Source organism: Sebastes umbrosus, chromosome 2 (assembly GCF_015220745.1).
Source record: "Sebastes umbrosus isolate fSebUmb1 chromosome 2, fSebUmb1.pri, whole genome shotgun sequence".
NCBI lineage: Eukaryota > Metazoa > Chordata > Actinopteri > Perciformes > Sebastidae > Sebastes > Sebastes umbrosus.
Window position 1 is genome coordinate 18415330 of NC_051270.1, and position 121896 is coordinate 18537225.

The window sequence follows — 121896 nt, forward strand, 5'->3', positions numbered from 1 at the left end:
GCCATGGTAGCGACCTGTAAATCACAAGGTAGCCACGCCCTAAAGCATACCCTGCTTTATGGTCTATTTGACTCTAAATGGGACCATTATTTACTAAATGAACATCATGCTGCATTGAAGAAGACTTGAAACTAGCGATCGAGACCTTAAACTCATGTTTACAATGTTTACTGAGGTAATAGATCACGTGAGAAGTAGGGTCAAGTAGGAGTCGCCCCCTGCTGGCCATTAGAAAGAATGCAAGTTTAAGGCACTTCAGCATTGGCTTCACTTTTCAGAACCGGAGGTTACCCACTGGTTGTCAGTGATCAAGTTGCCGTTTAGTGTGCAGAAAAAACAATAAATGGCTGAGTTTAACACAGGTGTCTCCATCAGGCTGCAGAATATGTGAATATTTACATGGCAACAAGTGACAACCGAGATGAGCACTTATTATCTGTCTTAACTTAATCGTCAACAACAACTACCAACAGCCATAGTCCCCCACAACCTTAATGTGTTGTCACCGGTTAGATGAAAAAAATAACAGTTTCAATCCCTGTGGAGCGTTAGCATCTTAGCATTAGTGATGTTTGCGTCCAGTTACCTAACGTTATACAGCAAGTGGAGGACAATGATTTAGACGGGCCCTTCTTCCACAGCCACATCGCAGACAAATCCCCCAAATGGACCAGTTTGAAACACAACCATTGGAGGGCCAGTAGTTGCTATGATGTCGGAGATGCTGGTATTGACATAAAGCCTGTTTACTCCACTGTGCTCCCTCTGTAAAGATTCTGTCCACAGAGACCTCATACGGGGCGAGGGGACCCCTATTCATCTCCTCCCAAATGGGATAGCATCCTCCAGGGGAGAGGGGTGACACGGTCCCTGCCAAGGCGATGGGGAAGTCCTTCTGCTGATAATAGCAGTCGACGGGGGGAACAACCTCAGCAGGCACCAGGCCAGACAACTGCCAATCAAAGTACCTCTCCTCTTTTCCCACTTTTGGTTGCTGCTGCCCCCTCCTCTCTACGTGTCTCTCTTTCTCCCATCTCCACTCCTCTCCTTCACAGTGTGCACACTCCAGAAAACTCTGGTTCACAATCTCTCCAGCCTGGAGATCCTCGCGGTGAACATAATGAGCATGATGCTCCGACAAGGATCGGTCGGGGCACCGATGAAGGCAAACATCAATTACAGATGTGTAACTGTAAATAATAAGGCATTTTAATGGGTCAGCTAATTGCGTATCATCAGCAATGCCACACAGAAGTGGAAAACAAACATCAGAACATTGTGTCCAACTATTTTCCCTCTCGTCCCTTAGTGCATTAGATAACAAATAACAATCAACAATTGTGGATCTCTTTTACCTAATTAGTAATTACCACAATGATAATTACACGACTGTGCAGTGGCATGAAAGAAATTGTTATGAGAATAAAGAGCGTTCCCCTCTCAATTTGTTTAATTTGTAACTTTGAGTCTAAATCATTCATCCATCAACTCTAAAAAACAAAACAAAATAAGCAGCATGGAAGAAAGAAGAACAAGGAATTAATAGAAAGTTCTGATGTTGATGACAATAAATTGATGCAAATGCCCACCTGAAGACTTCAGTTATAATATAGCAAAAAATGCTGAATAATATTTGAATCCACAAAGCCAAAATCTAAGAAAGACAATTTCATTCAACAGGTTCAAATCTCCATTTATCCCATGTGCAATAATCACATCTTATCCATGTTTTTAATTTTGCAGGGTTTATTCACCCTTTATCACATGGACCTTTTATTGTATACTGTTGTATCATAACTTTGAATGTCAGCAAGTGTTTTTGTTACGTTTATGTTTTGTGTTTTTATGCTGCCTTTGTGGGAGGAAGGTGTGAAAGTAAGTAAAGCGTACCTCTATAGTCATTGTAAGAAGCCTTGTTTTTCTACACAAAGTAGAATTTGAATATAACAAAATGCCTTGATTATAAAGTAATAAAACATTGGCATGAACTTTGGGTAAATGCTTTCAATAATCTTAAATGTCATCACATTGAGGTCTCACGTGGACTGTCTGGCTAAAACGTGTTATTCTGCTCCATGTGTTATTACTAAATTTACTGAAATATCTGATCAATTAGGGCAGTGGTTCCCAACTCTTTTCCTTAAACCTGCCGTAGGCAGAACGTTTTCAGCCTCATTGGGCAAAAATTCCATATTAACCTTTCAGCATATTGTAATTCAGTTGTCCTGAGAGATAACTAGACTACTGCACCTCCTCATGGCCTTCCTATTGGCTGTGCTCCGGCTGGTGGGCGGTGCTTGGTATTTCCTCAACTGATCTAAACATGGCAGTCGGGTCACAAACGTTCTCATTTTACAGCTAAACAGTACACTACAAGATGTTTCTGGAAACATTTGAGGAGAGAAATAGGCATTACAGTAACAGAATATTGATTAATATTTGATCATCGCTGCCTGGTTTGACCATTTGATCGGAGTTTGCGAGTGATTGACAGCTGCTCAGAGACGACAGGCTCCAGCTCGGCTCTGAGTACTTCATACTTGTGTTCAGGTCTTCATCATGCTCTTATCCTGTTTATTGTATATCTTAAATAATAATCCAAATTTTAAAAAATAACAATTTAATTTTGTTTTCTTCACAGAAATGAATTAAATGTGGAGGTATAGGTCGACTGTATTTAAAAAAAAAAAGTTGTCTTACACCCCGTAAAATCAAGAAGGCCTTGTGACCCCCAGTGAAGCTTTGACGCCCCTGGTGGGGGTCAAGACACCCAGGTTGGGAACCAGAGAATTAGGGTGTGACAGTAATCTAACAGGGAAACTTACTATCTTCTTTACAGAAAAGTGACTGATGACAACTTATTAACTATTGTCAAACCTTAGAGTGTACCCAATAACATGTTTAATAGAAATGAAAACATTATATTGGGTTGTATTGTAACAGAAACTTGTTCCATTTCCAGGGAGGAAAACACTTGCTTGTTGATAAAAGCAGAGCTGTCACCATGTCCCAGTGAAAGTGGGAGAGGTAACGCCGTTCTTTTGCTGCGAGCCGTCTATTAATGAGACATCACTCCATCAGGGGTGGTCTGTTATGACAACTACCAGAGGCATTTTGTGTGTTTTTGTTTGTTTGCATACAGCACATGTGTATGTGTGTATATTTGTACACTCATGGCCCAAAGCAAACACTGAATAATGCAAATTTCTAAGATTAAAAAAAAGAAGTCCTACAGTGCATTTGTCATGATGGACATGAAAAATATTAATGCAAGGCAAGAGATAAGAATAATTATCACACTCTTTTGTGACAGAATCACCAAGAAGATTGCATATATACTATACTATATTATCATCCAAAGAATGCAACTGTCCACATGTATTGTATCTATTATGGAAATTAAGATTATTTTTCATATTCATTAAGTTATTTGATCAAATCAATGCATAAAACGGAACCATGTTTGATGTTGGGATGATCTACATTAAATAACTACACGTGTCTGCTAGACTTGCGTGAGTTGCCGTAACACTACTGTGCATTATCGGATGGATCAGTGTTATTGAGGTGGACTATCCACTTCTTTTTAAAGCAAGCTTTTTACATTTACAAGTCACCGTGTGTGCGTGTCTTAACCAGCTTTATGTATAGCAGGTATTTGCGTGTCTGAGAGTGGTATGGTATAAAAAGAAACCCCAAGACTCATAAAATATATAACAGCCCATCTTGCAGATTTTCCGATTGGAAACATTGGCACACACACATTCAACATGCAGCCACACTCTGGTATGCTGACTTATTTTTAAACAGTAGCTTTTGGAAATGCTCCTTTAAACTGTTCAAGTCTGTTAAATCTGTTCTTTCTCTCTATGACATGACACGGCTCATTCATCTCCAGCGTTACTGTAAAGAAACATTATTGACACTATTATTGCATGACCAGTCTCACTGGTTGCTTAGTAATTCAGTGATTTGCTCAGGTGTTCTCTACAAAGGACTGAACATTGTGGCTAAAATCAATATCACAATTTGAATGTCTGACTATATTTCCGCATAATATGATTGTATTTCCCAGAATTAACTATAATTACAAAACAAATGTATGTACAATCACATAAGATAATCTAACTGATGCTCAAACCAAAGAACTGTGTTCCACTTTTGTCCATTTAATGGGAGACACTATGTGAATAGGGTATTAAAAAATAACTAATAGATAACTTCATGAAACACAAACCATGGAAATGTATGTTTAAATATGCAAATAAGAAATTATCTTATCAATTTAGGCTAATTTACATACATTTCCAGAGCAGAAATATAAACATTGGATAAAGCCAGGCTTAAAATTCTTGTTTCTAAGAATAAAATGTTATATAAATCAGGCTATGAATGATTTATGAACAAACCCCTCTGTAAAAATCTTCAAAATATAGATAGGAATGAAACTGGAAAGTTTGGTGCATGTAAATGCTACTGAAATGGAGATTTCTGGCTCAGAGTATGAACATTTTTTTATTTTTTTGAGAAAACGTCCATAGAAGATATGTATTATAAAATTCCATACATTTTGCAAGACATTACAGGTGAATAGGGTAAAAATGTAACTAATAGATATCACAGTTAAACTTCCCCTGTTGATTACTTACATTAAAACAATTATTTTTTTGTTTTACAAGTTTTCTGAAATGTAATGTTTAAATATACAAATGAGGCATTATGTAATGTTAACTTTTTGTGAATTTAGGAGGAATCTACAGACAAAAATGACAAAGTGTAGTAAAATAAACACATAAACGTGTATTTTGGATGTTTTCTTTCCACTTGTCTGAAAGAAGACATGTTATGGAAGCAAAATAGCCCAAAATCTCAAAATTGACTAGTGCATGAAAAATTATATTTTTGCCTGCAGGGGTGTCTCCCCTTAACCAACTGTTCATATACTAATAATACGATTTTAATTACAATTTTCGAGCAATGATAATGAATTCTGACAACAAAAGTTTGCAACACACAATATAATTTGATCACATCATCATGATACAAATCAACTTGATGTCAGTAAACAATAATATTGAGTTAAGCGCAAAAGTGCATACTTCAATATGCATGCGTAAAGTGCATACTTTCTGATCTTCTCAAATCTACTCACGCATGACCTTTGCAGTAGGCCTATAACTTTTCATTCAACTTGTCTTGAATTCATTTAAAGGTGCAATGTGTGGGATTTGGCGGCATCTAATGGCAGATTGCAACCATCTGAAACTTCTCCCGTGTGCCAAGCATGTCGGAGAACTACGGTGGCCGATGCGAAAATGTGAAAACGTGAAAGGCCCTATCTAGAGCCAGTGTTTGGTTTGTCTGTTCTGGGCTACTGTAGAAACATGGCGACTGACTCTGTGAAGAGGACCTGCTCCCTATTGAGATATATAGGGACACGGCTCATTCTCAGATAACAAAACTATTCTTATTTTCAGGTGGTTATTCAATAAAGAAAACATACTTATAATATTATATTCCATTTCTGCCAATAGATCTCATTAAATTGTTAAACACTGTTCATTTAAAGTCTTCAGTTATTTACAACTGGAACCAACACATTGATGATGTTCTGTCTCCTTCACATCCCTCTTTAGTTCAGAGGCTCCACAGATCTGTGGACGGTTTGCTCTCTCACAGCATTTCAGCTGACATCACCAAGAACTCATTTTAGTCTAGCAAAGTGCGCCGCATCAACAGGATGAACACAGCATTCTCTCCAGCAACAATGGATTCCCCGAACTCACCAAACTCCCATAATGACCGAGTCTCTCAATCCATGGCTGTGGTTGATGTTTGGCTTGCACTGTTGCTGATATTGCCCCCTCCTCCTGCTCGCTCCTTTCAAGTCCACCCATTTGACAAAGTGAAAACAGCAACAAAAACACAAACAAAAACCTCCCCCGAGCTCAGGCACGCACAGCCGAACCTGACATTCTAATTAGTTTTAAAAGTAATTGCTCGAAATGATTAGTTGAGTTGGGCCACTTTCCCCTGTTACCTCTGAATTGGAAATATAATTGCGGCGGACAGTAATTGGCCAGCCATAGACTGTTGGTTATTGTAGTCTGTTGTGGCCGGCTGCATCATTACCAAGGCTTGGACGCGGTTCAGCTTTTGAACTACAGTGACCGAAGAGGAACACAAACACACACGCACGCAATGCTCTGCTTCTCCATGCCAGCTCTCCTTTACCACTCGGGCCCACGTCCCGCTCTAAGGATCTAAGTTGTTTTCCATCCTGACCTCTCTTTTTTTTCCCCTCTTTCTCTTCTCCCTTTCTTTGCCCCTTCCCCTTCTCTCTACCTTAGGGGCAAATGGACTGCTTGTTGAGAGAAAGGGAAGCTGTAACCCGGGAGAGGAGAACCTTCAGCTTGTAGTTAGAAAACAGGGGAAGCAGAAAAAGAGTGTGATTGTATAAGAATAAGAGACGGGACTCATCCATGTGGTACGTACTCACCCATGCCCTTCATGTATGATAATTACTACGTCTTTTGTGTGCATATCTGCACGTGTGTCACTGCCTGTGTTTCTTTGTGTGTGCACTCTCTGTTATTGCCGGTATCAGTCCGCTTCTGTTTATGTTTGTTGTGCAGAGTTTCCTTTGCTAAATTGTCCGGAAGCCGAACAGCCCCCATCAGTAAACCAGGCAGAAAGGGCTGCGTATCCCGCTACGGGATCCAGGACATGCCAGGGGGACCACATACACGCACACACAAACACACAAACACACACACACGCAGTGTACCTTAATCTCTCTGACTCACAAGCACACACACACACACACACACACTAACTAATTGACTGACCATCAGAGAGAATGACGGACACAGTTTGTTTCAGCCATTGGACTTATGATCTAACTAATGACACAAACAAGGCTTGTTTGCCTTACTAAGGGTCTTTTCCAAAGGTGACAAACAAGAGACTGAAGCGACGAGGGGAAACTCCACACCCTCGCCTCCTGCTCTATATATCGACCACAGAAAACACTATCCAGAAAGAACTGTGTGTCTACCAATTACTTCCTCCCTCTCTCTATTAAGCGAAGAGGGATATAGGTCAGGCCTGTCAGACTAAGGCTTCTGTCATCCCCCCTCCCCTCCATGCATCACTCCTTGCCTGAGGATAGAAGTCCCATAGCTTTCCATTAGGACCCTCAGTGAGTGTACTGTATGTACAGCAGAGGCCTCGTACTTACACATATTCCCACCCAGCCACACCATTAGAGGGAAGAAGGGCTAATAGTGTTGACTGCCTTTAGGGGAGGAAAACACTGAGGCCAAAGGCAGGCTAATGTTCCCTCAGCTTCACTCTCCGATTGACTGTTAATACAAGCAAAAATGTTAAACAAGTGTTACTTTAGGTGAATTTCACAGTCTTCTTTTATGAAATCCAGCAAAAGTAAAGTTTTGCCTTCAAAATAGTCTTTGTGTTGGGTTGTTTTTTTCTCCCCCTCTTTGATTAGTGGACTGTGAGTATTGACAGCCTGGTGTGTGTGTGATCATCACAACAAACTGACAGTAGGGAGCTCGATAGCCGTCCTACCCAGCCTCCAATACCATCTGTCTAGTATGGATCTCTGGAGGTTGACGCCTGTTGGCTTGGGAGATGTACACAAACACGAGCCTCAAGGGCTGGCAGAACAGAGCTGGAGGAGGTATATCTATCTGCCCCACTTGAAGCTGTTCAGTCATCTTCACACACAGAATAGGGACTGGTAGAGCATCCCCACTCTTTTTCATGCTCTCTCTCTCTCCCATACACACACACACACCGTGTGATCAAACGCGACTGTGATGTCTTAATTAAGAAGTACTAACAGGCTTGATTAAAAGGAGAGGAATGAAAGGATCCGTCAATGAAAGGAGCAATTCCCTTATCAGCGAGTGGATGGGAGAGTGAAAGAAGAAAACAGGATGCATCAACAGAACAGAAACATGCAAAGAGAGGAGGAGGAGAGATGAAGCATGGTTGAATTCACGCTGCAGCGGTGTGATTGATACGGCTTGGACTTAGTCACTGACAAGCAAAAGTTTAGTGTGATAAAGGCTACATAAGTTTTCATTAGTGACCTCCTGCTGGTGGTGCATCTTTAGGATGGAAATATTTTTGTTTGCAGACAGCACTAAAAGAGACATTTGGCTGTCAGAGTAATGCCGCAGCGTCTGACCCAAGTTTACTTTTGGGTCACGTTCTCTACCATGGATATGAAAACAAACAAACCAGGCCATTACCAGTGACGGGCGGCTCGCTCACTCTCTCTACCCATACCTCCCGCTCTCCTCTTTCACGTGTCTCTGAGCTTTTAAAGGATTCAATTAACCTGAAATGAACTAAGGAATCCAGCACAACAGATACCGCCTGTTTTCCCGTCTCTGCCCCACATTCAACTATTCTCCACTCCAGCTCCCTCTTGTCCCTTCTGGCCCCTCCAGTTATTTCTCATCTTCCTCTTGCTTAACTCCTTTATTTTGTTTGTGCAACAGTTTTAGGAAATACTGTAGCAAGGGCAAGTATGAGGGCCCTGTGCTGAGTTAAATAATAATAATAATAATAATAATAATAATAATAATAATAATAGTAAACATTATCATCATCTTCTCAAAGCAATACACTAATCAATTATTTTAAAGGAAATTATGTTGCACAGTATGAAATTAAGGGCCAAACCTGATCCTCTCTGAATAGCCAAATTGCCCAGAACAGATGTGATAATTGTTTCACAGAAACCTGATAACTTTGCTTTTTTGACTCATTGCTTCGGCTCTTGGTAAACACATGAAAACAAGCTCAAGACAATAAACCTACAGCCACTGTTCATTAACGTAACATAATGAGCACTTTATCAGGGTAATTTGCTGTGCTAATGTTTGTCACTTTATGCAATAGGATGATTACAGTAGCTTGTCTTAAGAGGCTCATATACACACTGACTGTGGCAGAGGAGCAACAAAGGGATGGATTTCTAATGACTGGTTTGCTGAGGAGTTGGACACAAAGTATGTCATAAATGCTATTTAACAATAGCTAAATGCAAGATGGCATGAAAAGTGAAGAGGTGCCAAACCTGAGAAACTCCTCTGCCACCGATTATGATTGTTCAACCAAAAGAAAGCAGTTCTAACTAAAGTTAAGAATTTACTTGAAACATAGCAGAAATTCTGCTTATAGGTGTTGCAGTATTACTGAATATGTGAAAAAAAGGTGTAAAGTATAAAGCCTTTTATGCCACCAGGGGGAGCTGCACAAAGTCTGATAAATTGCCTCAAGTGATGCCACTGTGAGTCAGGGTTGGTTGGGTCTGAAGACTACAAGTTCAAAAATGAAAGAAATCTGGGGGTGTGGAGTTACCAGATGTAGGTAGTTCACTCATCTCTGCTTGAGTCTGTAGAGCATAGACTGTATAAGAGGTGGACGTAGTCACCATGACATCACCCATTCGTTTGTGGACTGCCGTTTTAAAGCTTTGAGTTTGGAATTTGAGGCGTCACCATCTTGTTTTTTGCAACCAGATGTGACACGAGAGGGTGGAGTCAAGTTCAACCGAAAGCTGAAAAAGGCATTTTTTTAGGCGACCAAAATGTTACAATTAAAAGTTGTAAGACGAAAACTCGGACATCACCTAGACCGGACAATGCCGTGGTAGCGACCTGTCAATTACAAGGTAGCCACGCCCTAAAGCATACCCTGCTTTATGGTCTGTCTGACTATAAATGGGACCATAATTTACTAAATGAACATCATGCTGTATTGAAGAAGACTTGAAACTAGCGATCAAGACCATAAACTCATGTTTACAATGTTTACTGAGGTAATAAATCAAGTGAGAAGTAGGGTCATTTTCTCATAGACTTCTATACAATCAGACTTCTTTTTTGCAACCAGAGGAGTCGCCCCCTGCTGGCTGTTAGAAATAATGCAGGTTTAAGGCACTTCAGCATTGGCTTCTCTTTTCAGACATGGAGTTGCCCAGTGGGCTATAGAGGCTTGGATCATTAGCCACTACTATAACATACCTAAATGTAACTGTCGCCGATTGAGTTGCATTGTGGGTAATGTAGGCGCCAGGTATTTAGAAGTAAGAAGAACTGTTCTTTAGTTCTGCTGTATCGTTTTTTTTTTTGTTGTTTTCTTACTACTTTCCTTAAAGAGTCTGACAATGTTATAGGAGTGCAAAGCTAAATCATAAGGAGTGTGAAAAAATTTGCTTTGCATTTACATTTATTTAGATTACATTTTGAAAATGCTAAAATATTTAACTCACACAGAAAACTGAATCTAAGTTTCCTTTGCCGCAGTAATTACCTCGTATCAACTACAGTATGTAATCAATCGTAATGTCCATATAACATCAGATATTGAGCATGATATTTCAGATATACAGCTACATACTGTAGCTACATTAGGACAATACACTTGTAGTCTGTCCCCCTGTTCTGTTACAGAGACAGCGGACCCACCTCAGCCCTGCTGACAGCCCACAGCCTGACTCTGTGCTGCTGCATAGCTCAGCACAGCTGTCTGTTGTCCGTTTCTTCCGATCTCTATCTCTTCCTGCCTCACTCCCAGCTTTGTGCCCACTCAGCATGATAATGATATACACCTCTGCCTGGTCATCTCTTTGAAACTCTGGTCTCCTGTCACAACTCAAAGCAGGACAGCAAAAGCAACATACAGGATGTATCTGTATACCACATGGAGAGTCTTGTCAGGCATAATTGTGACACTCTCTCTCCTTAGAAACAAAAAATAAGACAGATACTTGTACTACACTTGAGGTGGTGTGAATCAACAATCTCTAACCTTGTTAACTCAAATCGTAAGCAGCTTTTCATCCACCAGGGCTCGAGTTACATTAGTAAACAGTCAGAGCTCCCTCTATGGGGCAGTATCTTTAAAGGGACATGCTAAGATTCCTTGTGTCAGCATTTCAGCTGAACACTGGCACCGTGTTGACACGCAGCAGATGAATATTAAACCTTGAGAAACAAAGATGTGCTTGAAGCAAAACCCTGCATAAATATTTTTCATATGCACACACACACAGACGCTGACACAATCTTAAGCATCCCTCCCAGCAGGCACAATCACACTCAGGCAGATAATTCAGTGTCACAGGGAGCCTTGTCTCTGACCCTCTGGCCCCCTCCAGACAGGGGAAGCAGCTGGACAGGGACCCACGGCTGCCTGGAACTCACTTCCCCTGGGGAGTTCCAAGGAGAAGAGTCCCTCTCTGCCTCGGAGAATGACCAGCTGAGCTTCCACACGGCTCAGTATGTGAATGTGCTGTTGTGTCCCCGCGTCCAGGAAGGTCTGAGGAGGATGAGCAGGCCGCAGAAATGGGCAACAGCGCAGGGCTTTTTGTGAGAGTCAGCAGACTGATGAAAAATATGTTATCACAACCATTTTTCCCCTCTGGTCAGATTTCTGTAAAGATGTTGCATTCACTTAGTCACTATGTTTTGTTCTAGGCTCTTTAGTGACTACAGTTTTTCTTGTGTGTGCTTGTGTTTGAATTTTACCTGCAAACTGTATTACTTATTTTATTTTAGCTTTGGATTTCATTATTTTGGATACAAAAAAATGACAATGCTCTTCTTTCTGCCACTTTACTTCCCCTGTAAAGTCTTTGTCATGCACTCCTGTAAAAATCCTGTTAGAAACCCGGTTAAACGTATATATGACCAAGAAGCCAGGCTTCTCTAAAGCAGCAGTATTTACCAATTTTCTCTTAGTCTTTTGCCCCGATAAGAGAAACCAGGTTTAAACATGACGTGTGGTTACTACAGAAAGCTGACAATAATGCTGTGTCTTAAGTGCATGTAACATACTGGGTGTGAGACTCTGGTTTGGGCACGCACACACACACGCACACAATGTTTGGAGTGGTGAGTGAGGCCCTTACTAAGTGCTTATTAATATTGTATGGTTAAATGGGAAATGTTAACATTTTTTCAATTGCCTTGGAAGCCTAATGAAATATTAAACAATAAGAGAGCTTTTGTTTTACCATAATACTAAGAAAGGGTAAACATGAAATTAATATTTTTTTTAAGGGAATGAGACACGTCTTTCCTGAGGTCATAGTTTATAGATTTAGACAGATATCTTTGTTTAAAGCAGATGTACAACTGTCATGCAATTATGTGATTTAGGTGCTTTTCGGAGCCAATTAAATGAAGCAGTTAAATTCAACCACAATAACCATTCCAGTATATGTCAGGTATGATTTGATATAAATGTGTTAATTTAAAAGTTAGTTATTTGTGTGTCTTATTACTGACAGAGCAGGACATAAACCCCAACATAAACCTTGTGCATCTCATCTTTGCCACTGCCCACTCTCTGCCATTAGCAGCTCCACAGACACAGCTTTATGTGCTTGTTCCTATGGTGCTGCACAGCTACAGCCAACACACTGTAAGATGACAATGAGTTATAAAACAGTACAATAGATATGAAGCATGTATGATTGCATGGTGTTTTCCCCTTTAAAATACTGATTAAATCAGCATGATTAAAGAATAACCATGATTTCAAATACAAAATTTAAATAAATATCAGCTTTATTCAAAAATGGTTGAAGACAAAGTAACGTACGGTACAAACAAAGTGAATGAGTCAGTCTGAGTCACTCTGAGTTTTAATGATCCGTCTGGTTGGGCTTTCATCGAGGGTCCCAAAACTAGGTGGTGGCCAGAGCTGTATAGGACAAAGGGTATAGAGAAACAATGGGTTAAGAAGAGAGATTATAAAAAATTATAATAAAAATAACAAAATAAAGAACTTTTTAACCATTATGTGCAACACTTTATCTCACTTCTTCTTGGACACATTTGCTAATATGGCTTTTAATGATGTGTCTGACTTCATAGTAGATCTTGTTATTTCATCAGCTGTCGTAATAGGGCCTCCAGTGGAGTGCCGCCGTCCAATCGGACGGACAGAAGGTTGGCTGACCTGTTTCCAGGGTCGTGGTTGCTATGACATCCAGTGACATGACAACACAGCAGAATGGAAAGCTAGACAATATGTTGTCCAGGCTTTGGTCAATCAGACACACTCGCTTTGAACTTCCAACTGACTCACGTCTCTGAATTGTGCTTAAAAATGGCCCTACTGGACTAATGAAAAACCAGATGAAGAGAAAAAAAGGAGTTCAACATCTAACACTGTTAGAGCCCATATATGAGAGACTTAATCAAAACTATTCCCCTGATTTTGCAATAGAACACATTTCTTTAAATCAGGGCTGTCAAAGTAAACGCGATAACACGTTAACGCAAATTCGCTTTAACGCATTAACGCAACTTGCGATTTTTAGGTTGTAGTAGGCTCAGTTTTAAAGCTAGAGTGAAGATACTGGTATCATATGAAACTAGAAAACCTAAGGAACCCATTGGTACAAACTGTCATACTAGCTTGTCGGAAAGCAGGTTAACGCTTCAAACTTATGCTAAATTTTGGCGAGGAAAAACTGTCGTGGCCATTTTCAAAGGGGTCCCTTGACCTCTGACCTCAAGATATGTGAATGAAATTGAGTTCTATGGGTACCCACGAGTCTCTCCTTTACAGACATGCCCACTTTATGATAATCACATGCAGTTTGGGGCATGTCATAGTCAAGTCAGCACACTGACACACTGACAGCTGTTGTGGCTTTGACCATATTTTTTATGCTAAATGCAGTACCTGTGAGGCTTTCTGGACAATATTTGTCATTGTTTTGTGTTGTTAATTGATTTCCAATAATAAATATATACTGTACATACATTTGCATAAAGCATATTTGACCACTCCCATGTTGATAAGAGTATTAAATACTTAACTAATCTTCTTTTGAGGTACATTTTGAACTGATGTGTGATTAATTTGCAATAATCGCTATCAACTATGGACGATTATGCGATTAATCACAATTAAATATTTTAATCGATTGACATCCCTACTTTAAATACATGACAACATACAATGCACCTCCCCCGTTACCTTTAAGCAAACACGCCCTCGGATGAGGGCATAGGGAATTGGGCCATAGCTCCTTGAGTCAGTGGAATTCCTAAGGTTATCCCCTTCTAGCCATATATGGCCTTTTGGAACCTGAAAACACACATGGAAAGAGGGCAAACAAATTATCAACATGTGGACTGTTTTACCCCGCAACACAGGAATCAAATACAAAGCAAATCTCTGCTCAACTTTAACTTGTAAAAGTGAGTTATGTATAGTGTGAATCTACCTTAACCCCACCCCCTACCCCAACGAGTCGCCTCAGCCGTCCCTCCCTCCTCAGCCTATCTTAACGTCAACCTGCCTGTCCCTCTTTAACCCCGAACCGTCTTAGGAGAGGGGTCATGGGTAACGGGCAGGGTCGGGGGGGATTTAGAAGAACTTCAAACGGGGTCATTAGGCTGTTGGCTGAGATGTGCGCCCCTCTTACCCAGGGAGGGCAAAGCAAGAGAGGGGCCTGAGATAGCTGGGCAGAGACAGAGAGGGAAAAAAGGGAGATAGAGAGGGCTAAGCTGCGGCTAGCAGCAGTGTCCAAGGGTCTCCACCGCGGTCCGACCTGCCAGTGGGGCGGTCATCCAAGCGGGCTCTAATTCACAGTGACACCAATTATGATTAATCTCATCACTTTAGGAGAGTAGGCTTGTCAAGGCCCTAATTAAGTGCGCTGTCCCCCCTATATGTGCAGACAGGATCAACAACACATTATATTGTCATAATGGGCATCACAATCCACGAGTCTATTTTTGTGTTCCCTAACTTTTTAACGGCAAAAGTCTTCTGGAGGAAAAGAGAATAACATGAATAAAGAATATTATCCACACTGAGGTGACGTCACGTCTTCGCCTCCGCTCGTAGTCCCATCACCCTGCTCTCTGATTGGAGCCTTCAGTCCGACTGTGGGACGCTGCGTTTCGTTTCATATTCGATAATTGAGACAGATGATGTGACATAATCACGAGCCAGTGACATGTTGACCTAACACGAGGTAAACAACTCACTGAATAACGACGACACAAATGAATATCATTAAAGGAGTCATCTGAGAACCATATGTCAGCATGCTGGATTCCCACCATTACACCTCATTAACATGGTAACATATGCTGGCTCCCAAGCACAGGAAAGAGAAACACCACCGTTTGTCATCTGCCAAACCAGAACCCCCCGTTTCTCCTCATCTTCTAGAAAAAAAAAAATAGCATCATCTTCGTTGTGCTCATCCTAAAGAGGTTTGATTAAGACATTTCAAATGGCTGTCCAGACTTTGGTGAAACCATTGCACACACACACACACACACACACACACACACACAAACTTCACACATCACTTCTATTCTATTTAGGATCCAGTCTGAGTAATATGAAGGTCTGTCAATCCGATCAACAACAACTAAAGTAATTGATTTGATTTTGAGTCCTGTAAAACAAATGACCTCATAGAGAAACCTGAGTAAAGCAGCTGCCAGCAGAGGTTTCCTGTGTCTTGTTTCCTGTCGGTTAACTCCAGAGCGAGTAACGTGATTGACTCTGGCCCAAGCAGGAAAAGTTAACAGTGGTTTGTCCCTTCTGGGCTACTGTAGAAACATGGTAGCTGGCTCTGTGAAGAGAGGACCCCTCCCTATGTAGATATAAACGTCTCATTCTAAGGTAACGAAAACACGATTCTAATTTTCAGGTGATTCATACACTAAAGAAAACATACTTATTAATATTATATTCCATTTCTGCCAATAGATCCCCCTAAATGTTACGCACTGGTCCTTTAATGATCAACCGAGCAGTATTTCAGGAAAGTGAGAAAGTGAAGAGGTCTGAAACTTGACCTGCTGTACTGCAGCCAGCACAAGGATGAAAGCCTATGCATATCACCTTGCAAGTCGCAGGTGTGTGAACAAGGAAAAAGAAAATGAGTAAGTCAAAGGCGAAGCTCAGACCTTGATGCAAAGCAGCGGTGTAACCAGATAATGCACCATCTTTGACTCTGCTTTTCAAAGACAACTGCTGTTTCAAGCACCTGTAAATGGTCACAAAGCAACTTGATATTTTGCCTGCACATGAAGGTTGTCTTTCAGAAGCTTCTCTGTGGACAGGGTGGTGTGGAAATACCCAAATCATTCGTCAGTTTAGCACATAAACAGTACTGTATAAACATGTCGTTTTGACAGATGAAACTGTCATCAATAGAAGTTGCCAGCCACAAAGCTTTCCAAAGATCCAGGTAGGCCGAGTTGCAGTATTTAGATGTGGAGTCACTTCTGCCGGCGGCGGCTCTGGCGTGATGGATGGCAGAGATTGCACCCGTCCTGCGGTTGTTGGCTGGGTCGAAGCGAGGCATTGTGTACCTGTCAGAGACGTGTCGAGAGGCACTGAAACCGGAGCTCTCCTTGCGGTGGAGGTGTGTTGTTTAACAGCCGCACCATTACAGTGCTCATTACGTTAACATGATTGAGGTTCAGCTTAAATACATACAGGCTTATAGAGTTCATCTTTCACCATATTATTCTGTCTATCTTTACTGCAAAGAACAGAACATATGAGGACATTTCATCTCTCTCTCTCTGTCACCCTCTCTCCCTCGCTTCGCTGTAATATTAGGGATCAAGTGTCATTGTTTTGACACAATAGCTCAGACACAGAAATGATTCCTAAAAGGTGACAGGGCAATTAGTCTGCTGTTGGATCTCTGAGGGTGGAGAGGACCTGCCTGTCTGTCAGAACAAAAAAGGGAGGTGATGACAGGGTCTAAACACCACCTTCCAAAATTCATCTTTACAGGTCCACCCATAATGCCTCACACCATCCTAATAGTCCCACACAAACACATACATCCTCTGGGGAAAAAACTCCCTGAGGGAGCCCAAACATTTATGTTAACAGCGGGTATTTTCTCAGTTACCTCAAATGCTGTCACATAAAGCCGGTGATTTTGCTCCTGGGAGTTAAAAAAAAAAATTAATATGACAAAGCTGCATGATATAAAAAGTGCTTGGTGACAATTAGCTTTGTGTGTAGACTATCCCAGTGGTTATTTCAAGCTTCTCACCTGCTTTGTTCATAAAGTGTCAACTGTTACAGTTTAGAGAAGCAAAGTATTACAAATACACATGCAACATTTCCTGTATTTTTCAAGATGTACGTGACCAAAAACAAGACACAAGGTCACTTTCTTATGCCTATAAATGCGGTCTCAAAGGGGGAAATTGTCCCACCCCGAAAATTCCCCGAAAAAAATCATATACACTCAGTATTTTTTCTCTCCCTCCGTCTCTCTGTTCCTGTTGTGAGCACAACTCCTGTCATACATTTGTTGTACTAGCGACCAAAGTTTCCTGTCCTTATATTGGAGCTTCACAATTATCACTGTCAGCCCTGCATTATTTTACTGCATTTAAAAAAACAATAATTTGATCAGATAAAATGAATAAAACAAACATGTAGGGTTGAGAAACTGATGGGTCAAATACAATCCTACAGTGTATTTCAGCAGCATGTGTGACATAAAACCGAAGCACTGGAGAAACAAAAACAGTCTGATGTGTGACAGTGGTGACAAACAATACATGAGCACAGATTTATTTATGAATCTACTTTAATTAATCTGCAGCAATTTTGGCAGTCGACTATTCATTTCAATTGTTTAAGAATATCCTCTGTTTCCCGCTTCTCAAATGTGAGGATTCGCTGCTTTTCTTAGTTTTATATCACTGTAAACTGAATATTGTTGAGTTATGGACTGTTAGAAGTAGAGCTGAAATGATTAATTTAGTTGTCAACTATTAAATTAATTAGCAATTATTTTGATAATCAATTAATCGGTTTGAGTCATTTTTTTAAGAGAAAAAAAAGTCTAAATTCTCAGATTCAGCTTCTTAAATGTGAATATTTTCTGGTTTCTTTACTCTTCTGTGACAGTAAACTGAATATCTTTGAGCTGTGGACAAAACAAGACATTTGAGGACGTCATCTTGGGCTTTGATGACAGATCAACTTTTTTCACCATTTTCTGATATTTTACAGACCAAAAAACAAATAGATTAATCCAGAAAATAATCGACGGATTAATCGACAATGAAAATAATAGTTAACCTTGGGGATTTAGGCGTTGGGGTGTGTTTGGCATTTAATACACACACAATTAATCAATTACTCAAAAAACAACGACAACAAAAAAAACAACAGATTATGAAAAAAAATGTTTTTTTTGCAATCCTATTCTAAACAGAAAACACATTGAACTGTTCAACTCACCACATGCATTGACTGAACAGAGGCCCTTGTATTAAATTATACAATACTCTATATTATATATTGTCACACCATGACTAATATGAATCGTATTTGTGTGAACTGTAGTTCATTATTGTGATTCTTTTTCAATCCTCAAAATTGATTTGAGTCGAGATGTTACAGCACACGCAGGCAAAAAGAGTGATGTGTTTATTCTGGTATGATCTCCTTTTTTTAATCAAAAAGTTACATTTGAAACTGGACACAGCTACAAAAGTTAAAAACAATCCTGTTTTACAAAGGCAAGTGAGGTTTATGAGTTTAAACCATCCCAAAACCATCTCTTTAAAATCAGTGTCAGTAACCCTGATTTGTGGATCCCTAACACACACACACACACACACACACACACACACACACAGGAAACCATATTCATAAAGGGTGTGAAGCAGATACCCATGGTCTCGATTTGGATTAACTATAGAAAACAGATTCATGAACAGACAGCGTTGAAGATCTACAAAGTGGCGTGAAACCTACAGCATGCCACCAAGATGCTGTCATCTACTGATTGGTTTTGGTAGCTGCGAGATATAAGTGAATGAAAGTGAAGGAGCATTCAATATGAATGAAGACGATAATTTTTATCCTAAACTAAAAATATAGTAACTGTCCACCTAGTGGGAAGTTTAAAAATGACTCAAAGTGAAACATCTGCCACTACATCCTGGGATCACGAATCGCAACGCAATGATGTCACCTATTACAAGTTCAGTCCTCTGTGTTTGGGGGTGAAGATGGTAGAAGAGGAAAGCTCTTTATTTCCTATTTCATTTGTTGAATGACACTTACAGGCTTGGCCTTATGCTATGTTTTGCTGAACTCATTCAATAGTCTGCCCATAGTCTAGAAAATACACAATACATTCAAAAACATGCAACATGCAAGGCAACCTTTGGTTTGCAGACATATACACACACACATACACACACATACATACACTCACACACATACACACGCACACCTACGCCCACCCATCAGTCTGTCCACTCGGCTGGCACTAACTCTAACAGGCTTCAGAGAGATTGCAGGCCTGAGCTGTGGGCGTTGGGGAGAGTAGTAATAGAAAAGCAATGACAGTGGTTTCAGCAGCAGAACCCCTGCTCACTCTCTGGTTTTATCACTGTTCTGAGGAAATATAGGTGTTGTCAAAAGCTGATATTTTGACCAATGACACAAAATGGATGTGCGCGGCCTAAAATGTAAACAACTATGATAGTCTATAGACTGCGGTACACAGACACAAAGAAAACCAAAGACAAACTGAGAGACGGTTTTGCATTATGCATAGAGATTCTGTTTGTCATTTTAGGCGGAAACAAACTATCAAATATGTTGTCGTAAACGCATTCCTCTTTCATTCTCTATTTTACTACAACTTTTTTTTACCTTTTTTGTTCCAAAGAGCCTCTAAAACTGCTACCAGGAACCTTCTTTGGTAAAGCAGGTAATCACAGGATGTATAAGTAATCGGCTGGAAATCGTGACATTTTCAACAAACGTATGATGTAAACGTACTCACATATGTGTGGGCCTTGAACAGATCCGATGGGGAACTTGTGCACACCTTGTCACCCTCCAGTCCAATCACCCTTTTACAAATGTTCATATTGGGGTCAAATGGACTCTTTGCAATTACTATATCGCCCCTGAAAAGATAAACATAAACACAATCACTTAATCTGTAACAACACAGGGTGCAGTGATTCATAAAAAAATGCAAAAATCTTGTTTTATTTATGATGTACTGTATATTTGTAGGAAATTGCTGCCATCCTTTCCTTTAAGAAACAAAAAGGTGACTTTCAGTGAATCAAACATGTAAATTGTGAAATGTCTACATATTCCAACTAGGGCTGGGGAATATGACGATATATTTCATCAATCTATCGTATTTATTTTTCTACATCGTTTCTATCGCGATATACACTAGGCATATGTTAATTTCCTTAAAACGTTAAAATGTTCATTTTGCACTCCAGTTCTTAAAATGAGAAAATACTCACACAGGAGTACACAAACACTAAGCTTTGTGGTTATTTCATATAGACTATTTATTTATTGAATTACCAGAAAACATGCTATATTGTGATATACTATGTCGTTATCGAGATATGAAATTATGGGATGGAAGATTTTGGCCATATCGCCCAGCCCTAATTCCAACATGGTTACTGCGTCCTCTTTTTGCCTACTGCACATACAGTATGAATCCACTGACTGGAACCCACTTTTGTATTTTGCAAAGCTGACGACTCATCCGTTCAGAGAAGACGATATCATGGTTGACGATGGTGGGCTCCATGGACGGACCAGAACACTGAGGCAAATTAACAACAAAAAAACATGACTATTTCTTGTGCATAACATAATATGAGACAAATAATGATCAGTCATTAATTCTGTAATCTTAATAATAATACGAACCACCACAAATTCTCCAATGTATTCAAAGGCACAATGTGCAATGCAGCCATACTGGACAGTGTAGCCCACGAACCCCAAGGTCTTCCCCAGCACGCTGCGGAACATCTCCACCTGCGGCACGAAACACAACCAAAGGTTATGGCACAATGTCAGCGTATCATATGCTCTATACAGACAGTGGTGAGAACATGATTCAGTGTTTGATCCATTTATGGTAGGCTTATGTCCTCACAGGATTTCAAAGAAGAACAAAAGCTGTTTGGGGTTTAATTTCTAAAAGGTGTGGACAAGGTTGTCACAGTTGGCCTACTGCTAAGATGGCACATTCCCTGGTGTTTCATTCTCAGAGGCTGAGCGGCCGGTTCACACCAGAAAACTGCCCTGAACTTTGATCCTGTGTAGGATGGACCAATCAACACCTTGGCGCTCAGGTGATGGACAAACACAGAGGCTGTGACACATCCAGCCAAGCAGCTCCGCAGCTAGTCCCCGACACTGTGCTGCCTCCGCTACCGCCACAATCATTAGAGCGGTTATCAACTTCTGTCAGCACCATAGAAACACAAAGACACCCCCAGCGCCCCCTCCTGCAAACGCTCTGTCACACAAACACACACAAAGACTACCCGCGTGTCTTCTGAGCAAACATCCACAGCCACACTCAGGTTATTGACTTTTACTCAAGCTGCAACCTGTTGGATGGACAGAAGAAAGTGAGTCAATCTTTGCACACGGTGTCGTGCGCAGTGTGTGTATGCAGGCGCACCTGCACACACACACATGCAAATACGCAAACAGATTGAAACTGTATGTTTTTGAAAAGAATAGACACAGCTTGGCTCAGAGGTTAGTCTGCACTTCAAACATTTTTTAGCTCAGGCCGCTGTCCTGCCAGTCCACCACAGGGTAAAGAAATCTTTTTCTCCGTCTCCCTTATTCCTTCTGTCTCTTCCCCTATTTCTCTCTCCATGTCTTCTCTCCCTCCCAGGGTATTATTAACAAAAGCAAGTAGAGCGGAAACCAAAGCCCCAAATCCTCAGAGCTCTGGGAATGACTTCCCAAAGATGGACACGGATTAGACCCCCAATTTCTCCCTTGCCCCCGCCACCTCCGCCCCCCCTTTCTCCCCAGGTCCCCAACAGACCGGGTGTCAGGTGGCTCTCCCAGCCCTGCCAAAGGTGTTACCCCTAATCCCATTACCCCCCTCCGCTCTTCTCACACACACATACAAACACACACACAAAGCTCTCTCATTCATGCCAACTATATTCCACCTATTAAACCCTCTATCTATTCTTTCATCCCTAGCATGGTTTGTCTCTTTGGCCCGTTCACCGTCCTCTCTGATCCAAAAAAGACCAACTCCATGCTTCCACCTCCCCGTGTGCTGCTACTCCACTCTTTCCCCTGATCACCCCTGGCAACCCTCTGCTTTTTGCCGCCACTGTGAATAACGGCGCTGGAGCGGGTGACGGGGGTACATATATGCGCTCAGCGCAGGGCCCAAATGAAGTGCCCCTTTCCAGTCACATCCTGCTCTGGTCTCTTGCTCTCATAAACTCAGTCCTCCCACAGCTGGTACAACGACACCTCTGGCCCTATAATTCCTCTGTTGGGAAGCAAGTGGTCTAAAGGTTAATGTGAATCTCTAGGTCTGCGCTAAGGCGACGTGTTCAGCTCTATTCGTCTTGCCCTCAGCTTCCTCCACCAGCGTCTCTTGTCATTGCGGCGGTGTAACGCACCCTCAGACATGATCTCACATGTGCTCTTCCTTCTGCTAGGCTGGGGATCAGGAATCTCTGCTATAGCACTCATTCGCAAAGCATAGTGGACAGCCTCCCTTACAGCTGCCCTCATATCTCTGTTTCAGATCCCCCCCTCCATTCCAGCCTGCATTCATCATAGGTAGGGATTAAGGGACTTTGCATAACAAGATCACACGGCCAGTGACTGATATCAAGAGAGTCCATATGCAGCCGCCTGGTTTTCTGAGGCACCCTCTGTCATTGATAGTGTGTGCCTGTGTGTGTGCGCATGTGGTGTGACTGTGCACAGACAAAAGCATTACCTATGTGTTTCATAGAAAGTGTATATGAGCTGCAGTGACTCCTCCGGGATTCAGAATTAGGTTGACATCCACAGAGACCTCTGATTGGATCACTCCAACTCCCCCGAGCAAAGAGTCAGGCAACCCACAATATCTCTTAATACCCAGGAGCACCAACATTAATTGAATGCCGTATTACAGCTGTAAATTAACACAAAGTCTCTCTGTTAATCCAGGATTACACACCAAACATGTCCATGGGAAAACAAAGAAAGTCAGCGCAGCGCTCTCTGCAGAACCATCTGTGGCCACCGACCTCCCGCGGTCACAGCGCAGCGCTACAGTGGGGAAAAGAGGGGGATCCCAAATGAATAGCTGTGGATTGAAACACCTCATTGTGTGTTTAACTCTGTGATCCTCTTACTGAGGGAGCCCCGTTCACTCAGGGCAGAGCGATCACAAGTAGATGATTTTTTTGTTTTGAGCATAAAGTGTAGCAATAATGGGGATGCCTATCACTGTGTCCACGAAGCTGTCAAAAAGCATTTTAAGTGTATAATTTGCTGCAAAAATAAAGGAGGAATGAGGTGTATTTCTGCCGTCAGCATTGACATGAATAAAGAGGCTTCCTGAATGTTGCTATGACAGACACATCCATGAGGAAAATGGAAATAGTCTCTCAAAAGTTGATGAGAATTGTTGTTATAAGCTGTTATTGTTCTTTCATATCATCAAATGCGGTGCTTCCTCAAGTTGAAAACAATGAAATGACCTTGGCAATATTCGAATGGTTAAGTAAATTGTCATAATCAAGACCGGTATCTAGATGCATCAACACATATGACATGTCTTAAAGGTTGTGATTTAATGATAAAAATATACTATTGCTAATGAAAACAGTGAAAAATGTTGATCAGTGTTTCCCAAAGTCCAAGATGACATCCCTCAAATGTCTTGTTTTGTCCACAACTCAAAGATATTCAGTTTACTGTGATAGAGGAGTAAAGAAAACAGAAAATGTTCACGTTTAATAAGCTGGAAAAAGAGAATTTTTACTTCTTTTTTTTTCTTAAAAATGACTCAAACTAATTAATCGATTATCAAAATATAGTCGGAGATTCATTTAATAATAGACAACTAATCGATTAATTGTTGTAACATTTTTGTCAAAGTTACGCTTCCAGTTCCATTGCGTTTTGAAATACTTTAATGGAAACAGCAAGCAAAAAAAAAATTGCGGTGAAGTCAATAACAGCATATTGGAATTGACACCAAATTAAACACACATTATTGAAGCCATAAGGAAATATTCAGAAAGGAATTACCGCCGCTGGTCTCCAGAGATTTGAACCTGCCACTGGCGGACTAGTGTTAATTGATAAACATGGCCAGTCTATTAGAACCACAAAGAGAATCACAATCCAAACGGCACATAAGGGCCTTGCAGTGGACTCCTTACACAACTAAATTAGGAAAACATGGGCTGAGAGAGAGCTGGGCAACAGGGGGGCTAAGAGGCTTACAAGCCCCTTGTCAGATATTCTTTTTCTCCCTGAGGATCCCAGATGGAAGGGAGTCTGGAGGAGCAGGCAGCACCAGAGAGGGGACCAATCCCACCTCTGATGTCTTCCTCTGGGCAGCAGAAGGCAGAGGAGGGTGGGGCATTATTCCTGTTGCGCAGGGCTTGATTTGATCTTAATGTGATCTATAAAAAGGAGGAGGTTTGTCAACCGGGGGGGGTCTGTTTCAACTATCAGTGCAATCAGAGCTAATCCTGCTGATTTAGACTCAGACACCTGGCTGGACGGAGAGTGACAGATGTAAAAGTCCCAGTCACAGAGTACTGTGTGTCTCCTCTAGGTCTGTCTTCTATCAAGAGGCTTAAATGAAGCAACTGATCTCCATATTGCTCTTTTCATTGTTGCTAACGGCAACATAGCCGTGAAACAGCTGAGCGAGGTTACTATTTGAGGAGCTGAGGGTTTAAACCTACAATCAATGGGTCAGCCAGAGCAAATAATAGCCAAGTGATATGAATACAACTGCTATGAATTGAAAGGAAGTGTGGGTTGACAGAGTCCCCAGCCAATTACATAGAATGGAAAAATCAGCCGCTAAGCCTTATTGTATTGACCACAAGCGAACGCATGGTGCTGAGAGAATTGACAGATCTTATCTGGTTGTTGCATCAGATTCACAAAGGAGTTTGTGTTTTGCACCGGCCGGCTCACGACAAAGCCCGATATATTTTAACACCAGCTAATGACAGACACCTCAACCTAAAAGTAAACCTGTGATTTTTAAAAATGTGTTTTCCTTTCATTCTAAATTAAATATATGATTCATTGTTTATTTTTTTTAACCTATAAGTCAAGCTAAATATGGCTTGCTTTATTTCATGCCATATCAGCAAAAAAAATCTCAGGAAATCAAAATAAATCTATTCACAATGTGGGATGTTGAATAAATGGAAAAAAATCCAATCCTTAGATAAAACTAGCTGCATACAAAACCCATCCTACCCTTATTGTACTTGTGCCCTTAGAATATGACTTTATTTTAAACGCTAACAAAACAAATATGGTCCATGGTGATGATAATCTTGCATCCGCCGGACACAAGAAGTGTACCGCTGCTACTGATGGCAGAATTACACTGAAGAAACCAAAACAAGCTGACCAGGAAAGGTCTGACATGTTATGACTGCTGCCATTATATAGCTCAATCAGATACAGAGACTGATAAAACTGACTACAGAAAAACAAAAACATGCACAGATGACACGTTGAAAAAGAGGGAAAATTATGTTATTGTTGTACAATTAGGCTGCTGTATTTACACTATACCACAGACCGAATTGTGCTCCAGAGCCCAAGGGTTAAATTGGGATTTGAGACAATTGGAAATTAGGTGACTGGAGAAAGTTTCCACAGCAGAGTGCTCCTACATCCTGCACGCTGCACTGCTGAGGCAGGCTCTCCTCCGTCTGAGATGCAGGTCAGGCAGTGCATCTTATTTGTCTCATATAGGCTTTCCACAATGCCCAGTGTTGTCAGTCATGATATATTCCCTTGGTCTCCTGTCAGCACATATAAATCTCAACAGTGCTGTCAAAACAGCAGGACTGCCTCTGCTGAGAGCATTTGTAAAGTGAGCAGTTGGGCTATTGCCTCCTCTGGAGCCTTACAGTGTCCCGTGATCTTGTGCTGCCGCTGGCCTCTCTCTGCCACACAAAGCTTTTCTACAGCTGTCTTAAGGATTACACTGATCACTCATCAGACAGTCAGTGTTTAATAGTGGACATTATACAGTACTAAAGAAACTGTCCCTTCGCCTGCCAGCGATCCGCCTGATCTGACAGAACATTTAGAGTTCTTGAAATATGTGAAAGAGGTTTCCATCGTCCAAAGAGACCTCTCTCACAGCAGACATGTTGACTTGTCATATTAGGAAAAGGGTATTACTAATAACATTAATGATGGCTCCACTCTATTAAAGTGTCCATGACAGTGTGAAAGTGACCCTGTAACCAAAGCAGCTTAATGTCATATACCCATTATTCATTTGATTGTTTACCTGCTTTTCCTACTGTGGCTTGTCAAAATGTCTTCTGTAGGAGTTCAAAGTAGGGCTGTCCCAATATCAGAATTTCACTACACGATTATTGTGGCCAAAACTCAATTACGATATTATCACGATATCTATAGAAAATTTGAAGAAAAAAACAACTAATAATGCTATCAGTTAAATTCATCTTTAACTTTGTTTATTGTGCGTTTTGAATCTTTTTAGGCACGCTCTAAATATGGGAGGGAGGTAGAGAGAGTCTGTAACCATAACTGTATGTATTAAATGATTTAAGAGGCGCTGGATTATTTACACGGTATCATCATATGTGTATTATTAACACCATATCAATATTTAATTTGTAAATATCATGGTTATCACCAATACCGGTATATCGCGATACCCCTATTTCAAAATATTTTAGTTTTTTTTTAATGTTGGAGACTTAAGCATACAGAAGGGCAGTCACAATGTGCTCAATTATATTAAATATATTCTAGTGTTGCAATACTTCATTTTTGGTTGTAAAATATGCACAAATTTGAATGCCAATTTGATATTTTAAAATAATATTGATAATATATTCTAGATATAAGTAAGAGTGTATTCTGGACCACTCTTTGTCAAAATCTATATCAAACAAATAACTTTTTCTAACAATGGCAAAATCCACAATATATTTGTTGTATCTTTGAAATAGAAAAATGCTCAAAATGGAACAGATGTGTAATGCATATTTTCTTTTCCCCTATTTTACCATTCCAAGACGACTACAACTGGATCTCAAATGCTCCACTTTACTAATCAATTCAGGAAAACTTAACAGTAACATGAATGTATTTCAATTTAAAAAGGAAGATGTCAGCAGTTCATCATCAGGTTACACTGGTTACACTGAATTGGTGTAGAGCAGCAGTATAAGCAGCAATAGTCTGTGTTGGCGTTATCAACTTCAAGCCTATAATGCTCATTAGCCTGTAATCATTATTCACAACTTTAAAACTGAGAGTACCGTTTAGAAGATGTTGGTGCTCACCACATCTATCCACAGCTATCCTTGAGCTGCAATGCTCAAGCTTCCTACTCTACTGTATGCTTTCAGTGCTGAGCATTCCTCCCCTCACCTTTATACCTGCTGAGCCCTTCAAACTGAATGTGATTGGGAGATGTGACACGCAGGGATCCACATTGACATTCACTGTCAACTTAAAAATGACTATATAACCACAAATACACATATATAGCAGTTTACATATAGCTGCTGCCATGTGCACAGGCCCATGAAACTGCTCTGTGTTATGATGCACTTGTACAACGTCAATCGATGACCTATTTATTACATCACACTAGACATGACCTAAGGGTGTAAGATAGTAGATTGACAATTTAATGTATCCTTTTTCTTTTTTTTTCTTCTTTTTTTTACAAAAGCCATGCCTCTACAGGGAATAGAATAAAATAAAATACAATAGAAAAGAAAAGAGGTGGAATAAATGAGCCATGCAGCTATTGTGATATAGTCTCTTATACTGATACACTGCGCTCAACATCGTAATATACTCCATTGTCATTTGTCAATAATACACTGGCACAAAGCATTTCTGTTCTGATTTAAGATAAGATAAGATAAGATAAGATAAGATAAGATGAACCTTTATTAATCCCCGGGGGGAAATTCAGCTGTTAAAGCAGCAAAGCGCAGATACAGAGGTATAGGTGTACAAAAAGAAATAGAAATACAGAATATACATAGTGAATGGACATAGTGAATGGACATAGCGTGTACCGTCCGTCAATAAAAAAATGCAGAGTACAATAAATAGATGTAATATGTGCAGACTATAAAATGGTATATGGGATGTTGTGTAAAGTAAGTTTAAAGTGCACCAGTGGTTAGGAGAGCTGGTTGCAGGTAGTACAGATAGATGCAGATAGTCCAGATAGTGCGTGTTTTAAGTTTAAGGTAGTGCAGATAGATTAACATTTGAAATTTAAAAAGTAATGTGTTGTACTGTAGTAAATGTTTTTTTTTTTTGCTGTGTTAAATTACATAGTTTTAATATGTGCACATACTGTGAATCATGAATGCATCTAAAATAGTCCACTTTCTGGCAGTTTATGGCTGCTTTACATACAGGTGTGAGTGTGTCTCGTTTAAATGTTGCTGTGTGTGTTAAAACACAAATTCAGTTTCCAATTTCTATTCAATTCAATTAAATTTGCTTTATTGGCATGACTGTCAGGTGAACAATATTATATATATTCCCCCCTATATTATATAAGCTTCAATTCAATAATAAATATAAATAAAAAAAAAACATGCACGTACATGGAAGAAAACAATAAAGGAATACTTAATGTTTGTTGTGTCAATAAAACAAACAAACAAATAAAAAACAATTAATAACAATATATTGCTATATCAAAGGATAAATGTAAAAAAAAAACAAAAACTATGAAGTAGAGGAATAAATAAAAGGCAGAGTGTGAGTTACATCTATTATGTGTTGTTGTTGTTGTGGTTGTCTCTTAAGCTGTCCATCAGTTTTCCAAAAATCTGTCACACTTAAGGCAATCTATTAAACAGTGCAGCAATTCAGTGTATAGCTGATTCCTGCTTATTGAACATAATGTAGGCTATATGTTCTCCTCATTGAGCCTGACATCTACCATGCTAAGGATTGTATACCCTGCCTACAGCTTGTTCATATGTCATGTAGTCAAACTGTTTTAATTGTAGTTAATTCCAATCTGGCTGTTGTTATGCAATGAACCAACAAGGTCAAAGCAGCACAAAGCCATGCGTTATGAGACTTTTTTAAGACACAGAATAGCTGCTGGCCACTGCTCTAAAACACATAAACTCTCATTTAAACAGACAGGATAAATATGTAACAATGTACTGCAGCTTTACTCACCTCCTGAATGACTGATCCAATGCTCCAAGTAGACTACAACAAACTCCTCTTGACAGCTTCCTCACTGCAGACAGCCCTGTAACAATCTCTGCTCTCATTGGTCGCGCGCCAACCAACGTCTCCTCTGATTGGACAACACGCGCCAAAACATTACCAGGCGTCACACCACGTTACTAGAGCAGTATGGCAGCTCCCATGAGCAGTGTGGGGAAACCCTTAGCTGAGCGTTCAGCGTTCAATAACACGAGTTTCCAGAAGAAAACCAGGAGCAAGTTAATCTCCATAGCCGGTACCAGACCGTCGGTGCAAAACGGACAGCTCTTAGTCTCCACCGGTGTCACGTCACTGGACTATCTGCTCGGTCAGTCTGCTGTTGAGTGTGCTGCTTACACAGGCTAACTGTGTTTCTCAGTGTAACATGAACTACACACACTAGGGGACTAAATAATAGTGTTTCTCAAAGAGGAGATGTTTAGTTATATAACACAGAATATGGACTTTGTGTAACTGTCAGGATAATAGGCTATAATCTGTGCCAAAAGGAGTGAAAGTTAACGTTAGCATTATGGTTGCTATGCAGATTCCTAAGCAACCTATTTACATAGCAACTATAATAAGATAAGATATTCCTTTGTTAGTTTATTAACAGTGTACAGCAGCAGAGGGGATAGTGCAAAAAACAAGATGCATCAGCTAACACAGTAAAAAAAAGAGCTAAACAAAGTGTAACAAAATAGGAGCAGTATATACAGTATTGACAATAAACAGACTATTAACAAAATTGCACAAGTGGAAAATGATATTGCACAGTTAGAATGAATGAATAATTGTATTCACATTGAAATGTGCATGGCCCACAAAAAGGTATTTGCTTGCTCTATAAATTAATATGCACTTCTTAAGATGATGCCAGAAAAGGAAGCATTTAAAGCCATCAAGGACCAAAATAGTCCAAAAAATACTATGATGTCCCTGTTTAATCTTAATGCATTTTCATGTAACAGCTGTCATTTTTATATAAAACAAATGTCTTGATTGAATTGGCATGCCAAAATGGCATGCATAAGTTGTGTATCACAACTTGACACCTATGTGATGAGTAAGTGATAAGGCACTGATACACTTTAGTGTGGTTAAGAGCAGTTTGTCTGTGTAAATGCTGCAGTGTAGCCTACTGATAGTGTGTGTTACCTTGCAAATATTTAATGAGGAATAGGATGTCACTTTCTGGTTGTTTTTTAAAACATTATATTGGAAATAAACTGAAAGTAAATTAACTTAAAATGACAGAAAGGAAGCATTTAAGCCACCAAGGACCAAAATAGTCCAAAAATCCTATGATGTCTCTGTTTAATCTTAATGCATTTTCATTTAACAGCTGTCATTTATTTAAATAAAACAAATGTCTTGATAGAATTGACATGCCAGCAAAAGTTGTGTATCACAACTTGACACACATGTGATGAGTACAGGGATGAGCAAGTGATAAGGCACTTTGGTGGGGTTATGAGGAGTTTGTCTGTGTAAATGGTGCAGTGTAGCCTACTGATATTGTGTTACCTGCAAATATTTTATGAGGAATAGGATGCCACTTTCTGGTTGTTTTTTAATACATTATATTGGATATAAACTAAAATTAACTTAAAATTAGGCAAAACAAGATTAATCCTATCCTCATCCCCATTCACTCTTCATTGTCAATGCCTGGATAGGAATAGTCTTTATATATTTGTGGCCAGAAGGCAATATATGTCAGGTCTCAATCAATGTTTTATGGCATAGTTCCCCCCCTTGAATAAGACAAATTTTGCATCTTTGAGTAGTTGGTAGATTCTCATAAAATATATTGAATCTGTATGTGTCCATGTGTCTAATAAGGGCAACTACTTACACACAAGCTTTTTTGTGTGTTAGGCATTCTGACAGAAATATAACAATGTGTAAATGGAAATGTCATGCCCGGTTTCTTGTTTATTTGACATGTAAAGCATTTTATACAACTGATCTATTTCATGCTTATTCTCTATAACATATTTGTGTTGTAACTAAGCAAAATTTGCAGGTGTGGCTGGCAACAACTGAGATGTCATTTTTCTTGTTCTCTGAGCCTACACCTGTTAAGACCACTGTAGTGTCTGAGATTACCAGCCATATACTCTCAAGGTCAAGCAGAACCCACTAATATTGTGGGTTAAATGAAAAAAAAAAATGTCTGTGTGTTGATTGGATTTAGTAAAGCAGTCAGAATAATGATGGACTGGCCTGAAATGCTCTTAGTTCTCCAGTGGTCTTAGAGTTTCAACAGGGTTAATGAAACTCTTGCCACAAACAATATGAAAATAAAACATGTGAGACGTCTCTTCAGATATCCAGTTCTCCAACAGGCCTTTTTACAGAAGACATTTTGACATGTCACAGTAGGAAAAGCACAGGTGTAAACAATACAGTTAACGATGGCTTAATTCCATTCAGTTGCTTCAGTGTCGAGGTCCTGCTATTGTGCTCATTGTCACAGTTTACTGGGACACTTGAACAGAAAGCAGCCAACACTATTACTGTTATTAGTAACACCTGTGCTTTTCCTACTGTGACAAGTCCAAATGCCTGCTGGGAAAAAGGACTCTTTTCTTATAAAGATGAATACACAGCTGTGGAGACCGGAAGAGAGAGTGAAGGAAGCAGCAGTTGGCCAAAGGGAGGCCTCAAGTGGTTCACATTGATTCAGAGTAAGACGGTGTCTGTATTGTGTGACTGATATTATTTTAAAGAACTGATATTGTTTTTTTTTGTCTTCACAAACAGGTGGCGGGTTAGCAGTTGGAACAGTGCTCCTCATAGGTGAGCCTCTTAATTGACTAATTGAACACTGGTTTAAAGGTCCCATTAAAAGGAATGATTACTTCCTTAATGTGATGTAATACGTCCAGTTATGGAGACAAAGGTGTTGTGATTGGACAGAACAGCCTTTTTAATAGGATTGTTAAAAAATGTGTAATGACTTCATTGGTTAGACTTTTGTGTTGCTCTCACTAATGCAGCATAAGGTCCCCACTGAGGATGGGCTACTTTCCAGGATGTTCAAGTACACATTTAACTAGATACCTAATAGCATTAATACTATTATATTAGCAGATACTATAACCATATCTTCTGGTGAGTCATTTTGCTAATGCTTTGTTAAATTGTCATCAGACACCAAAGTCTTGAGTTATAGCCATTTATAAATGAGAGGAACTTGTACAAAATAATACACGAGACACATGTTACACAGTCTGTGGTGAATAGAGTGCACGTGACTCCATAGTACACACAGTACAAGCCTTTTTGTCTTTAGGCTTCATGAGCAAGTTTGATGTGGTAATTACAGTTCGTAAAGAGATGTTTTAATACCTGAAGCTATGTCCTTTTATTTGCTCTGAATGGAGCCATGGAAGAAAAAGTTGCAACTAATGAACTACTGTCAATAGAAGATGCCTTGATTGACGTCAGTGCATTGAAATACAGTTTACATCATATACAATATTAAAGGAACAGTGTGTAACATTTAGGGGTATCAATTGGCAGAAATAGAATATGATATTGATAAGTATGTTTTCTTTAGTGTATAATCACCTGAAAATAAGAATCGTTGTTTTCGTTACCTCAGAATGAGCCGTTTATATCTACATAGGGAGCGGGTTCTCTCTTCACGGAGCCAGTCGCCATGTTTCTACAGTAGCCCAGAACGAACAAACCACTGTTTTAACTTTTCCTCGTTGAGCCGGAGTCGATAACGTTACTCGCTCTGGAGGTAACCCCCCGTCACTCCACTCAGCCGCCGGGAAACAAGGCACAGGAAACCACTGTTGGTCTTGAGGAGCTGCAGCATTTATTTCTGCACTTCCACTGATCATTCACTTGATATTCACAGAGCTAACTCTGCCCTCTGCTCCACTAGCTCACTTGTTTGCTCACAAATTCGCCACTGCTCTCTCTCTCTCTCTTGCTTCACCACTCACTTGACACCTACACACACACTCTACGCACTGGCTCTGCTATTCTCCAAATGACCTACGCTACTCGTACAACAACTGGCTCTGGAAATTCGTGTATTCTTGTCGGCCACCGCAGTTCTCCTACCCGCTTGGCACACGGGAGAGGTTTCAATCTGCAACCTTACCACTAGATGTTACTACATCCCGCACACTGTTCCTTTAAATACTTTAAGCCAGGAAGATGCATAAAGGCTACTCTTTTCTGGTTCATAATGGCCTTCAGCTTTTCGGCAACTCTCTAAGTCAAATATTGTATATATACAGTATATATATATTGAATGACTGCATTAACACATCGCTGAAGTACATATATTATATATTCATGTATAGCCAAAATTCAAATGTACCCCCAAAGCTGAATTCAGTAGCCCTTCAGTAGCTAATGATACTGTCTGTACTCGGGCTCTTTGTGGTTAGCGTGTCACCGTCTAGCAGAATAGCAAATAGACTAATGACCTGAGGGTCTCTAGTTAGAATCCCAGGTGTTCACACATCCACTCTGATCCTTAATGGATACGCTCATCTGCAGATGTGTTATAGAAGTTTTCGGAAGTACATTCAAAGCAAGTGGGTTTTCTAGGCGCATAAATGTCTTCCACTGTGTTATTATTGTTATTATCATTCATCATAGGCTAGGCTATATGCACTGGTAGACAGTAAGGTTAAGGTATTCTTGTTTCCCCTTGAAGCTGTAATTTGTGTGTAGCAAAGGCCTATACCAACTGATGATATTGCTTTGCCCTTTAATTCACCCCCCCAATCGATGCAGGAGTCAGTGATTATACACTAATGCGTTCTTCCCTTGCATTTTGGGAATCAACGTACGGTTGGTTTCATCTGGTAATGAGAGACACAGTAAAGGTGAAATGCGTGTGTGAGCTCTCTTGTGTTTGTCTCTGAAAGAGCGGTGTGTGTGTGTGTGTGTGCACACTGTGCTGTCTATTTTGTTGTGTGTGTGTGTGTGTGTGTGTGTGTGTGTGTGTGTGTGTGTGTGGGTGGGACGGGGGGAGTTTGGAGTGTGTGTTTGTTTGTGTTTGTTTCAGGCAGTCGTCTCCTACAGTCTGCCCCTTTAGCCGTGATGGCCTGTTTGTGAGACACAGACATAAAATTATCAGACTGGTCGTCGTCTGCCTTTGAAGTGTCTTGAGCTGTCCGTCCTGATTTGTCAACTGGAGGGGGATCAGCTCAGTATGGCTGCTGTCTGGAGATCTCTCATCTCTTGTGTTTTTGTAATGGAAGGAACAAAGCTTCCCAGCGCTTATTATGTTGACCATGTACGGTTTCATTCTGTTAGTTTAAGTGAATGTGTTTTCCCTTATAATGCACCCGTAATAATTACTATTAAATATGGCCTAATTGTTTTACATGCATTTCAAAGCTTTAAAGTGCACTTTGAATATGAATTATCTTAGATTTGAGCATATTTTTAGTATTTATGTAGAAGACTCGGGGTGTGAATCCCTAGTTTCATCATGATTAGATATTATATAGATTCTTTGGACAACGATATGATATTTGCCGATATCACAAAGTCTGCCACGATATGATTTAGATTCGATTCAATTCAGGGGTCTACGATTGATATGAGATGATATCATATGCCTTTTTAACACGATCATCTAAAAAAAAAAAAAAAACTAAAATGTGATTTGACAATTTTATTACTGGGCTTTTCCAGACATTTAAATGAAAAACAATCTATTCTTTTTAATTATCTGTTAAGAATTTCAAAATACAGGAGTATCTTAAAGATGATGATCGATGTTTTCACTTTGCATCGATATAGTGGATCGTTGATCGTTAAATTGAGATATCGATCCAGATCGATGGATCGTCACGCCCCTATAGAATACTATAACAAATATTTTAGAAGTAGTTCATCACAAATATTACTCTGACAAACTAAGTAGGCCTAATAGTTAGAAAGTACAACTTATTTTATATAACTGCAGTGAGAATGTATAGCAACATGCAATGAAAAGACATCATCTCTGAAGTTACTTAATCGCAATTACAAACACCTCTGTAGAGGTAGGATATCATGACAATTAGTTCAGATCTTTATTTGTCCCACTAGAGGAAATTCTTTGGCAGCATGGCAGCACAAAAACATAAAACGTTAACACAATAAAAAGATAATAAAACACCTAAATACATCAAAAGTGCTGGTACTATACATGCAATGATGATGATGACATTACTTTATTGTCAAATCAAGTCTGACATTTTTCTTGCATCTCAGCAGATCCATTTGCAACATCTGCAAAGACAAAAATTGAAGACGGGAAACAAGGATACGCAAGGGATATTGTACAGCGAGCCGATCATTGTAGTGAAATAAACCCTGACAGGGCGATGCGGCGGGGTCTTGCATCGCCCTGAAGGGGTTTGTTTCACAAAAATGACCCGCTATAGCTGAACATTATCCTGCTTATTACACGGCTAATTACTGAAGAAGAACTACAGCCATAGCAACGGTCTGTTATACATTGCAGCGGTCTGCTATAAAGAAATAACAGACCGTAGAATGTCGTGATTGACCAATCAGAATTGAGTATTTAACAAAGCCGTGTAATAAACACATTTAACATACCATTACAATCACCGCAAACAATATATTCAAGACCCTTCAGCCGATGTGCGATTCGGCTCCATATTTAATTTTAGGATTGACTGGTGCACAAAAGAGTGCTTCAGTCTAACATATTAAGTTGTGGAACCCTGTATCTCTGATTCGATGGCAACAATTTGTATTCACTGCTCAGGACCTGGTTGTGGTCAGAGACGATATTGTTAGCGAGCCTTACTATGTTATTATGGTTCATTCATAAAGTTTCTCAAGGGGTTGACCTACAATCTTTAAGCAGATTTTCATTTGATGGAGCAGTTTTGACTTTAAAGTGGTGGACAGACATTTGTTCCGTGTAGTATTACAATACTGTACAACACAGCAGTAAAGAACAGAAGAAGAATTTGTCTACTCACCCCGAAAGACCGAAGGCGGCGGAGAATATAAATTCTTTGTTTTGTCCTTTTGCAGACAGATTCAGTGTGGTCCATCCAGGACAGCAGACGGCCTATCATTACCCCCAAATACTTATCTGAAAGCACCTGCTTGATTTTTTTTCTAAATGGATAACAACAGGAACTTGAGAGTTCAGATGGTGAACCAAATACAGAATACAAAAAAAGATTGTAAAAGCAGGTAAAAACTGCAACAATAAGAACAGGGATAAGATAATAAGCAGGATTTTTCAGCTGTAACTTCTGCATGTGAGAGGCTTAGACACCTAAAAGCTCCTAAGAGGTCAAGTTATCTGTTTTAGGCAGTTTTTATGTGTCATGGGTAAACAATCTCAAAAATCCATGTGCCTCGAACACCAACAAACTGAATTGATAAAGAGGAACAACAGTCACAAGTTGAAGCTGAACAATAGAGATATGTCAGACATATATGGTAGCTATATGGGGCTCGACAGATGCTGCTAATTGGCATTTAACGGTAACCTAATACTGTAGCAGTGGTGATTCAGCTATTTTAATTAGTGCAGTTCCTATGTGGCAGTATTCACAACGGTGATTCAGTTATTTTAAAGCTCAAGGTCTTTTTCACTAAGTGTCTTTATTTTGTTTACCTGCCATATGGCTTAAATTAATTTGAGCTGCTCAAAAATAAATTATATAGACCAAAGATTCATACAAGAGGGAAAACACCCTGACCTAGATATTTCGTCTCCTCCCCCTGCGGCTTTAGCAGATATGATTCAGGACTCTCGCACTTCCTCTCCCCTGTTTGGAGGCAAATGAAGCCGAGGCGTTTCCCCCCCCCTTTATCAAACCTTAGTCAGAATCCGCAAAAAAAAGGAAGGAAAAAATCATCCCATGACTGTCCAGAGTGACTGATCTACCTCAAAGATATGACCGTCCCCCCACCCCCTGTTGCTCGTATACCCCGCCACCTCCCTCCCCCTCCCTTACCCCCCGCCTCAACAGCCTAATGACTCCTGGAGGTTCCATTTGTAAGGCTCCCATAGAAACACAGCCACAATAGGCCCCATCTTGAGAGGGCCCATCTGGGAGTCTTTGTGGGGCCTGCTGAAAGCCACAAAGGCCTGCTGACCTAGAAACCCATCAATAAGAGAACAGGGAGCCCCACCGACAACAAATTGAAGAGCCATGGAATTTCCTGTGCCATCCTAAGTCCGTAGGTGAGGACATAGACCGGGAACGTGGGAGGGGGGAATTCTCCGGATGTTTGAGGATGACACGTCAGGATGTCATTCCCAAGCTGTCAGCTGTATATGCCCATTACCTTAAACTGTCACTGCTGCCTTTGTCCTTGTGCCCACTGTTTGTCATTGTGTGGAGAGGCCTATGAAATCTTTACAAAATGATGATTGTGACAGGAAGCAGCAGCAGCATGCTGGGTAGAGTTATGTGCCCTGCTAGGAGGAGGGGGTTTCACGGTGATGATGCTTGTGGGTTTGGGGTGTGGAATGACCGGGTGGCCGCTTTGTGTGCATGGAGAAAGGCATACCTTTGGGAAAGTGGGTTTGCTGTCGCTGCCTGTCCATTTAATGCTTGAGATGCTCCTCTAAATGAGACTGTAATGCCATCGCTCCAAGCTGAGAATCACCCTCTCCACTTGTGTTTAAAAGTCTCTCGTGTAACTTTTATATGCCTTTTAACCTACTTTTATGATAATAAATACACCTGATGTGATTGACAGTAGAAAGATAATAATGAAAGGATGCCACTGCCATCAGAATTCACACAAAAAGTGGAGAGATTCAAGTGAACCAGATGTCGGGAAGCATTTTGAGGACAGGCACTATCTTCTCCTGCTTTCTGCCTCCTCTTGTCAGTCGTCTTGACAGCTGGAGTACCTTTGTGTTCACGGGGGAGGTGTCAGGTGAATGCTTGAGACAGGTGTCTCCCTCTCACCTCCGCTGCTGGTCGGAGATATGATAGGTGAAAGTGGACAGGAATACTGTGAAGACCTTAACAAGTGAGCTGAACATGTCAGCTCAGTAACACCTATGTTTCTGTGCCATGTCGATTGCCACTTCATCTGTCCCCTACAAAAGGTAGCCCGAATGTGGTCCTTACATCAATTACAGTTAGCGACTGTGATGTGGTCATAAACTTCTGGTTTTCCACTCGCACTCAAACTCTGATTGCTCCTGTCTTTTGTGTCTTTTTCAGAGGAGGACCGATATGATAGCTACTCTCGTATGATCTTAAAGTACTTCCTGGCAGAAGGAGTGGTGTGTCGACATGAACTTTTCGTGGCGGCAGCTCAAGATAACCCAGATGACATCTTACAGGTATGAGTGGATGTCCCGGCGTCTATTCTATAAGCTGTCAGGAAGGAAATTTGTTGTACTGCGAGGTATAATTTTTTTTTTTCTGAGCTACAAGTCTTGACAAACCATCCACAAAGAAGCAAGGATGGCCTCAATATGTCTACTTTAACATCGTCCCTGTGCAACTGTTGTACTGTCAAAAAGACATCTTTTGAAAAACTTTTGTTTACCTTTTAGTCATCAGAAGATGTTGGAAATACTTGTAGAAGTATTTTCTTTGTCACAATATAGCAATCAACTCCCACTGAACTGGTCAGACCATGATTTAGTGGGCTATTATAGGCGCACAGCTTTACCCAAGATGTGTCAGGGTCAGCGGGGGTATCTGAGAGGTCGAGGGTGGCATGGTTGTGGCATTGTTGAAATGTTTCCCGATGCATCACTCTGTGAAGAGGACCGTAGCCCCAGAAGCTGACTGCCACCCAGCATACAGGAGGAGGGCCTCTCTCCCACTGATTGATAGTGGGAGGGGTCACAGCCTCACCCTCTCTTTACATATCAAAGGCTTATTAGGAGACGGGGACTCCCAGTGGGGATATATCACATCATTTAGTGTTTTCACAGCTACATTCACAGTATGCTAATCTTCAGATGCTACGGTTGTACTTTATGCATTACGTTAACATGGACACAAGAAACAAGCTTATTGGAAGACATCAAGTTAAAGCAGGAAATTTGAGAACGTGTTCACATGCACTTTAAAAGCCACGTTTACTTACATCGGCTAATCGGTCACATTTCCCACCCACCATACCATGTTTTTGAACCAAGGAGCGAGATTTGTTTCCATTTTGTTGGAATTTTTTTTCTGGTTGCACATTGAAAGAACTGGCTCTGTTATGAGAGAGCTCAGACTTTTTTTCTTATTGTGCGCATCACTTTGAATTTTACAAGTAGTCTACTGTTCAGCGTTAGAAACTGACGGACTTATTTCAGTTCCAGTTTTTAGTCAGACTTTGGATCTAAATATGTGTGATACAAGAACACATTGCTATAAGGATAATTGATCCCGCCGCACTGCTGCCACAGCAATACTTTGCCTGTGTGAAGACTTTGTCATGCACATGTGCTCTTGTAAATAAAAACATAGAAATCTAGTTTGGTTTATATGCGACAACGAAATCAGGATTCTCCAGGAGCAATCTCACAGTTCTATCTGGGTTTTCTCAATTGCTTCAACAGAATTAAAGAAACCAAGTTTGCTTTTTGTTTAGATTAAAGAATTTAGGTTGCTGTCGAAAGCTGACACTTTAGTGCATGTACATTAGGGCTGTCCTTGCCTAAAGAAATTCTTAGTCGACTAACACTCATAAGATTTTGTCAACTAATCGATTAATTGATTTAATCAACAGACCTGTGAAACTGAGTTTCTCCACAAAGAATCCACCAAAAGCATCACTTTAAATCTTGTGTTTACCACAGATGTGCTCATAGGTTTCTTGGAAATAAGTCATTCAGCATGCAAAAAGTATAACAAATTATTAATCAACTAAAGAAATCTTAGTAGACTAAGACCAAAACGACCAATTAGTCGGCTAACGACTAAGAGGGGTCAGCCCTAATGTACATTATGCACTGATAGATAAGACTGTGCTGTCTTGTCATACTGTGACAAGTCATTTGCTATTACACACCAATAAGGATAATTTAAAATGTCTCTTGACCATTCATTCACAATTCACACATTTTAATTTATTATACTCATTGTATCATTTTGTGCAGGAACTCCCTGCTCCCATCCTGGACGATGTTGCTATCCACAAACCAGTGGAGCAGCCCAGGCTGTCATGTGAACCTCAGGACAGTTTGGACGCCATGAAGATCGCCTGGCGCTATCAGAATCTTCCAAAAGTACAGGTAACCAGGTGATCACATGACAGTTTATATTGTCTGTTATTATAATGATTGCAGCATATTTGGACTAGAATGTACAGTATAAGTTTAGGTAACTTTGTAATCATGCTACTTTTATTAAAAGTGTTAATGATTGTATGAGAAAGCACAGCACTGGCTCTCTGGTCTTAGTGGTTTGGCAATTGTCTCTACCACTAAATCCATCAGCTTCTAAACTCCTTTGTGGAGTGAATGAGGCCTCAGACTCTCCTTTCAGAGCTGGACCAGATTACTCACACTTAGCTGGCAATAGGTAGGCTTTTCACTGGTCCCCAAACTCACATATACACACATACACACACGCCTGCACCCCTGCTTAGCCTGGGAAACAAGAGTACTTTGCAGCCTGTGCATTGACATGTCTGCTCGCTCAACCCTGTGACCCAGACCTGCGCCTCTGTCTTCCCCCAAATCCCTGCCTTTCCCCCTGCTAGGGTCGGCAGCCCTACACTCTTTCTTCCGCTTTGAGGAGAAGTGACCCTCCCCTTCTAGTTCTCTGCAGTCTCCCCCCTTCAGTCTATAATCCATATCGCTATGTGGATTAACAGCACACAGTGTGTCCCTGGGGATCCTCTCCCTCTTTCTCTCTCCCTGGAAACTTCTTTATATCTGTGTCCTTTCCTCATCTCTCCCCCTTCCCCTGTAAAATCGTCTTTACAAACCACTAGTAAGCCCCAACCAGAGGATTTGCATCCCAAATTCACCCCCAGAGTCAACGCTTACTTTCCCCTTACACACACCTCTCCTGGCATGGCCCGCTGTGTCGCTCTCCCGATGAAGACATCAGATCAAAGGTGAGGCCGTCAGGGCAGGGATGGAACGCTAAGCGGGTTGCCTAGCTCACAAAGAGAAGATGAGCCCCTGACCCCCCCCTGCCCTGCTGACCCCCTCGTCCCGCCAGGAGAGGGACACACCGGGGGCCCTAATCCAGATTAGGAGTAGATTAAGGGCCCCTCTAACAATGGAATCCCTGGTTTCACCGGGAGAGAAGAGCTAAAACTCTCTCTTTCAGCTGCAGGAAAACATCCGCCTTCCCCTGCGTCCCCGACACGTTTGCTTTCACAGCCAGAAGTGGACATTTATGTGAAGAAATGATTAAGAGCGTGGTCGTAGTGGTTATTTAACTTCTCTGCTGTAGGAATGTTGAGGAATGACCCATAAACAATGCAATTGCATTACCATAGTATTGTGAAGCACACTCATTTAACATATTAGAAAGACAAATGAGATTATTTTTTGCTTTATTCTTATCGGAAATTAGTTAAATGCACATCATTTGTTGTAAGAAGTTTAAAGCAAGCAGCAGCGTCAGACGAATTAATGAAAAGAAAATGAATAGCTCTTTAATTAAAGGTCTTTAGCGTTCATTGAGTTTGACCTGTTGACCTCCTCAGAGTGCCCTGGCATCGTCATCCCGGTTCGGGCACTACTATGACGTCTCCAAGACGATGGAGCCAGAAATTCGCCAGGCAGCCAAGTGCCACCTCTTCTACCTCCCAGAACATCCCGCCCAGTCGTCACCCACACACAGGTAAAACGACAAGACATCATCCACAGAACGCATGGAAACCAATGAGACACCATCTGCAGAGCACAGGCACACAAACACGACATCAGCCACAAAACACAGTTACACAAATGAGACATCTTAAACAGAACACAAGTAAGCAAACATGGCACCGTTCACAGAATACAGGTAAACCAACAATGCAGACTGACCAACATAATTTAAAGAGCGTATACTGTATATAAGCCCTGCATCCAGCATGTGCTTTAGAGGAAAGTCAACCTGAGAGGAAGAAACTCTAGATTTAGCACTCTTCAGTATCAAGTAGAGCCCCTTTTGTTTGGGATACTCATTTATAGGAATCAAATAAACTATAGAGCCGCAACTAGAGATTCTTCTCATTATCAATTAAACTCATTACATTTCTTGATTGTTTTGTCTATAAAATGTTAGAAATAGTAAAAGAAAAAAAAGCCCATCACAGGAGAAACAAGTTAATATATTCAGATGTTTTATTTTGGGCGACGAACAGTCCAAAAAGCAAACATATTCAATTTACTTTGATATAAAACAGAAAAAGAGGAAATCCTCACATTTCAGAAGCTGGAACCAGTTAATGTTTGGGTTGAATGATTTAGAAAAAATATTTAATTGTGATTATTTTGACTGATATTGTAATTACGATATGATTTGAGATATTAGAGGGAATGATAATTTTTACATAATTATTCTCATTTTCATTGGAAAAACATATTGAAAGGATGATGGTGTGATTTTTTTTGCGGGGATCTGTACCAAACAAAGATGTTTTCTTAAATCTGTAGAATATGATGTGTAGGCCAGGACATCTCTGCAGCATGACAATATTTAATTTAAAATGGTATTATGACACACATCTCGTCTTTAACAAATATTGCGCCTCCTGTGATTTGAAAATTGCAGTAGGTCATATTGCGATTTCGATAAAATTTCAATTCATTGTGCAGCCCTAGTTAATGTGTGACATATCTGCTTGGAAAATGACTGAAACGATTAAAAAGTTATTGAAAAAGCTGCTGATTAATTTTCTGTAGATCAGCTAATTAATAAATTCATTTTTTCAGCTCTAATAAAGTACAGTAGACTTTATTAGTTTTTTATACATAGTCACTAAGATATATTGAATTGCTTAAAAATCTGAAAAAAACATCCACAGTTTTAATCATATAATTTAAATGAAATGTCAACAAAACAGTATTTTTTTTATTGATATTAATTTTAAAAGCTCAGTATATTATACGCTTTAAACAGCTGATACAAATCAGTCAAACACCAGCTGGGTCCATCCTCTACTCTGAGTAGCTTGCCATTGGCCTAAGACATGCAGCCTCTTGGAAAGGTTGTGTATGTCTATTCAAATAAGGGTCTTGTTTGCTCAGCGTCTGTTTGATTTCTCCTGCGTTGAGTGTATTTAGGGTTCAGAGGTCATGCAGACTCTTTACTCGGAGAGTGCTGTTGAACACACAAGGGCACACGTAGACACACACACGCACACACACACTGGGTAAATACAGCAATCTGGAGCACAGAGGATGTGGAGGAGGCTTTAAAGAATCCCTCTTCCTTTATTTCAGCAAACAGAGACTGTTTACCGAGCGCCCATGCAAACACATTAAATGTTGTGGATGTTCAGTTTAAAGTACAGCACACAAATAGCAGTCGCTATTTTACTAAATATCAGCTCAGAACGTAAAATGCCTATTAATAGGGAACAAATAAAATATCCTCTCCGTTGATGGTTTGCGGTGTTGTGTGGCAGTGTAGTGAGTAAGAGTGACATGGCAGTACTGAGTGGCGCCATGAATGGGTTATAGATCTTAGACACTTTGACAGCAGGAAACTACACCTGCACCGCACCATTGTGCCCCCAGCCCCGCCCCAATACTGACACATATATACACACGCACACACACACACACACACACACATGCAGCATATTACACACGCACATGTACCACACAAACTCCTAAGCAGGCTACTCCCCCTTGCACGTGTCCACAGCCCCATGTTGATACCCTAGCTGTTAAATTGCTCCGTTTCACTTGAAGGCATAATTGGCACAAATTGCTCTCTAGGTGATACAGATCCTGTTGTTTAAGACCAAGCATCCCCCTTCTCTCCTCCTTTCTTCCCTCACTGAAAGAGGAACGCCGAGATAAAGAAGCTTCCCCGTGTATGATCCTAATTAGCAGACGCACTAGCCCCTGTAGCTAAGCACCTAGACCTTTTTGGTACCTGAATGAGGGGTGCTCAGTAGGGGTAGCTAAAACACAATGCCGTCCCACACAATGGCTGCCAACCGGAGGCAACCTCCTGCTCAACTGCGTGTCAAACCATCCCAGCCCCCTACCTCAGAGCAGGGGCATGGGCAGAGAGGCCAAGGAGGGTAGGTGTCCCTCTTTCACCAAGCCAGCTCTATCATTAGCCCCAGCGGGGTCAGGAGGCACCATTGTTGGGCTGAATAACTGAAATAGAGTACATGGATGTACTTGGCGCAAGTGTAATCAACACGAGTGTGTATTACTGTTCTTTATGCAGGGCTATTGGCGTGTGACCAATCTATGTTTATCAGCTTTTGTAGCCCGCAGGTCGAATTGACAACTGACGAAGCAACCCACTGTGACTCACTGCAGAGTGGTCATTACAATGGTGGGGTGTTCTTAAGTTGAGGGACCTGTGTAAAAAGATGGGGTTAACATTCCTATTGGCCATCCTATAGGCTCAGCTGTAGCCCATCCCTTCACTGTTGCTAAATGTTGCTCTGATGGTACTGTATGGCCTTTGTCAATAGTGCACATCTTACCCCTGATTAAACACCAAAATGCTGTTCCCTGTTAATTTTAGATATCAGCCCATTAATTCCCCCCCCCTCCTCCTCACTTATTGTCTTTGTTGTGTGTCTGTTTGTGCATACGCACGTCTCATCTGTCTGTTTGTCTGTCTGTCTCGGCACAATCAGATCCTCAGGGAGCTGACAGAGAACCAGTCATGTTGTAATTTAATCAACCAAATAAATTAATTGGATCTCTTGATATGGATCATCTGTCTGCTTCAGTGGCTCCAGAAAAGCACAGTCAGGAGGAACATGCTGCAGTCATAGAGGATTAAGCTACTGCGGTGAAAGGCTTGGCCCAGTTTTATCAAAATGGTTTCAATTACATTTTACACGTCCTGAGTAACCCCTTTTGTGTGTTCTCTTTCTGGTTGTCTCCTCCACTATGTCCACTCTCTCCTCTGTCCTGTGCTCTTCTCAGTACCATGCTTGAGTCCTACTCTGCGTTGCTGAAGTCACTTCAAGAGGTCATAAACAGAGAGGGCTTCGATGTAGCAGCTCCCATGGTAAGAACCAGAAGTGAATGACTGCTTTGCATTTGTTTCTCTCAGCCTGAATTCAGAGCGGTTTTGACACATATTTTCTGCAACTACCACTTTAAGCAAACCAACACATGCTTTCACCAAACAGCCATCACACTGTGACTCTATGTATGAGTACATTTGCAGCTTAAATGGCGGGCACTTCAGGCCACCAATCTCTTCATGTTATGAGTTATCACTGCTTCAACCCTCAACCCCTTGAGTGAGAGTGGAGTGCTAAAAATGGCTTCAGTTTGGTTTATTAATAAGACTATATTAGTAACAAATTGCACCAGCATCAGTCCAATTTAATCAAACATAACAAATCTAGGGATGCAGCGATACTGGATCAGATATCGGGCTGTTCAATCGGGTGCCAATGGGGGCGATCTGTTCGGTTCAATTCTATGTTTATAAATTATATACATTATATACTGGAATTTCAATTCCTCTTTAAGTTTTGACTGATTTGTTGCTGCATTAAAAAGGTTTACACTTGAATTGTAATTCTTGTTCATTTTGATTTTTTTACCAAATCCCTGGTGTACAATTTATTATTTTAATATTAAATAACATTTCAGAAAATTTATATTTATGTGCTCATTTGTTACATTTTTATTTACAAAGTTAGGAAAGCAATGTTTAAGTCAAGCCTGATATGGTCTTTGGTCTTTGTCATTGGTATCGGATCGGTACACGGTATCGGCCGATACCGAAAGCCCAGGTATTGTATCTGGAGTGAAAAAGTCAGATCAGGTTTAATCATGTCTGGCTCTCTGATTGACAGAAAACATTGCTGAAATGCAAAAGGCATGCAGCAAGCTGCCTCTAGCAGTGATGCAACACAGGTGTGCATTTTTTCTTTTCATTCTCTAAATGTCGTTAAAGGTCGTTAAACTCTTTGACTTGCAGCTGCTAACATGTTCATGTGACATATGTCTCATTGTAGCTGCGTTAGTTACGATGAACCAAGTCAAGCTATTGTGCATTTAAATGATTACGTGTGATATGCATTAGAGGAGCATTTCTAAAAGAGAGATACATCCTAGATTTGCATCTGTGACCCCAAGCTCTTCTGTCACGTTTCAACCACCACTTCAGTCGAGTCTGTTTACCTCTCTGTCACCTGCTCGGGTTGGCCTCACCTGTGTGTCCCAGCTGTGTGTGTCTTACCTTTGACATACATCTTTGTAATAATCACCAGTCCTCTACAGAATGCCAGAAACATCCATGGCCCCGTCTGTTTCCCACAGACCCCAGTGTAATCCTCTTAACACTGTGATGTGCCTGTATATATGTGTATATACAGTATGAGTGTGTGTGTGTGTGTGTGTGCACACCTCCCACGCCTTATTCACCTACTTTCAGTGACCCCTCTGCTCGTCACCTGGAGCCACCTCTCCCCCTGTCACTCACACGCAGGATTTACCTCCAGTACCCCCCACCCTCCCTCCCCGAGCGCTGTCACTCACGCCAGATTAACTGCTGACATCATTAAAGCAGTGTGGCCGCCTGACATGCTGTTGGCACAGTCCAGGAATGCAGACCGGCACAGAGCGACATGGGCGCTGGCACAAGAATTCCCAGTATGGGTGATAGTCAGTGTGTGCGTTTATATGTTTATTTGTTAATCTGCGATCATGGACTGTTAACAAGAAGCAGATTTCATATGAACTGTTATGTAAATAACAGATTAGAGCGAGGAGATTAATCTCCCAGAGCATATTCTTTGGAGTCTTCTGAGATGAATGGGACAGGGGCGGCAGCAGGACTGTGAGTCTCCGCAGAGATTGGCTGGTGATTAGTTTGTGGTCCCAGGCTGGCTGTAGTCTATATGGCTGGCCTCTAGTCCTTGGCTGGACTCAACTGGCACTGTTCCCTGATTTTTCTATAGGCTAAACTATAGGAGTTAAGTTTGGCCTCTTCTCTTGATGCCACAGCAACAGTCGTGTTACCACAGACCCCCCTGCTGGGCTGCAGACATAGAAATAGAATTCAAATTCTGTGGCCCCCAAGACCTGCGTAGGCATAGCCTGTTAAACAAAGAAAGGGCATAGCTAATAATGACAAAGACACACACACACACACACAGCACTAATACGCAATAAGGTATAGAGATGCAGCACTGATGTTGAATGGCGTAGAGGAGGATGAATGTAGAGTCCGGTGCGAGAGTTAGGAAACTATGAGCCAACTGTGAAAAACTCCCAGAAACAATGGGGTTTATTTTTCTTAGATGCCTGTGATTCTGATCCAGATCCAAACGAAGCTTAGGTCATACTGTTGTGAGAGGAAGCGATGGGGAGTGGAGTAGAGGAGATTTTGGGAGGGTTGAGATAATAGAGGGGGAGGGATAAAAGAGAGGAGAGGTTGGAGAAAAAAAAGGAAAAAGTGAGCAGATTTTAGGCCAGAGCTTTGTTAATCACTCTTGGCTCTCACCTCAGTCATCAGGAGCCATGCTGAAGAAACCCCCAAATAAAAGGCAATTGTAGTAAAGGTTAAAAACCTCTCACAGTTTGGACAGGCTCCTCCATTCTCTCAGTTTCGGTGATATATATCCCGCCACTGTTTGGCCACTTTTTCTCCGTCTTGGTGAGAGTGGGTTACTGTTGATCTCTTGTGGTGGGGTGGGTGGCTGGGTGGGGGGGGTTTCAAGGGAAGGCACTCCACCCTTACCCAGGCCCCCTTGGCTGCAGAGCATCGCTGTTGTGCCAAGAATGTGCTGGGGTTTCTGGGTGGCGGCCATATTGGAAGCCTGTCTGACAGGTCCATTGTGCGTGTGTCAGATGGCCTCTGTGATTGGGCAGTTGTGTCCAGTCACGTTTGGGCACTGTGTTCCGATCGTCTGTGCTGGTGAGCAGACTGTCCAGTCGCTCTCTCCCGGAGTTTGGGAATACGACCCAAAGCGGCACCTTTCCAAAATAATCCAAATAACAGCAATCTGTTAATCAGATGCACTGGGAGAACTTGAAATCAAATAAAACTGTATTACTGCATTAGTATGTGTGTGTGTGTGCTTCTGTAGAAAATTGCATATTTTTTAGTATTCCTGACCCCTCCTTCTCGCTTGTTCTTTCTTATAGTCAAATTCCCGCAACATCCTGCGAATTGGGCTCCACTCTCTCGGCTCGGCTCTGTGGGGTGATGACCTGTGTTGCCATGACAACCCCAGAAATGGCCACGCCCTCACTACCTTTCTCTATGGACTGCGTGCTTTGCTGAGGTCATCGCTGTCAGTCGCAGTAGTTACTGTGCCTTCACATCTCATCCAGGTAATAAAGACGATGTTTGACACGTGAGAACAACTCAACACAGTTCATAAGCATCAGAATGCAACTTAGCTGGTTAGCAATTACCTGCTGACCTGATATTTACACTTTTTTAATGCTAGTTTTAACTAGTTGAGAACAGTTTGTCATTAGTTTATGACATGTGTGGTACTGCAAGTATATCAGGCAAGCTTTACAAGTCATAACTGCAGCTTTATTCTGCTTTCTTCACCTCTTTGTCTTTGCTCCTCCGTTGTGACCTAAACCATTTACCTCCAATTGCCGCCAGAGGGATAAATAGTGTGCTAAAGTTGAATTTACAGATAATAAACGGTTAGGATTTTTTTGTGCGTGGGTTGATGTTTGGCCCATGTGCTTTTTCTTTGTCTTTTTCATTAATGGGGAACAAAGTTTGAAGTCTTTTGTAGTGGGGCCTCCTCTTGACCCCGTGGTCCGGTGTCACCCTGGTATGACTCAGGCCAGCGCGGGGGCCTCTTCCTCTCGCATCGCTCCCCCAGCAAACCCATTCGAGTGCACACACTTCATTCAAAGGCCTCTAAATCTATGTTTGTTTGTTTGGGGCTTTTAATTACTTGAAGTTGTCACACAATGAGAGTGTTTGCCTGTGTATGCATTTTATTCTCTTCAACTCTACAACTATCCCTCCTTGTAGTTGTGTGTGTGTCTCTGGCTGTGTGTTTGTGTTTGTGTGTATGTGTGTGTTTGGAGGGGGTATGAGTCCGCGTGCATGCGTCTGTGTACAGTCTGGCCTCTCAGTGTGAAGGTGGAGTCATCTGCTGAGGCATATGGCAAACCACAGCCCTCCCCCAGACAGTCGACCATAGAAGCACACTCACCAGAAAAGCCATCTGAGACTTTCTGCTCAAACGTTTTAATCTCGCTTACACTTAAAACACCTTACTTCCTTACAGTCCTCATTCACGACAGCATGTAAAGCTGCATTGTCTCGGATCCTTTATACAAAGATATAGGTCGGTGCTTAACTTTCAGAACAGCTGTGTTGTCACAACATGCTCTGGCTCCAAGCCTATGTGCTCACTGCACAGCGGCCTTGGCCTAGTCAAGAAAGGTAGAGTGGCTAACTAGCAGATGTCAGCTGTGGTGGGAGCGGTCCCCCTGTCCCTCTCTGGCCTGGCCTCCAAACCCTTAATCTGTCCCCTCCTCCCTTCCTCCACCCTGGGGAGTGAAGTGAATGAGCGGGGGAAGAAGAGGAGAGGGGGACATTTTGGACTGAATCAGGTGTTGGGTGACCAAGCCAACATGGAGGTAATGAGAGGCTGTTAAAGATGGGCATCTATGAAATGACCTTATGATTAGTTTAATCACACTTGGTGTTGTTGTCATAAATAGATATTCTAATTGATCAGCTGAGGTCATCAAGGTGTGCTCATTTTAATTTAATGACAACAGTGTGTCTGGTGTTTTAGGAGCTGACTTGTTCGCAGAGCTTCTTGCCTTTGCTTCGATAATTTATCTTAGTTAACGGACGGTGGCCTTTGGAAGACTGTCTAGACTAGTAGCGGTGGGCTAACTGGTCGAGACCGAGCTGGACTGTCTATCCATTATTGAGCAGCTTGGGAAGTTGAGTAACTCACTGAAAGCCTCCTCACAGCAGCCCAGTGCCACAGTCCATCTGAAACATTAATTAGCCTGGTCCTCCTCCATCATACTATCTCCTGCCACCATCCCCATCCCCACAAGTAAACACACACAAATACAAAACACACAGTCTTTCCTAAAATGCATCCATATACACCGCACCTGCTGCTCAGGCTGAGTGGTGTCCTCCTGACCTATGCAAATATTTAGACTGGTCAGGCAGAGTTGTTTAGTACTGTAGTGTAGCTACAAACCCCCCCATGCAGGTTCTTTTTGTTAACCATCAATCCTCTACAGGAATCAGACATCAATATTCAATTGACCTTTTTTTTTTTTTTTTTACTTTTCGTTATTTAAATTCAGGGCTGCAACTAATGATTATTTACATTATCAATTAATCTGCTGATTATTTTCTAAAAATTCATGAAAAACGGCCATGATAACTTCCCAGAGCCAAAAGCGACAGCCAACAGTCCAAAACCTAAACATATTCCATCACCTTCTTCTTCTTCTTCTTCTTTTGGCTGCTCCTGTTAGGGGTCAGCACAGTAGATCATCTGTTTCCATCTCTTTCTGTTCTCTGCATCTTCCTCTGCTGCGACAACCACCTGCATGTCCTCCCTCACCTATATAAACACCGATAAACCTCCACTTCGGCGTTCCTCTTTTCCTCTTCCCTGGCAGCTCCATCTTCAGCATCCTTGTCCCAATATACCCAGCATCTCTCCTTTTGCACATGTCCAAAAAATCTCAACCTAACCTCTCTTGCTTTGTCTCCAAACCGTCTAACCTGAGTTGTCCCTCTAATATACTCATTTCATTTACCGTCACATATGACAAAGGAAAGCAGACAATCCTCTCATTTGTAAAGCAAAAAAACAAAATGATTACAAATAAAATAATTAATTTGTCACAAAATATTTTATATTTCCGAACAGTTTTAATTATTCGTGAAATAACAAATTTGAACAGCATTTTGTAGATGGGTGCGAGTTTGAAGATGGGTGTGGTACGAGCAATGGCACAGAAAGTACGGGGGTATGGACGGTGAAAAGAGGATATGTCACGTGTCATCATCACATCAAATTATTGGGGTACAGCACATGCGCAGTCTGCATTTGCCGACACTGTTACCCAGTTATACTGCGCATGTGTCATACCCAATAGCTCAAGACCCGCATCCCAGCCTCTTTCAATAGGTCTTGTAGGGGGGTAGGAAGTGGGGAAGGGGCCATTGGCCCTCCCACTTTACGCCCCTGGCCCGATTTGGTGTCATGGCTGGAGTGATCTACTACTTTTAACCATGAAATTGTATTTTTTAGTATGTTTACATCACAAGTTTTAAACCAGGGCATGTAACCATATCATCTGCTTGATAACTACAACTGTCATGACAGTTGAAACTGTGTCTGTGTTCCCATTTGAAATCACATTTTTTTAGAGACTCTCCTGCTTCCATTTCTAGCCCTGGAAGTGATGTGCATTTATGTTGTGTCATATATAGACTCTTCTCTCCCAAGACATTAGACAGACAGAAAAGCTTCTGCCTCCCTCAGAGTGATGTATTAGATTTTGGATAGATTCTGCACACACCATACACACATTTTCAAACACAAGCACAGAAAGCCATACAGCCAAACAAAATCCATTGAGCCAAAAAACTGTGATGAAATTGGGTTTGATCAGTAACTGGTCACATGAAGAGACCCGGTCAAGTTAAGATACTGCAAAGTAAATGACCGTTGGGCTCTCCCTGTGACCTGTCAGTCAGTGATGGTCAGCTGATGCTCAGGGTGTTCAGAGGATTTACACTCAGGGAATCAGAGCTAATTGAGCCAGCATAGACTTTCATTGCTGAACTGAAGTGACTCTTGTTTGAGTCCCTTATGAATTATAAATAAGATTTTAAAAAATATGTAACCTCCTAGAACTCAAGGAGCTGTGGAGCACGTGCATGTCTTTTTCTGACGTCATCCTGCCCTCCTGCCACTGTACTGAGCAGCTCTGTGTGGACACTTTGGATTCATCTGACTTTGAAACTTAGTCTTTGCCGAGGAGCCTCATCTTTGTATTTCAGTAAACACTATTATTATGTCCTAGACAGAACAGCACAGATAAAGTTTTAGCAGACCCCCCTCTCTCGTACAGACCCTATTGGCCATACTGTACCATTAGTGTTTTGAATAATTTGTCGTAGCCAAACTCTTACACTGGCTTTAATTGCTGCATTTGGGTGACCTCAGATACCCCGTAAGTGCTGGCGGTCCTGACTGGTGGGATATGCATACTTTAAAAGTAGGACAAAAATGAAAAGGAAGAAGAAAGAGTGGGGAAAAGACATGAAGGCATGAAAACTGCATTAGGCGGTGGCAGCCAACACAGAGAGAAGGACGTGAATGATTCAAGAGGCAAAGGGATTAATAATGCAGCACTCCCTCTTTCCCTCCATCCCAGTGTCCCTCTTTCTCTCTCTCCCCTCCTCTCCCTTTACCCTCCAGCCTCCACCCTTTTGTATACTTCTCCTTCATTCTTTCTATCTACTGTATTCGCCCCGGACGTGTCCCCTTTGTTGTCAAGTCAGTGACCTAACCAGTAGGGGGAGCTCTCCCCATCAAGCCTCTGCTGCTTTCTCCCACTTCCCCTCTATCCTCCCCTGCTGTGTGCAGGTTTGACAGTGTGCACCAACTGTGAGCCTTTTTGTAAAAAAAAAAATGTTGTTTGATGAAGTAAAATAAGTTGACTTTTCCCACGCAACTTTAGTAGATGTATGCCGGATGTAAGGTGTATGTCCACTTGCCTGCCCCAACATCACCTGTGTAACCCCTATCAGGGCTCTTTCCCCTCCATACCTCATCACCCTCACCTAAGCCATGGGCAGAAATGACCTGGCCACGGGACATGATGACCTAATTTAATTGCAACACTGATGGCCCGTCAGGAGGCTTTTAATTACCTGCTCATGTTTCTCCCTCTCTCTCTCTCTCCCTCTCTCGACCCTACAGGACAGAGCTCTAATGGGCAGCATAACCAGGCTATGTGACAATGCCATAGCCCTGGAATCATTCAAAGGCTCTGAGAGAGAGACCAACCCACTCTACAAAGATTACCATGGTAAGAACACACACACACACACACTCGCTTATCTTTCTGTCTCTTTTCCATCAGATACACACACATGCACACAAGCAGTGCATTAAGGCTGGGGCTGGGCTGTGGATGGAGGCAGGGCAGCCCCCTTGCAGGCCAGGCTGTCAGCGCGCGTTAGTGTGCTGCTGCTCAATCAGACGTGCTCCTCAGTAGACAGGCCGGGGGGGATTCAGCTGCCACGCTGTACCCCCTCTCCCTCGCACCCTCACCCCTCCATCCCTGCCTCCCCCCCGCTCCTCCCTCCAGCAGAGCCTCTCTCCCTCTCGCCTCGCCCCCTCTCCATTCCCAGTCCCATACCCCTGAGGCTCTGGAGCAGAGCAGACCAACACTGGGGAATCGATATTCTCACCATCACTCTCGTCCTCTCTGCCTGTATCTCTCCATCCCTCGCTCAATGTCTCCATGGCCAGCATGCTCTGCTAATAAATGGAGGGCAAGGCTTTCAGTATAGGGAAAGAGGACACCAGTAAGGGACGATGGGAGTGATGGAAACGAAAAATAGGGAGGGGGGGGGGAAGCATAGTTTGTCTCTACTCTCTCAGTCCTCACCATCACTTTTCCTTTACGGTTTTACCATTCCCTCTTTCTCCCGTTTGCTTCCTTCTTTTCTATCACACTCTTCGCGCATAAAGGTCAGTTTAAGCGAGTCGGGTATTTTTAGCCGTGCCTTTCGAACTCTCCGACTCACTCTTGCGCTTTTCCTCTCATTCCCCCCCCCCCCACCCTCCCTCCTCTCCTTCGGGTTATACAGCCCCGGTTGTGACAGATGAAGGGATGAGGAGTAAAAACATTCAATGGCAAATTTTGGTTTCATCCAGCAGCATGTTTTATTTAGATAACACATCCCATAGTGATCACATTCCTCTGCATTGTAAAGGCAGGTGGCATGTAAACCCAGTCAACATTATGAGCGTTGTAGTGCATCATTTTTTAAAATAATTATGTAGTACAAAAATGTTCTTTGGAATTTGCAATTAATATTATTTGAATTTCTTGTTCAAGAATATATTTGCCCTCTTGTTTAACCAGCCAGAGACATTCTGGTTGGGTTATGAAATACATTTATGTGCATGATTGTTTTGATGTGTGTTCATGAGTGCAAACGCATCTGGTGCGAGTGTGAGAGTGCGTGCGGATGCGTGTGCGTGCGTGTTTGCGGCAGCAGTTCAGGGCTGCTCAAAGCATGCTGGGAAGCCTGTCACTGCAAATCAGGCAAGGGGAAATCACCCAAGTGCACAGAGGAGAGAACCCACCATCCCCCACTTTCTCTGTCTGTCTCCCTTTCTCCATTACTCCCTCGATCTCTTCTTTTCTCTCTCACGCTCATTTATACTAACCCACTTCTACAGTACTTTTCCAGTTTTATGAAAATGTAACTTCGCGGTGACAGGAAAAGAGAAACGAAGAGTAAAAAATACTCCGCTTCTATGTTCGCTTTCTGTCCCACTAATGTGTCCTTTAATTGTTCATTTACAGTACACCCGTGCTCCAGCCTTGAGGGAAAAAAGAAGAGAGTAGGAATGCTGAAATAGAAATGATATCTGATAATTAGATAGATAGATTGTATTTCACTGCAATACCACCATGTTTGTAGTTTCTGGTCACCTACTGTAACTACGATGCTTAGTATAGATGAAGATGTCTGAAAAATACTGGTTTGTTAATGACTGTCCTGCTACATTCACTCCATTCACTCAAGTAGACGAGCGTAGTTTACTTCAAATCAAATAAGGAAAATGTAACATTGAGTTTTGCATTTTTAAAAACTTTAAAAATCCAGCATTTTGGAATCAGAAGGTATATACTTGAAAGCGTCCTTTTAAGATGCTGACTGTCACGCTTACATCAAATAAAAACAAAAAAATAAAACTTTTTGTTAGATATCAAGCAGACAAAAATGACTCCCTTGTTGTTCGACTCCGGTTGTTACAAAAGTTATTTGAAATGTACAAAAATCTGGATTTCTTTTTTAGCAGTTGCCACATTTAAATGTGTAAATCAACAAACGATTAATCATCCATGTATGAAATCAGCGTGAGAAAACTTTGGACAGAGAAAAGAAAATACCTGATCCTCTTTAAGTTGCACTATTTATCAAGATTTTACACTTTTTACGCAAAAGGAAGCACACAACTTTGTCTAGGTTGTTTTTTATTGACACAGTTTAACATCAAACATGCACATTGTGGATAAGACTGTAATATCTTGCTTGTACTTTTACTCTAGTTTGTTATGCTCTGTTCAGCCAATTCAGTTTTAATCTACTCTCACTGTCCTTTACAGGTCTGCTACATGTACGCCAAGTTCCTCACCTCAACTGTCTGGCGAGTAAACTCCCCGACCACAAGGACCTGGCCTTTAAGCTCAAGAGAAAACAGTTCACTATTGAGGTAAGTTGTCAAGGGTTTCTTCATAAACAAAATATAGTGTTAGGGGTTCATCCCTCTGGTTGTACTGTATGTTTAATGCTGTCTTTCAGTCAGAATCAGATTTTTTATTTTGTTGCCCCCATTTGATTCCTCTAATGTGTTTTTTTGTAACTTGCCATGTAACCATTAACCTAAAACAAGAGCTGAATTTAGATAAGTAATTGTTTATTGAGAGAGCCATTACATTTGTTCCCATTCATCATGGTCATAGCAGAGCTAAAATTAAGTGCTGATGATAATGAGAAGTCTCTCACGTTAGTTCTGCCAGCCAGTTTTTACTATTGGGTGTCAAAATCAAAGGTGAAGCTATTGATTATACACTGTTGCTGCCACACTTACTCCAGTGTAGTGTCGAGAGGCAACAGAGTGAGAAAAATCTCTATGAATATGCAATTAAAAAGTACTGGTGGCAGTTTAACTTAAAGGTATAGTTGAAGATGAATTAAACACCAGTCAAGATATGAGAGCATGTCCCCAGCCATCCATGACAGACAAAAATGAAGCAACCGCAGTAAACATGGTTGCACTATGAGAAACATTCTAAGCCACAATAGCTCTCAAGGGAACAGGCTATATACGGTAGGTGCTGCTTACTCTGTCTGGCAGGTCGCTGTTCATTCACTCCCCAGCTGCCAACAGCTGCGATCTGTTGCGAAAAAGCAGCAGTTTAGACAGCAGCTTTACTTTATACTCTACCCTATAAACTCATTTGAATGGCCATTTTGATCAATGGTGGTTTCAGGTGGAAAAAAATGGTGTGCCAACAACTACTTTGGACCGATGCAAGACCAGAACATTTAACATAATCCTTCATATCCCTCCAAAAGCAGTAATTCATATTTTGACTCCTCATGACTACAAGACACTGCAGGACTACTGTAGATAAAATGAGGCAATGTGATTGTCATAAAAACACTGCTAGCACGCTGAAGGCAGTGTTTTCCCTAGGATTTTTTCCAAGAGCATTGCTGAAGTGCATGAGTTTGAGTTTTTTTTTTGCGCCACCAGAAGATATTTAGCGTGTCGGCTGACACAAGAAGTAGTAGTAGAAGTAGACACATTTGTACAGTTATAGATGTGGAATTATGTTTAAACAAATGCTTCAAGACTTCTTGCCTCTCCTCCTCCTCCTCGCTCCTGTCCTCCTCTCACCTCTCTTTCCACACTTTACTGTCGCACCTATAATACCTGTCATCCTGTCTAATAATAGAATACAGGAAGTAAAGTACTTCACAACAATGAAATCAAATACTACTCCTTAATTTTATCCAACTAACCTCAGCTTCATCATGACAACCATCAGCCTTTCTTTTTCTTACCAACCAGTTTACCAAACTCATCTGGAAATTCAAAAATATATAATTTGACTAACAAGCTAAGTGTACAGAGATCAAATTTTGCGAATACAATTGTGCTATGTACTGTAGGTCTGTCAACATTAGCCAAAAATGACATTCACATATTCATCCTAAAATAAATACACAAGTTGGAATATATTTGAATATCTGTTAGATATGTAATGGATATGTGTAGAAAATGTCGACATTATTGACAGTTATTATCATTATATGAAATTGGCGGAGATTATTGATGTCCCTAATGTTAGTTAATTGCTTAAGTAGCAAACACTATTAGTTGTTGCCACATTAAAACAGGTTCAGTTTTACTTACGAAATCATAATAAAACTAGTAAAAACCCAAAGCATCTAGGCATAAACTTAACGTTACATACATCAATAAACCGTGAATTTGATCCGATATTTGCTACTGACGTTTGTCCCCCGGGACCACCCCCAATACACGCCATAATCTGTTGTCTCTACGTGTTCACTGAACTTTGTTGTAATAGATAGGAAGCAAGACCGGCAGCGTAGCCTTCGTTTCCACCAACGGCGCGTTCGTACGACCAATAACCCATAACAGACTGCTAAATGGTGGCAGTGTCTGTTTGATCGATAATCCTCGCTCGGCCCCTACTCTTGCTGCTTAAAGTAGAGATAGCGAGTTTATTGCATTTGGGGAGATTTTTATTTAACAGCGGGGCTAATCGTGGGACACAAAATATACGTCTTTCACCCAGGGGCAGGAGACAGGGGTTCACATCCCATGTGAAACCAGCAACGTGTAGTTGTCTTTGTGTTCATAAGCGTTAAGTTTGACTTCCGCTTTTGAAAGGAAGTTATAAGTAGAATATATATACAGTATGTAGTTAAGCTAAAATGAGATGTTCATCCCTTAACTTAACTAAGTGGTTTTGTTGCCTAAACCTAAAGAAGTAGTTTTGTTTGTGTTCAGAATATAACATTCCATGTAGTTTTACGTGTTGCTTTTAAACTTTGCTTTCACTTATATAACGTAGTAGGCGTAATTGGCCACGACTGACCCACATCTATGATGCTTATAGCGAGCGATAATGCACATTTAATGGTCTGATATCAGTCACTCTTCACAGGATTAAACAGTTCAGCAGCAGTGAGTTTCACCCCAAGCCTCTGATTCACCATAACGTCCACCATAAGCATTAGAAAAGTAACCTGATACAATCAGATTACAAATGCATACCATGCTGAGCGAACTTTTCAATGACTACGGTGATAAAAATCCTGTAGCTGCTCAAAAATAACAAAGAGCTGTCAACTAGTTTAGTAGTAATAAGGTGGTCATTCTTTGAACATCACTGCTCTGCCTGTGAGATGATGATGTCGCATGCCTCATTTGTAACTGATGCTGTGTTGGTGACTGACTCTTCTACCCGTTTCATCTGCTCCACCATGGGTTGAAGTGGCTAATCTTTCAATTTGCCGTCTTATACATTCACTTTGAACTGAACAAGACTACTGCTCACTCCGGTTGCATCAACGACAGCTAATGGCCTTTGTGTTGCCTCTGCGAAGGCTGCAGCTTGTTTTGGAGACCCCTGAGAAGAAGGTGGCGAAGGCGGTTAGGTCCGAAAAAAAACACCCTCAACACCCCTGGCAGAGCACAGCTGCTGCAAAGTGAGATTGAGCTGGTGCACAAAATGGCAATTTGGATAGATTTCCTTCATTAAGATCTGTATGCTGCGGACATTCCCGCTCATCATGGCGGCACCATCGACCATCATATGTCCCCTAACGTTAGTGTCTCCAGTGCACATTTGATGTTGTTAGACAGGCCCACAGCTTGTTTTATCCTAACTTCCGCAATCTCTAAAAAACGTTCTCTCACTGTATTGTTTGTCAGTATGTATCAGCTAAGATTTGCATGATACATAAATCATTTCATCCACTTACCTAGCAACTTCCTCCCTGTGCACCTGGTGCAGGCAGTTCAACGGCTCGTTCTGAATCGTGCTAGAGGTCCCCTTTGAAAACTGGCAGATCATCATAATGCCTCCGGAGCTTTGAGTCGCCCTCACACATTGTTTCAAATATGCATCGGAAAATCCCAGGGTTGAGACAGTCCGCACGTGGCGCCGTTTCACATTTTCCACCCAGTTTGATACAGGTCACTCACAGATCACATACCTGCTCTCCTCAACTTGTTGGCTATGCTGCTCAATTCCCTGTTTGTATGAACTGTCAATGTGGGTAGCTATGTTTGCTCCGCCAGTAGCAGAGTATAGTGCATGTACACAGCACAGTATTGTATGGCCTTTCCATTTTTTTCATTCATTTTTGATTTATGATTTCTTATCCTCTTTCTCTTTCTCTTCCTGTCAGAGACGCATCCATTTTGCATGTGTCACATCATCACTCTCACTCAGGGCAATCAATCTGTCACTGAACCACCACTCTAGAGACAAATTAAGGGGCCCTCCTCTTAGCTCAGGCTCATGATTGGTCCTCATTACATTATCATTACCTTATCACACCCTCTGGTCCTTGCCTCTTAGTGAGTCCTATTGTCTCAGGCAGGAGGTGAGGGGGAGGAGAGGAATGCCCACCCCCCAAACCTTCTCCGCATCCAACGGTCAACCCCTTCTCATTTTCTGCCAGCCTTCACCATCCCTCTAACCCTTTCTCCTGCCTGCATTGGCGCGCTCCCCCCTCCTTTCTCTGACCCCCTGAATAGGCCACTCCAGTATAGATTTATATGGTCCGTAAAAGTCAAGGTGGTTATCCTCAATGGTCTTTTAATTAGGCCTCTGTATTGGGCAGGCCAGGGGGCAGAGGCCCAGAGCATCCCTGTAGCTCTGTGGGGCCTGGATACTGTGTCATATATCCCAGCAGCACGTTGTAAAGACCAAGCTTTGTCTGCCTTCCTTGTTTAAAGAGCTTTATTGGAGTTTTTTTTGTTGAATGGTAACCATACTCTTGTATTGCCCTCACAGACTGATATCCAGAGGAGTTTTCAAAATGTCTAAAAAGGCTGCGATTGTTGACACAAGAGCATACGTAATATGAAGTGTCGATCACAATCCTTGGCCGTGATACATTTTTAATTGTGTGGGAATTTCCCACACATCATTGTTGCACATGTTCTTGTGTTGGGTTCTCTGGAACTGTGATTGTCTTTCATTCATTTGCATATCACCTTCAATGGAGGTGTCACGAAGGTATGAGTACATGTTGGCTCTGCGGTTGGATTTTATCAGTGTACCTGTGTTATAACTTTGCGTGCGGTACTACCGTTGTGCCGTGACTACGTGTCTCATCGTATACTGTGTTTGACCTGTTAGTCAACTGCCTCGGTGGGCCAGTGATTGACACATGAGATGGTGATTGGATTGTAAGCCCAGTGTCTGATGTGTGACAGCTCACACCATCCCTGCTAATCACCTCATTTACTCGAACTACAGGACTCCTCTGCCTGGGGCAACGTAATACAGCATTCTCTTACCAAGTTTTGTGCTCACAGTCTTTCTATCCTGGTAGTGATAGATCACTTCTCCATGCACTACTTTCAACTTTTGACTCCTTTTTCATATTTTAAATGCAGCGGATCCAGCCTCATCTATCGGAATTAATTTGTGTTGTGGTGGTGGTGAATGACAGGTGATTGACAGCGTTAGCTTCTCACCAGTTGAGTCAGGCAGATACATGTCACCACAACAGTGCACGGAGTCACGCTGGTAACTAATTTCCTAACTGCTGTTTGACTCACACTTCTATCACCTATTGCGCCTCAGGAACGCGAAAAAGTACTTGTTTGCCAGCACACAATGTACAGATTTTGTCAATAAGGACATGCTTTTGTGTTATTAACTATTTTTTTCTAATTTGATTTGGTTTTAGTAGCCTACATTAATTGCCCTGCCCCACACTCAGCACCATCATGAAGGTTCTGTTGGTTCTGAGATAAGGTTACCGCAACAACGGTTGACGTTTCCAAGAGTTCAAACAGCGGTTGATAAGCAGTTATTAGCCATAACACCTGAAGCCATAATTAACCCATGGCCCTGTCTGAGCAGGTAGGGGAGTGTTAGTTGTCTAGACAGGTTTAACACATACTCATACACACATACACAAACATTGTTTACTCCCACACACATAGAGATGTTCGGCACAAGCACATACTTATCGAGAAACGCATGAACATAGGTGACACGCAATGCGTGTGAAAGTTTTCTCACTCACTCATATTAAGCCGACACAGGCTTCCGTCACCACTTTCGCAATGCAAAGATGCTTTGAGGATGAAGCTCTGAAGAATGCAGATGGTACGCAATTACATTCTCCTCACCTTTGTTTCACCCTTTAAACTGACAGGCAATGTGCCTGTGGGGTACTGGGGGTGCCAGAGGCAGGTCACAGGGTCAAATACAGTATAAGACGGGATTTGTGTCAAATTAGTCTTCTCCCGGACTATTTCGAGGTGTCACTGACCTAGCCCTGTCACTTGGATGGCTAAGTAGTCTGTCTGGCTTTAAGGTAAACTTTGTAGTCTTGGGAACTTTCAGTTTTTGTGTTCATGTTTTTTGTATTTTATGTAGTAATTTTAAAGTCATCATTGGAGAGAATCAGTAAAACAAAGATGGGAGTGAGGAGGATGACACGTGATGGATGTCCAGGGCCCGATTCATACCCAAAATCTCGCGTACCCCACATTGATTAATATAGGTTATTGTAATTCACAGTTTCTGACTTCTGAATACAGTTCACATCAACATCCATGTCAGAATTATAAACGGAGGAACTCAGATTTTTCAGAAAGCCTCCGGCAAAAAGTTGAATCTTGCTCAACTATTGCAGAAATGCAGCACGACGTCATCCGTTAAGGTGCCAATCGTTGGCCAATCATATACATGCGAGCACACATTCTTGGCAGATTACTTTAAAACATGAACACTGTATTCCTACTAGTCATTTCGCAATCGCCGCAATGAAAGGCAAAATAATTGCCACCGTGAGTTGATAAAAAACAGTCTCAGAGTGTTACAAACTTCTGTGCAGTGTTTTGGCATCTGATAGTTCTTTAAACTCGTCTTTTACTCAAATTGGACTTCCTGAATTGATCCTTTGCTAAGCCCCGCCCCCACACTGTCACTAACAGCACTCCTTGCATAAATATTATCTAGTTTTTTGAAAAATGGAAAAAAGTGATTTCAGAGAGAAGCAGACAGAAGGGTCTACACTATGTGTTTGGAGGATATATCAGGATGTCAAACTAATTCAGCAGCAAAAACAGGTTAAAAAGATAAAGAGATAAAGATAAAGATAGAAGCTAAAGCCTACAGATCACAGTGTAAAAATGAGCCACCACATCACCTGGCAGTTGAGACAGAAGACAATTAAATTAAGACGTAACACTGTTCCTGTTAACTTGTAATGATTAAAATGCAAAAGCAGCATGTGTATACATTCAGTATACCTTCAGAAGCTTGCGTAGCATAGTGCTAACACTAGTTAATAATGCTACCGCACCCTGTTAATGTTAGCTCCACAGGTTTTTACATAGAAACGTAACGTTTTAAAAAACGTGCACCTCCTTCTAACCTCTCCGGGCAATGTATCACTATTAATTGTGCCCCAGGCACAACGTTTAACCATGACTAGCTCGAGTCCACAAAGCCAGCCTGAAAATGAAGAAAATCTGAACCGATTGCATGAGAGTCTATGGAGCAGAGCCGTATAGTTGTCGGACCCTGGTCGGAGCTGCCCAATGCTGCGCTATAATTGGACAGTCTGCGTTCGTGGGGCGGGACTTAGCGAAGGGTCAATTGTATGTCATCATTTCACTGATACCTGAAACAACGCAGCCCCTTTCATGTCAGCCACAGTCTGGCGTTAATGGTATTTAAATGCTAATTTAATAGATATAGAGCTAGATTGACTATGAACTGCGTTTTTAACCCTCACACGACCAATTCTGCAATCATACAAGTTATCCAATGACCTCCCATCCCATATGACATGAACTTGAAATCAGCCAGCTGAGTATATTTTTAAGCTGCGTGGAAGCAAAGAGGGAGCAGAAAAGGGGGATGAAGAGCATGACAGTGCTGAGTAGAAGAAGACTTAAGGAGAAGAGGAAACCAAACTGAAAGAGTCCGAGGGAGGTGTATAGAGTAGGTTAATGTTTCTTGGCATGTCCTCAAAACGTCTTTAAGACAACGCCTGTGTCTGCTCCCCGTTGAAGCCTGTGGGTGCCGAGGGAAGGGTGTTAATGGACCTATGTGAGGAACAGAGCGAAGGCTTGGAGAGGAGGGGGGGGAGGCATAAGCGGAGAGGAGCAGTTAAGTGATTCTCAGGTCAGGTCTAATTAAAATGAGGGCTTTTCCTCAGAGGCACCAAACCGTCTTATTGAGAGAGAAATAAAAAGGGAGGGAAAGAAAGAATTGTAGAATGCAGAATGAGTTAGACAGAGACCCGGTCCTCGGGGCTTGTTTGTGTATTTGCTTATATGTTTGTTTGTGTTCCATGCCTGGTCGTATATCTGCTTCCCCATGTCTCAAATAATGCTTGGTACTAAAGATCAGAGATAAGCCAATGCTGAAAAGAACTCATATGGAGAAAAGAACTGAACTGGGTCATTTAATATTTACTTCCATTAACGGATCACAATGTCTACTCGCAGACTGAGTAAACTAAATACAAACAATAGGCTTACTGGATGTGCTGAACCTATTAGTAGCATGCAAAACATCCTTAGGTTCTTCATACATCTGCCTGTGATTCCTACGCCTGCCTTGGGAATCAGGATCAGATGGGAATGGACCTTTTGGAATAATATTCCAATTGAATAATTTATACTTCCTCCCTTGGTGCACACCAGCCTCTGTCGCAATTTGGAATGAGGTGTGCTTATGGTTTGTGCGTGTATGAGAAAGAGAGAGAGAGAGAGCCCGGTGTAGGCCAGTCAGTGGCACGCGATCGGACCCCTCAGCCGAACAATATTCACAACATACATCAGATTTGCATTTATTATTTAACAGGGATTTTATCTATTCTGCAAATGTGCATGTGAGTTTGAAAAGGCCCAGCTTGTAAGGTCTCTGTACTGAGTCTTGGGTGTGTGGGGGGTGCAAACATGTTCATGTCTTTTGGGTTTGTTTGTTGTGGTACCTGCGTGATGAGACCTGCAAGTGATTCAGGTTTGCTGCACAAGTGCATGAACTTCTTAAATACTGATCTTTGTTAAATCTGTTAATTGAGAAAACCAAACCCATTTCACTAATGCCAAATCTCATAAAGAATCCACTCAGTTTTATGGCTAGCAATTCAAATTTGACTCCCTACAGTGGCATAGGCGATCTAATATGCAGTCAAGGTATCCTGGGCTAGCCCGTTCTCATTCCCAGAGCGTCAAATACCGACGCTTTGAACCGACGACCGTCAGCATTTGATACCGCCAAACAAGGCACCCTTTGACGGATGTATGAGACGCATCCATCGTTCCATTGGCTACAATGCAAACCCATCCACGGCAACAGTAAATGCACAGGAGAAGTGTTGTGGTGAAGTAGTTTAAAGAACGAAGGAGACACACAGGGTGGGCGGGAGGCTTTGATCCAGGAGACCACTGTTCGTGTTCCATGCGTTACGTTTCACTTTCACTTTACAATCACCTGTTCGTTCGTGTCCTGTGTTCACAATGTCCACATTTTCATTGTAAAAACATAGTAATTTTAAACCCAACAATGTTGTTTTTTCTTACACCTAACTAAGTGGTTCTGTGGCCTAATCCTAAGCAAGTGTTTTTGTTTACTTCACAGCATTAAGCATGTGTTTACTGCAACTGAAAAGTGACGCAGAGGGTTCTGACAAAGCGTCAGTATGTGACGAGTTGGGATGAGAACGCGTTGCCTGGGCATAAAGGATGTGCTTGTCTCGATAAGGTCATGGTTAAAAAATCATTACAAGGACACATGGCTGAAACAGCCCCCAATGAGTTTTTTTATTATTGTCCAACGCCTAGGGAGGAAAAGTAGTAGCAGTTGTGTTTGCTGTAGTCGAGTCAAAGCGCAGTAAGAGAATATCTGGGACTTTGCCAAATGTGCTGCCCTCTATACTATATCAACACAATGCCGTAACGTTTCTTGCAAACGTGGAGTATTAAAGGAAAACAAAACAGGGCATATGTGCTCCTCCTGCCAGACTGAGTAAGAGTGTGGTCTGCCTGAACTCGTCCTGGAAGTGAAGCTGTTGCATCAGTGAGCAGTGAACCCTTAACATGGTCCATGCACCACTCAGCCCCCATCAGACTAGACTGGCCACATTGGACTCAGACCTGATTAAAGTAGCCCCAGTTGTCTTCAGCTCCCATTAGAGACAGAAAAGGGGAAGAGGCTGTAACTTGCATGCCACCCTACATCCATGGGGTCTTGTGGTACTATAGGGTATGTGTAAGTGTGTTAAGAAAGGGCTCGCCATTAGCATAATGGTAGTGACTGAGGAACCATAGGCCCCCTGGTGCTTATAAACTGGGTCTTCACTGTATCCTTGGCTTCTGAATCATTTTATTGTTATCTCCTAATTTTGCCTTAGGTCCAAGTACTTTTGTGCAAGTCTTAAAAAAACAATTTGTTTATTTGTAAGAGTGGTAAATGTGTTCACTGTGAATCCTGTGCAAAACATCTAGTGTTTTTCCTCACAGTCGAGCATACATCGTTTTCTTTTGGTCATGTACACGAATACTTGACTTAATAGAAACTAGTAAACATATGATGCAGCAACCAATATATATATATATATATATATTTATAATATATATTTATATATATTTATAATATATATATATATATATACAGAATAGGATGTGTATTTGCAATCAAAAAGCTACATGTTGGTATTAAAAAGTCCGAACTCTCAGTGTTCAATAATCCAGACGTTCAGCGCTCTAAACAATCTCAATCTAAAATTGCACTGAAACACTGTTAACAGTATTATTCAGGCTGTTCTCATACACCGTTCGTAGCTATTCCTACGAAAAGTAATGCACTGTAATTTGTAGAGAACCCACGTAATCAGTTTGTACGTAATCCACGTAATGGTGAACCAGGAAGTATAAAGAGCGTCAAGCGCCACGTAGGGAGGAGGTCGCGGTGGATGGGTGGGTCAAAAAACACCGGACTTTGTGCCAGGAGACCGGTGTTTGTATCCCGTGTGAAACCAGAAGTCAACATTGATATATTTGTCACGTAACTTCCGTACTTCCGTTACGCAACTTCCGGAGTTAACTAAGTAATTTTGTTGTCTAAACCTAACCCAGTTGTTTCCTGTGAAGACGGAAGTTTATTTTGAAAAGACTGTATACATGTAACGAACGAAAATTGACACGTGTGTCCCGTGTCGCTGGACATTCGTCACATGCTGCTGGACATTCGTAGGAAAACGCACAAAAAATGAGAAATATTTTCTTTAAGATATCATAGATACCGTTTTATGAGGATATTTTGCATTATTGAGGCTTGAATAAATGGTGGCGAAAGGCAGAGGTTGTCCTGTTTTGGCTGGTGTAATTTTAAATCAACAGTCCCCTCACTGCTGTTGGTCCACAGAGTTAAAAGTTAAAATTGCCATCATGGGCACAAACAGCTCCATGGTCGGAATGGTTCAAAGGTGGAATGTTGATCCGGAGCAGGAGCATCCAACTCAGGAAGGCTCTCTGCTTGGGTCCTAAAAATAACTTTCCCACACTCTCACTGCTCGGTGTCCTGGGGGGGTCAGGAGGAGGAGTGTGTGTATGTATTTCTCTGTGTGTCTGCTCAGTGTTTACGTATGTTATACCTCTGTGATGTGAACACATTTGAAAACACAAATAATGTGTCTAATGTGATGCTGTGCTCACTAATTGTCTGATTGTTTTACTTATTATTGGCACAGCTTTTATGTTGTATAAAATATTTATTTGGTCAAAAGATCATTGATCATTCCTGCTGGATTTAAAATGACCACTTTATTAAATTTTACATAAACACAGATTTGTCATCTACAACACTTGCAGTGCAGTTGGCTATATTGACTTGTACCAAATGTGTGGTCACAGATAGAGCTGGAGGCAGCAGAAAAATGTCTCCTTAACAATACTGCTGTATGAAAGTACTCAGTCACGTCTGTGAAGGTCGACAATCAATTGTCAACACTTTGAAAAGCTTGTTTTTTACATTTTTTACCACACCGTGAGACTAAAAGCCTATCCACATGAGGAGACAGCCTTATTGGGAGGAGTCCATCATTTCTAGACTCTTCACAACAGAATATGTGTGCTTGCTTTCTTCATTCATTTGTTTGCATCACACAAAGTAGTAGGCTTAGAGATGCTAGACCAGTTGGACGCTTAGCCTTTTTATCTAAATGCTTTCTCTGTCAGCAATCCCTCAATGAGAGACGAAAACAAATTGGGTGTCTTGATCCTCTTTCTTTCTCTTTATCTCCAGGCACACCATAAAGGCATTTGTTTCAGCTAATCACGGGAGCTACTTAACCCCTGCTACTGTGAATATGGTTGTATTTAAAAAGGATTCACCCAACAGTCAACACAGAGTTGTTTAAAGTGGTGTCGGCCATTGAGAGGAGTTGGCCGGCCGCTGAATGTAGCGGCGCTCATGAATTTTATGAGGGCAAGTGTCCCTGTCCTTCAGTTCACAGGTGGCTATTGAAAGGCCCGGCCAGATGATGGAGGATAGTTAGGACACACATAGAGGCCTGAATAGACTTTAATTACACTCAGCAGATGAGTCCGAGGGCCATTTGAAGGACAAGCCTGCACTTCAAAAGGCAAGTTAGAGGGCAAGGTGGTGGCGCCTTTATCGAAAATGTTTGCGACCCCACTTCTGAATTAAGGTGCACGTTTGAGGCAGTAGTCTTGTGTTTATGTGGCAAAAATAGAACAATTTTCTTTGTGCATTTGTCAGTGTGTGTGTGTGTGTGTGTGTAACACACATACGTGAATGTGTGAAGGTGGGGGAGGCGCTGGGTGGGAGAATACTCCAGTGTGTGGCTTAACCAAACTTTCCTTTTGTCCCTAACAATGATGAGTGATGATGAGTGACAGGGGTGTTAGGAGTGGGATCTGGGGAACAGAATGCTCCTAAGCAGCGCTCGCCCAAACTCACACAAAAGGCAGCAAAAGGTCAAATCTGTGGCAAGCTTCTTATCCACCGGCATATAATATTGCACCATGTTATGTGTCACATAATAAGCTAAAACATGTCTCCCTGCTGTGCTCAGGCTTACGTGCCAGTATTATTTTTTTTACGCAGTTTCATTACCATCCTGTACATCGTTTTGAAAAGTACTTTGCAGTCCTTTTGAAGTATACAGATTCTGTCAGTTATAGATTATCAAAAGCAGTTCTACTGGGAGTCTTATCACATTGAGCCCCTGAGATACCTCCTGCCTTTCTTTGCCCTCATTTTAAACTTTAATAACAACAAGGTTTGCCCTGAGACTCTCTTTCTCTCTTTCTCTCTCTCTCTGCATCATGTCCTTTTCTTAACCCAACCAAACTGCATATCAGTATATTCCCTCACTCTGAAGCAAGTAAGAAAACATGCACAGTTGTCCTTTTGTTACGCAAAAGCCATACATTCTGCTTACACAGCCCAACTCTACACACAGAAACCCCTCCCTTTATGCCCCACCGCTAGCTAGGGATGAGGAGGACTTGCGTGCAAGTGTTTCCCAGGAGGCAGTTGTAGACTGAGGGTTCTGAGGCCCGGGGATGGCCCGGGGATGGCTCTAGATGGCGGTTAGCGAGGAACCAGTATTTTCTTTTTCTTTTTTTGCCTACTCTCCTCCTACCCCTCCCCCTTTCTGAGCTCAGGCAGTGATCGTAATGGGTGGTGACAGCTCACCTCTCCCTAGCGTGCCTACGGTCCTCGGAGCGTTAGACCCCCCCGTGTAACCCCACCGCCACCCCCCCAAGTCCCGGAAGGCCACAAAGGTTACTCCATATGTTAGTCTGAGGATTCTTACGAATCTTTTTTTTTTTTTCCTCTCAGACAAGTATATTTTCTGTGAAGTCTAGAACCATTTGAATGAATCTAATCAAATCAGGTATATTTCTGCTTGATCCCCCTCATCATAAATGTATCGGCCCGGTACGGAGTCGCTTTCATTGTTTTACTTTTTTTACTCCGTCATCCTCTCCCTCCTGCTCTTCTGTGTGAGTTGCGACTCAGTGGTGTGAAAAGATCCAGTGCCTGGAGTTTCACATCTATTAAAGGCTTCATGTTTGGAGAGGGAAGTGATCTGATGGCCTGATGTTGTACGCTCACTTACACAGACTGTTTGTATGGGGACGTCATGTACGCTTGCTTCATCACCCACCGTGAATATGTGTGTGTGCAGCATGAATATGTGTGTGCCTGTGTTTAGCATGCATTTAATCCTGACAGTGTATCCTTACATGCAATTTTATAACATTAGTTTTGTTTTAAGTCTCCTAAACATTGTTTGACAAAAAGTAAGATAATTGTACACCTCAGCTTAAACCTGCAGTAGGCAGTATATTTTTTGGCATCATTGGGCAAAAGTTCCATAATAACCTTTCAGCATATTGTAATTCAAGTGTTCTGAGAGAAAACTAGACTTCTGCACCTCCTCATGGCTCTGTTTTCAGGCTTTAAAAAATCGAACCCGTGACAGGAGACTCACAGGTCATTTCAGAGAGTGAGTGTTCCTATTGGCTGTGCTCCGGCTGGAGGGCGGTGCTTGGTATTTCCTCAACTGATCTCAACATGGCTACCAGGTCACAAACTTTCTCATTTTACGGCTAAACAGTACACTACAAGATGTTTCTGAAAACATTTGAGGCGAGAAACAGGCATTACAGTAACAGAATATTGATTCATACTTGATCAGCGCTGCCTAGTTTGATTGGAGTTCACGAGTGATTGACAGCGAGCTCATAGACGGCAGCTGGACTGCAGACTCCAGCTCGGCTCTGATTGGTTGTTTTCCTCCGGTCTGTGAAATCTTGCAGATGCCATTAAGAGCACTGGAGGACACAGAGGCACATGATATTTTTCAGATTATCTGTCTTTTGCACTACTGTCAAGATATAGTGACCATTTTATAAAAATCACTTTTTTTAATCATATTTGCTAAATTTCCACCTACTTGCTGATTTAATGCTAAGTTCAAAAAAAGTTTGAAGAAATGCAGTTTGTGTGTTTCGTTGAAGGGTACAATGGGAATATTCTATATCTCTGTTGCAGATATCAAAGATTTCACTTCTTGAGTGACTTCATCTAATCATCAGAAATAACCTGCTTACCTCATCAAGAGGAAAGATCCCAATGAACGTCCCTCTCCAGATATTTCTCATAGGATGTGAAAGTTAACAGCCTCCTTTGACGCACATCCTTAAAAACCCTCTGACATTCAGAAGTCATCGTTTGAGCTTTCTGCATCAACAGAAGTCTTGCAAGGAGACGGGAGATGTAATGCACAAAATTATAATTAAATCACTACACCGCATTTCTTGCACCCCTCAATAGATGACACGTCTTGGTGTTTGAGTGTTAATGCTTGTGCAAGTCTTGGATAACCGGCTAGTGAAATTGTATAATGGGTAGTGTGTGTATTGAGAGGAGGGTTTGCGTGCTTAGACGGGCGAGGAAAAGCACACAAAAGCATGTGTAGTGGTGAATATTAGAGTAGACAGAGTGTTAGCAAGGTCACTCCGTGTACGGAAAGAAGTGCTTTCCCCATCTCAAACTCACTCCCCCCCCCCCCCCCCCCCCCCCCCCCGCCTCCCCTTCACTCTGTTTCTTTTGTCGGACGCTCCCTCCCTCTTCTCCTCTTTTTTTAATCATATTGAGCTTTTTAAGAGTGTTGCTCTCTCTACATCCCGAGCCTTTATTCCAACTTAACAGCCTTCACATTCACCCTTTTTCACCTCATTTGCTACCAGACACAAAGTCAGCTTGGCATCTTATAAGCTGGAGCCTGTTTTAAGATGTTGTAATCGTGGTGAACGCTCAAGCTAAACTCGATTGCTGAACCTCATTTGCCCCCAACCCTCCTTCCAAAAAAAAAAGATAGGCAAGCTCATTTGGATTGTCGGACAGAAGTGCACAGACACAGCAGCACTGCTGTGGGAATCAATCTGCAAGGTTAGAGTATGTGAGATAAGTGCCAAGGGGTGTGTGTGTGTGCGTATGTGCAGCTTCCTGGCATCGTCTCCAAACACCCTGCAGGCTAAAGTGGAATCCCAGCCACGCCCCACATATCACCCCATGTGACGTTTGGGGACGCATCCGACACCTACTTTGGACACGCAACATTTTTTAAAAACACATGAGCTTTCTATCTTTTCTGTGAACAAGTGCATCACCACTTCTGGCCTTAATGGCAGCCTACATATCAGAGAGGAAGCACTGGCCTGGTGTAATCTGACTTGTCTTAATTACAGGCAGTATCCAGTAATAGGCTGCTTCCACAGATATCAGCCATTAGAGCAGTGTCTCTGACGGGAGAGGCCTGATTGGCTACGAGGGTAGGTGATAAAGAAGCCATGCCTCATTTACCTCCAATTTTTTTGTTCGCACATCCCTGTATTAAAGTCAAGCGTGAAGATGGCAAAGGACTGTGTTAAACTGATTTATGTGCCCTCCTATGTGGTGGTAGCTAATCTGCTCCTCCTGATTGCATTGTCAGCAATCAGTGCTGCCCTACAAGTGAATGATTTCACTGGATGGAAGTTGTTTCAGCAAAGTTGCAATGCTGAAGTTTGGAACGGTCCCTTTTCTGGACTCATTAAAATTGATGTCATTGTGACATATACTCTTTTTTGTTTCCGTTGTGATCTTATAAAAGGACCCTGCCCAGGCTTTAAGCTTGCCTGTGTGGTTTCACTTCCAAAACCTCAAACCAGCAGCTCTTGTCTGCTAATTGAACTAAACCATAACAAGTGTCCTCAAATAGACTTTACAAACTTCTTCTTTCAGCAGACTTTTACTGTTTCCTCTCTGCCTTTTTTCTCTCCCCACAAGTATACACACGCCCTCTTACCGACCCCTTGTGTGCTTTCCTTGACCTTGAGCTTGGATGCTGTGATGTACATCGATGTAAATGATGACCAGAAGGATATTGATGATCCATTCCCAATCCTTCCATCTCACCCATTCACTTTGCCTTTGTTAGCGCCAGAGCAGCATGTGATCAGACGACATGATATGTTTGAGTAATTCCACAGACGGCTTCACCATCCATTTCAAATGCCATAAAACAAAGTCAAACCATTAAAGATAATACACCCATTATTAGTATGGAAATTAGAAATGGAACGCCATCGAGTAGTGAAAGCTTGTCACTTGAGTGACAGTTAAAGACACTCCTGGTTCAGTGCACTGTATTTAAGATATGTTTGATGTTTTTCAAACTCCATATTTGGCATATTATCCCCGGGTGGCAGCTCACACCTTGTTGGTATTTAAGACAGATTTCAACGGATATTACCGGATTGTGATGGCGGTTGCATTTAAGGGTGCAGCTCCCTCATAACAGGGAGGTGTCGTCTGCTGACAGATCACTGTCTGGATGAGAGAGCACAGCAGCATCCCACCTCATTACCGTAGCAACACACTAACCGAGGGACCGACACACGGCTCGCTGTGATTAAGATGTAAATTTCCTCTAATTGGAATGTAAATTCATACATTTATATGAAGACGTCAGCTGTCAGATTGCAATATTGTGTCCTTTTTTCTCCTTCTCCCCTGTTCCCCAGGCAGGGACTAGGTGCCTGTAATCTGTATCATACTCCCGCAGCACCATCCTGGGATTTGCCGTTTGTTTAATGCCGGGCCCATTGTCCTGCATCCAGCCCGTCATTGTAATGCTTCCCATTCATGTTTCTGTGTTTTGTTGCGGTCTGATTTGCTCGCGCTACCTGTGTTTGTTCCTCCATGCATGGATGAGCCGCCAGGGCTTCGGGGACGGGGAGGGACTTTGAGACGGGGCCGGGGTCATTGGGTGGCCGTATTTTGTGTGTGCATCGATTACTTCTGCTGAATGTTCCTCAATGCAAATAAGTCTGCCACTTTGAGAGGAAGCACATGTATCTGAAGTAATTAATTTTACCCTTGAATGCCAGCTGTGGTGTTTGTGTGACGTGCTCCAAATAGAGCTTTCTCACCAAAAAGGTGTTAATTTAGGGATTTGGCAGATGAAGTTAGTGTGTTTGCCAACGTATATGGCCCATATAACTGGGATGCCTCGTTTTCGTCCTGCTAATTCTGAGATTGTGCCATCGTGTGGGATTGTTAGATTACATTGTGATATGGCACATTGAGACCCAATCACTTTTAAATTGACACCATACAAAAATCTCCCCACTCAAATGTTACAGTCTTGTTTAAGTTATGTGATATTGTGCCTACCACAGCCCTGTATATGATAAACTCAGTAATGTTTCAGTCTTATTCAGTGGGGTTCTCTTTAGTGGATGGATGACGTGCTTTTACAACGTGTGTTAAAGGTGATAAAATTGTCATGTAGTTAATCTAACTGTGCATTGCAAGTACTTATAGGTGCTTTTAAAACTTTTAAAGTTGCCTTTTTTATGCTCATATTTTCCAAATAACAGTAGTTCTAAACATCCCCCTACTCATTGGGAGAAGAAAGAAGTAAGATATTAGTATAGAAAGTCTTTATATAGGATGTTTTATTTAAATTCATTCTGACAGTTTGAACACTTAAGACTTCAGACAGCATACTAATCCTGTTTTCACACCACAAGCTTTGCCAATACCTGTCTCAACAGGTCATGCTCCTGAACTGATCAGCATGTACAAAAGAACAATGAAAAAATGTCACACCTGGAACGCTCACACAGAAGCAAACAAAACATAATTTGCATGGAAGCAGAAGGGAACAAACACTTCAATAATGCCTTTCTGCAGAGATGTCTCCCATCTTTCCTGATTAGCACCACAAATGCCATTTATATTAGACCACCAGTGATGTAAAAGTCATATGTATAGTAGAACTTGTACGGTTTGAGATGTGACTTTTCAGACTGAGGTCACATTGCCACAAATCTGTATCAGATTTACAAACTGAAGAAACAAAAGGCTGCCTTGGTCAAGGTGTCCATCTTCAGGTATCAGTGTCCCGAGGAACGTTATCACAGTGGCACTCGTTTTATCCTCCGTCTCAGGAATTGCGAAAGTAGAATCACACCATTTGCGTTACGGAATAAGTTAACTAGAATGTTTCCTTGCACATTATTGATAGATTATGTTGCATTGTGTCGGGGCAAAAGCTGAACTAGTTTGACCTTTTTTGCTTCGGAGTCCTCTGCTTTGGCAAAGTGCCCTAATAAAATACAAATGTATAAGAATCCTATTATATGTGCATTATTGCAAGTCGTGGTGGTAAGGTGTCACAGGTTAAACATTGCAGCAAAGAGATGAAGAGTTTACATAACATACCGAAAAAAAATCCTTCAGTGAGTGAAAGTTTATATTTAAATATATATAATTTAGATTTAATTTTACAAAACAAAAAAATCAAGTATGGCAATATGAAAGTTATAGGCACATTCCACCTTAAATAGTTTTTTATTAATAAATAATTTCTTTGTATCTGGTGGAAGTGACCCCCCAGTGACCCTGTCGCGAAGCCACCACGACAACACATTAGTCTAATGGGTTTTTTCTCAGACACGGAGTGGTACTGAAAGTGCCAGTACCTGTTTTATAATACAAACCATTTGCATGTCTTTGGTTAAAGACAGAACTTGTTGGCCTGCCAGATCGTGCCCACAGGACATATTTTGATGAACATAAACAAAATGTTTGTGGATTGAACTGAACATCAGACATCTCGGGGTGTGTTCTCGAGGATAGCGCCGTATCTCCTGTACATTCCTCTCAGGCACAGGTAGCGTGTGAAATCTCTCAGGTCACGCAAACCTTTCTACGAAGGAGGTTCAGATGCGGGCACTTTCTCCATTTTTCACACGCTTTCTGAGAAAGTGTTAGTGCTGATATATTGAAATGTGTGTGTGCCTTAATCAAATAAAAACAGGAAAAAATAACCTTAAAGACAATGATGTGTTCACAGTATAACAGTGTGTGTGAAAGGTGCTGCAGGGTTTGACAACAGCATGTGTAGGTGTTGCAGGGTGCAGGAAATTAAAAACACTGGAGCTCCCAGGAGGAACCTCCAGGCCACGTCAAGCAGGGAGGAAGAAGGGAGGAAGGGTGAAGGGACCCTCCTATTTTTAGGTCCAGCTGCAGGTCATGCTAGCTGAACCTGTGTAAAAGGCACAGTGGTTAGTTAAAGGCCAGTTTGTGTTTGTGTGGCAGAGCCTGGGATTCTCACGCAGTCTTATTCCAGTTGAGGGTTAAGTTGTACATCAGGAATCCTGACTATGCTGCCACCGCATGTCAACACTACTCCACCCACCTGTGGCATCAGCCGTGCTCGGCGTGCCCTCCCTTAATTGTCTCTCCATCAGGAAGGAATCCTAATAAACCTGCTCCTTTCACTTCCATTCAATCCATCACTTTCTGTTTCTCACACTAAATCAACAGCATGGAAAAACGACATGTTCCCATCCGTTGTTTCTTCTAACCAGGAATCTGCCTGTGGTCAGGTGAACCGGTCGGCCCCGGTGATGTGGATTATTTTCAAGTTTGGGATGGGCTCGTACATACTGGTGACTGGAAAGCACCTTACATTAATCCTGATGCACCCTCCGTACACACCACCCTGAGGGACTTACAGTCCCACCCATCACCTGAGGTAACTTCAGGTGTCAGATGAGGAAGTGAATCATCTGTTTTGCCTTTGGGTTCCATGAGAAAAGTGGTTCACTTAAGCTTTGTTTATACTCGCAACGTGGCACGGGCCTCCATAGTTGGCGCGCAAGCTACAAGCACGCACAAGTGCATTGTTCGTTGGCGTATTCTTCGACAACGGCAGAGGGCACACAAACAAAATATTCTGTGAAGAAGCAAGAAGTCAACGAGTGTGACCGGCAAAACGCCGTAAATCAAACTCCTCAATGCCGGGTAGGAATTGTAATTAACTGTAAACTCAGATCTCATATTCATGGAATCACCTTCATACAATCCCTGTAAAGAAAGGAGTCAAGTATTATAATGAAACAAAGGTTGAAAGGTTTAATATCCTGTAAACATTTGATTCGTCTGGCAAAATATTTATTCAAATTTAGATTTCTAATGTCTCTTGCTTTTCAATAGTGGGCTACCTCCGGGTCTGAGAAGTGAAGCCAATGCAGAAGTGCCTTAAACTTGCATTCTTTCTAACAGCCAGCAGGGGGCGACTCCTCTGGTTGCAAAAAGAAGTCTGATTGTATAAAAGTCGATGAGAAAATTACTTACCTACCTACCTACCTATTTCTCACTTGATCTATTACCTCAGTAAACATTGTAAACATGAGTTTATGGTCTCAATCACTAGTTTCAAGTCTTTTTCAATACAGCATGATGTTCATTTAGTAAATTATGGTCCCATTTAGAGTCAAATAGACCATAAAGCAGGGGATGCTTTAGGGCGTAGCTACCTTGTGATTGACAGGTCGCCACCACGGCGTTGTCCGGTCTGGGAGTTGTCCGTGTTTCTGTCTTTTGTCCCTTTCACGGTGTGTTTTCAATTCATGAAAGTTAATTAAATCCTTTTTGGTTGCCTAAGAATGTCTTTTTCAGCATTCAGTTGTACTTAGCTCCACCCTCTTGTGTCACTTCTGGTTGCAAAAAAGCAACATGGCGACGGCCAAAATGACGAACTTGAGGCTTCAAAACGGCAGTCAACAAACCTATGGGGACATCACAGTGACTACGTTCACTTCTTTTATACAGTCTATGATTTTAAAGCATTTAAATATGAATTGTCCGTCTTTCTACTTAATTATTTTACTCCTTAATTTAAGTTATTTGCTTTCATCTTATTGTGGCAGTCATGTCTGAAAAGCACCACGTGCACAGCATGCGCCTATAGTTAAAAACATTGTGCAGAGGTGCACGACCACGCGTTACACACAATATGTGATTATGTCATTTTTGGCTCACGCCGGGGACACTACAGCAGGCATGAACCCGGCTTTATTGTACAAGTTGCTCCTTGATTGCATTTTAGACTTTTATATATTAAGGACTTTTATACATTTTAATCATTTAAAGATATTATTAATGATGACAATATTTCATACAGCCCATCACTTGCTCCTTTAATCCTCAGGCTCTTGTGCCACACAACCAAGCAGGCTTTGCTCACCACAGTCACAGCACACAGACATACAAGAGGAGAGGTAGGAAGGAACAGGGGGAGAGAGAGACAGACAGAGGAAGAGAGAGAGAGAGAGAGACCATTGTGTCCCCCAGGTATGACAGAGTCACTCATGCAGAAAGATCCCACATGGAGGGAGGTGGGAGAGAGGGAGAGAGGGAGGGAGCATGAAGGAACTCTTGGCTTCCTCTCCTCGTTTGTGCCCCCCTTCCCTGAAAACACATCTGTCTTCTTTTCTCTGCCACACACCTTTTCTGCATCCTTCGCTCACCTTCTCACTCCAGTAACAGAGACTTTTCACTGCTAACAGCCTAAAATGTTTTTCTCATATTTCGAGCGGCCAGAAAGTATTCCTTTGGAGTGTTCCTTGTCACATTTTGTGCCAGCTGCCATATTTTGTCTGACTTTCCGGGGATCAAGCTCTTTGGCTGCAAGTTCAGTCTCCTTTTAGCCACTGTTCTTTGGCCTTCGGACATTACCGTTACCCCCCCAAGCGGTCCGTCTTACATGCAAATATGTGTCGGCTCTACAGCGATCCCCATTTAAGTCCGTGGCAGAGCTATCTCATGGCTGCATGCATTAAAACAATTAAACTTTGCCCCTCCCCCGCCACAACAATCATTTGCGGATGTGTTGGGTGAAATTTAGCAAGAAATTATCATTTTCTGAATCACTTCACTCCGCTTGCTCGGTGTTTGTTTCATTCTTTCTCTTTCTCCGGCTCGTCTTTGAGCTCTTTAAAAGACTCGGAGCCCCCTGCATGTCCTTCTTTTTGCTTCTTTTCTCTGTACTTTTTTTTTCATCATTATCCAACAGCACTTTTCTGTGCGTGCAAATGCTTTCTGAACGGCGTCCTTTCTTCCCTTTCAGGCTGGATGTCATTGTTGCTGCCTGTGGGCTGGGTGTATTTATTTAGGGGTAATTGGTGTGTGGATGAGTGAGGTAATGAGGTGCATCCACACTTGGCTGCTCCCCTCCCTGAGAGCCTGAGACAGACGTAGCCTAGCTGGGCTCCGGCTTGAGCTGTACCACACTGCTGTTTCCTCCACACAGGCCAGAATGGCTCTTTCATACCCAGGTGGACAAACACAATCGCTGGGGCTGATACCTCAATGAGGCGTCTGCAGTTTGAAGTGTGTGTGTGTGAATGTGCGTGCATGAGTACATATCCTTGTGTGTGTTCATGTGCTTGTATATGTGGGTGGAGAGGGGAAAAACAGCGCTTGGTTGTTGGCCTGTCTCTGTCTCGAGTCCTTGTTTGTCTTGCGGCTTGTGTTTGTATAAGTGATTTTCCCTGTGTGTTTGTAAGTGCATGTATATCAGGCTGAGTGGGTGTTCAATGGAGCTCAAGGAGGACCTCTGGCTCTCGTAGCCCCCTGCCAACCTCAAACTGCCCCTGATGTCCTGCAGAGTTACCTAATGATTTCACTTACACCTCCCTTATCTGTCTGGCCCGTGTGGCAGCGACCGTCTGACGCTTCAGCCTTTACATGCCATTTGCTGCCTCATATCCTGTGAAATTCAATTGCACAGCACCGACTGTAGCCAGAGTACGGGGATCTCCCTCTCTCTCTCTCTCTCTCTCTCTCTCTCTCTCTCTCTTCTCTCACTCTCTCTCTTTCTGCCATGTCCCATATTTGTAAATACAAACATAAACAGTTCTACCATCACACTTTTTTTTTTCCATATTATCTCAGAGCAACTTTGCATTTTCATGTTTTAGCACTCTAAAGTTGACACTTCATTTCACCGCAGTGTGTTGATAACAGACTTTGAATGAGATGTAGAAGTTTTTAAGCTGGATGTTTGAGGCTATACCCACAGGTGTTCGGCAGATAATATTATGCATAGATTGTTTTGTTGTTATCAGGGTAATTGGTGTAGACCTGCCAGCCTTTGATAGACACACAATTACTGTATGTGATGCATAAGTGGACTCATTTTAGGGCAGGATTTTGAGTTGCTAATGGTGCATTATTCAGCTTTTGGTCTGTCCCCAAAAGTGCCGGGCCAAATCAAACACGCCGCTCCAGGGTAATTGAGGCCCACTCCGCACCCCCTGCAGTGAGCAAGGCAGAACTGTAATCCCCTGACAACTCTGACTTGGCCCCAATCTGGCAGGCCGCCCATTTCCCAGCGAAACGCCTAACTCGACATTGGGGAGAATGAAGAAGCTGATAGTCACATTTGGAACGCTTTCCAATTTTGTTATTCTTTTCAACTCAACCGCCCTCTGTAACCGTCTCTGTGCTTACCCTTACTTTTTTTATTGTACGTCATAGAACATAATTGCACTCTAATTACACACCGTCAAACTAATATTCTTACTCATTAGTATCCTCATGCTTTTGTGGTTTTATGATCAAAGGTTTTTGGCAAATAAACCCAACCACCCTAACCACAGAAATAATTTATTTTACAACTGTTGCCAGAAACTCTACCACAAAATGAAAGGCTCAGTAATTACATCAGATTTGAGCAAAGTTTTAGAGTGAATTTTGGACTGAAAATCATCCATTCTGTTCATTTGGCACTACTTACTAACCAACTTGCTACTGTAGCCTGCTACCTGCAGATAAACCTTTGTGTTAATATTGATTATTCCTCCATTTCCAATCAACTCTAAAACACCTTCAGCATAAAACCTTAAAGCATACAAAGAAATTTCAGTAGCACCAAATTTGATTTATGTAGCTAAATTGCCCAAAGACTAACAGAAAATATGAAAGAGGAGTTTCTATTAACACTCCTGGACTGTGATATTTACAAAAAAGTATACAGACATTTGATTTTATATATCATGTCATCATTTTCAAATATACCTTGTGATGAAAATTCTGTATTCTTAATCAGACTATAACAAGTCTTTAATGGATGGAGTATTCAGTCTCCTTTTATGTTTACATATGAAATTCATTAACACGTTCATTTGACAACATATCTGTAATTTCTGGTCATCATAATGCCACAGTTTTCATATTTTGTAATGTGTTACGTTTTTTGTCATTCTTTTAAAATCCAAACGTTGGTCTGCAGTGCCACTTCTTGTAGGGGTCATTTGCAGAGAGGATATCACATGCATTTAGCACTGTCTCTCTGATTTTTAACTCGAGCATGCATCCTCCCCAGGCCCTGGCTCACTGTTTTAATGGCTTTAGTAATGCTTCACAATTAACACTCGGTCAGCGCTCTAGGTTAGGTAATGGCTGGCATGTTTCAGGCAAAATTAGAAAACACAAAACAAGAATTCCCCGTCACCCACAGTGCTTCCAGGACCTAGAGGTTACGGGGGAAATGGAAGGTGGTGAATTTTTTGACAGGGCAGCCAAGGTGATGTCTCATTCCCTTTGACATCTCGAACACCCTAAAGGTGGCTTTGCCAACAGTCTACCCAGGAAGCACCTCACCTAGCTGTGGCTAAATTTACACAACCACCTGCCCACAGGGAGCATACTGGAGAGGAGAGCAGAGGTGGTGTTGGGGTGAGGATGGAGGACAAATAGGGGGTAGGAGACCGAGGTACTGTATGTCTGATTGGCAAAGGTCAAGTTTAAGTAGCTACATTGAATGTAATTTATTATTTGAATGAAGAATATTCAACTTAGATTTTAGATTTTTATCCAATAAGTTTCAACATTTCTGTTTTGTATTTTGTCCCTCTTGGCTCGGCTGTTCTCTGCAAGTTTGCATCAGAGTGGAGACAGAGAATTGGTCAGATTTGGGTTTTCCAGAGTGCCTTTAGGAGTTCAGTGGATTAGTGGAACGAAGCATTCAGCCCCCAGTGATTCCAGTACAAGTCCACTGAGAGCACATCAGCTGTTTTCTCATTTCACTGTGAAAGAAGTGACCCTCATTTCAGAGTCTCACACATAACAGTGGTAGGGGGACGATGAGCCCTTTGCAAGACTGAATACAAAACATCTCATGAGAAAGGCTATCTAATGTTTTCTAGCGATTTTGTATTTGTTTTGTTCTTAAAGGTGCTCTAAACAATATCCAGAGCATTAATATAGCATCAAACAACTATTGTCTATGTAAAGATATAGAGGGCTATGAAGTCGCTCTCCCTCTGTGTGTGTTTATCTGAGCATCTCTGTGCTTTGTTGACATAGTCGGGCCGGCTGCACGTGCCTTTTAGTGCATGTTCGTGCATATGAGCTTGCCCTACAGGCTAGCTCACGCCGCTGCTCTGCACTGCTCTCATACGGCAGCTACAGCTGATAACACCGTCCCGACCGACAACGCCGTTGCGGAAGCGTAGCACCCACCCTCCAGTCCCCCCCCCCCCCAGGTTAATACTGTTAGCTCTGTCAGCACTGTTGCTGTTGTATTGATGTTTAGTGCTGTTAGCACTGTTAGAAGCTAACCGGCGGCTCAGCAGTCGCCATTTTGAGAGCCGTGTGGAGGCAATAGAAATGCTACCAATCTCGTATTTAGCACTTTTAAAGGGGCTGGATGTAAGAATCAAAAAATTGTTTGTTAACAGTGAAACGTGTGGCTGTTAAGTCAAAGACAGTCAGCAACCTGTTGCTCACACATGTACTCGCATTACGTAGACGCGAGCATTGGTCAAAACAGTGAGGCGACACACACAAGACTGAACGTGATTGACAGGCATCATGTTGATTAACGTTAGCGCATTAGCCAGCTAAAACCACCATATCACTATATATTTCACATGCTTGGCAATAATGTTAGCTTAGCAAACGAAGGTCCCGCCATGAATCGAAGGCCGATGTTGATCCTAGTGTTAACTTTTCCTGCTTCAGCCTCCCGACCGTGGTCAGAAGATACAGGTGAGACACTGTAGTTTTGGTCTCCTGGGCCGAAGTCGTTAACGGTACTCGCTCCCACAACACTAGTTTTCCCCCCAACGTCAGTCACATTCCTGTTTTGCAAGACGGCCTTCACTAGATTAAACGTTAGTTATCCCTGTAAGCGGAGCTGAAAATAAAGGCACTTGTGAGCATGCATGACGTCACATCCGTTGGTTTTTCCCGGAAAAAAATTTCATTTTTCACATTAAAAACAGGCTGATAGAGGAAACCCCAAAAGTCGCGGAAGTTCTCATTTTTTAGGTTAGGTTACAACCTGTTCACACATTGGCAATAAAAAAAACAGATTAAAAAACGTTTATACGTGTAAAAACAGTCCCTTTAAGCAAACTAATTTCTGTTATGTTATTTGTTCGAGAACATATTTTACTCCAAGACATTTTCATTTTACAAAATGCAAGAAGTTGAAAAGTGTTAGTTGGGAAGCATGTCTGTGGTCTGCAATAACACTAATAGTTGCTGTTGGCTGTCCATGTGAAAATTGTTGTTGCAGCTGTATTATTCTGTAGCTCCAGAAGTTCTCAAGTGTCTCAATTTATGTCTAAACGTCTAAAAGAAGTTCCTTAGTTACTATTGTGTATTACCCAAAATATAATATTGGAACAGATGTTTTAGTTTAAGGCCCAGATTAACTAGATACTGAACCAATTACCAATTTGATATTGCAACATTATTGCCACATTTTAATGAATAGGCAAATACTCTTTCCTTCCTTTACAAAGGTATATTCCTGCTTTTTATAAATTCACTCAAAGGCTGCATATATTGAAGCTCTCAAGACGGACAGTCGAATAGAACGGTAACAATTCTCGATGCTCCCCAGTGGCAGAGTTCAGGCTGTTTGCCTGTGGGCTGATGTGGAGTGAATGGCCTTAGAGGCTCTAGGCTGGTCTATGTGTGGCCCGGCTGGTCCAAGTCAGCAGTAATGACTGGCTTTGGCCAGCATGCCTGTTAATGTGAATGGGGTTACTCTGGGCAACACCTTTTCAGCTGGGTCCTATGAAGTCCCCAGTATGGTGGTCTTTGTCCACACAAGGGCTGTCCTCTCAGCAAAAAGGGCTCCTTTTTTGTGAGGACTATCAACTGGTGATGGATTATACCCACCCCCCTTTATTCATCCGGGCAGACTAACAGACACGGATGCATGCAAACATACTCACACTCTCACACATGCGTACAACCACAAAGACATCAAAAGTGTTACAAACACGTCAGCACATTATCTTACACAATCTTGTTTCGTAGATGGTTAAGATGCACACATACAGATGCACACATCTTTCTCACAACCGGTCAACATCAAATGCTTTCACGCCATTCGTTCACTGTCTCCTTCACTTCACGTATACATGAAGATAAAGTTTCTTCCTATAAATAAATCTTTTTTTCCTGTCTTGAGTTACAAAGAAAGTGTAGTTACTTATTTTTTCTTCAACTTTTCTGCAATATTTCTGTTTACTTTTTCTCCACTCTTTTGCCAAGTGATGACGTAGACATCTTCAGAGACTTTAGCTTCATAAATGCTGGTACAGATCTGCATCCAATTTGTCTGTATGATCCATTGCTTGGATAGTTCCTGAAGATTTCAAGCTGTTGAACTACATGCATGATCCTGAACATGAAACAATTTACCCGTGACACTTAAACACAACTGCACCTGCAGGAGTAAAGAGAATAGAGTATTTTTTTCTGCCGTGTACTTCTCTCAGTATGGGTCTTGTGCCTTACAATGCCATAAAACTCTGTGCAGGACCAGTACTAGTAAGCAGGTGGTTAGTGACTCGTGGCGGGAGCTTTAACATCATCGTGTTGATCCTGGAAATATTTCAAATGACAGATAATATGTTGTTATCTTCTTTCTTCTGTCCCCGTTTATTTAGTTCTGTTGTGCCCTATATTCCCTCCTGGTCTTTTTTGCTAGCACAACAAGAGACCATTACTCACTAAGTGTGATCGCCCCCACTATTCCCAAGGGGTCAGCCACTTACCCAGGCTGACACAGTAACCTCCAGACGACCTTTCGCTTTGCCAAATGTCATGCCTGTAAACTGCCTGAACTCCATCACGGCGCAAACGAGGAGACAACAGAAGAAATAGGGTGTTCTGTTGGAAGGCAGGCTGGGTTCAGGAAACCCTACTAGCTGTACTGGCCGGCTTTGTGCGCTCATGTTGTAAATACCTCTGTGTGACACATGCATAGGCAAGTGGCAGTGTGTGTGTGTCTGTCTGTCTGCTTTTGTACATGGGTGTATGCGCTTGTAGACTGAGTGCAACACAGAAAAAATAATGAATAATGCATGACAAAATATTCTTGGTAATGCTCAGGCTTTTATTTTTTGGTGACTAAAGCAGCGACAGCCAGTACTCTTAAAGGAACAGGGCGTAGCATTTCGGGGGATCTATTAGCAGAAATGGAATATAATATTCATAACTATGTTTTCATTAGTGTATAATCACCTGAAACTAAGAATCGTGTTTTCATTATCTTAGAATGAGTCCTTCATATCTACATAGAGAGTTGGTCCTCTTCACGGAGTCCGCCATGTTGCTCCACCATGTTTCTACAGTAGCCCAGAACGTACCGCTGGCTCTAGAGAGAGCCTTTCACATGTATAAGTTACCTGAAGGTCTCTGTAGTTTTCTGACAAGCTTGTGAAACCGTGGTACCGCCAGCCGCCGTCTGACGTCCGTTGCTCCTAATGTAGCGTTATTATGGTAAGGATGGCCTCTGAACAAGGCCAAAGGTGTTACTGCGGTTTTGCACTTGGTACCGCAGTCTTGGAAAGGGAGGAGTGAGTGGAGGGATACTCAGTTGGTTTCAATCTGCAACCACACCACTAGATGCCACCAAATCCTACACATTGGACCCTTAAAGAGATATTTCGACATTTTTGGAAATACAAGTATTCACTTTCTATCTTGTTGTTACCTGAGAACCAGTGGAGACTCTAGGAAGTCACTGCTTCCAGCCAAGAACTAGTTTTGCAGAAAACCCCTAAAAAAAAAAAAAATACTTTTTATATATATTAAACAAACTAGTGTCAAGTAATGAGCTTTAGAGATTGGTAGGTGGATTTTGTTGCCCTTGGACGGAGCCAGGCTGGCTGTTTCCCCCCGTTTCCAGTCTTTATGCTAAGCTAAGCTAACTGACTGCTTGATCCAGCTTCCTATTCAAAGGAACAGATAACACGAGCGGTATCAATCTTCTCATTTAACTCTGCAAGTAAACAAATAAGCGTAACTGATTGTCCAAGTATTTATCGTCAGTTGATTTCTCATACTGCTCTGTATTGTGGTCATTTTACTTAAAACCCAAACGCTCAAAGTGGTCTAAAAACTTGATTATAATGAAGAAATGCCTATACATTGCCTGTAGACAGTTGAATAGTGGGTTAATTTATTGCCTCGTGCTGTTTTTAAGATTAAAAAAAAATGGATGTTTAGACATTTTTCTCCGAAGTGTGATTATTCTAGCAGGGCATCTATGTAGCACTAGGAAACCTGCTTTTACCAAAAGTGTCAGTGCTGTTTCAACCTGAGGACGTTTATATCAGAGTCATGGTTCGAGGCGTAAAATGTGTTTGAGGGGTGGAGGGCACAAGAGGTCCCCCAGATATGCTGTCATAACTCATGCAGCCGCGCTCTTTGCTATGGGCCTATCTGTAGTGAAGGCAGCACTTAGACATGTTTGTACTCTATGCCCTACATCCCCCTCCCTTTCTCCCCGGGCACCATGTCACTCCAGGGGTGGACCAGCACTCCCTGACTGTGCCCAAGTCCATAACACCAACTAACAACCCCTCCCCCCCCCCTTACTACCCACCACCACTGGGGTCAATGTGCCCTAGCCCCCTCACCCTACAACGCCCACGGTCCATACCAACACTGCCCTCCAAAGAGAAACAAAACCGAACTGAAAAGAGACAAAATGGCCCCACGCTGCTTCCCCTGTCAAAGCTCCTGACAGGCCCGCGCAGACGCCCCCCAGAGGAGGGTTCAGTTGAAGATGATGACGACGGAGCTAACAAGTCAAGTCGTTGTGTTACAGCGCAGTTACACTTTGGCCCTTGTTTGTCCATTTGGTTATTCAGAAGCATCGCGGAGCTAACTGATTCCAATGCATGTCATGTTTAGTAACATGACAGATACTATCAAATGCTGTTTTACATCAGTCCGTGGAGCGTGAAGGGTAAGTGAGGAGCTAGCTATTCAAGAGAACAGGAATAAACATTCCATTAGGTATTAAAAAAAAAACTGAAATATTGTCAGCTAATCAATTTCCTGTTTGGACACGCTCCCTTTTAATGAAATTCAGTCGGTTATTAGTCCTTTCCCATTCTCCCAGTGTTTGGGAATATAATTACACTCAAAATGCTTACTCATCCTTCTGCCTGCCTGCTGCCTACTCTGTCAGATGCATTAGCCGTGAAGCAGAAGAGATGAGGAGCCTGTGTCTGTGTGTCTATCTATCTGTCAGTCCGCCTGACTGTCTGTATGCCTGCCTCTCAGATTATCCTGGATCAGGCAGCAGGTGACACGGCGAGCAGGTGACCATCACCCAATTACCAAAAAGAAACTCGAGATGAGCTCCAGTGTAGTTCACATTTGTTTCGTTCTTCTCTTGTCACTCTTATACTCTTGTTAATGCCGCTCTTGTACGCACTTAACAGTTGGAAAATGTAACCATCCTTACATGTTATGTCAAATTTTTTACTTGACGAATTCAGATGAATTGTTTGAATACGTTTGAAATCCTTAATCACCAACATTACAAGCTACTAATGGTGAGGGCTACAGAGAGAAGGTCCAAAATACCCTGACATTAAAATATATGTATTGTAATTTATGGGAAAAACAATGAGGAAGATGAATGAAATAACATCTGTTAAACTCTAAAAATGACAAAGTCCGGGGGATAAAAACTTTCCTAGTCAACAGGTTATTCTTAGGGCAAGGTCAGGGATCGTGTTGCACTCTTTGTTACCACAAAAGAAGAGGAAGGAAGAGCTTCTTCTCAGCTTTTGTTAGGTGCAGGTGGGCTAGAATTACCAAAGTGATGGGATTTATGCTGGGTTGTTTCTGCATTTTTTTTTTTCTGGTAAAGTAGCGGAAGTATTCTGTGAAATTTCCAGCGTAAATGTGATGATAGTTTGCTTCTCCAATAGGGAAGCTCATCACCTCATTATGTGGGTTTTGCTGTGCTGAAGTTAAAACCTATAGGAACTGTCCTATAGGTTCAACAAATGATTTCCCACACAATGCAGTGTAACTTTAGAGGTGCGAGGGATTACAGCAATGGGTGGGAGGTGATTTAGCTTGGTTTAGTGACTGGATAGACCGGCAAGTCTGGGAAATTTCTACCAATTTCGTTCTGCTACCATTTTGACCCTTGGCTGGTTGTAGAAATGGGACTGGAAATGGAGGACATTGACCTGGTGTCATGGACAGACATACACATTAGTTTACAGTGGCTGCACTGCAGCTGTGCTGCTCAGGGAAATGGAATTGGCAAAAGGTATCACCACTAATGTGACCACTGACTGTCCATGAATACTGGACTGTATAAATCCAAACTATATTTTAAAAAAAACATCTTAGTGTGCATTAATACGATAACTGGAATTTCTTATTCATGCATTCACAGCATATAGACAGATTGCTTCGTCGACATTTCCTCTGTGATTGTTGTGACTCCGGCTTAGTGATACAATGTTCGCTCTCTCTTATTTCACTGACTTAATAGAGCTTATAATACGATGACCAAATTACAACAGTGATTGTGTTAAGTAGGTGTTTTTGGTAAATATCGTGTCACTTCCATGAGCATGTTCCAACATCGGCTAATCTGATTGGAACAGCCAGACCGGTCGTCATGCGTTCCAGCGAGGTGTTGGGTTTCCCATAGTTTTAAGCCGTACAGTGACACGGGCCATTTGAAAGTGTGGCTCAAACTCTATGGAAGAAATGACTCGTTAAATTAGCACCTAATACTCCAGTCATTAGCAAGCCGTTACCACCAGTGGAATGCCTTTGATGGTGCTGCTTTGTGTGAGTAGGTCCTGTTTAAGCTACAGTTGGAAAAATTGGTCCACTTGGATCATGGAATATAATGCACTTGCATAACATTGTAATACTCATAACCTAAATATAATTAAAGACTGTGATTTGGTGGCTTTCGTTTCATAAAACGCTGATGTGATATCCACAAACAACCACTGCTGTATGTGGAGATTGTGAACGACCGGTTACGAGCAGCATGAAGCGCCATATTCCTTAAGAACCGGGTCTTTGGGGTATTTAGTAAGCTGAAGGGAATTGTCCATTGTGGGGTGATATTAGTAACCCTCTTAGGCAAAGCTAGTCCGTGGGCCGGCCCCGAGGGCTCATTTCAAGTGCTTAGCGCTCGTTTGGAGCTTTGTCACCCCTCACCCTGTTGCCAGCATGGCCCCAGCCCCTCTGGCTGCGGAGCGGAGCTGAACCACAGACCTTTACCCCTGCCCGCCACCAGGGAGGGAACACTAACATCACAACTATAACACACACACATACTCGCACTAACATTGTGGCACACATCCATTTTCACAAACCCCCCCACCTCCACCAATGCACCACAGCCAATGGTCTATTTTCCCGCCGTCCACTCCCATTCAACACCCCCTCCTCTCTTATTTTTTTTCCTCTTTCTCCACCCTCATGAAGGTTGCCAGGCAGCAGAGAAAGACTTCACACACACATACACCCCACTATGCCTCTGAGGGTTTTCCGGATGTCCTTGTTTACATCATGGAGTGTGCAGGTCGTAGGGAAGCAGACTCAGAGCCTCCCTGGTTATGTCCGTCTAAGTCCTACACTGACCTCCATTCATTTGGTGTCAATGCAAACGTTCATGGCAGCCCCACAGTCGGCTGACATGGACATATTTTTGGGTGTAAATTTCAAAATCAAGGTGAAAATAGATTAAAATATTTCTCTTGGGTTGTCCTTATCCAGTTAACTTGCATTGATAGTGATATGAAAGTAGTTTATTTGGAGTGGAACTAAATACAAAGTAAGTTTTCATGGCCCTGATAACCAATAACGGTTATCTAATATTGGCTGTCACTGATGTGCGGGACGGTTGCTGACTGTTCCTAGGCTCCCTTTTCCCTCTGTGTGTCAAACCGATCGATTGGTTTTGTCTGCTCCCTCCCTCCAACTTTGATGTTCGCATTGATTGTTCTCATCTGCCCCTGAACTCAAAGGTTAGAGGAGCCGAGCTGCACTTCTGGATTGCTTTGACCTTCGCTCTGCACATGCTCAGTGGGTTCACAGAGCTCAGAGCCAAACAGACATGGCGTAGCCAGGCCTGTGGGTGCGTGACAGCAAGACAACGGTGTGATGTCTTTTTTTTTTTCTTTTTTTTTTACTCACCCACTGAGGGTGATGTATATGTGATTGATTTTTCTCCTACCCCTCTCTCTGCCTTGTTTCCGCTGCAGTGCACTAAGCAGGACTGAGTCCGGGCTTGATCAATGCATTGTTTTTCTTTTTCAATCACACTCGAGTGAGCTGAAGACACGAAAGGTTACACAGGTGAGGTTTGGCAGGGGTGGAAGCTTGAGCTTCTGGAGGCCCCCTCAAGGCCAATATATGAGTTTGCATGTGTGTGTGTGTGTGTGTGTGAGAGAGAGAGAGAGAGAGAGAGAGAGAGAGAGAGAGAGAGAGGGAGGGAGAGAGAGAGAGAGAGTGAGTTAGAGAAAGAGTTTTAGAGAGAAGTTGAACTAATTTATCATGTGTGTTCCTACGAAGTTGATAATTCTTCTTTTGGTGTCACGAGTCTATGCTCATTATGTATCTCTTGTCTTTTCCCGCAGTGGGATTTTTCCGTCCATGCCTCTATAAGTCTTTTGTAACCTTACCTTTACCATCTTACATTAAATTATAGGTCCTTCACAATGTCTCAGGGCTCACCTGCCCCAGATAATCTGCAGGGCTGCGTGAAGACTGCTCCTCTTGTTTCCTCTACTTGCTTGACAAACGGTCTTCTGACACACACAAAGGCAATGTGTTGAACAGAAAAGAGGCCACTTGATGCACCTCTGACCTGTCAGCAACGGTAGCCGGAGCACAAGGATTCATATCAGTGATGTAAAAACATTTTGCAGTACAGACTCAAGCGTTTCAATGCACCTAAAAACAGTATTAAGCAAAGGGAGGAAGTAGTCCACCCTAGAGGGGTAGAGAGTGTTGCGTAGTCCTGAATTATCTCTTAGTAATGACGCCGTTAAAGCCTGTACCCAAACACCTAGTCATTAAGAAAAAGATAAGTATCTGTGGGAGTGGAAGGGCTCTCCTAAAGCTGCATGTCTGGAGGGGGTAAGGATGTGGAGGGCTGGGGTGCGGTGGGAGCGCAGGCTTTGACCAGTGGGTGTCAGATGTCATGGCAGATTCTTTCAGGGGCAAATTACAGGGTTTAACTTCTCTTGTACCCGGGATGCCTGTATTCTGATTTAACTTCCTCGATAGACACTCGAGCAACATGCCACTCAACGCCATTGTCGGGCGCACACTTGACTCTGGAGATACTTCACCTCCTCTCACGCTCTCTTCAAGACTTTGTTCGTGGAGTGCCATTGGCGGCCTTTCTAGCGGCTTCTGGAGAGAGCCGAGCAGAGCAGCGTAGCCCCTCTTAAGCTTTATAGTAGTTAGCGTGTTGGTGTTAGGGGGCTTTACATGAGTGGCCCTCATTAACCTCTTAGCGTCTTTGTGCTTTGAGTTGGCACAGGGCTGCTCCATAGATAAGCTTTACTATGAAACAGCTAAAAGGCTTGATCCTAATGACTCCGGTATTAGCTGAACATAATCGTCAACACAAGTGCAAACATCCACATATTGCATGCACATTTGTACCCGAACACACACTTTCTCTTCGCCTCACCTCATAAATGCATGCTGTTGTTTCCCATACACAACTTCTCAAAACACCCCTACCTCAAACACACACACTCTCACACACACACACACACACACACACACACACACACACACACATTCCCCATGAGCTGTAACAGACCTAAAGCTCTCTGAAGCATTTAGCAGCACACTAGCAGGTTTACTCCACGATGCCAGTGCTGAGGGGAGTGCTGAAGCATCTAATGCAATTTCAACCCAACATGGCTCTCTGTGAATAAACATCACTGAAGTGTACCATCTACTGTATGTTGATCCACTGTAGTGCTTTCTTTTTTCTCCATACAAGCTGATCTAATACTCTCCCTCTCTCTCTCTCTCTCTTTCTCTTTCTCTGTGATTTCTGTAGAGACTGCATTTGCCTCCAGACTTGTCTGAGACGGTGAGTCGTGTGAGCAGGGGGGAGCTGGCAGGAGCGACCGCGGTGGCTTCAGCCTGTGGCTCCGGCACTTCCGGCAACAAACACCTGGACTTCTAGCGCTCCCACACAGTCGCCACGGGCAACCAACACCTGGAACCAACGTGGCGTTGTCCTCTTTACCGCAGTGACCAGGTTGTTCCCTCACCCACGTAATGTCAACCTCGATAACCCTGCCAGCCATTACCACCTGTCCCAGCCAGGGGTGAAGATCTAAACATTCACAGTACCTCGTCTCGTAACGGACACATTTCATCCTATATGTCAAGACCTTTTTTTTATATAAACCTACAGTACACTCTGACAGCTGATATTTGCACATTCCAAGCTGCGATGAGAAATCCATTTAACTTCAATTAATGGCCATGGTTTTAGTTTGCTTTTTCCCCTCCATAAGTTGCAAACTTATTTTCAAAATGTAATATGAAGGTATATAATTGGTAAGGTTCAAGTCCAAGATGGGGGGATTATTTAAGATTTGGTGCATTTTGTTTTTTGTTGTTCTGTGTCTCTGGGCATTTCACTTACAAGTAAAGTGTAATCATGAAATATTTTTTAGTCTTCACAGACTCTCACTCTTTCTTGGCAAACATTAAATAATTTAACTGCATTCTCCCAAGCTTTGAACGTACTGTACAAACACAAGTGGCCACTCCTGACTAGCTCCACCATGCACAATAGTATTTTTTTCTTGGATGATGGAATAAAAAGTGCTTTTGTTTAGTTAAATAAAAGAAAATAAATACACACAACATATGGTCTTTATTTTACCTCAACACCATCTGAAGGGAAAGTTGACTGCCTGTGACATTGTGAGTGGATGTAATGTGAGCGTATTATGAATGACTGATCTCTGGTCTGCCTCGCTGGTTTCAGGTTGGAGTAGGGATGCCTCCGTCTGACCCTAAGACTGTGCCGGTGAGTGACGTCTACCTCCAGTAAGCTGGAGAGCTGAGCAGGAATGTGGGCAGAGGGTAGGAGAGCTGGATTTGGGTGCAGGCTTCACACCTCATCAGGCATGTTTGCTGGATGAGCTGCTTTGCCATGACAAGCCCAAAAGAACAAATTAGGTCAAATGGTGACATGGAGAAACAGAGAAAAAAACAACATGAAAAATTAAATGTTTCATTTTTGTTTTCCTCAGTCGGCTGCTGATGCCAGTTTGAATAATTTTGCCTGTGAAAACTGGCAGTATTGGTAACCATCTGCAACACGTGTTGGGAGAGGGTAGCGTTACCTGACAGTTTCATGCATGAACGGAGTGCTCTTATATCGGGTGTATGAGGGAGAGAGATGACATACACAGGACACTCATACAGGTGAACAAAAGCTTGAGTTGTCAAGATAAAAACCTGTTTCACAAGTTATTGTTGTCAAAGAGTTGACATATTCAGGGTACACTTTTAGGGTAGAATAAAATAGAATACATTTATTTTGGCATTTGTTTATGTTCACCCACTACTGGTATGTCTGTTTACACTTGCCGTGTCTCCATGTCACCATGGTCCTGATTCACTTTTTGTTTAATCAGTTCAGAAAGTGCATTATTTTTTAAAGTTTTAAAAACATCAACAAAGTTTTCGAATGTTAGTTTCTTCATTGCACATTATAAAGAATGAGGGTTCTCACATTTGTATGTAGAGCTTCAACCAACTGTTGAATTAATCGCCAACTATTTTGATAATCAATTAATCACTTTGGGAAACACTGGTCGACATTTTTCACCATTTTCTTTATAATATAGACCAAACATTTAATCGATTAATCAAGAAAATAATCAACAGATTTATCAACAATGAAAATAATCATTCTAACATAATCGCCCTAATCTTGAATTTAGTGAATTGATGCTAGTCTCGGTACTGTCATTGGACCGAGGGTCGTCTTTATGCACGTTCAGTATCCATATATTATACATGTAGCTGAATAAATCAGATTAAAATATACACCATTTAGAATATGACTTCTTATACCTGAGTGACGGTGTATTTGTTAGTGTTCTGCCTTCAGATAAAGTTGGTTGTGTGTGGTTAGACGATGCTGTGGATTACGATTAGTCACACATGCTTCTGTAATGAGTATGAATACGTAATTTCAGGGAACCAGGAAATCTCAATTAATTCAAGCCTTTGAACACAATAACTGGAACTTAACAATCAGGTCGAGAATTTATTCTCTCCTGTTCAGTGGGATGTTTTTTGATGAATCCCCTCACCCAGAGTAAGAAATGGTACACTGTACTTATAGGACAAACCCAGACATAATTGTTTTTTATGTTTTGGATTTCTTCTTCTTAATCTTTCTTTCTTGTTGCTCAAATCTCACTAATGGTTTATACTATGTTGTAGTGTTATGAGTTTTATAACAAATCATAAAGTATTTAAACCTGGAGGAAAGAATATGTCAGTATTACATATGAGGCATTTTTTGTTTGCATTTTATCTTAATGAAATATGCAACAATAACACATAAAATGACCTCACAGGACGTCTTTCTTGAAAGCCTCACATGGCCTTTAGCAAAGACAGGAAGCCATGGGGCCGAGTGCAGAGAGTACGCTTTTATAATCGTGTCTTTTGGCAGCTGCCGCTCACGTCCTATTGATTCAAAGCCATAGTTGTTTTCCTACAGTAGCTTTAGCTGAGGTCTTATGGGGTCTATTTTTGAATGGCCGCCACATTGCGGCACTATTCAAGTAACACAATGTGGGACAGTGTAGTTTTACCACATCGGATATCTCTCTCTGCCAATTTTGGTTTATCTTCAAACATGAGGTTACCATATCTGTCAAATACACTATTATGTTTTGTATTTACAATGATGAGAGAAATGTTTGCTTAAAGCACACACAGAGCACAGAACTAAATAGGAGAGCGTCAGCTTCTGTTCGCTGCTGTGGGAATCCAGATTTCCAGGTCAGAAATGTTGTCTCATTAAAAAAACAGATCAAAGAGCACAAAGTTCTCAGGAACTTTTCCAGAAACTTACATCGTCTGACTTTGTTTTTTTCCGAGCGAGAATTACATTTAAACCTTTTTATCCCGAAGCTGTGTATTATTTAGACTTCCACTAATTGCAGTCTTTCTTGCATTTTGAATCTCTCTGTAATAATTAATGTTCCTCCTCTGCCTGCTCTCTCACTTCGCCTCCCCGTGCTCTCAAAAACGGTATTCCTCCGTCGGTGTGATAAACTGGATTAAATGAATAGAGAAATTGCATTAGCCCCAGAAAAAAAAAAGAATCCTCTTAAAAATCTGATTAACCTCCAATCCTCCAAGTTCTGATTGGACTATTAAATATTGAGTGAGACGTATAATTCAATTAATCAGTTTAGCAAGATATTTGGTGCTGTTACATGCTGTGTGAATGTTACCTGACCTCACTCTCTCCTGGACATCCTTTCCTTTTAGATGCTCTCTCTCCAACTCACCCCCTCTCACACACACACACATACATACACACACACACACACACACACACACACACACACACACACACACACACACGCACAACCCCCCTGCTGAGGCAGCAAGTGAAGCAAAATAACTCACTCTGCCACACAATCGCTCCTTTGCCTCGCTCTAGGCCCTGGCTGCTTTATTCCATGACTTTTTTTTCTCTCCTCTCTCTTCTCTGCTCCCTCCTCTTCATTGGTTCTGTATTTTTTTTTTTCATACCATCGTAACTCTACTGCAACAAGAGCCAGTGATGGTGAATTGCTTGACCTTTCTCATTGTGCGGCGGTGTTGTGCTGTGTGGTCTGTGTCGACTTGGTTCAGCCCGTACATCAAGAGAGGTTTGTTATTTTGGACACCTTTGTTTGGTGGGAATTGGACGTGTTGTGTGTGCATTACAGGCCCTTGTACTGGCATTTGTCAGTGTTTATATTTGTTTAAATTTGCAGGTTATGATGCCAAAAAATGTCGACTTGCTCAGTAAAGATTGACACTGTATAAGACACAGCATTGAACAGGCAAAAAGGCTTTCTTTAAGACACAATTTTACTGTACAAAATGTTTTATAGTTTTCACAAAATACATTTAGAAAGCTCCATTTTAAATAAAATTAAATTGAAATATTTAAGAGACAGCGTGTAGACGTTTTTATCTCAGAAGAAGCATTGCTCAGACGTAAACCCAGTGTGTGTCCATGTTCTACGTACACACTGAAATAAAAATGCAAAACTCAAAAGAGCATGACAGATGATGCTAGAAAAACCCTCCCATGGTCTTCAATTATAAATAAGGACTGCGGGGTTCGACTGAAGTCTCACGAACTCGAAGCCAATGTAATCGAACAGAACGTGTTTACAAAATTTTGCAACACAAGACTAATATCTTTAAAAAAAACATTGTGTACTAGATGAAATACAAAGGCTTTGGTCTGTTTTACAATCAACAATGATTAAATCTGATATGTACTTGTAAACAACTGCCAAACACTTAAGTTTAAAACTCTGTCAAGCAATGTTTAATCATAATTATAGGAATTAAATATTTCTAGTTGCACAATTTTTTTTGACCATAGGACACTATAATACAACTATACCTAAGAGACAAATTGTACCTGACCCTAAAGAAATGTATTTCATGATGCATGGAACATTTATAGAATATTCTCGGGGATATAAATGAAATCAACTTTTATTGGAGAAATCTTTCTGGAAGATTTCTAGGGAAGACAAGTACTTTACATTTTGACATAAACAAACTGGATTATATCGAAGACGCAGTCTACCATTTACAGACTACAGGTTTTTCTTTTACACCTGTTTTCCACATTTAAATGTTCTTCGTGGTAATCTAGAGTCAATCCAACCACCGAAGCAAGAGGTCCAAGTTGTGTCGCACGCCGTCGTTGCACACTCCGAGCTGTCGATTGTGATCCGTGTTTAACAAGCCGGCAAACGCAGGCCCACGTCAAGAGGAGTCAAGACCACAGCCTCAGTGGGTGGATCGAGTTCGAGTTTCCTCTGCTAAATATCCATTCGTAAGAAATAAGACCAATAAATAGTTGTTTTTTTGACACAGTAAGAGTCTTCCCTCCAGCTTTTCGTCTTTAATGATATGCAACAGCGTCCAGAGACCATGCAAAGGCTGGTAGAAAGTCTCGATATAAGCAGATCAAAAGATAGTCATGGCAGAATCTCTCCTCTCTCAAACAAACGCAAGACCAACATGGTTTTCTAGCAGTCCATCTATCAGTACTTGATCTTGGTTTTTCATATTAACATACAAATGGCCATTTTACTAACACACCAGAGAAAAAAAGGAAACAATGACTGAAGTTGGAAATAGAAAAAAAAACAGATAAGTTTTTGTTCCATAAAAATTTAACACCGGGCACTTTACAGAGGTCCATTTTTTTTCTGTCTTTTCCATCGTTGTTCTCTCTTCCAAATCCTCGTTTGAATGTGCCTAGAGCTACAGAACAGCACACAGTCCCACTGGAAAAACAAAAGCCCAGACGTCCCAAGGCTCTCCCGGAGTCTCTCTCATTCTTTCTTTCTTTCTTTCTCTCCTCTCCTGTCCTTTGCTTCTTCACAACCCTCCCTCGCATTCTCTACTCTCCTGTGCCGTGTGTGTGTGAGGAGCACTGCCGGAGGGCGATGGTGGAGTGGGTGGTTACAGGGTGAAGTAGCTCTTCTCTCTACTGTAGTCTTGACCAGTACTGAGACATGTCAGGCTCGCTCCCTGGGACTTGGACAGGGACAGACACTCCAGGAGAGATGAGTCCTGCAGAGACAAAAAAAAGAGAAAGATGTCAGTAAAAGAAAGAAAAGGGAAAAAGCCCCAGCAGAAGTCAACATGCTAAATTAGATGAGTGGATGCACCATGCACAGTTAGTGTGACAGCTAACACCAGTTAGCCTCATAGCACAGAGCATTGTGCTTTAAACGCTTGCAAATAGGTAGCTGCAGAGAGTCACAATGCTCTGCACATGGTTGCACAGTAAAAGGCTCACAAGCTCGATAAATTGAGGCTTTTGGCAATGGCATTTAAACAGAGAGAGTAGAACAGCAAATGAATCAAATTAATTAGCAATTTAGCACAGAGGAAATGTGGTTATGCATGATTAACTCTTCATGACTATAACCGGTATATATGGCTCTCAGTAAAAGCATCCTAATGGGGTGGAACTAAACTATGGGCTGGAGTGGTGGGGCTGACATGATGGCGTATATAGAGAGGCGATGAAATGAGCTTCATGCAACTGCAGAAGGGGAAAAATGATATGGAAAGTAGAGATATTGATCCGTTTAAACCATTTTCAAATAGACGAAAAGGAAAAGCTGCTGCAACAGAATCAAAGATGGCTATGTATAGTACCGCCTAATTTACAGGAAAGGTGGCAGATGTTTCAAAAAGAGTGCATAGGATTAATTCCCAAGCATGTTGGTAAACAATGAACTGTCTGCCTACCTGTTGAGGTGGTACCAGCAGCGGTCATTGATTGGCTGTTCATATGTGCCTGCATATGAGGGGGCGTGTATGTGTCGTAGCTCCGCCCGTTCACAGGCGGACTGGTAGGCAGCATGCAGGAATAAGAGGAGGTCTGGCTGGGCTATAGATGGGGGGAAGAGAATGTGACATTAGCTTAGCCATCCATAGTCGTCTGTAATACTTTGATTTAATTGAATTTATAATTTTTTTTTAGTTCTCTGAGGAAGCTACCCTTTAAGTTGTTTTTTTCAGCTAATTTAAATTACTCATGGTTTGTTTGATTTTCCACTCTTTACAATCATATCAATCATCCTAAAAAAAAATATCACATAAAATGCTTTAAGACATCATTGACTTGGTGAGCATTATGGTGTTTTTTTTTACTTACTTGCATAGGTAGATTGTTTGCCATGGTGAAGCTGGGCATGGGTGGCAGCGCACTGTAGGTGTTTACGAGTGAGTCAGGTCTACCCAGCATTGACCCCGAGGTGAAAGACACTGTGAATAGAAATGAAAAACGTGTTTAAAAACCCACAGAAGTCCTCCAGTGTGAGAGAGAAACCGTCTCATTAGTATATTGCGTGCGTGAGGTGACGCCTTATTTGACAGTGCAGATAGGCCCGGACACATACTGTAGTGTCTGTACAGTGTGTGTGTGTGTGTGTGTGTGTCTCAGGTGATTGACTTGTGAGCCTCAGCTCTGCCGGTGTGCCCTCGTGCCTGATTCGGTAATTACGCAGATAGTCAGCTGAGAAGTTTTGCTCAATCATCCATCAAAAAGGAAACCACCGCTGCTTCTTCATGTGAACTAGAGCGCGCAGCCAGCGAGGCCTCGTTCACCCTCTTTTTGATATTAATCCACAGGCTGTCACATAATCATATTTAAGTCATATTTCACATGCATCCAGTCTGACTTGAAACCCATGGACATTTGCAATAATGCCATGTGTGACAGATAAAGTATTTGCAGCATTTGTGCAACACAATAGTTGACAGATTCTATTGTAATGTTATTTTGAAGAAGGGGTGGTGGGGATCCAGATGTGGTGGAGGACCTACCCGGTGTGGTGGGCTGTGGTATGTTCTGGTAGACGCTAGTGCTAAAGCTGCTGCTGATGGGGATGTGACTGGAGGAGTTGTTGGCCTGCCGGCGCTGGTTCCGCAGCTTCTCCTCTCGCCTCCACTTTGCTCTTCTATTTGAGAACCATACCTGCAACACCAAAGATGCTTATTAGGTTTTTTTTTCTTACATGCATTTTTTTTTTTTTTTGCAACTTTTTAAAACTTTCACACATCTGTTGTTAAAAAAAAAAAAAAAGAAAAGAAAAAGAAAAAAAGTCACTCACTTGTATTCTTGCTTCGGGCAGATCGATTTTCGCTGCTAGTCTCTCTCGCGCGAAAACATCTGGATAATGAGTTCTTTCAAATTCTGCAATGCAAAGGAATCCCACATTTAAAGCGTTAGTAAATACGTAATAAATTAGGTCGAGGGGTTATTTAATTATTGAATTTATTAGTTGAATAAATGTATGTCAAGAGCCTAATTCCAAAACTATGGATTGTGCCATGTCTGACAGATATTAGGCCTGTTATCTTTTTTATTATTATTATTAATAATAATAATAATAATAATAATAATAATAATATTAATAATAATAATAATAATAATAATAGTAATAATAATAATGATGATGATGATAATAATAATAATAATAATAATAATAATAATAATAATAATAATAATAATAATAAAAACATTAAAAATGAGCTCTCCTAATTCACCTGCAGACAAACAAGAAGGTATACATTTTTTTTATAAATAACAATAAAAACATTTTTGTCAATAAAAAAAAAATCTATATGGCAGATATAAAAGTATAAATGACCTTTTTCCAGCGCTTCAATCTGCTCCTGTGTGAAGGACGTGCGGTTTCTCTGTAGTTTCCTCTTGAGCTGCAGTCGCATCTGTGTCTCCTCTGAATCCTCCCCGTTCGAGCTGATGGAGTTTGTGTTTTCTCCTGCGCCGTCTTGTTGTGGGCAGCCATCTGCAAGAAAAAAAACATAATAGAAATATACATTTAATTAAGCTAATTGAATAATTAATTCTCGGGGTCTCGTGTTCTACAGCCTAATTGTACAGACATCATTAATTAAAGCACCCAATCATGGTTGATTAAATAAAAAAAAAAATCAGAGGAATTATTCCTTCTTAATGTTTGCCAGTGAAAAGGAACAATATGTTAAACTGTTTATAAAATATTGTGGGAAAAACAGGCTGTGGCGAGAGAAAAAAGGTCTCTTATCGCTCCCCAACAATGGCGTGTGTTCTCAAAAGGTTAAGAGAAATGTGACAAGATGTGGCAAGCCTCTTTTCACAGCCTATGAAATGTATTAAAACCCCAAACTCTCTCTAGAGCCCCCTTTTTTTTTTTAGGGCAGAGCAATGGCCTCAATGGTCGTTCCCATATGGGCGTTGGTATAGCCATTGAGGTGACCACCAACTTTTTGAATAGGAGAAGACGCTTTTCAGAATGACACAATGCCTTCAGGAGTAAGGGAAACCATTAAACTATGGACACAGCCAGGGACGAGCAGTGAGCCTGTAATATATGGGAGGTTGGGCTATTGGGAGGAGATGACAAAAGGATCCTCTCTCTCTGGAGGCGCGCGGGCTATAGTGCTTTGGCATTGTGCGCACGAGGATCCCAGTCAACAGAGCTTTTGAGTCCCAGTGTGTTAACCCTTATCCACTACCATCATTAATCACGTCCCCCTGGCCAGCTACACGCCAGTCAGGATTTCTGTCCTTCAATTGGAAACAAATGAGTGAGGAGAGAGCATGCAACCCCCTGAACAACCAAAATAAGGCCAATCTATTCACTGCCCCCCTTCAGTTTTGCAGGGTTGAGGCTTATCGACTAATGTCTTGTCTTGTTGTTGGACATCATTATCACACCGAGAAGTTAATGCAGAAAGTAAGCAGGGGTTGCTGTTGATAAGAGGGCTGGTTTTATGTAATATCTCACGGATGTTTGTCTATGGAGCAATGGGAGGAATTCATGAGGGGGAATTCAGCTTTTCGTATGCAGATGTTGTTTGGCTGTAGTTTTAGTGACTTTAGTGCCTTGCTCAAGGAACAGGTGCACAATGGCCTTTGGGTATCAGGATACATGAGGGTTACATGCACAACCCAAAAAGAAAAGAGTTGGGTGTGCAAACTTTCTTTTTTTGTATTGTGTGAAAAATGTAGCAGCTTTTTGTATGCAGATGTTGTTGGCTGTACTTTTAGTGACTAGTGCCTTGCTCAAGGAACAGGTGCACAATATGTAGCCTATATGTAGCCATGTATCAGGATACATGAGGGTTACATGCACAACCAAAAAAAAAAATAAAGTTTGGGTGTGCAAACTTTCTTTTTTTTGTATTGTGTGAAAAATGTAGTATGCAGATGTTGTTGGCTGTAGTTTTAGTGACTAGTGCCTTGCTCAAGGAACAGGTGCACAATGGCCTATATGTAGCCTTGTATCAGGATACATGAGGGTTACATGCACAACCCCAAAAAAAAAAAGTTTGGGTGTTCAAACTTTTGACTTCTGTGGAAAATGTAGCAGTTAGAAATTATATTTAAAAAAAAAAAAAGAAAGTTGCACGTTTGCTCACAGTCCATTTTACATGCTTGCTGTAAGGCCTGAAAACATATCTAGTGTGTCTATAAATGTGAAAGTCTTGGTTCACTGGAGGAAAAAAACCTGATGCCACATGTTTCTTGACAATTTCCCCTCGCTGCAAAAACAGACAAAAGTATTCTTCTACAGGCCAATAGTTTGTATCCACGCTATTTGTTTCTTCCCTCTGGATAATCCATAAAAAGGAGTGAATGTGCAGCTATTATCCGTCTGCCAGACCCACTGACGCTAGGATGGGATTTGTTTTCTTTTATAAAAGCGCTGGGAAATAAACTCATTCTTTAGTATCACGATGTCTCAGCCAGTGAGGCGGAAAAGCAGCAAAAAAAAAAAGAGATACCGAACCAATTGCGGCACCTTTCAGCTGCTGAGACCGGATCAAAACACTCTTGAGAAACCGCTTAGAACTGAAAGAGAAAGTGAGAGACTAAATCCTATAGACGGGATTTAGAGCCATATAGCCAGCGAGCGAGAAGGAGAAAGAGATAAAAGAGAAAATCGGTGAGGAGTTTTTTATTCGTTCCTCTTTGGATAGAGTTGTCTTCTTTTGGGGCCCTGTCACTCTCCATGTAGCCTTTATATCTTTATAGCTGCTAAACCGGCTGTCGGATGGAAAACATATTTTCGTTCCCCTGAGACAAATGCTTTACTTAAATAGTCATTGAATTAAAAACACAATAAATAACTAAGGTATAATTTTAAAAATATATTATTATTATTATTATTATTATTATTGCTGGTGTTATCATACTAAATATAATCAGATAATAATTATAAAATATTATCTTTATTAAGAATAAATAATAATTGATCTAACTTGTTATGACAGGCTGTATCAACGGCAACCAGTAAAAATATTAAAGTAGATAATATGTAAAATAATAATAATAATAATAATAATAATCACAATAATAATAATAATAATAATAATAATCACAACAATAATAATAAGAACAATAATAATAATAATAATAATAATAATGATCACAACAATAATAATAATAATAATCACAACAATAATAATAATAATCACAATAATATTATCAATATTATTAATAATAATAATAATAATAATAATAATAATAATTGTATTATGATTCCAAAATAAAGTTAATCATTTAGCTGTTAATATGATCTCTTCCGCTTTGCTGCTTGTTGATAACAGCCCCACGTGTCCAAATGGTCATCAAACAAAATGCAAATTATTATTCGCAACGACTGAATTCCAGCACTTGCATTTCCCCTTTTCTGATGCATATTAATCAGACTCGATGCTTCATCCTAATACTTTTCTAATGAATGAATATTTCAGAGGCAAAGTAAGCATAAAAAGGTGGTGAAGTAAGCAGTAAAAAGGTGTGCGTCTCCAATAAGAAACTGTTCTCAATGTTTGGCCTGCAGTAGCCGACAGGAAACCCTATCAAGTGGAACATTTCCACAGCAGCCCTTACCATCTCCACACTCCTGCATGTTGCCATAATGAGAGACAAAGCCCTCTTTAATGAGCAATTACACGTAGTGCGGAGCGTTTCCCATAACCAATCATTGCGTGTGAAGGAAAACATTCCTTTGTACTAATATCCCCCATCAGGAGGGGAGGAAAAAACGCAGGCTGCTGGGTGGACACCTCTGCTGAAAGGACAAGCCGCTGTCACGCACATCCATGTCTGGGACAGTGGAGGCATTCAAGACTGCATGCATGGCCTATGGCTTTCCTCTAATCGACTATAGTCTTAATTGGGGGTCTTGTTCAGGGCATCAAAGCATGCCAATACAATACCTTCCTGCAAAACACAGAAAGAGCCACTGGAATAGTGAGCTGTAAACTCACTATTCATATTCAAACATGATCAAGTCCTGGTGACCTCTGCAGGAGTTCACGTAAATCCTTAAAGGTCCCATATTATGCTCATTTTCAGGTTCATACTTGTATTTTGTGTTTCCTCTAGAACATGTTTACATGCTTTAATGTTAAAAAAAAACTTTTATTTTCCTCATACTGTCGACCTGAATATACCTGTATTTACCCTCTGTCTGAAACGCTCCGTTTTAGCGCATTTTGACGGAATTGCAACAGAATTGCATTAACATTGCTAGTCAACAGCTTGGATCCATGTGTACTTCTTGTCAGCTGATGACATTCACATATACACTGCAACCAGGAATAAACTGGGACACATTTAGAATGTTTTACGTTTAAAATTGTGTCAAGGATCTAAATATTGTATATTCGTGACATCACGAATGGACAGTAATCTTGACAGCTTGTTTCAAATGCAGAGTTTCTGAATACGGGTTGTGTGAATTTCCCTGTGGATTGAGTGTTTCGATACTTTCACAGTATTTAGATAGGATTTAAGCCTGCTTTATAATAATTTTTTTTTTAATTTTGTCTATAATATGGGACCTTTAATGCATCCATCTATGCAAGAGTCACATATGTTTAAATGTTACTGAGGCTGAGAAATCAGACCTATAGGTTGTATATCCTTCTTGCATGCGTCAAGGTGTCTTTATTATTGCCACTGTGTGATAATGAGGCTCACCTTGGTTGGGCTGCCCTGGCACTGATGTTCCTGGATACCATCCGGGCCGGGTCCCCCAAGTTCCTGTCTGACCGTTGAGCATCCTCAGCTTGTCATACATGCCATCTGCGCCCATCTGTTGCTTTTCACTAGCCAGGTTGCGGAGGACTCTGTTTATCGATGACACCTGAATGACAAATTGCATATGATAAAATGAGAGATTAGATCAGTGTGATTCTATATGCACACACACACACACACACATACATAATAATGCTAATAAATGTGCACAGGAAAATGGACAGCCAGCTCCTTCTAATTGACTGTATGTTCAGGTGATGTGCATGTGCAGTAATGCCATACATGACCAACACTGGACTATATGGATCAGCTGCTTTAGTAATGTATTCTTAGATGGTATTTGAATGAGGATTTGTTAGAAGATGACGGATGTAAAGAGGGCAGCTATTCCAATGATTTATGGCACGATAAACGACTCGTCTTTTTTAAGGCATTAGTTGGCTGCCCATCTCCTTTTTCCTCCACTGCATGAGAAAAAAACAACTTAATTTCATGTTTTGTTTTTATAACTCTACTCTTTCTTTTTGTCATTATTATTATTGTTATTTCTTTTCTTGGTTTTGTTTTGAATGTTGAGGATGTTTTCTCTATAGTGTACTTGATGGGTTTGTCTGTAAAGCTCATCTACTTAAAAGTTGGTTTATACACTGTTGTAATTACAAACAGTGGATTGCATATATGAAAACAGCCTTGAAAAAATAAAGTATAAAAAAAAAAAAAAAAAATCATAAAGAGAGCAAAAGTTATTAAACCATTTTGTAAAAAAAAATAAAATAGTTAGGTCAGTGATGATTAAACCGCCTACAGGTCTTTACATTTGATACGTGGATGCAGAAACCACAAAAGACATTTTGCAACATGTGTCCAAACTTTTACAACATAACATCATAACACGAGTTCATATTAATAGCATCCAAAATAAAATTAAAATCATGCACATAACTCACACTTACACTGGGTATATTGTCGTTGGTGCAGATCCCCTCCGACAGCAGTCTGTCTCGGATCTCCCACGCGAAGATAGACGGACACTCTCGCTTGTACTGCGCGATTTTGGCGACCACCTCCGGAGTGGCGACCCTGGGCTTGCTGCCGCCTATTGCTCTCGGTCTTATGGAGCCAGTCTCATAGTACCGGCCCAGGATTTTGCTCACACAGCCGTTGGATACCTGTATAGAAAAACAAAAGACACAATTCACATACATTATTTACGACTATTAACGGAATTTCTAAAGTGGCGTCAAATAATTATCACCTTTTCACTGTCCAGCACTTGGACTTCATCATGGGTCTATAAACACAAAAAATATGCCTTCAATGGTATATTAGGCATTATTCTTTATAAGAAGCAGGCAGATTACACTTATATATATATACATATATACACATGTATCTATATATACTGTATATTTGTTTTTATCAACTTGTCCTACCATTTTCTATTATTAATGATATGTTCGTTTTTTTAGCAGTTACCATATTTGTTTTACTCTATCTGCTTTTATTGTCTGCTGTTCTGTTATAACAGATCTTTTACTTTATTTATCTGCTTTTATTGTCTTATGAAGCACTTTGTAACATCTGTTTTGAGAAGTGCTATATAAATAAATGTATTATTATTATGATTATTACTTTAATTTCTGTCGGCCTTATTATACTTCCAGTAAACGGAATGATGTCACTAGTAAATAATCATTTGAATGACTTAAAACACCAATAAAACGCATAATTTAAGCTACCGGATATGGATTTAATATGAAAATCATACCGTTATGTCTTTCATATTTTTGCTTAATGTTTTTTTTTTTTTTACAAAGCAGTTTGCATCCATTAAAATCAAAGTGTGTATACGGAGTGTTGGTTGTCACCTGCAGTATCCTGGAGATGTCGCAGGGTCTCGCGCCACTGTGAGCAAGTTCAACTATTTTCTGCCTGGTGGAATCCGGCAGCGGTCTACCATTAACAAACACACCACCAAGCTGGTTTACGCCACTGTGACCTACATGGAGACAAAAGCATCGCAGTCATCACATCGTTATATATTATAACTCCAATTAAAAAAACAGAATGTGATAAAAGCAAAAATGTGGGTGGAGAGGAAAGAATTGGTATATAAGCGCTCAGGATAGTCGAGTTAAAGATGAAACATGAAGACAAGAAGTACAGATTGCAGTTCACTTAAAAAAAAAACTAACTCATATTGTTGAAAAATGAGTTTAAAATCGAAATGCATTGATAAAACAAATCGTTTTAATAAACCGCTCGGTGCATTCCCCCTTGAAGACATACATTGCGCAGTTATTCAGTAACAACATGCAGAACATTAAACGACAATATAGCTTCACATAAACTAAACCAAAACATCTCAATATGTTTTTTTTCCCCATAATAATAAATGAACAGCTCATTCGGTCTTTTGCAACGAAGAAGCTCAACCAACCTGTTATCAAACCAGCAAACTTGGGTATTAAAACAGTCGCACCTTTATCCATCCTCTGCATGTACAGCTGCGCATCAACACCAACAACACCACCATGCACCTCACTCATAAACTGTCCTCTAAATAATAATAACCAGCAAGCTCCGACAATCACATAAAAATACATGAAAAGGCATGAAATAATGTGTTAAATTATCATTCAAAAGCATCGCTTTTTTTGCAAAGTGTCTTTAAATGCGCAACTGGTTTCATCCAAAAACACCCAATAATTACGCACCAAAAAGACAAGACACCACATAGGATACCAGCTCTAAAACAGCATTTTTTATCATCGGTTATAATCTAAAAAAGATAGCTTTTTTGTAAATTAATCCTAAATGATGCTCTGGTATTTGTCTAAAGCAACAGAATAAGCCGGCAAACCTTGTTTCATCCAAAAACACCCAATAATTACGCACCAAAAAGACAGACACCACATAGGATAATAGCTATAAAACAGCATTTTTTATCATTGGTTATAATCTAAAAAAGATAGCTTTTTGTAAATTATTCCTAAATGATGCTCTGGTATTTGTCTAAAGCAACAGAATAAGCCTGCAAACCTGGTGCGTAATGGGAGCTGTGCTGACTCCCCGGAGTGCCTGAGCTGCTCTCTGTGTCTCCGCTGCCTTCCTCTGCGCTGCCGCCCGCTACATTGACTCCTGGAGCAGAGGCTCCTTAGCAATAAATAAGCCTCCAAATATAGAAGAGGGGGAAAAAATATGATGAGCCCTGCCTGACATTTGTCTTTAAAATAAAGCTAGCTGCACGTCAAAGTTTGAGCTTAATTTCTGGAAATAGGCGGAAGTCGCCTCGGATCATGCATGGGATGGCTAATTGAAAAGATCAGTTGGAGCACTTGTGGCAGAGCATGTCACTTTATGACACCGCTCTGCTTTTGAAAAATCGCATCGTCACGACAAATAGTAGCATGATAAAACGACCCTTTCTGTCTGCATTTGGATATCACTCAGACAAAATTGGACGCTACTCGTTTACCCTCCGAGGGAGACTTGGTTTTAAGGTGGCCAGGGGGCTGCGCGCGGGCACAGAAACGAGGGCGCGCGTGGATTCTTAACATATTAAAAGTGACATGCGCTTCTTTCTACACCCCCCCACCACCCTTGTTTGTATTTGACAACAAATGCTCACAGCCATTCCTGTTGTGTGTGCAATCGGTATAGGCGTCTATTGCACTGAAACATGTCACAGGACTAAATGAATGCAGAGCTGCTGTGGATTGTTTTATGGAGGTTGTTTTATAATTGTATTCTCAGGTATTGTCTTATTATTATTGTAGTATTTATCAACTGTACTATTTATAGATTTTTAAGGGGCTGAGAGAGAGCAAGGGTAAAATGCATTTCACTGTACACTGTACTTTTAAATGCATATGACAAAGAAACTTGAACTTGAAACTTGAGGACTCTTGCTTTAAACTGCACACTTAATTCTATAGAAATGATTAAAAAAAAAGGAGCCCTGGAAATAAAACCTGTTTAACTGAGTAACATATCTCTATGAGTAATAATAATCTTCCAGCAGTGTATCTGATTGATAGTAAACCCATTATCATCCCCTCTTTGCTCTTTGGTAATTCCAGGATTAAGTGGAATTAATAGACTTCTTATGCTGAAATTGGCCTAAGCAGTGCTGCTCCGTCACCTCTGATTTATAGCTATCATATAAATCCTCCGGATCGATAAAACCTGTCAGATAAGGACATCACAATAAAAATCAAACTAAGGTTAAGTCTTAATCATGGCACCAATTCCCTCAAGTGTCTGCAGAGTCGATCTCGCCCGCTGGCGCTGATTATGCGCCTTGTTATTCTATTGCAAGTCGACTAATAGGAAAACATATGGTGTCAATTTGGACGCTCCCCACCATATACACCCAGGAGTTATTAGCACAAAAGCCACCGAGGCCGCTGCGACCTTTAGACAACCCAAAGGGCCGTTCCCAATGATATCTGCTCGGCAATTCACAACCAGACATCACAGGCCAAGCCAGGGGAGCATCCCATTATCATCAATCCGCTGCAAAGCATGGAGCTCTGGGTATTGTACACAGCTTTGATAAGGCATCCCATCAGCTCTATATAATGGAACACCGGCAAGCAAAAAAAAAAATTATAATAAAATAAAATAACACTTTAATGCCAGCAGTTAATAAGTAAAGTATTTTTTTGTTAATTATGATTATCACACCTCTTCACATCAAACAATCCAACTGGTCCATTGGATTCAAACATGTTTTGTTTTTTGGCACTAATGCGCACAGATTACAGCACAGACACGTCATCAAGGTATATGGAGAGTAATATAATAAAATCATCCCACACACCTTCATCACAGATGTCATACACCTCTTGTCCAGCAGCAAGAGAGAAAATGTTCATGTTTATCCTTTTTGGTTTTCAACACACACACACCATAGCAATAAAGACAGATATTCAACTCAATGTGGGCCACTTTAAAAAACACAAGAGGCCTATAAGCAACTTCATGTACCATTTTTTTTTTTTATTATTATTATATATTTTTTTATTATAAGCACCCACGACAATATAGGTTGTTAATATTTATCTTCCATGATTTCAGCCTTGCACCTATATCCAACAGTGAGGCCTGCGGTTATAATATGAGCATTTTCTTTTCTAGTTCATGCTGTCTGTCCGTGAAGAATATGGACTAATCTACATAAGACATTATTGCTATTCCTCATGTTTCATGCAGGGCTCTTCTCTACGAGGCTAATCTCGTATGCAGCCTGGCAGCCAGCTCTAACGCTAATGCAGACGGCTGTGCAATTATTTAATACCAACTCAAGCAGAAACAAAAAAAATCTCCCTCTCAACCCAACCCCCTCTATTCTCCCTCTCTCTCTCTCTCTGTCTCTCTCTCTGGAGCAGGACGACGTGTGATTGACTTGTTCAATAATAACTTCTCTACCTATCATTGCAAAAAAAAAAAATTAAATTAACAGCAATGAAACAGCCATCAAATAACTATAAGAATATTTCACCCCCTGAGCCTCAAAGTCATGCAAATTAATGCCTGCACGTACATTTTCCCTTTCCTTTAAAGTTATTGCGCTATAACAACCTGTGCATATAATGTCAGTGGGTGTTGCTTCTTTCCAATGCAACCGCATTACAACACTTTTGCGGTTGTAATCATAAAAAAAGTTTCTAAAATAATAAATATATGAAAACAACTTACTGTTCTGCATCATTGAGGCTACGCCAGACTCCCACGTGGCTTGGCTGTGGTATTCTGAGCGTCAACAAGGAAAAAACAAAGCTGGTTAGCACCATTGTGTACACATATTTATATTTTTTCAAATTATTTGCAACATATAATTTTTTTTTTAAATATATATATATATATATAAATAAAGTTTCTCATCTTCATCGTTCGATTATAAATATTTGCGGATCTTTGTGCTTTAAAAACATTATTGATGCATATATATAATGAATTGTCACATCCTCATTTGTATGTATGTATTTTAATTAAACTTGCCTGGAAACAGAGATGACTGTCCACTCTAACAATTTAGTCAATCATCTGCCGTTTTCACTACTTAATGTCTCCCTATAGGACAAAGCAGAACAACACATTAGCACAGCCAACAGCTATACTGATGCACTTATCTTCATTATGTGCCCTACATTTTTTTTTTACTATTGAACCTAAATGTTGCTGCCAAAGCAAAATAAATGACTTGCACTTGTCAAAAAAATAAATTCAAACTATAACAGCCTATATAACTCTTTTTATTTCTTCCAAAGCCCCTCATCATCATCTCAGCAAGAGACTTCTATATATTTTCTTTTTTTTTGTTAATTGATATCCCTCCTCTGGTGGAGTCTATAACTGTACAGTGACACACGTTTAGTCTAGCTCGCCTCACTTGCTCTGCAAAAGTCCAGACCAGGAGGGGGGTACTAAAGCTGGTGCACAAAGCCTGCTGCTGGACTCCCAACAATGCACCCCCTCCTCTTCTGCCTCAGTATACCTCAAAAAACTCGGCCTCCACGACTAGAAACACACACAGCTTCCACACTAAACACACCAACAAGTTCAGATTAATACAAAGAGCCGGAGGCATGCATCCACCCCCTCCGGGACCATTCACACACACACACACACACACACACACACACATAGTCTCACACACACTCTCTCACACACACACACACACACGACCGTGACCCCGGTGCTGCTAGTGCGTGAATGTGTGGGTTTTTTGTTGGCCCCCTTTGCTTTTATATAGAAGAAGAAGAAGAAAAAAAAAATGTAAAAAGTAATTTCTTGTTACAAATATTTGGTGGTTATTTGGTGCTGCTGGTTGCGGGTTGTAAAGCGGGTTTTTAGGGACACAACAGCGCAGTAGGGCGCTCAATTGGAAAAGACAAATGCATTAAAAGAAGCTATTGACTGACTGGGAGGACAGATAAAAAGGGGGCCATGCAGGGGAGGGAGAAGTCTCAAGTTTTTCGTTTTTTCTCTTCTCTCCCTCCATGCAAAAGCTGTGTTGTGTGCAGAGCAAAATGGCCCTGATATAGCGACGTCTATAACAGACTCGAGGCTAGTTTTGTGGGGATGCACGCATGCATTGCATTTATATTGTGGCTTTTCTTTCATGTTTAACAAATAGGCTGCATTAATCACATTCAGATTCCATCACACTGGCCCACATAGAGAGTCAGCCTGCTTAGCATAACCTAACATCACCAAAACAACCACTAACTAATTCAGATTATTATTGTTGTTGGCCTATAATGGCTTGATGTAAAAATTAAGGTGGAATAATAATAATAATAAATAATAATAATAAATCAAATACAGCCTATTGAAGGCTGAGCAGCCTGAGTCAGTAGCTTTTAGCCTGATAAGGTCCAAGTGGTTAATCATTTATTTAAGGTCGAAAGCTCAAACGTTGTTGTTCCCGATCTAATCTGCATTTCTTTTCCTTTTTGTAATCCGTAACAACAATGTCTTAACTCAACATGCTTATTCTGGCCGCGCTCACAACATTCAGATGCAGAAATAGTTGCATGTAGGCCTCGACTATACAATGGCCACCGGTGCAAGTTAGTGCAGGCTAACAGAGAATATATAATATATATATTTATATAAAAATGTGTTACATATTACAGAAGACATTTTAGTGAATTAGCATGTAGCCAACAGGTTTAATCTCGACTCAAATTCTCAACAATGTTAGTAATATATTATTATAGGCCTGCTGTGTTTCTGCTATCTTTTTTAAATTTTATTATAGGAATATTTTTAGGCTGAATTATGCAGAATTTATCTTCAAAATTACAAAAATTTAAAAATGCTAAATTACTGTAAATTAATACTGTTTTATTCTGATAAATTGTCTTGGACAAAATAGTTTAAAAGCAGCAGCAATTTGTATCCATATAGTTTGTGTTTTATTGTATCATTTAAATTATTTAAAGCATTATTTCCTATTAGGCCTGTCAAAAGAGAGTGTCTGACTACTTTAAAATACTACACAGCCTGACTGCTAAAATGTAAAAGTAGTTTAACTGGCTGTCATTAAGGGAAGTTGCACACAAGTAACGCTGAAACGGACCTCCTGCACCAAGAAGTGCTTCATGGAGTTTTTTTTTTTTTTTGTGGTACAAGGCGCTTGGGTGACTCGCCTGCATGAATCAATCTGACACCTTTTTCCTCAACGGGTCATTGCTTCCCATTCTCCACGATGATCACTGTCCTGGCCCAACGTGACTTCTTACTCTTTTACTGTCATAAATAAGCGCTAAGCTATCCGTAGGCCTAAAACACACCAACAACTAAAATCGGAGCAGATAAAACAGACAGAGGCGCTAAAGGCTGTTCGCACTTTTTGAGAAGAGAGTCCAGTCAGAAGACAGACAGGCTTGCACAGTCCCACAACCTCAACCTCTAAATAAATGTGACCTATAATAATAACAATAATATACAACAACAATAATATATATATACATATAATAATAATAATGCATGATAATATAATAATAATAATAATAATAATATATAAACACATAATAATAATAATAATAATAATTCATGATAAAAAAATGATATATAATAATAATAATTCAGGATCTCACCTTTTTGGGGCATCCTGCGTCGTTGTCAAAGTCCTTGGTAAACTATATAGGCTATACAGCCTTAGTTCTCCAACACCACACAGAGAGAGAGGAGCAACAAACCAAAAAAAAAAAAAAAAAAAAGAGCCGACCAGGATCAGTCTCTCTCGGGAAGTTTTTTAGAAGAGGGAAAAATTAGTTTCCAGTGCTGGTCTTCTGCAGGGAGACGGAGACGGAGACGGAGACGGAGGGGATATCCCTGCGAAGGGGACAGAGATTGACAGTGAACTCAGATGTCAGGACGGACGCACGGAGTTTGGCGCGAGGATGTGCGCTGGCGTGTGAGAGAGCGAATGAGAGAGAGTGGGGAAGAGAAAGAGAGAGAGGAGGGAGGAAGAGGAGGAGGAGGAGGAGGAGGAGGGAGAGTGGTGGTGGTGGTGGTGGTGGTGGTAGAAGGAGGAGGAGGAGGTGGGGGTATAAGAGAATGAACACACCTATGCTGATTGGTGATGGAACAAGTGTATTAATGTAGGCCTCTGTGTGTTCCTGGTCTGCTGTGAGCGTCTCTCCTCTCCTCTCCTCTCCTCTCCTCTCCTCCCTCTCTTCACTGGCCCATTAGCGCTACCCGACCTCTGTCATCATCATCCCCCATATAAACACTTCCCCCTGCACCACAGCCAAAGCGGGAAACGGGGCCGAGCCATAGAGAGAGAGAGAGATAGATAGAGAGAGAGAGAGAGGGAGAGGGAGGGAGGGAGGGAGAGAGAGACAGAGAGAGAGACTTAATGACTTCTTTATTTCCTCCATTTACATGCATGTTCTTTTTAAATATCTATATATTGTAATTTGTTTAATGAATTGTATATATGTGTGTATATATATGTTTTTGTTTTTATTTTGTTCTTTTTTTTATTTGTATTTATTATTGGTTGACGTTTTGGAAATATTGTTCAGCTGACAGTCATGCCAATAAAGCAAATTGAATTGAATTGAGAGAGAAAGAGAGAGAGAGAGAGAGAGAGAGAGAGAGAGAGAGAGAGAGAGAGAGAGACAGAGAGAGAGAGAGAGAGTCTTCCCAACCCACTAATCAGCCCACGCATGCAAATCCCCTGCGCTCACTCGCTGAATATTTTTGCCCTATTGCAAAGCAACTGCCTCGGAAATGCCCCATTGGTCGGAAGGCTCTATTCTTCCAGGCTGAATTGGGAATCTGAGGCATGTTCAGCTCCAACCTGAGGCTAACTAACTAGAGCTGCAAAGGGGAACCGAGAAGTATAGTAGCAGTGGAAGAGCAGCAGCACACTTTGGAGCTCACAACACTGAATGAAAATTACAGCTTACTTTTTTTTATGAAGCAGCAGATGCACATTATGCTATTAATATGGACGCGTGAATGTTATGTTGAATATGGACATTAGGATGTTATGTTGTAAAGTTTGGACACATGTTGCAAAATGTAAAAAAAAAAAGTGTTGTGGTTTCTGCATCCACGTGTCAAATGTAGACCTCTAGGCGGATTAATCATCACTGACATAACTATTTTTTTTTTTTTTTTACAAAATGGTTGAATAACTTTTGCCCTCTTTATGAATTTTTTTTTTTTTATACTTTTTTTTTTTTTTTTTTAAGGTTGTTTTCATATATGCAATCCACTCTTTGTAATTACAACAGTCTATAAACCAACTTCTAAGTAGATGAGCTTACAGACAAACCCATCAAGTACACTACAGAGAAAACAACCTCAACATTCAAAACCAAAACAAAACCAAGAACAGAAATAACAATTCTTTATGAATTTAAAGCTCAAAGACTTAAATCACCTCGACACGTATGAATTAACTCCATATTGCTCATCATGAGAGGAGAACTCTGCATGGGAAAGTGCATCTAAAAATGCATGGGAGCATATTTACTTTGAAAATATTTTGCATTTTGAAAATGGCATAAAAAGCAATCAAAAATGTCCCCCACGTGCTTTTTGTTGATTCTTTCTGGGTATCACCTTCCCCCTGAATAGCCTTACCCCTCCTGTCAACAAGAAACACCATGCGTAAAAGAGCGCAGCCTTTTAGGACAAGCTCCGCTGCTTTTTATGGACACATTTGCGAGGCACGGCGGCTGGCGACGACGTCACTCCTCCCAGCGACCTGACAGCAAATAAGCACGCGTAAATAAAGTAAAGCAAATGACTGTGCAGCCATGGCCACACGCTCCCCAAACTTGCAGCCCGCTTGAATGAAACTGGCTATTAACGCACACCTCAACGCACCCAAAAGCAACCCCTCTGCGCCCGTGTTTGGAGCATAACACCCGGAGCTCTGCTGCAGCAGCAGCACCAGTCTCTGCTCTGAGGAGCCCCGTCGAGGACAACCAGAAAGGGGAGAGAGAATGAGGGGAAGCCACACTAAAGCAGCAGAAAAGGGGGGTGCATGAAAGGGCAAAGAGAGAGAGAGAGAGAGAGGGAGAGAGAGAGATAGAGAGGGGACAAGCATATAAGCAGGGGGAGGGGAGAGAAATTGCTTCTTTTTTTTTTTTTTTGGATGGCATGCAGGCCATGAAATGAAGTCATGGAGGCTCTACACTTGACTTTCTTTTGACATGTGAAAAAAAGTAGGAGAAGTCAGAGCTCATCAATAAAACACTTGGGAGGTGAAAGAGGGCTCCCTAACAACCATCACATTCCTGACTATGGGTTCAATGAGTAGACAAACGACGCTGCCAGAGAGAGAGAGAGAGGGTGAGAGAGACAGAGAGAGAGAGAGAGAGGGTGAGAGGCAGAGAGAGAGAGAGAGGGGGTGAGAAAGGGAGAGAGAGAGAGAGAGAGAGAGAGACAGAGAGGGAGGGATGAAGGGGATAGAGAGAGAGAGGGTGAGAGAGGCAGAGAGGGAGGGGAGAGAGAGAGAGAGAGACAGAGAGAGAGGGAGGAAGGGGAGAGATAGATAGAGAGGGTGAGAGGCAGAGAGAGAGAGAGAGAGAGACTGAGAGAGAGAGAGACTGCCCTCAGCCTGAATGGGGCCCTCAGTGGGCCAGCTAGATAATGAGCTGAGAGGACCGAGGCTCAAACTGTCACCGAGGGTCCCGCGGTGAGGAACAACACTTTGGCCAATACTCCTTCATCAAACAACCCGTAAACTAAACGAGCACATTCATCTGTTTCTCCTTCCTGCATTGTTTCTACTCACTTAGACTGGTGGCTCAGCCTATAGGCCTATACGTGAATGGCTGCAGCTTATATTATCAGCTAAGGGGAGTGGGGGGGTGTGGGGGGGGGTTCCCAAACATTTTCACGTCAAGGACCCCCCTATTAGACATGCATTAGACCACAAACACCCCCCCACACCACCACCACCACCACCCCTCCTCATAGGAGTTTGTGCAATGAGGGGACCTCATGTTGGTTATGATTTATACTGTAAAAACTGAATGACTGGTCGAGCTGGAGGTGGAGTTAAACTTTCAAACATTATTATTCAGTTTTTTTGTAGAGGTTAATGGAAGGGAATTATTTTTTCTGGTACTTGAATTAAAGTTAGAGACATTGTAACACTAAAAAAGTACAATAAAGAGACAGTTTTTACCCTCAGGTGGTCAGACTACTGAACAGTAGATTGTAGATTGTGGAGCTGTGGATTGTTTTATGGATGTTCTAGGTTGTTTTATAATTGTATTCTCAGGTATTGTCTTATTTATTGCAGTATTAATCAACTGTACTATTTATAGATTTTAAGGGCTGAGAGAGAGCCAGGTAAAATTGGCATTTCATTGCATTTCACTGTACACTGTACTTTTAAATGCATATGACAAATAAACTGAAAGTGAAACTTGGAAGTCAGTGTTAAACTATGCGTCACCATGTCGGTCAGCCATAGTGGCACCTTAAACCACAGCTATTGTTTTTGTAGTCATAAGAAACAGGATGTAATCGCCTGATTTGCACACGTAATCCCGTGTAATAATATACTGATAAACATGTAACATCTCGTCCAATTAAATGTCAAAATGTATTCTGAACAACCTGCATCCCTGTATTTAAAATACGTGTGGTTACAGCCTACCTTTTGTGGTGCAAATGTTATTGCCTCTCACTTGTCACACAGACTGCAGCTGTCAAAATTCTCACCACTAACCTGCCCTTTGCTGAAAAGACAGATTCCCCGATGAGTGTGTCAAGTAGTTTTCTTTGGAAACAATACCTCCAGTAGGTTATTGATTTCTTTGGTTAAGCTGTAAATCCGCTCCAAGAGCTAATTCGTTGTCTCCACTCTCGAGAGATTTCATTTTTTTTTCACAATCTTCACTCATTGCATGCCAAGTATAGGCCTTCATCTTTATCAGCAACAACCCTGTTATAATATATATTTCCTATGTATTTTTTTTTTGTTCTGTTTTGTGAGGTATAGTCTGGATTGCTGTGGAAGTCAGTAAGAGAATCGGGATATAGGATGATGTTGGGAAAGCAATTAGCCCAATTCGGATTAGCAGCAACTAATGCCACAGGCCTTGAAAAGAAAGCCTAATCTGGTCGCTATTTTCCCCCGAGGGTGAGGCAATGTGGTATTTGTACCCATCTAGAATCTTTAAATGCAAAAAAAGAAAGAGAGAAAGAAAGAAAAAGCATGAGGGAGCTGCAGTGAAAAACAGTGACATTGTTTTTTGGACAGAGAGAGATGCAGTGCAGGGTAAACCCCCTAATTTAGTTCTTATTTAGGATTACAGTTTACCCTTTACAGGCTGATGCACATTTATACCAGATTTAAACTCATCATGTGTAAAAACTGGTGGAAATAGGCCCAGTGCTCCCAATTAGTTTTGTTTTTGTGGAAACGTACTTTTTTTTTTTTTTTTTTTTAATATTCATTAATAGTTGTTTGCCTTTGTGATGATCTCCCACTGGAGGTCAGAGTTCACCCACCTTTTATATAGAAGGACATATGGGGGAGGTCTATTAGAAAATGTTACAAGATTGTTTTCAGTAAATAAAAGATGGCTGAGCTGAATCCCTCTGATTCATGCAGATTTTTAAAAGAACATTTTAAAGCATTGATCTATGTCCCCCAATTTTATTTATTTATTTATTACATTTTATTTTTGTAGAAGGGAAGATGTGAGTTATTCCTTCAGAAAGTAACAAAACCAAACCCTGTTTGGACACTGCTGCGTGCACATTATACATCCTGCGTAACTGTTATTACCTCCTACAAATCCCAGCTCTACCTGCTGCTCGTTGAAAGTGATCATTTACAGGCCTCACATTTTAATACACTTGCTTTATGCACCATTGAGCAAATAATCACATCCAATATTATACAATTTATTATTATTATTATTATTATTATTATTATTATTATATTAATAATATTGTTGTTATTATTTTCATTTCTACTATTGTTTTATTATAATTTCTACTATTGTTATTATTGATTATGAGGATAATTATTAATCATTAACTGATCATTTTAACAGCCTTCTGATAATATTGTTGGCAGTCTACGATGTTCTATGACGGTCAATTTAAGATTAAAAAAAAAAATGAAAGACAAATATTTGTTTTTTTTTAATCAAATTAAATTGAACCTACAATTAATTATTATTATTATTTTATTTATTTTTTTACTGGTGTTATTAATTTTGTAATCTCAATTATCACTACAAATGTCGACCTGAGTTTCTTTGCTGTATTCTTGTTGAGCTGACCTGTCATTCATCAAACAGCCTCGGATTGTCAGATTTTATTCTCTCTAAAGAGATTCATGAGGACGTCGCTGGCTTATTTGCATATATTATCTGCACTTTTACAATGTGCAGTTCTGCTTTTATCAACAATAATCAAACAATCACATGCTTGTTTGACTTTTGCGCAGTTCTTACATGAATCTGCTGTTTTGTAACGCGTACATGCTGCACATGGAGCGCGTCCCGGCACAGAGAACTCTATTAATGTCGACTTTATTTCTCAGCAAATTAAAGTAAATATAAGGACACATAACTCCATCAGTAAAAATGGAAATATGAGCAGATGGTCCTTATTCTGCTTTTCTAAAGGCCTAACAAGCTTTTTATATTCCATTCCATTCCATTCCATTCCATTCCATTCCATCTTTTTATATTCCATCCCAATAAAGCTCTATGCCTAAATGTACTGTATTTTTCCATCCTCCTCCTGGAACAGGATGTGTTGAGGGGATAAATACATTAATGCAAATGTAGTTTTTATTTAACTAATCCATGGTGCATGATCTGAATTTTGTGGAGAAAGGAGAGGGTTTTCTTGTGCAGTCCACAGAAGCCCTCTCCTGGCAAAAGGCTGAAGGCTGAAGGCTGGGATAAACACCGGGGCTAATGGTGTCACAGCGCTGCTCGGCGAGCGTGACAGAAAGAAACACTGGACATAAAGTCTCACAGCTACTGTTTGGAAATCACACTCTTTAGCTTTTTACGTGGGGAAATTAAAACAAAACATGGTAAGCTCATCTGATTAGAGGTTGGACTTAAATAGAAAAATATATTTATTTAATAACATTGTTGTTTTTTTTAAAATCTAATCCAATACTATAAATAGAAGGCCCAGGCCATTTTTATAAACCCAAATCAATCTGAAGACCCTCAGAGTGCACATGTCATTTCTCTTGGAACCTTGTCACTCTCTCTTTTCTTTTTTTTTTTTTTACAAATTGCATAATTTATTTTACAACAATTACTTCTTTAACTCAACATTTAAGCCAAAATATGACAGTATCTTAAATCTCCCCGTAAAAAAATCGCACATGGATTGCAGCGAGATCAAGGAGCCAAAGTAAAACTAGTCCGCTGATAAACAGACAGCGTCATTTCCAGCGCGCTGATGGATCGAGCAGAGCTGAATAGATCCTCATACACACTGAATTTACTGTACAGGTCGAAGCCTTTCATTTCCCCCCTGGCGTATATAAAGCTCACTATAATAGGCGCTTTTTAAAAGGAGTGACGTGCGCTTAATTCCTCAGTGAAGAGCGCTAATTACACGTGTGTGAGTGCGTGTGTGATAGATGACAACAAAAGTCAGCTCGCTGTGTTCAACTTTGTGTGGGTGTACACACACCTCATGTATAAGGAAACGTGCAAACACTTAACATGTTATTTTACCTATAACTTTGTCCATGCATCAGGTTTATAATCAATCTGCATGCAGGTTTCTGCTTTAAAATGTTCTCTTTAAAAGTTGGAGATCATGCAAAAATACGCACATTTTCAGTGTTTAATTATTCTCTAAAGGAGAATTTAAAAAAGAAAAAAAAAGAAATGAAAATATAGTCCGTTTAAAACTCACCGTGGATGAAAGGCAGCAGCTTTATAGTTGTGTCTGGCCGGTTATCCTGTGCGCATAAAGTCTCTCCTCTCCTCTCCTAAAGGATCTCTCCTCCGTGTCACAGCGACAGAAACTTATAGGTCCCGATTCAAAATCTATCTACCTTTGGATCCGTCGTGGAGTTGAAATGTCAATGAGAGTGGGAAAAAAAATCTGCGGCTCTTACCAGCAACTTTCCCTTCAGCATCAGCCCTCAAGTTGGCAGTGATTGGCTGGAGCGACGGGTCGACGTCATACCTTGGACAGGACACAGGGAGCAGAATGGGGAAGTGCACAAGGTGGCATTATGGGTAGTATTATACATGTGGAGCAACACCGGCCTGTTTACTGTCCCAGTGGTGCTGCATAGTGAGCAGGGACTGACAGCTATATATCCTGTTCTATCTTTTTATTTCATCCTATTTCACTTTATTTTATTTTATTCCACACTGTGTCAGATGTTGTGCCAGATTAAAAGGAGACAAAACAAGTTGTTTTTCCAGTGATTTTAAGAATAAAAGTCATACATGGAGAGAGGTTCTCTGAGTTATCCTGAAACTGAAAATAGTTAAATACAGTTTTCATTTATGCGAACAACATGGACTTGGATGATGTAGCCTGGTAGATTTTTTGAGAGTTTCTGCAAGATATTTTTATATAACTTAAAATGTATGAAAACTTAACCATCACCATTTTGAAAGCTGGATTTCCCCCTTAACAGCTGCTGCTTTTAAACATTACAGAGGGAGACAGAGGTGGACTGACTATGTAAGAGTAATAAGACATGAGCAGGTAGATAGTTGTTGTGTTAAAAAGGAGGGTTTCTTAAGAAACAAAACAAGTTGTTTTTCCAGTGATTTTAAGAATAAAAGTCATACATGGAGAGAGGTTCTCTGAGCTTATCCTGAAACTGAAAATAGATTAGTTAAATGCAGTTTTCATTTATGCAAACAACATAACTTGGATAATGTAGCCTGGTAGAATTTTTTTTTATTTTACATGAGAGCATGAGAGTTTTTGCAAGATATTATATATAACTTAAAATATATGAAAACTTAACATCACGATTTTGAAAGCTGAATTTCCCCCTTAACAGCTGCAGCTTTTAAAATGTTACAGAGGGGGACAGAGGTGGACTGACTAAGAGTAATAAAGACATGAGCAGGTAGATATATAGTTGTTGTGTTAAAAAAGGAGGGTTCCTTAAGAAACAAAACAAGTTGTTTTTCCAGTGATTTTAAGAATAAAAGTCATACATGGAGAGAGGTTCTCTGAGCTTATCCTGAAACTGAAAATAGTTAAATACAGTTTTCAGTTATGCGAACAACATGGAACATGGACTTGGATGATGTAGCCTGGTAGATCTTTTTAAGTTTTAAATGAGAGTTTTTGCAAGATATTTTATAAACTTAAAATGTATGAAAACTTAACCATCACCATTTTGAAAGCTGAATTTCCC

The 121896-nt window shown here is 41.2% G+C and overlaps 3 protein-coding genes across 19 annotated transcripts; 1 reads left to right on the forward strand and 2 right to left on the reverse strand.

Moving 5' to 3' along the window:
* Nucleotides 1–12590: 12590 nt before the first annotated feature.
* On the reverse strand, nucleotides 12591–29429 carry immp1l (inner mitochondrial membrane peptidase subunit 1). Of its 2 annotated transcripts, none has more exons than XM_037747944.1 (6): nucleotides 29299–29429; nucleotides 20767–20877; nucleotides 20571–20659; nucleotides 19862–19988; nucleotides 14032–14142; nucleotides 12591–12744 (listed from the first exon to the last, which is right to left on the reverse strand). In XM_037747944.1, the coding sequence occupies exons 2-6, from the start codon at nucleotides 20869–20871 to the stop codon at nucleotides 12664–12666; spliced, it is 513 nt and encodes a 170-aa protein (XP_037603872.1). In that variant the 5' UTR covers nucleotides 20872–20877; nucleotides 29299–29429; the 3' UTR covers nucleotides 12591–12663. The 2 variants fall into 2 exon arrangements, with proteins under 2 accessions (XP_037603872.1, XP_037603864.1); XM_037747936.1 differs by lacking the exon at nucleotides 29299–29429 and adding an exon at nucleotides 23060–23150.
* elp4 (elongator acetyltransferase complex subunit 4) lies at nucleotides 29340–93438 on the forward strand. Of its 2 annotated transcripts, XR_005203770.1 has the most exons (11): nucleotides 29340–29659; nucleotides 32101–32136; nucleotides 38538–38659; nucleotides 40421–40555; nucleotides 41986–42122; nucleotides 45392–45476; nucleotides 48575–48763; nucleotides 53383–53491; nucleotides 55811–55917; nucleotides 91719–91922; nucleotides 92664–93438. XR_005203770.1 is itself a non-coding variant. In XM_037747923.1 (10 exons), exons 1-10 carry the CDS (start codon nucleotides 29482–29484, stop codon nucleotides 91845–91847), a joined length of 1227 nt encoding a protein of 408 aa, XP_037603851.1. In that variant the 5' UTR covers nucleotides 29340–29481; the 3' UTR covers nucleotides 91848–92539. The 2 variants fall into 2 exon arrangements, 1 of the variants encoding a protein (XP_037603851.1); XM_037747923.1 differs by lacking the exon at nucleotides 92664–93438 and having other exon boundaries at nucleotides 91719–92539.
* A 2974-nt stretch (nucleotides 93439–96412) lies between these two features.
* pax6b (paired box 6b) lies at nucleotides 96413–120617 on the reverse strand. 15 transcript variants are annotated; one of them, XM_037747847.1, is made up of 15 exons: nucleotides 120420–120611; nucleotides 113135–113372; nucleotides 110529–110600; nucleotides 110226–110279; nucleotides 109348–109371; nucleotides 106391–106521; nucleotides 105778–105813; nucleotides 105470–105691; nucleotides 104463–104628; nucleotides 100117–100275; nucleotides 99577–99659; nucleotides 99290–99440; nucleotides 98619–98728; nucleotides 98210–98351; nucleotides 96413–97522 (listed from the first exon to the last, which is right to left on the reverse strand). In XM_037747847.1, exons 4-15 carry the CDS (start codon nucleotides 110236–110238, stop codon nucleotides 97437–97439), a joined length of 1323 nt encoding a protein of 440 aa, XP_037603775.1. In that variant the 5' UTR covers nucleotides 110239–110279; nucleotides 110529–110600; nucleotides 113135–113372; nucleotides 120420–120611; the 3' UTR covers nucleotides 96413–97436. The 15 variants fall into 15 exon arrangements, with proteins under 15 accessions (XP_037603775.1, XP_037603720.1, XP_037603793.1 ...); XM_037747792.1 differs by lacking the exon at nucleotides 110529–110600; XM_037747865.1 differs by lacking the exon at nucleotides 109348–109371 and having other exon boundaries at nucleotides 120420–120610.
* Nucleotides 120618–121896: the final 1279 nt, after the last annotated feature.

Bases quoted from the DNA above. Each gene is read 5' to 3' on its own strand.
- pax6b (XM_037747792.1), bottom strand. The intron at 106,522-109,347 runs GTGTGTGGGATG...GTCTCCATGTAG, and splicing joins GTATGACATCTGTGATGAAG to GTCACAGTGGCGTAAACCAG. The intron at 97,523-98,209 runs GTAGGCAGACAG...TTGTCTCTGCAG, and splicing joins TGCTGGTACCACCTCAACAG to GACTCATCTCTCCTGGAGTG.
- elp4 (XM_037747923.1), top strand. From the start codon at position 29,482: ATGGCAGCTCCCATGAGCAGTGTGGGGAAACCCTTAGCTGAGCGTTCA. The intron at 29,660-32,100 runs GTCAGTCTGCTG...CTTCACAAACAG, and splicing joins GTCACTGGACTATCTGCTCG to GTGGCGGGTTAGCAGTTGGA. The intron at 55,918-91,718 runs GTAAGTTGTCAA...TGATTTCTGTAG, and splicing joins GAAAACAGTTCACTATTGAG to AGACTGCATTTGCCTCCAGA.
- immp1l (XM_037747944.1), bottom strand. From the start codon at position 20,871: ATGTTCCGCAGCGTGCTGGGGAAGACCTTGGGGTTCGTGGGCTACACT. The intron at 19,989-20,570 runs GTGGGTTCCAGT...TTATCTTTTCAG, and splicing joins CAGCTTTGCAAAATACAAAA to GGGCGATATAGTAATTGCAA. The intron at 12,745-14,031 runs GTAACGGGGGAG...TGTCCTATACAG, and splicing joins GAGGGCGTGTTTGCTTAAAG to CTCTGGCCACCACCTAGTTT.